Source organism: Saimiri boliviensis, chromosome 15, assembly GCF_048565385.1.
Source record: "Saimiri boliviensis isolate mSaiBol1 chromosome 15, mSaiBol1.pri, whole genome shotgun sequence".
Lineage (NCBI taxonomy): Eukaryota > Metazoa > Chordata > Mammalia > Primates > Cebidae > Saimiri > Saimiri boliviensis.
Genome location: NC_133463.1, coordinates 50,680,362 through 50,785,766, shown reverse-complemented (window position 1 = coordinate 50,785,766; position 105,405 = coordinate 50,680,362). Strand labels below are relative to the sequence as shown.

At 42.3% G+C, this 105,405-nt stretch overlaps 2 protein-coding genes and 1 pseudogene across 3 annotated transcripts; 1 reads left to right on the top strand and 2 right to left on the bottom strand.

Annotated features, from left to right (window-relative positions):
- Positions 1 to 41,758: 41,758 nt before the first annotated feature.
- Positions 41,759 to 79,346, bottom strand: ELOC (elongin C). Of its 2 annotated transcripts, XM_074386981.1 has the most exons (4): positions 73,659 to 73,686; positions 55,903 to 55,958; positions 51,300 to 51,443; positions 41,759 to 41,976 (listed from the first exon to the last, which is right to left on the bottom strand). In XM_074386981.1, exons 2-4 carry the CDS (start codon positions 55,904 to 55,906, stop codon positions 41,786 to 41,788), a joined length of 339 nt encoding a protein of 112 aa, XP_074243082.1. In that variant the 5' UTR covers positions 55,907 to 55,958; positions 73,659 to 73,686; the 3' UTR covers positions 41,759 to 41,785. The 2 variants fall into 2 exon arrangements, with proteins under 2 accessions (XP_074243082.1, XP_010349733.1); XM_010351431.3 differs by lacking the exons at positions 55,903 to 55,958; positions 73,659 to 73,686 and adding an exon at positions 79,196 to 79,346.
- On the bottom strand, positions 55,906 to 79,153 carry LOC141581466 (heterogeneous nuclear ribonucleoprotein A3 pseudogene; annotated as a pseudogene).
- A 4,169-nt stretch (positions 79,347 to 83,515) lies between the features above and the next one.
- Positions 83,516 to 96,199, top strand: TMEM70 (transmembrane protein 70). Its single transcript, XM_010351432.3, has 3 exons — positions 83,516 to 83,873; positions 86,230 to 86,335; positions 92,455 to 96,199. Exons 1-3 carry the CDS (start codon positions 83,664 to 83,666, stop codon positions 92,907 to 92,909), a joined length of 771 nt encoding a protein of 256 aa, XP_010349734.1. The 5' UTR covers positions 83,516 to 83,663; the 3' UTR covers positions 92,910 to 96,199.
- Positions 96,200 to 105,405: the final 9,206 nt, after the last annotated feature.

The following is a 105,405-nucleotide window of genomic DNA, read 5'->3' as shown; positions in this document are numbered from 1 at the left end:
GCTATGATCTCACCACTGTACTCTATCCTAGGCAATAGAGTGAGACTCTGTCTCTATTAAAAAAAATGCATACATACATATATATATTACATATTATATATATATTTATTATTTATATATAATTACCATATGATGTAGCTACTTGACTTCTGGGTATATACCCAAAAGAATTGAAAGTAGGGTCTCTGGCCAGATGCAGTTGCTCATGCCTGTAATCCCAGCACTTTTGGAGGCCAAAGCGGGTACATTGCTTGAGCTTAGGAGTGTGAGATCAGCCTGGGAACATGGTAAGACTCTGTCTCTATCAAAAAATACAAAAATTTAGCTGGGCATGGTGGCACATCCTTCAGTCCCAGTGTGAGGATTGCTTGAGCCCAGGCTGGTGGAGATTGCAGTGAGCAGAGATTGTGTCACTGCACTCCACTGTGGGTGACAGAGTGAGACTCCCGTCTCAAAAAAAAAAAAAGAATTGTTGAAAGTAGAGTCTCAAAGATGATTTGTATGCTCATGTTCACAGCACCATTATTCACAATAACACAAATGTAGAGGCAACCCAAGTGTTCATTAACAGATGAACGGGCAAGGAAAATATGATGTACACATACAATGGACTATCATTTAGCCCTAAAATGAAAGGAAATTCTGACATATGCTACCACATGGATAAACCTTGAGGACATTGTGCTAAGTGAAATAAGCCAATTACAAAAAGACAGTCATGTGCTGCTTAACAACGTTTTGGTTAGTGATGGACTGCACAATGATCATGTTCCCCTAAGATTATAATGAAGCTGAAAAATTCCTATCACCTGATGCTGTTGTAGCCATTGTAACCTTGTAGCTCAATGGATTACTTATGTTTGTGGTGATGCTAGTATAAATAAATGTACTGTGCTGTCAGTCCTATAACAGTATATAGCAGCCAGACTGGGTGCGGTGGCTCATGCCTGTAATCCCAGCACTTTTGGGTTTCTGAGGCAGGCGGATCACTTGAGGTCAGGAGTTTGAGACCAACCTGACCAACATGGTGAAAATAATTCAGTAAGCTAGAAAGATAGAAGATAAACACATAAACAACAACATATTTTATGTCTACCAAAACAAAAATTAGTTGGGCATGGTGACATGAGCCTGTAGTCACAGCTACTCGAGAGGCTGAGGCAAGAGAATCGCTTGAAGCTGAGAGGTGAAGCAGTGAGCTATCACACCACTACACTCCAGCCTGTGCAACAGAGTGAGACCCTGTGCCAATAAATAAATAAATAAATAAATAAATAAATAAAATAAAACGTATAGCAATGTCTTAGGCCTTTACATTCACTTGACACTTACTGACTCACACAGAGCAACTTTCAGTTCTGCAAGTTCCATTCACAGTGAGTGCTATCTACCTAAATAATAAAGAGAGAGAAGTTCTTTAAAAGAAAATGTTTATGGCTGGGTGCAGGTGGCTCATGCCTGCAATCCCAGCACTTTCGGAGGCCGAGCCGGGAAGATCACAAGGTGAGGAGATCGAGATCATCCTGGCAAATACAATGAAACCCCATCTCTACTAAAACTACGAAAAATTAGCCGGGTGTGGTGGCACATGCCTATAGTCCCAGCTACTTAAGAGGCTGAGGCAGGCGAATCACGTGAACCTGGGAGTGAGCCGAGATCACGCCACTGCACTCCAGCCTGGGCAACAAAGTGAGACTCCGTCTCAAAAAAAAAAAAAAGTTTATTTGGGAATACGACATTACAATGGGAATTCATGTGCCATAGTAAATTATGTGTCTATTCAGGTAGGTAAAGGAAGACAAAGGTTTTTTAGCCCTTTTTCCATTTGGCCCGAGAGTATTTGCCAGTAGTGCTTGTGGCTGCAGCATACCCCAAGATAACTTTGCCACAAAATATCTCGCTTTTATTAATATTATTATGTTTGCATCACTCCAGAGTATTGACTTTGGAAACAAAAGATATCATTCTATTTATAGCATTCTGTTTTTAACAGTGATAGTTCCATTTACAAAACAGTAATTATCGATCACTGAAAATGTCAAATCCCCAGAAAACGTTGCATTCCTATGTGTAATATTAATTATTCTCAAACAGTTGTTGGCCCAAGATTCATTTGATGAATCTGATTTTTCCTAAATAGATGACTCTGGTGATTCAGACAATTCTGATGTCAATTCTGTTTAGAAATAACTCTAAGAATACTTTTTGTATTTTATTTTCACATAGAAAATCAGTTAAATTTGCTTCAGCTGCAAAGAGCATGTTTATGTAAAATTAAATGACTGCTGGCAGCAAGCTGCACCTTTTTTTTCTAAATGGGAAAAGGGATAAAGGAAAAATGGAGAAGATGATTATATAATTGTTTTGAGATGATTATCCTTGGCTACAAGAATTGAGAACCATGGTGATACCAGTTGAATCAATAACCAGAGTGATGCCTGCAAATGGATAGGAAGTTGCAGGGCAGACAGCCTCACCAAAGTATATTTTTGTGCAAAGTTGTGATGGCCTTTGTGTAGGCTTGTGGGTTTGGTAGTCTTTTGTGGTAATTCTTGTAGTTAGGCATAGGTACATGAGAACCCTCCCTTCATGGCCTTCCCTGGCTCTATTTGTCAGGGCTCTGTTTTGTTTCAACTTAAGTGACTACTTTAATTCTCAGACCTTTCACATTCCCCACTTTGAGAAAGATCTTTCTCCAAAAGCAACACCCATCAATCATCCTGTAGGTAGGTTTTGATTGTCCCTTGGTGCCAGGATGGACCTGCCCCAGGTTGCTGGTCTGGTCCCATGTTGAAGAGGTGATTAGTGACTAGGAGTCAGTGTCAAAATCTTTGAAGGCACATTGAGCAACAAGGGAGGTTTGAAAAGAGTGGCTCTCAGGCTAACTGTACCTGGAGTTTATTGTTAAATCCAATTTTGTCTGTTCCGTAGTTTTTGCTATAATCTAAAAGTTCAAGGCCAGAATTACTGTTAGGAGTTGTACTTCTGCAAAAGTTTAACAGGTAACAGATACAAATTTTAAAAGGTAAAATACAGATGAGCAGTGGCTCATGCCTGTAATCCCAGCACTTTGGGAGGCCAAGGCAGGTGGATCACAAGGTCAGGAGCTTGAGACCACTCTGGCCAAGACGGTGAAATCCCTGTCTCTACTAAAAATACAAAAATTAGCCAGGCATAGTAGCAGGTGCCTGTAATCCCAGCTACTCAGGAAGCTGAGGCAGGAGAATCACCTGAACCTGGGAGGCGGAGGTTGCAATGAGCCAAGATCACACCACTGCACTCTAGCCTGGGCGACAGAGCAAGACTTTGTCTAAAAAAAAAAAGGTAAAATATAAAGTAAAACTAACAGTGTTATGACAATCCCAGTAGGCATATAGCATAATGGATTCAAGCTATGAACTAGGCTTCAAGGCAACCAATTAAATGAATCAAATGATTGTTATCAGGTGGAAAGGCAAGTATTAAGAGTCTCTTGGGCCTGGTGCACTGGCTCACACCTGTAATCCCAGTATTTTGTAAGGCCAAGGCGGGTGGATCACTCGAACCCAGGAGTTCAAGTCCCGCCTAGGCAACATGGAGAAACCCCGTCTCTGCTAAAAATAGGTAAATTAGCCTGCTGTGGTGGTGCACACCTGTAGTCACAGCTACTTGAGGCTGAGGTGGGAGGATCACCTGAGCCAACAACTGGAGGTTGTAGTGAGCCAAGATCACACCACACCACAGCACTACAGCCTGGGCCACAGAATGAGACCCTGTCTCTAATAATAATAATACTAATAATAACTGAAATTAAAAGGGAAAAAGAAAAGAGTCTTATGGCCAGGCGTGGTGGCTCATGCCTGTAATCCCAGAACTTTGGAAGGCCAAGGCACATCACCCGAGGTCGGGAGTTTGAAACCAGTGTAACCAACATGGAGAAACACCATCTCTATTAAAAATACAAAATTGGCTGGGCATGGTGGCACATGCCTGTAATCCTAGTGACTCAGGAGGCTGAGTCAGGAGAACTGCTTGAACCTGGGAGGCGAAGGGTTATGGGAGCTGAGATTGCGCCCGTTGCACTCCAGCCTGGGCAACAAGAGCAAAACTAAAAAAAAAAAAAAAAAAGAGTCTTATGATATGGAGTCTTATTCTGACCTCTTGAGAAAAGGAACAGTTGGGTGAACTTTTTCTGTAGTCCATATATCAGGCATAAGACCTATACTTATTTATTTATTTATTGAGACAGAGTCTCGCACTGTTACCCAGGCTGTAGTGCAGTGGAGCGATCTCAGCTCACTGCAATCTCCGCCTCCTGGGTTCAAGCAATTCTCCTGCCTCAGCCTCCCGAGTAGCTGGGACTACAGGTGTGCACCACCACGCCCAGCTAATTTTTTTGTATTTTTAGTAGAGAAGGGGTTTCACCATTTTGGCCAGGATGGTTTTGATCTCCTGACCTTGTGATCTGCCCATCTCAGCCTCCCAAAGTGCTGGGATTACAGGCGTGAACCACTGCTCCTGGCCAACTTACTCTTTAAAAGTCATCTAATTTTGAATTACAGGGCTTCAGAACAGAACAGTTCTCATTTTTAGTATTTTCATTCCTTTTTGAGACAGAGTCTCGCTTTGTCTCCCAGGCTGGAGGGCAGTGGCACGATCTTGGCTCACTGAAACCTCTGCCTTCTGGGCTCAGCTGATTCTCTGGCCTCAGCTTCCTGAGTAGCTATTGGAACTACAGGTGCACACCACTACACCCTGCTAGTTTTTTGTTTGTTTTTTAGTAGAGATGGGGTTTCGCCATGTTGGCCAGGCTGCTCTTGAACTCCTGACCTCAAGTGATCCACCAGCCTTGGCACCACAAAGTGCTGGAATTACAGGCATGAACCACCACACCCAGGTCTATTTTTTAGAATCTTTATGGAAGAAAGTTAAATTGGAGGAATCTAGAAGAATTTAGGATCTAATCTTGGCTATAGGTAGGTAACAAGAGCTCAAAAACAATGCACAGGGCTACAATCTAATACCAAGTGTATTATAGTTTTTCTTTTAGATAATTTTTTTTTTTTTTAGATGGAGTTTCGCTCTTGTTACCCAGGCTGGAGTGCAATGGCACGATCTCGGCTCACCGCAACCTTTGTCTCCTGGGTTCAGGCAATTCTCCTGCCTCAGCCTCCCGAGTAGTGGGGACCAGGCGCGTGCCACCATGCCCAGCTAATTTTTATATTTTTAGTAGAGATGGGGTTTCATCTTGTTGACCAGGATGGTCTCGCTCTCTTGACCTCGTGATCCACCGGCCTCGGCCTCCCAAAGTGCTGGGATTACAGGCTTGAGCCACCGCGCCCGGCCTAGAAATATTTTCTCTCTACATTGATCACATAGAAATGTCAGATTTAAAAACTTCTTGGGGCTAGGAAGCCAAAACCAAGGAAGACTTTAGATTCTCCTACAGTGTGAAGGTTCCTGGACCTATCAGGAAGTGACGGCATTTACTCACGTCACTGTAAGGCTGAGAAGTCTTGAAACCAGGGTTCTATTCACACTTTCGAATATGATATTTTAGTCAAGGCAGTGGTAATATAACCCATGTTTCCAATTGTATCCTGTTATAAAGTGAGAACAGATTTTTACTGAACTTATGCAAACAACCATATTGCCATAAGAAAACTCACAAATAACTTCTGAATTTTGGAGGGATCAAGTTGGGAGAAAAAGCACATGCATCTACCTTTGTTCACAAAAGTCTACTTTACCAAATCGCTGTAAACTATACATAGCTTACGAGAAAATTTCTTTAAATCTGGAAAACAAAACATTTAAGTAAAAAAACAAGTTTTAAAATAAAAGTCATAGAAACATTATCTTCATCAGTTTTTCAATTTCATGAAATTAATTTTTGTTTCCTTTGATCTTAATTAGCAGTTTTGTGAATTTATCAGAGTTCTGGAAATTTTTTATTTAGTCGATTGATCTTAAAGTTATTAGCTACTTGTTTTAGGAGTACTTGTTAAAATCTTTTCCGTGAGTCTGATTATAGATACCATTAGAGAAAAACCAAAACCCTGGATGATAGAGACAGAATAGCCATGTTTAATCTGATTAACATAGGGCTGGGCTCAGTGGCTCATGCCTGTAATCCCAGCACCTTGGGAGGCCGAGGCAGGTGGATCACAAGGTCAGGTGTTTGAGACCAGCCTGACCAACACGGTGAAACCCCGTCTCTACTAAAAATACAAAAATTAGCTGGGCATGGTGGTGTGCACCTGTAATCCCAGCTACTCGGGAGGCTGAGGCAGGAGAATCGCTTGAACCCAGGAGGCGGAGGTGGCAGTGAGCCGATATTGCCCCAGTGAACCCCAGCCTGGGAAACACAGTGAAACTCCGTCTCAAAAAAAACCAAACAAACTGATGAACATTCATTATAATCAACAGTTGACAAGTAAAATTACTGATAACCAAAATTATAACTGATGATATACTAGATTTTTTTTTTTTTTTTGAGACGGAGTTTCGCTCTTGTTACCCAGGCTGGAGTGCAATGGCGCGATCTCGGCTCACTGCAACCTCCGCCTCCTGGGTTCAGGCAATTCTCCTGCCTCAGCCTCCCGAGTAGCTGGGATTACAGGCATGTGCCACCATGCCCAGCTAATTTTTTGTATTTTTAGTAGAGACGGGGTTTCACCATGTTGACCAGGATGGTCTCGATCTCTTGACCTCGTGATCCACCCGCCTCAGCCTCCCAAAGTGCTGGGATTACAGGCTTGAGCCACCAAGATTTTTTTTTTTTTTAGATGGAGTTTCACTCTTGTTGCCCAGCCTGGAGTGCAATGGTGTGATCTAGGCTTACTGCAACCTCTGCCTCCCAGGTTCAAGCAATTCTCTTGCCTCAGCCTTCCCCAGTAGATGGGATTACAGGCATGTGCCTCCACTCCTGGCTAATTTTGTATTTTTTAGTAGAGATGGGGTTTCATCATGTTGGCCAGGCTGGTCTCAAACTCCTGACCTCAATTGATTGCCCAGCTTGGCCTCCCACAGTGCTGGGATTACAGGGTGAGCCACCGTGCCTGGCCAATATGCTAGATTTTTAAGAATTCTGGATAAATCTAGAAAATTTATGTCAATAATATATCCATGAATGTAACTGAAAAAAATCCAGTTTGGCTTACTATTTGACAGTAATAATGACTTCCTATAAATTTCATACATCAAATAAGCTTAATAATTTAGCATCTCTACAAGATGAGAGATATATCCTTTTATTTTTCTTTATGTTTCATACACGGTGTCATTGCAGGTAACCATCAGAGAACACACTGCTATTTTTATCTTTTTTTTTTTTTTTTCTGAGATGGGTCTCACTTTGTCACCTAGGCTGGAGTGCTGTGGCGGTATCTTGGCTAGATGCGAACTCCACCTCCCAGGTTCAAGTGATTCTCCTGCCTCAGCTTCCCGAGTAGCTGGGATTACAGGCATCTATCACCCCGCCCAGCTTATTTTTTTACCTTTAGTAGAGATGGGGTTTCCTCATGTTGGCCAGGCTGGTCTCTTGACTTTAGGTGATACACCTGCTTTGGCCTCCCAAAGTGCTGGGATTACAGGTGTGAGCCACCATGGCTGGTCCACATTGTTATTTTCAAATATACAGAACTGAACAAAAGCATTTTAGCATGCTGCCTTACTGTACATAGAAAACTGGTGAACATCTTCAGACACTAAGACCAGGAGATAAAATGAGTGAATGCTGTTTGTTGATACAATTATGAATTACTCAGCAGTGTTAATATAGCCTATCTTTACCTAAAATCAGAATTACAATTACTCACTCTGGCAGCACTGGGCAATTCTAAAATGCAGGTCTAGTGAAAAGTAGTAAGCAAGCGAGGGGCAGATGCCATGTCTGCTTCCAAAGGGAGTGACTGATTTGGAACCAGGCTCTGCAGATTTTAAGAACTTATATAGCCATTTTAACAGCTTAATATTGAGTTTCCCTTACCTTGTATGTTGGCAATCAACAAAAGCGAGAATTTCTGAAATGAGCTAAATAGGATTAAAAAGCAGAACACTGTCAATGTAACAGAATTGCTGCTTCACAACTTTTGTCCAGTTCTCACCTGTTGTCCTACAAAAACTTCTCATAGGGTAAGCTTTAGTGAAAACCTCTGCTAACTTGTAAGACTTTTCTCAGCCCAGCTCTAGATACTTAGTATCAGAAACAAGGCTTGTGAAGCAGTTCAGAGGAAAATGCAGTGTTTTTACTGGAGGTTAAGTGTCCAGTTTCCTTTTGATGTTGCCAAAGGAATCTGCTCCCATATAATCAGCCTGGTCCTGTTCCCACTGCTCCTTCTGTTCTTCCCTGGATACAAAAGGCTGTGCCATAGCTGGGATCCCCAAGGGACAGACATGATATGGCTCCTGAGACATCTTCCACATTTACATAGTAGCAGGTGTCTTTGACAAAGCCAAATTGTTGAAGCAGAGGTAAAACTTTTTTCCCTCTGCTTTGTCCATGTTGAGGTCTTAAACTCTTGACTTCGTGATCCACCCACCTCAGCCTCCCAAAGTGCAAATTACCATTTTAAATGAAAAAGACAGGACTTTAAACTTTGAATTAAGAAAATTAAATGTAAATGTAAAACAAAAAATGTGCAGAGAATTAAAAATCAAAACTTGCAAATTTTACTAACAGCAGATCAACATTGCAAGAAAAGCTTACGTTCTAATGTGGGAGACCACATTTTTCATTTTGTATCAGTGTATTTTTAATATTAAAGTTCAATCTTTAAATGATATAAATAATTCCCTTCTAATTATAGTCAACTTGACTACACACAGAATTTCTTTCATAAATTCAAATATTTGTGATCTTTTACAACCTGCATAGACCTTCAATGACATGCTTAGAATTTCTGCTTTTTTTTTTTTTTTTTTTTTTTTTGAGACGGAGTTTCGCTCTTGTTACCCAGGCTGGAGTGCAATGGCGCGATCTCGGCTCACCACAACCTCCGCCTCCTGGGTTCAGGCAATTCTCCTGCCTCAGCCTCCTGAGTAGCTGGGATTACAGGCACACGCCACCATGCCCAGCTAATTTTTTGTATTTTTAGTAGAGACGGGGTTTCACCACGTTGACCAGGATGGTCTCGATCTCTTGACCTCGTGATCCACCCGCCTCGGCCTCCCAAAGTGCTGGGATTACAGGCTTGAGCCACCGCGCCCGGCCGCTTCCTCTTTTCTAAGTAACTAGTCATTTTACGTTAGGACAAAAACTGACCACATCGATTCTTTCTACTACAAAATTATCCTCTTTTCCCTTTAACGTTCCTTGCCAAAAATACTTTTTCATACCTATAACTTTCTTTATGTTTCCCTCCTACTTAACTGGTATCTTTCTATCTCGTTTCTATTTATTTCATAAGCTCATATTTTAAAACAATGTTTAAATAAACTCTGATTTGAAAAGAGTATTCATTTTCTCAATAAAGAACACAGTTTTGGCTGGGTGAGGTGGCTCATGCCTATAATCCCTGCACTTTGGGAGGCCAAGGCAGGTGGATTATTTGAGATCAGGAGTTGGAGATCAGCCTAGCCAACATAGCAAAACACTGTCTGTACAAAAAAATACAAAAATTAGCTGGGCATGGTGGCAGGTGCCTGTAATCCCAGCTACTCGGGAGGCTGAGGCAGGAAAAGCGCCTACGATTGGGAGGCAGAAGTTGCAGTGAGCCGTGATCGCACCGCTGTACTCCAGCCTGGGTGACAGAGCAAGACTTTGTCTCAAGAAAAAAAAAAAAAAAAAAAAAAAAAAAAATCAGTTTTTAATGCCTTTCTTATAAGGTTTTTTAAAAAATTAATTATTATTATTTTTTGAGATGGAATCTCACTCTGCAGCCCAGGCTGGAATGCAGTGGTGCGATTTCAGCTCACTGCAACTTCTGCCTCCCTGGTCCCAGTTTGAGCAATTCTCCTACCTCAGCCTCCCAAGTAGCTGGGATTACAGGCACGAACCACCATGCCCAGCTAATTTTTGCATGTTTTAGTAGAGATGGCGTTTCACCATGTTGGCCAGTCTGGTCTTGAACTCCTGATCTCGTGATCTGCCCACCTTGGCCTCCCAAAGTGCTGGGATTACAGGGGTGAGCCACTGCACCTAGCCTCTTATAAGTTTTATAATCAAAAACACTTCTGGCTGGGTGCAGTGGCTCACACCTGTAATCCCAACACTTTATGAGGCTGAGGCAGGTGGATCGCTTGAGGTCAGGGGTTCAAGACCAGCCTGGCCAACATGATGAAACCCCGTCTACTAAAAATACAAAATTAGCCAGGTGTGGTGGCAGGTGACTGCAGTTCCAGTTATTCAGGAAGCTGAGGGAGGAGAATCGTTTGTACCCAAGAGATGGAGGTTGCAGTGAGCCTAGATCATGTCACCTCACTCCAGCCTTGGTGACAGAGTGAAATTCTGACTCAAAAAAACATCTAGGCCTGGCATGGTGGCTCACGCCTGTAATCCAAGCACTTTGGAGGCCAAGGTGGGCGGATCACCTGAGGTCGGGAGTTCAAGACCAGCCTGACCAACATGGTGAAACCCGGTCTTTAAAACAAACAAACAAACAAAAATCTAATTTTTTTGGTAGACACACACACACACACACACACATATATAAATTTGAACTTTTAACTCTTAGTAACTTCCGTTTCTAGCAAGAAATTTTGTTTTTTTGCCTTTTTTTTTTTTTTGAGACGGAGTCTCACTCTGTTGCCTTTGCCTCTTGGGTTCAAGCAATTCTCTTGCCTCAGCCTCCCAAGTAGCTGGGATTACAGGTGCCTGTCACCATGCTGGCTAATTTTTTTTTTTTCCTAGCAAGACATTTTGAACTTTCACCTATCAGTATTTCATAGATGAAAACCATTTCATTATTTTTATTTTTATTTTTTATTATTATTTTTTCAGAAGAGTCTCACTCTGTCACCAGGCTGGAGTGCAGTGGCGCAATCTTGGCTCACTGCAACCTCCTCTGCCTCCTGGGTTCAAGCAATTCTCCTGTCTCAGCCTCCTGAGTAGCTGGGACTATAGGTGCACACCACCATGCCCAGCTCATTTTTGTGTTTTTAGTAGGGACGAAGTTTCACTATGTTGGCCAGGATGGTCTGGATCTCTTGACCTAGTTAGTGATCCACCCACTTTGGCCTCCCAAAGTGCTGGGATTACAGGTGGGAGCTACAGCTCCCAGCTTCATAATTTTTATTTTTATTTATTTCTTTATTTTGAGACAGAATTTTGCTCTGGCCATGCAGGCTGGAGGGCAGTGGTGCGATCTCAGCTCACTGCAACCTCTGCCTCCCAGGTTCAAGCAGTTCTCCTGCCTTAGCCTCCCAAATAGCTGGGATTACAGGCATGTGCCACCACTTCTGGCTAATTTTTGTATTTTAGTAGAGATAGGGTTTCACCATGTTGGCCAGGCTGATTTCAAACTCCTGACCTCAGGTGATCCATCCGCCTTGGCCTCCCCAAGTGCAATTACAGGTGTAAGCCACCGTGTCCGGCCCCATTTCATAATTTTTAGAAACATGTTTCACAGCTGGGCATAATGGCTTGTGCTCTGTGGGAGGATAAGGCGGGAGGATTGCTTAAAGTCAGGAGTTTAAGATCCGCCTGGATAACAGAGTGAGAATCCATCTTTACAAAACGTTAAAAAATTAGCCAGGCAGCCAGGCATGGTGACTCATGCCTATAATCTTAGCGCTTTGGGAGACCAAGGCAGGTGGATTATCTGAGGTCAGGAGTTCAAGACTAGCCTGGCCAATATGATGAAACCCCATCTCTGCTAAAAATACAAAAATTAGCTGGGCTTGGTGATGTACGGCTGTAATTCCAGCTACTTGGGAGGCTGAGGCAGGAGAATCACTTGAACCCAGGAGGTGGAGGTTGCAGTAAGTCGAGATCATGCCACTGCACTCCAGCCTGGGTTACAGAGTGAGACTCCATCTCAAAAAAAAAAAAAAAAAAAAAAAAAAAATATATATATATATATATAAAAAATCCAGGCATGGTGGCATATGCCTTTGTCCCAGCTACTCAGGAGTCTAAGTAGGAGGGTTGCTTAAGCCCCAAAATTTGAGGATGCAGTGAGCTGTGATTGTGCCACTGCACTCCAGCCTGGGTGATAGAGTGAGACTTTGTCTCAAAAAACAAACAAGGGGCCGGGCGCGGTGGCTCAAGCCTGTAATCCCAGCACTTTGGGAGGCCGAGGCGGGTGGATCACAAGGTCGAGAGATCGAGACCAACCTGGTCAACATGGTGAAACCCCGTCTCTACTAAAAATATAAAAAATTAGCTGGGCATGGTGGCGCGTGCCTATAATCCCAGCTACTCAGGAGGCTGAGGCAGGAGAATTGCCTGAACCCAGGAGGCGGAGGTTGCGGTGAGCCGAGATCGTGCCATTGCACTCCAGCCTGGGTAACAAGAGCGAAACTCCGTCTCAAAAAAAAAAAAAAAAAAAAAACAAGAAAGAAACACGTTTCCTCTTAACACAATTTTTATGTATATTAATATACTCTAATATATTAAGTCTTTGTATAAAATATAAGAAGTCAAAGACAAACTTGTATTTACATTCGGCAATTTCAGGGTTTTTAAAAAATTTTTTTGAGGTGGAGTCTTGCTCTGTCCCCAGACTGGAGTGCAGTGGTGCGATCTCCACTCACTGCAACCTCTGCCTCCCAGGTTCAAGTGATTCTCCTGCCTCAGCCTCCTCAGTAGCTGGGATTACAGGCACGTGCCACCACACCCAGCTAGTTTTTGTATTTTTAGTAGAGACAGGGTTTCACCATATTAGTTAGGCTGGTCTTAAACTCCTGACCTTGTGATCCTCTCACCTTGGCCTCCCAAAGTTCTGGGATGACAGGTGTGAGCCACCATGCCTGGCCAGCAATTTCAGTTTTTAAAAATCTTATGTGGAAATGATCCAGATATTTCTGAGTATTTATCACTTAATTTAATATCACATTAAGATTTCAAATTACATGGAGATCTTATTAACATTTCTCATTTACATTTACATAATTCATCTATTTGTAATTGTTATAACAATTATACCCAGATTAGTTATGAAAAGTGATATATTAGATAAAACTAGTTATTTCAAGTTGTTTCCCTGTTAACCATTTTTATAGAGTATGACTATCAGGTGTTCACCTAAATAAGAACCTTAAGTTTAAATACATAGGTATTTTACCTATAACTCAGAAGACACCATTATTTTCATCATACCAACAATATTAAGACTATTCTGATTTTAGGTTGAATTTATAATTTGATAACCTTTGTGTCAAGCCCTTACACTTAAAACATCTAGTAGGCACAAATATAAAACTGTCTGACCAGTAAATCCAGACAAAAATGTATACCGACAATTCTGAAAACATTTTTATTTTACTACCAAATTTAAAATCAGCTTGTCAAAATTCACTTAAGTCACATGAACTAAAAAGTATTGAGTTAATTATTTCATATGTTTACATGTATGTTCATTTATCTAAGCCAATCTGAATAGAATTTCTTAAGGGAATTTTGTTTGATAATGCCACATTTTACCATGTAAACACAACATATAACAATACATATGCATGTACGCAAATATACCTAAACATACACACACAACGCTCTTATAGCTTTCATTTTAGAATTTTACTCATGTGACAGTAAAACAAACACATGAGTTTATAGAAGACAATTGGACCCAAATTACCTTTGGACAAAATGGAACCTGTTCACATGGCTAAATTTTTATTTGACCTGAAAAGTAATCTAATGAAGGCTGTGAACCAAAATTTTAGGCAAAACAGTTCCCACAGAAGTTTCAATTAAAAACAGTTTTTACGGCCGGGCGCGGTGGCTCAAGCCTGTAATCCCAGCACTTTGGGAGGCCGAGGCGGTTGGATCACGAGGTTAAGAGATCGAGACCATCCTGGTCAACATGGTGAAACCCCGTCTCTACTAAAAATACAAAAAATTAGCTGGGCATGGTGGCATGTGCCTGTAATCCCAGCTACTCAGGAGGCTGAGGCAGAAGAATCACCTGAACCCAGAAGGCGGAGGTTGTGGTGAGCCGAGATCGTGCCATTGCACTCCAGCCTGGGTAACAAGAGCGAAACTCCATCTCAAAAAAAAAAAAAAAAAAGAAAGAAAGAAAAAAAACAGTTTTTACCCTTTTTATAGCTTCAAATGAGTTTAGGGTTAAATATTTAAATGCTTACATTTTAAACTGGCTAGAATGTATAAGAAAAACAAAATCTCCAAGAGGCCTGGAATTAGTAACAAATTTGTCTTTTGTTTACTGGTCTGGCTTGCTTGACTAGTCAATTCAGGCAGGGAAGCGTTTTAGCAGTTTTTCCCCATTGGCTTTCGCTTGTTTTAGCCTGTGAGGCAGACAAAACAATGTTTATGCTGGACAGAGATTTATTATTACTGCTCTGAACTCAAGACTTCAGCCTGTTTAACCTAAGAGCCTAACTTTTATAAACATTTATCTAGTTCTTTTTCTTTTAGGATAGCAATCCTTCAATTAACTGTTTTATTACCGGAAGCAACTATCAGGCAAACCTACTTTTACATTTTCAAATGGTGTCCTGGTTGTTGGTTGTCATGGAGTTGCTGTAATTTATAAAGTCATTAATTTAAAAGCCCTTTAAGACTTTTAAGCCCGGCACGGTGGCTCATGTCTGTAATTCCAAAACTTTGGGAAGCCAAGGTGAGTGAATTGCTTGAGTTTTGGAGTTCAAGACCAGCCTGGGCAACATGGGGGAACTGTTGCTCCACCAAACCAAACCAAACCAACCCAGAACCAAAAAACAGAAATTAGCTGGATGTGGTAACACAAGTCTGTAGCCTTGGCTACTTGGGAGGCTGAGGTGAGAGGATTTTTAGCCTGGGATGTCAAGGCTGCAGTGAGCCGTGATCATGCCACTGTACTCCAGCCTGATTGACAAAGTGAGACTATGTCTCAAAATATATATATATATATATGACCAGGCACAATGGTTCACGCCTGTAATCGCAGCGCTTTGGAAGGCCAAAGCAGGAGGATCTCTTGAGGTCAGGAGTGTGATACCAGCCTGGGCAACATGGTGAAAGCCCATCTCTACTAAAAATACAAAAATTAGCCAGGCATGGTGACACCCCTATAATTCCAGCTATGCAGGAGGCTGATGCTGGACAATCACTTGAACCCGGGAGGCAGAGGTTGTAGTGAGTCAAGATTATACCACCGCACTACAGCCTGGGAGACTGAGCAAGAGTCTCTAAAAAAAAAAAAAAAAAAAAAAAAAAAAAAAAAAAAATCTTGGCTAGAATGCCATAAGCAGTGAGTTTCACCTAACACCTGAGGAACAGTCAACTGATTCAAAGTAGGTATAAAAAAAAATAAAATAAAAAGACAGATAACTTCAAAGGCCCTACATGTTAGCTATAGTTGCAGGGCTTTCTTTAGAGAGTTCAAATAATGATCATATGAGCTCTGAATTTTCACTGATGTAATTTACTCAACAGTTTTAAAATGTGCATGAGAATGAGCTATAATATAGCAAGCTGGAGTCTTAGAAAATCTAGCATACCTTAATGTTTGAAAATCCTATCCTATTTCTTATAAGTTCTCAAGAGCAAAGAAAATCCTATAAATCCTTTCAGAGAATGTCAGAAGTTTGGACCAATGTTTTAGATGGTGGCAATCATCCTAGTCATTTTTAGTTAGCCATACTGCACCCACCACTGAGAATGTTTGTTTTTGCTCTTGGGAGATTTTTAGAAACAAGGAAGGAAAAAGAGCCAAATAATTTAGAGGCACACATAGTCAAACCAAAATGAAACCAAAATCAGAGTGCTCACAAAAATTATAACCCAGGCATGCAGATTAAACTATTAAATCAGATGTGCAGGCAGAAACAAAAATTAATATACCAGAAAAAACAAGTCTCAGAGACAGACTGTAAATTCTATATACATTAGACTATTCAGATAAGAAAATCTTTTGTAGACTTTTTTTTTTTGAGACGGAGTCTCGCTCTGTCACCCAGGCTAGAGTGCAATGGCATGATCTCGGCTCACCAAAACCTCTGCCTCCCTGTTGAAGTGATTCTCCTGCCTCAGCCTCCCGAGTAGCTGGGAATACAGGCATGCGCCACCACACCCGGTTAATTTTGTATTTTTAGTAGAGACCGGGTTTCGCCATGTTGGTCAGGCTGGTCTCGAACTCCTAACCTCAGGTGATCCACCTGCCTCACAAAACACTTTGCCTCCCCAAGTGCTGGATTACAGGTATGCGCCACCATGGCTTTTCTGAGACAGAGTGTCACTCTGTCACCCAGGCTGAAATGCAGCAACGCCATCTCAGCTCATTGTAACCTCTGCCTCCTGGGCTTAAGTGATTCTCTTGCCTCAGCCTCCTGTATAGCTGGGATTACAGGCGTGCACTATTACACCTGGCTAATTTTTTTTTTTTTTTTTTTGAGATGGAGTTTCGCTCTTGTTGCCCAGGCTGGAGTGCAATGGCGCGATCTCGGCTCACCGCAACCTCCGCCTCCTGGGTTCAGGCAATTCTCCTGCCTCAGCCTCCTGAGTAGCTGGGATTACAGGCACACGCCACCATGCCCAGCTAATTTTTTGTATTTTTAGTAGAGACGGGGTTTCACCATGTTGACCAGGATGGTCTCGATCTCTTGACCTCGTGATCCACCCGTCTCGGCCTCCCAAAGTGCTGGGATTACAGGCTTGAGCCACCGCGCCCGGCCAATTTTTGTATTTTTAGTAGAGATGGGGTTTTACCTGTTGGCCAGGCTGGTCTTGAACTCCTGACCTCAAGCGATCCACCTGCCTTGGCGTCCCAAAGTGCTGGAATTATAGGCATACGCCACCGTGCCCAGCCAACTTTTATCTTTATACCAGAATGAATTTATCAGAAAACGCAAAAAATCTTTGATCATCCCAGGAAAAATGTATGGCTCTATATTAAGGCCGCCTTATACCCAAAACAAATACAGAATAAAGTCGGAGTGCCTCTACTAAAAAAGGAAGGTTTGGCCTTGGAGAAGATTCACCAGGGCAGAAAGGTGAGCTATGGAAGCAGAGAGCTCAAAGGGCTCAAGTGAGTACTGCACACTGATTGTAAGAATTGCTGCTTCCTTCTTTTTCTCTGAGTCAGAGTCTGGCTCTGTCGCCCAGGCTGCAGTGCGGTGGCAGCATCTTGGCTCTTGGCAACCTCCTCCTCCCTGGTTCAAGAGATTCTCGTGCCTCAGCCTCCCAAGTAGCTGGGACCACAGGCGTGCACCATCACACCTGGCTAATTTTTGTATTTTTATTAGAAACAGGGTTTCTCTATTTTGGCCACGCTGGTCTCAAACTCCTGACCTCAGGTGTTACACCCACCTCAGCCTCCCAAAGTGCTGGGATTATAGGCATGAGCCACTGTGCCAGACCATCTTTTTTTTTTTTTTTTAAGCTGCAGTCTTTTATTATTTTTTTCTTGTAAATTTTGTTTGTTTTGTAGAGACAAGATCTCGCTCTGTAGCCCAGGTTGGTCTCAAACTCCTGGGCTCAAACACTCCTCTCACCTTGACTGCTCAAAGTGCTGAGATGACAGGTGTGAGACACCACACCAAGCCCTGGTTTTTGTTTGTTTGCTTGTTTTAAGCACAAATGTCTCCATTTAAAATCTGACAACATTCACAGTGCCCTATGCAGGTACACTATTTTATTTTATTTTATTTTTTATCTAGTTTGTTTGTTTGTTTGTTTGTTTGTTTGTTTTTGAGACAGAGTTTCACTCTTGTTGCCGAGGCTGGAGTGCAGTGGCACAATCTCGACTCACTGCAACCTCCACTTCCCAGGTTCCAGTGATTCTCCTGCCTCAGCTTCCTGAGTAGCTGGGATTAGAGGTGCCTGCCACCACGCCCAGCTAATGTTTTGCATTTTTTAGTAGAGACAGGGTTTCATCATGCTGGCCTGGCTGGTCTCGAACTCCTGACTTCAGGTGATCCACCTGTTTCCACCTCCCAAAGTGCTGGGATTATAAGGCATGAGCCAGCCGGGCGCGGTGGCTCAAGCCTGTAATCCCAGCACTTTGGGAGGCTGAGGCAGGTGGATCACAAGGTCAAGAGATCGAGACCATCCTGGTCAAGATGGTGAAACCCCGTCTCTACTAAAAATACAAAAAATTAGCTGGGCATGGTGGCGCGTGCCTGTAATCCCAGCTACTCAGGAGGCTGAGGCAGGAGAATTGCCTGAACCCAGGAGGCGGAGGTTGCAGTGAGCCGAGATCGTGCCATTGCACTCCAGCCTGGGTAACAAGAGCGAAACTCCGTCTCAAACAAACAAACAAAACAAACACATGAGGCATGAGCCATCATGCCCAGCCAATTAAAAAAAAAAAAAAGCCGGGCGCGGTGGCTCAAGCCTGTAATCCCAACACTTTGGGAGGCTGAGGCGGGTGGATCACGAGGTCGAGAGATCGAGACCATCCTGGTCAACATGGTGAAACCCCGTCTCTACTAAAAATACAAAAAATTAGCTGGGCATGGTGGCACGTGCCTGTAATCCCAGCTACTCAGGAGGCTGAGGCAGGAGAATTGCCTGAACCCAGGAGGCGGAGGTTGCGGTGAGCCGAGATCGCGCCATTGCACTCCAGCCTGGGTAACAAGAGTGAAACTCCGTCTCAAAAAAAAAAAAAAAAAAAGTCCTTTATAGCGCATTTGTACTGCACCTTTTCTATGGTTAGATAGATTCAGATACACGGACACCTACTATTGTGTTATAATTGCATACAGTATTCAGTACAGTAACATGCTATATAGATTTGTAGCCTTGGAGCAGTAGGCTGTACAATACAACCTAGGTGTATAGTAGGATAGACTATCTAGGTTTGTGTAAGTACAGTCTGTGATATTCATATTCACACAACAAATTGCCTAACTATACATTTCTTAGAATGTATCTTGTCGTTAACTGATACATGACTTACTGTGACTACACTTATATAACCTAGAATGGTTAAATCATGAATTAAGACAAAAAGTAGAATGATGATTTTCAGGGGCTTGGGGGAGGAGGAAATAGAGAGTTTTTGTTTAATAGGAATATTGTTTCAGTTTTGCAAGATTTAAAGAGTTCTGGAGATAAAAGGTGGTGATGGTTGTATAATATTAATGTACTTAATACCACAGAACTATACAATTAAAACTGGTTAAGATGGGCCGGGCATGGTGGCTCATGCCTGTAATCCCAGCACTTTGGGAGGCCGAGGTGGGACGATCACCTGAGGTCAGGAGTTTGAGACCAGCCTGACCAACATGGAGAAACCCCTTCTCTACCAAAAATACAAAATTAGCCGGGCATGGTGGCCCATGCCTGTAATCCCAGCTACTCGGCAGGATCGCCTGAGGCAGGAGACTTCTTTCAACCCGGGAGGCAGAGGTTGTGGTGAGCTGAGATCCTGCCTTTGCACTCCAGCCTGGGCAACAAGAGCGAATCTTTGTTTAAAAAAAAAAATGGTTAAGATGGTAAATTTTGTGTTATGTGCATTAACTTCAGTATAAGGTATTGAAAAAAACTAGTCAAATGATATAATGAAAAAGATCCATGTATACAGCAACAAACAAGAAAAATATTTAAGTATATACTTTATGAGAAACATGAAAACCTATGAGGAAAATGTTAAAAAGACACAAAAATAGGATTGAACAAATAGCCACTCTTTGTTGTTGTTGCTGTTGAGACAGAGTCTTGCTCTGTCACCCAGGCTGGAGTGTAATGGCGCAATCTTGGCTCACTGCAACCTCCGCCTCCTGGGTTCAAGCAATTCTCCTGCCTCAGCCTCCTGAGTAGCTGGGATTACAGGTGCCAGCTAGTAAAGATGGGATTTCCCCATGTTGGCCAGGATGGTCTCGATTTCTTGACCTCATAATCTGCCTGCCTTGGCCTCCCAAAGTTCTGGAATTACAGGCATGAGCCACTGTGCCTAGCTAATTCTTTTTTTTTTTTTAAATACAGGGCCTACCCTTGGGAGAAACTACCTCATAGTTTCTGTGCCAGAAAGTAAGAAATTGCTCAGAAAATAACGAGGACATGTAAAAAACACCCATGATGCACCTTCAAGGGATTCCCATTGGCCATTTTTGAGATGCTTTGGATACCAAAGCAATAATAATAGTAATGGATAAAACACTGATTTATTTAAAAATTATAAATCATAATGTTACAGAATATCCAGGAGACCGGAGACCAATGGGTGAAACAGGTGGCCACTGGCTCAGAGGATCAGCATCCCAAGGCTGAGCACAGGAGAAAGAAAATGGGGTACTTTTTATACATCCAGGATGACATAGCAGCTAACAAGTTTACAGAAGCCAGAACAAATAACAGTTAACTAATTTGTAACATGTTTTGTGCTGTACGTTACATTTGAAAAACAGCATATTGATAAAAGCATTGTACATTCTTTGGGTGTTATTTTTCCCTGTGACCTTGGAGCAAGGACGACAAGAAAAACAGGAATTTTGAGATGCCTGGGAACTTTGCTTTAAATGTGAGGAGGAGAGATAAGGTAAGCAGGTTTTACAGGGAGGTAGCTAATTTTAAGCAGAGCTGGGGGTTAGGTTTTATATTAAACAGCTCACAACACAGCAAAATTCACCTTATTATATAGCAACTATAAATTATAAAGGTTTTGTTTTTACTATTATTGCTATTGTTTAATTCCCTTCTTCAATAGCAATAATCTAAAAGAAAGAGGAGAGGAGAAAGTTCTTTTTTTTTTTTTTTTTTTTTGAGACGGAGTTTCGCCCTTGTTACCCAGGCTGGAGTGCAATGGCGCGATCTCGGCTCACTGCAACCTCCGCCTCCTGGGCTCAGGCAATTCTCCTGCCTCAGCCTCCTGAGTAGTTGGGATTACAGGCACGTGCCACCATGCCCAGCTAATTTTTTGCACTTTTTAGTAGAGACGGGGTTTCACCATGTTGACCAGGATGGTCTCGATCTCTCGACCTCGTGATCCACCCGCCTCGGCCTCCCAAAGTGCTGGGATTACAGGCTTGAGCCACCGCGCCCGGCGAGAAAGTTCTTTTTATAGGAGAATGTCAGCTAATAAATGAAGAAGCAATTACAGAATTAGAAAATCACCATTTTGCAAACTCTGATGTAGTAACTGACTCAAGCAAAGATCATCAACAGACACTAGTACCGTTAGATGAAATGGTGTTGAGGAGCCAAATAGTCACAAACTGTCAACTATCTGATCACTTGTACATTTCAAAGCCAGAAACACATCTTTATTAATAGAGAAATCAGGCAAATAGAACATGACCCAGGTGATCAAACTTAGCATTACTAATGATAGGACTGATAGATACTATGTGCCTCTTGATGGGATAGTGTACAGCATTGCTTATTATTGCTATTCACTCGGGGTGGTTGGCAAAATATTAAGGATATATTGGGAAAAGTTATAGATTAGTCTCAAACCTTTTGGAAGGCCAAAAGATTTTTATTGGGGCAGGCTGAAGGCGGCTGGCAATTCATTAAGTTAGGGAGAAGATAGGGACAAGGCTTTCTCAGATAAGTCTGTTTACCCCAGATCCCTTTGTCTCCACTCTGTTCACTCACGTGAACTTTGTGCTGGATTGCCCCCACAGGGGGATATCAAAGGTGAATTAACTGTTAATAGAGTTTACTCTGGGCCCAGAACCTAAAGCTTTATCACTCGAAAAACCACCCTTTTAACCATGTTAATTATCCACGTGTTGACTTAGAACCTCTGTTGTGAATAAATGTGTGGATGGACAAAGAGTCTTGGTTGATTGGTTGCATTTTCCCCTCTGAAAGCAGCCAATTGTAATGGTGTGAGAGTACATTCATTCATCCGTCCTTAAGTCCGGGTTTGCAGGCGGTGAATGTCTCAGCTTATATAGTATTATTTGACTAAAGTTTTAACCTGGGCTGGGTGCAGTGGCTTACGCCTGTAATCCCAACACTTTGGGAGGCTGAGGTGAGTGGATCATGAGCTCAAGAGATCGAGACCATGGTGAAACCCCATCTCTACTAAAATATACAAAAATTAGCTGGGCGTGGTGGCACCCGCCTGTGGTCCCAGCTACTCCAGAGGCTGAGGCAGGAGAATTGCTTGAACCGGGGAGGTGGAGGTTGCAGTGAGTCGAGATTGCACCATTGCACTCCACCGTAGCGCCTGGCAACAGAGCCAGACTCTGTCTCAAAGAAAAAAAAAAGTTTTAACCTGAATCAATCATAAAGGAAAAAGTCAAAATCAAACCCAGATTGTGACAGATTCTATAACAAAGTTGGCCTGGGCTCTTCAAAAATGTCAGTATGAGGCCAGGCACTTTGGGAGGCCAAGGCAGGAGGATTGCCTAAGCTCAGCAGTTGGAGGCTTCGGTGAGCCATGATTGTGCCATTACACTCCAGCCTAGATGACAGAGAAAGATTCTGTCTCAAAAGAAAGGAAGAAAGGCCAGGTGTGGTGGCTCATGCCTGTAATCCTAGCACTTTGGGAGGCCAAGGTGGGCAGTTCACTTGAGGCCAGGAGTTTGAGGCCAGCCTGGCCAACATGGTGAAACCCTGTCTCTAGTAAAAATACAAAAATTAGCCAGGTCTGGTGGCACACACCTGTAGTCTCAACTACTCAGGAGGCGGAGGCAGGAGAATGGCTTCTACCTGGGAGGCAGAGGTTGCAGTGAGCCAAGACTGCAGCATTGCACTCCAGCCTGGATGACAGAGAGAGACTCCGTCTCAAAGAAAAAAAAAGAAAAGAAAAGAAAAAAAGAAAAAATTCAATACAATGAAAAAAAAAACGTGGAGGATTGCTCTATAATTAAAAGATTAAAGAGACAACAATTAAATTAAAGGCAATAACTAATCTTCAGTAAATTCTAGTTTTAAAAAGTTATTGGGATAATTGGGGAAATTGTAATGTTGTTGTATGAAAGTTAAATTACCTTGTTGTGCCAATAGTAAAGAAAATCCCAATCCCTAGTAGAAACATGCTGACATATTTGTAGATAAAGTGTAAGGATTCTGCAATTTACTTACAAATGGTCCATCAAAAATACAAATTTTGTGGCTGGGAGTGGTGGCTAACACCTGTAATCCCAGCACTTTGAGAGGCTGGGGTGAGGTCAGGAGTTCGAGACTAGCCTGGCCAGCATGGTGAAACCCCATCTCTACTAAAAATGCAAAAAGTAGCCACGTGTGGTGGTGGGCGCCTATAATCCCAGCTAATTGGGAGGCTGAGGCAGGAGAACTGCTTGAACCCTGGAAGCAGAGGTTGCAGTATGTCAAGATCATGCCACTGCACTACCGCCTTGGCAACAGAGCGAGACTCCATACCCCCCATCAAAAAAAAAAAAAAAAAAATTGGCCAGGCACAGTGGCTCAGGCCTGTAATCCTAGCACTTTGGGAGGCCAAGACGGCTGGATCACCTGAGGTCAGGAGTTCGAGACAGCCTGACCAACATGGAGAACCCCACCTCTACTAAAAATACACAATTAGCCAGGCATGGTTGCACATGCCTCTAATCCCAGCTACTCGGGAGGCTGAGGCAGGAGAATCACTCGAACTCAGAAGGTGGAGGCTGTGGTGAGCTGGGATTGTGCCATTGCACTCCAGCCTGGCCAACAAGAGTGAAACTCTGTCTCAAAAAAAAAAAAAAAAAAAAAAAAAAATTCATGGACACTTACAAACATATATTTATATTATACACAATGAGAGATGGAGAAATACATAGATAATTTTGATGGTTTATTTATTTATTTATTTATTTATTTTTGAGGCAAGGTCTAACTCTGTTGCCCAGATTAGAATGTGGTGTCTCGATCACTGCTCACTACAGCCTTGAGCTCCCAGGCTTGAGTGATCCTCCAACCTCAGCCTCCCAAGTAGCTGGGACTACAGGCATATGCCACCATGCTGAGCTAATTTTTGTATTTTTAGTAGAGATAGGTTTTCACCATGTTGCCGAGGCTGGTCTCAAAGTCCTGGGCTCAAGCAATCCACTTGCCTTGGCCTTCCAAAGTGCTGGGATTACCAATGTGAGCCACTGCACCTGGCCTGATGGTTAATTTCAAGTATCAATTCTTATAGGCTACAGGACCTAACTTATAATCAAATATTAATTTAGGTGATGCCGTGAAGAAGGTATTTTGTAAACCTAGTTAACATCTATAATCTGTTGAACATCGTAAAGTTTACCTTCAGTAATCTGTGTGAGGCCTCATTCAATCAGTTGAAGGCTTTAAGAGCAAAAACAGGTTTTTGCTGGAGAAGAAATCCTCCCTTAAGATTGCAGCATCAACTCGTTCCTGAGTTGCCAGCTTGCCACCCTACCCTCCAGATTTCAGACTTGCCAGCCCCCACATTGCATGAGCCAATTCCTTAAAATAAATACACATACAGATTGAGAGAGAATTATTTCTATATAGAGATACAGATAGATGATAGATATTGATATGCATACATTCTCTTGGCTCTGTTTTTTTTTTTTTTTTGACAATCTTGACTGATACAATAATATAGATACATATATATAACAGATACATGTATGTGTATATAAAGACAGACATACAGCAAATGTGGTGAGATGTTAACAACTGACACACGTAAGTAAAGAGTATTCATTGCACTGTTCTTTTAACTTCTTTCAAAGTATGAAAATTTTTATAACAAAAAATTGAGAGACAAGATTTTAAAAATGTAATGTAGGCCCTGTGCGGTGGCTCACACCTATGATCCCAGCACTTTGGGAGGCCAAGGTGGTGAATCACTTGAGGTCAGCAGTTCGAGACCAGCCTGGCCAACATGGTGAAACCCCGTCTCTACTGAAAATTCAAAACTAGCTGGGGGTGGTGGCTCACGCCTGTAATCCTAGCACTTTGGGAGATGAGGTGGATGGATCACCTGAGGTCAGGAGTTCAAAACCAGCCTGGCCATCATGGTGAAACCCCATCTTAAAAAGAAAAAGAAAAAGAAAATTCAAAACTAGCCAGGGGTGGTGGTGCACATCTATAATCCCCAGCTAGTCTGGAGGCTGAGGCAGGAGAATTGCTTGAACCCGGGAGGTGGAGGTTGCAGTGAGCAGAGATGGTGCCATTGCACTCCAGCCTGGGCAACAGAGGGAGACTCTGCCTCAAAAAAAAAAAAAAAAAAAAGAAAAAAAAGTCAGGCACAGTGACTCTTGCCTGTAATCCCAGCACTTTAAGAGGCTAAGGCAGGCAGATCATGAGGTCAGGAGATAGAGACCATGCTGGGCAACATGGTGAAATCCCATCTCTCCTAAAAATACAAAAATTAGCTGGGTGTGGTGGCATGTGCCTGTAAACCCAGCTACTCAGGAGGCTGAGGCAGGAGAATCACTTGAACCAGGGAGTCAGAGGTTTCAGTGAGCTGAGATCACGCCATTGCACTCCAGCCTGGCAACAGAATGAGACTCCATCTCAAAAAATGTAATTTAATAAATTTTTTTTTTATTGCATTTTAGGTTTTGGGGTACATGTGATGAACATGCAAGATTGTTGCATAGGTACACACATGGCAGTGTGGTTTGCTGCCTTCCGTCCCCTCACCTGTATCTGTCATTTCTCCCCATGCTATCTCTTCCCACCTCCCCACCCCCCGCCCCTCCCCCATTTCCCCCCAACGGACCCCAGTGTGTAGTGCTCCCCTCCCTGTGTCCATGTGTTCTCATTGTTCAACACCCGCCTATGAGCGAGAATATACGGTGTTAATTTAATAAAATTTTTTATCAGGGTAATACTGATCAATTAGCTCAGAGACCTATCCTAACGAAAATACTAAAATTTAAATGTAAATGAGAACTCCTATAGAGACCGACTTAAAATATCAAGAACAAATCAGTCTGGCATCAGAATTCTCCATGGTAGCCAGGTGTGGTGGCTCTCGCCTGTAATCCCAATACTTTGGGAGGCCAAGGCAGGCAGATCATGTGAGGTTAGGATTTCCAGACCAGCCTGGCTAACATGGTGAAACGCTATCTCTACTAAAAATACAAAAGTAGCCGGGTGAGGTGGAGCATGCCTGTAGTCCCAGATTCTGAGGAGGCTGAGGCACAAGAATTGCTTGAGCCCAGGAGGCAGAGGCTGCAGTGAGCCAAGATTGTGCCACTGCACTCCAGCGTAGGTGAAAAAGTGAGCCCAAAAGGACATCTCAAAAAGCCAATCTTCATTTTTACAACGGTGATGTTATTTACAGGTGTAATTGGGGAAGTTGCAAATTAATGATCTCCACAATAATGGTTGAATTCAGGCCACTCTCATTCACCTAACTTGGTGGCCTTTCAGTAGTTTCGTGAGAGTACTGTAGTTTAGTTTTGGGGAGGATAATCATCTTTGTTTTTTTTTTTTTTTTTCAGCTTTTAAGTTCAGGGGTACATGTGCAGGACATGCATATAGGTAAACATGTGCCATGGTGGTTTGCTGCACAGATCACCCCATCACCTTAGTGTGAAGCCCAACATTCATTAGCTATTCTTCCTGATGCTCTCCCTGCCTCATCCCATCCTGTTTATTTTATTATTATTATTATTATTATTTGAGATAGGGTCTTGCTCTGTCTCCCAGGCTGGAGGCTGGAGTGCAGTGGTACGATCTCCATTTACTGCAACCTCTGTCTCCTGGGCTCAAGCAATCCTCCCACCTCAGTCTCCAAGTAGCTAGGACTACAGGGGTGCACCACCATGCCGGGCTAATTTTTGTATTTTTTGTGGAGACTGGTTTCGCCATGTTGCCCAGGCTTGTCTCGAACTCCTGAGCTCAAGTGATCCGCCTGCCTCAGTCTCCCAGAGTGCTGGGATTACAGGCGTGAGCCACAGCGCTCAGCCCCCTTCCTGTTTTTTATAGGTGCATTGCAAGCATCCAGAGCTCTGTCCTCAGTGAGCAGTGTGTGTGTGTGTGTGTGTGTGTGTGTGTGTGTGTGTGTGTGTGTGTATGTGTGTGTTTGTTTGTTGTTGAGACAGATTCTCACTCTGTTGCCCAGGCTGGAGTATAGTGGTGCGATCTCAGCTCACTGCAACCTCCACCTCCCAGGTTCAAGTGATTCTACTACCTCAGCCTCCCGAGTAGTTGGGATTATAGACATGGGCCACCACACCTGGCTAACTTTTATATTTTTAGTAGAGACCAGGTTTCACCATGTTGGCCAGACTGGTCTGGAACTCCCAAACTCAGATGATCTGCCTGCTGTGGCCTCCCAAAGTGCTGGGATTACAGGCATCAACCACAGTGCCTGGCTCATCTTTGGTTTCTTAGAATAAACATTACTTAATCATGGTGTAGTGGTCCTTGACTATAGTCTGGGTTAAATTTGTATTTTATTCAGGATTATTGCTTCGATTTTCCTGTGGACCTCTTTTTTAGGGGGTGGCATCCTCAAGGTTTCTCAGAATTGTATCAGTTTTGTAACATTGACTTGGAAATTTGCTATTTTTGAATATATGCTGGAACAGTTTAGTGTGGGAATCATGTTACTTTAGAAGTATACTCAACTATAAAATAGTTGTATCCGCCGGGTGCAGTGGCTCACACTTATAATCCCAGCACTTGGGGGGCTGAGGCAGGTGGATCACGAAATCAGGAGTTTGAGACCAGCCTGACCAATATGGTGAAACCCCGTCTCTACTAAAAATGCAAAAATTAGCTGGGTGTGGTGGCACGTGCCTATAATCCTAGCTACTCAGGAGGCTGAGGCAGGAGAATCAGTTGAACCTGGGAGGTGCAGGTTGCAGTGAGCCAAGATTGTGCCACTGCACTCCAGTCTGGGCAACAGAGTGAGACTCCGTCTAAACAAAACAAAACAAACAAACAAACAAAAAACAGTCATATCATTCCCCTTTGGAAGAGATCTCTTAACAATGACTTCAATTTCTTCCATGGTTGTTGGTCTATTCACATTTTGTCTTAGGTTAAATTTCATAATTATTTTTCCAGAAATCATGCACTTATAATTTAAATTTTTTTGGTATGGTAGAAGTAATAATCTCTTGTAATCTAAAAAAACTTTTCTCTATTTCTGGTTATATAACCTTTCTCATAGCAACATATCTATGCATTTTTGCTTTCTTATTTTCCTCTTGGTATGTCCTACAAATTCATCTACTGTTTTGAACCAGCCCTCTTATATTCTTCTGATTTACTGAGTCCCATTTTCTAATTGTTTCTATTTTTGTTAATTCTTTTTATCTTACTTTCCTTAGCATTTTCTTCAGATTTTTTAAAATTTAATCCCCCTTTTTTTTCACTAGTTAATGTTTGAATGTTCAATAGGGTCTTTTGAGTATATAACTAGCAGAATTGCTGCTCATATGGTAATTCCATTTAACTTTTAAAAGAACTATCCAACTTTATCATGGCAACTGCACCATTTTACATACCCACCAGCAATGCATACATCCTGGACAATATTTGCTATTGTAGCTATAGTATCACTGTGGTTTTGATTAGAATTTCCCTGATGATTAATGACTTGAGCATCTTTCGTATACTGTTGAGGTTATTTGTGTATCTTCTTTGGAGAATGTCTATTCAGAAGCTACTATCATTTTTCATAGAACGCCAAGTATCTAGATTGGCAACTAACAATCTAGAACCCAGCTTTCCTCCTTCCAACTCAGTATCCTTTCTGGCAAGTGGGGGACTGGATGATGTATAGACATCCCCAGTTAGGCTACTTCAGACCAAATCTTTTACTTCAACACTTATACATAGACAGTTAAGCAGCAGCACTAAAGAAAAGAACCCAGAGGAATATAATTGAGACACTATCCTTTGCATACCAATAAGTTTAATTCAACCCCATAAACATTTCCTGAATGCTCACTGTGTGTAAAGCGTCTGTGCTTGGCGCTGGGGGAGATACTGAGATAAACACTATATCAAAAAAGAAAAATAAATAAAACATAAGGTCGGGCCTGGTGGCTCACGCCTGTCATCCCAACACTTTGGGAGGCCAAGGTGGGTGGATCACATGAGGTAAGGAGTTCACGACCAGTCTGGCCAACATGGCAAAATCTCATCTCTAATAAAAATACCAAAAAATAAAAATAAAAAAAAAAATAATTAGCTGGGTGTGGTGACAGGCGCATATAATCCCAGCTACTTGGGAGGCTGAGGCAGGGAGAATTGCTTGCACCTGGGAGGCAGAGGTTGCGGTGAGCTGAGATCGAACCACTGCACTTTAGCCTGGGCAACAGAGTGAGATTCCATCTCAAAAACAAACAAACAAACAAAAACTCCACCCCTGCTCTCATTCCTGCTATCTTACAATCTAGTTTTCAGAAGATATCCATAGGACAAAAGTTGCCACTAGGCAAATAATGAAAACATACTTACATTTGAAAACAAATAATGTAACTTCAAACTGTGGTTTCGTAAGCCTTTGGCTTTTTATGATTCAAAGTACAGCCATTCCACCAGTCCATGTCACCCCATGGACCCAAATCTTTAGGAGTAGGTTTTTGTAGATCCTAATCTTGTCCAGAACAGGAAAATCATATTTCAGTGTGATGTGGCAAAAACAGCAACACGTTGGAAGCACAATGCTTACACCCTGTCTACTGTGAGTGGAGTAACAGAGATGGTGTTTTGCATTGTAAGACAGCAGTTTTATCAAATCCATTTGAATTACAATTTTGATGCAGCTATTTTCTTTTTCTTTTTTTTTTTTTTTGAGATGGAGTTTCGCTCTTGTTACCCAGGCTGGAGTGCAATGGCGCGATCTCGGCTCACCGCAACCTCCGCCTCCTGGGTTCAAGCAATTCTCCTGCCTCAGCCTCCTGAGTAGCTGGGATTACAGGCACGTGCCACCATGCCCAGCGAATTTTTTGTATTTTTAGTAGAGACAGGGTTTCACCATGTTGACCAGGATGGTCTTGATCTCTTGACCTTGTGATCCACCCGCCTCGGCCTCCCAAAGTGCTGGGATTACAGGCTTGAGCCACTGCGCCCGGCAGCTATTTTCTTTAAAAAGCAAATGCTTGGTGATTGCTTTAACAAAGAAAATTGAATTGAGGCTACCCTGTGAAATTACTGTTTTCACAAATATACCAGAAAGAAATCTTTGAAGTCATGTTAAAGACAATTTGATTACTTACTTTTATGTCCAAGGTTAGGCTTACAGCTTTAAATTTGGTTCTGTGACATGCCGGTTTTAGTCATGCATCTTCTTCCAACCCAGCCTGGCCACTCATCTCTATTCAGTAGGCGTGGATAAAAAACATTTACTGACTATTCAAAACACTGAAAGGAAAGCATCTCCCACCACTGAGGCTATTCAAAAGAACATTTATTACATGCTCTAAAGGCAGTTCTGGAAATGTTTTGAGCAATAATAGCCCTATTAAATGAAGGATGATGTTAATTTATATAGAAATATTATATATATTTCTTAAAAGATTTATGTTACAGGCACATCTCATTCATTAATTTCCTACCTCATTTTGCCATTTTAATATTCCATATATTGCACATTTGAATACTTTAACCAAGATGACTTTCACTTCTTGGTGTGGGTCTCTAAAATCTAAGCACCATGTTTGTTCTAATTAACCTGAACTACAATATGGATCTAGAATCTCACTGCAAATCAGCTTGTGACCTTAAACTCTCATGGGTTTGTCTTGAACATTTGTTTTTTAAAAAAACCTCGCAGGGCACGGTGGCTCAAGCCTGTAATCCCAGCACTTTGGGAAGCCGAGGCGGGTGGATCACAAGGTCAAGAAATTGAGACCATCCTGGTCAACATGGTGAAATCCCGTCTATACTAAAAATACAAAAAATTAGCTGGCCATGGTGGCGCTTGCCTGTAATCCCAGCTACTCAGGAGGCTGAGGCAGAATTGCCTGAACCCAGGAGGCGGAGGTTGCGGTGAGCTGAGATCGCGCCATTGCACTCCAGCCTGGGTAACAAGAGCGAAACTCCGTCTCAAAACAAAAAAACAAAAAAACAAAAAAACAAAAAAAACCACCTCTAAACTGAAAATCAAAAGGGAATATGATGGGATTCAAATGGTGGCTTTAAGATACTAAAGAAACCTGAATTTTCAAAAATCGTTGAACTTATGGAAAGACAAAAATTGGTTTTGATGGTCTGAAGGAAATGCACTTTCCAATTCAAAATTATACTTCGTGGAAGCACATTCTTGCAGTTTTCTAGGGCAAAAATGACACTACACTGATTTAAAAGACATTTGGTAAGTCTACATCAAATTTTAACACGCCTATAGTTAAAATCCTACTAATGTATTAAAAAAACACTAACAGTGGATCTAGGACAGTTAGGATGTATAGGTTGGATTAAACCACAAGCATTACGTCATGTAAAAAGGAGAATCTGATGAGATCTTAGACAATTCTGATTACACCCAAGTTGAATTATTCTTCTTATTCTAACCTGTCATCTTATGCATGATTTTCTAAATAATAAAGCAACAAAGCCTTACCATATAAAGCAACGAGTCTTACCATATAAAGTACATGTAGGTCAAATGTAACAAGATATTTTTGTATTAAAATAACTGCAAGCATCTAATACTTTAAAGAGGGTGACACGGTTTGGCTGTGCCCCCATGCAAATCTCATCTTGAATTCCCACGTTGTGGGAGGGACCCAGTGGGAGGTAACTGAATCATAGGGGGCAGGTCTTTTCCTGTGTTGTTCTCATGATAGTGAATAAGTCTCATGAGGGCTGATGATTTTAGAAAAGGGGAGTTTCTCTGCACAAGCACTCTTCTCATCTGCTGCCATGTGAAATGTGCCTTTTACCTTCTGCCGTGATTGTGAGGCCTCCCCAGCTGCATGGAATTGTAAGTTAATTAAACTTCCTTTTCTTTTTTTTTTTTTTTGTAAATTACCCAATCTCGGATACGTCTTTATCAGCAGCATGAAAACTGACTAATACAGTAAATTGGTACCAGGAGGGTAGGGCACTGCTGAAAAGATATCCAAAAATGTGGAAGTGACTTTGGAACTGGGTAACAGGCAGAGGTTGGAAACAGTTTGGAGGGCTTAGAAGACGACAGAAAAATGTGGTAAAGTTTGGAACTTCCTAGAGACTTGTTGAATGGCTTTGCCCAAAATGTTGATAGCAATGTGGACAATAAAGTCCAGGCTGAGGTGGTCTCAGATGAAGAACTTGAGAACTGGAGTAAAGGAGATTTTTGCTATGTTTTAGCAAAGAAACTGGAGGCATTTTGCCCTGCACTAGACTTGTGGAACTTTGAAGTTAAGAGAGACGACTTAGGGTATTTAGCAGAGGAAATTTATAAGCAGCGAAGCATTCAAAAGGTGACTTGGGTGCTGTTAAAGGCATTCAGTTTTGTAAGGGAAGCAGAGCATAAAAGTTCAGAAAATTTGCAGCCTGAAAATGTAATAGAAAAGAAAATTCCATTTTCTGAGGAGAAATCTAAGCCTGCTGCATAAATTTGCATAAAAAGGAGTGGAATGTAAATTCCCAAGACAATGGAAAAAAATGTCTCTAGAGCAAGTCAGAGGTCTCCACAGCAGCCCCTCCCATCACAAGCCTGGAGACCTAGGAGGAAAAGTGGTTTTGGGGCCAGTGCAGTTGCTCATACCTGTAATCTTAGCACTTTGGGAGGCCAAGGCAGGTGGATTGCTTGAGGTCAGGAGTTCGAGAACAGCATGGCCAACAAAGCAAAACCCCATCTCTACAAGAAATACAAAAATTAGCTGGGCATGTCAGCATGGCATGTGCCTGTCATCCCCACTACTCAGGAGGCTGAGACAGGAGAATCACTTGAATCTGGGAGGTGTAGGTTGCAGTGAGCTGAGATTGTGCCACTGTACTCCAGCCTGGGTGACAGAGCAAGACTCGATCTCAAAAAAATGTGGTTGGGGACTGGGCCCAGGGTCCCTGTTCTGTGTTCAGCCTAGGCATTTGGTGCCCTCTGTCCCAGCCACCCCAGCCATGGCTGAAAGGGGCCAATGTAGAGCTTGGGCCGTGACTTCAGAGGGTGCAAGCCTCAACCCTTGGCAGCTTTCATGTCATGTTGAGCCTGCGAGTGCACAGATGTCAAGAACTGAGGTTTGGGAACCTGTCTGGATTTCAGAAGATGTATGGAAATGCCCGGGTGTCCAGGCAGAAGTTTGCTGCAGAGGCAGGACACTCATGGAGAACCTCTCATAGGGCAGGGTGGAAGAAAAATGTGGGGTCGGGGTGAGGTGTGGTGGCTCACTCCTGTAATCCCAGCACTTTTGGAGGCCGAGGTGGGTGGATCACCTGAGGTCAGGAGTTGGAGACCAACCTGGCCAATGTGGTGAAACCCTATCTCTACTAAAAATACAAAAAAAAATTAGCCAGGCGTGGTGGTGCATACCCAGCTATTTGGGAGGCTGAGGTAGGAGAATTACGTGAACCTGGTGGAGGCTGCAGTGAGCCAGTATTGCACTACTGCACTCCAGCCTGTAGAGTGAAACTGTGTCAAAAAAACAAAACCAAAAATGAAAAATGTGGGTTCAGAGCCCCCAGAGTCCTAGAGTAGCTGTGAGAAGGCCACTGTCCTCCAGACCCCAGAATGGTAGATCCATTGACAGCCTGCACTGTGTGCCTGGAAAGCTGCAGACACTCAGCACCAGCCCATGAAAGCAGCTGGGAGGGAGGCTGTACACTGCAAAGCCACAGGGGTGGAGCTTCCCACGCCCAGGGGAACCCACTTCTTGCATTAGCATAACATGGATGTCTTTGACATGGAGTCAAAGATCATTTTGGAGCTTTGACTGCCCCACTGGATTTCAGACTTGCATGTGGCCTGTAGCCCCTTTGTTTTAGCCAATTTCTCCCATTTGGAATGGCTGAATATACCCAAAGTCTATACCTCCATTGTATCTAGGAAGTAACTAATTAACTTGCTTTTATTTTACAGGCTCATAGGTGGAGGGGACTTGCCTTGTCTCAGATGAGACTTTGGACTGTGGACTTTCAAGTTAATGCCAAAATAAGACATGGGGGACTGCTGGGAAGGCCATGAGTGATTTTTTTTTTTTTTTTTTTTTTTGAGACAGGGTCTTGCCCTGTCACCCAGGCTGGAGTGCAGTGGTACAATCTCAGTTCACTACAACCTCTGCCTCCCAGGTTCAAGCAATTCTCCTAAGCCTCCCGAATATCTGGGATTACAGAAGTCCACCGCCACACCTGGCTCATTTTGGCATTTTTGGTAAAAACGGAGTTTCGCCATGTTGGCCAAACTAATCTCAAACTCCTGACCTCAAGTGATCCTCCCACCTTGGCCTCCCCAAAGTGCTGGGATTACAGGCATGAGCCACTGTGCCTGGCCCATGATTGAGTTTGAAATGTAAGGACATGAGATTTGGGAGGGGCCAAGAATGGAATATGGTTTGGCTGTGTCCCCACTGAAATCTCATCTTGAATTTCCACATATTCTGGGAAGGACTCAGTAGGAGGTAATTGAATCATGGGGGCAGGTCTTTCCCATGTTGTCCTTGTGATAGTAAGTCTCACGAGATCTGATAGTTTTAAAAATGGGGAGTTTCTCTGTACAAGCTCTCTTGTCTTGTCACCATGTGAAACGTGCCTTTCACCTTCCACCATGATTGTGAGGGATCCCCAGCCATGTGGAACTGTAAGTCGATTAAACCTTTCTTTTGTAAACTGCCCAGTCTCAAGCATGTCTTTATCAGCAGTGTGGAAATGGACTAAACAGAGGGGAAAAAGTCTAATTCTGACGTACCTGTGCCTGTCATATGAGAGTACCATCATACAAAAATACTTAATTTACAGAATAATTTGATGATTAAGACCATGAGACCTATCTCAAAGCAACTTTAAAATTTCCCGCCGGGCGCGGTGGCTCAAGCCTGTAATCCCAGCACTTTGGGAGGCCGAGGTGGGTGGATCACGAGGTCAAGAGATCGAGACCATCCTGGTCAACATAGTGAAACCCCGTCTCTACTAAAAATATAAAAAATTAGCTGGGCATGGTGGTGCGTGCCTGTAATCCCAGCTACTCAGGAGGCTGAGGCAGGAGAATTGCCTGAACCCAGGAGGCGGAGGTTGCGGTGAGCCGAGATCGTGCCATTGCACTCCAGCCTGGGTAACAAGAGTGAAACTCCGTCTCAAAAAAAAAAAAAAAAAAAAAAAAAATTTCCCTAGCTGGCTAAAGGGGTGTGTGCCTGCGGTCCTAGCTATAGGAGGTTGAGGCAAAATGATTGCTTGAGGCTATGAGTGGAAGGCTGCAGTGTGCTATGATTGTGCCTATGAATATAGCCACTACACTTCAGCCTGGGCAACATAGTGGAGACCATATTTGTTAACAACAACAACAGAAAATTACCAATTAAAAACTCTAGGGTGAAGGAACCAAACAAGAGAATAAGGATGATGTAAATGGAATATTCCAAAGGGCATTAAAAATTTTTCTGCCGGGCGCGGTGGCTCAAGCCTGTAATCCCAGCACTTTGGGAGGCCGAGGCGGGTGGATCACGAGGTCGAGAGTTCGAGACCATCCTGGTCGACATGGTGAAACCCCGTCTCTACTAAAAATACAAAAAATCAGCTGGGCATGGTGGCGCGTGCCTGTAATCCCAGCTACTCAGGAGGCTGAGGCAGGAGAATTGCCTGAACCCAGGAGGCAGAGGTTGCGGTGAGCTGAGATCGCGCCATTGCACTCCAGCCTGGGTAACAAGAGCGAAACTCCGTCTCAAAAAAAAAAAAAAAAAAAAAAATTTTTTCTTCTGTTTTCAGCTAGTGATCCACAAAGATAAAATATGTATGTGCCTAATTCAGGAGGTTAACGAAGTTAGTACATGAATGCAAAGTAAGTTGGAGGTTCACTTGGCATTAAATATATTGGTATGAAATAGCACATACATTTCTCTTTTTCTTTTTGAGATGGAGTCTCGCTCTGTTGCCCAGGCTGGAGTGCAGTGGCATGATATTGGCTCACTGCAACCTCTGCCTCCTGGGTTCAAGTGATTATCCTGCCTCAGCCTCCTAAGTAACTGGGACTACAGGTGCCTGCCACCACCCACAGCTAGTTTTTGTATTTTTAGTACACGGGGTTTCATCATATTGGCCAGGCTGGTCTTGAACTCCCGAGCTTGTGATCCCCCCACCTCGGCCTCCCAAAGTGCTGGAATTATAGCTGTGAGCCAGCATGTGTGGCCCATACATTTCCTTTTATATCAGCAATTACTGACAATTGCTAAAACAGAGTTTTCTCTATTTAGCAGACAATAAAAACTACAAGAATTCTAAATTCATTTAGCTAATACATTTAACAATGACTGTAATATTTTCTGCCTAATCCAGAGGCAGCAAAAAGCCCTGTTTTCTAATTTGTAACTCTCATCTAATCATCTGCAATGTCATACAATCTTAGATTTAAGCAACAGCCACAAACACAATCTTGTTCATCAATTTTTTAAAAGTTGGTATTATCGGCCGGCGCCATGGCTCAAGCCTGTAATCCCAGCACTTTGGGAGGCCAAGGCGGGTGGATCACGAGGTCAAGAGATGGAGACCATCCTGGTCCACATGGTGAAACCCTGTCTCTACTAAAAATACAAAAAATTAGCTGGGCATGGTGGCTTGTGCCTGTAATCCCAGCTACTCAGGAGGCTGCGACAGGAGAATTGCCTGAACTCAGGAGGCGGAGGTTGCGGTGAGCCGAGATCGCGCCATTGCACTCCAGCCTGGGTAACAAGAGTGAAACTCCGTCTCCAAAAAAAAAAAAAACAACAACAACCTTACAGGCCTGGAATTAAACCAGGTATTGCAAATAAAACACAATACACAAAAGATTAATGGCATCTCTGACTACCAGACATTAAGTGTTCTATGGAACTCAAGATTCAGGCAATCAGAGGTTCAACTTAGCACTACTAAATTTGGATACATTAAAACTTTAATTTGTATCAAACTTGTTCTATAGACAACAATTAGAAAAAGAATTTATTTATTTTTGAGATGGGAGTCTCGCTTTGTCACCCAGGCTGGAGTGCAATGGCATGATCTTGCCTCACTGCAACCTCCGCCTCCCAGGTGCAAGCCATTCATTTTCCTGCCTTAGCCTCCCAAGCAGCTAGGATTACAGGCATGCACCACCATACTTGCCTAATTTTTGTATTTTTACTAGAGGTGGGATTTCACCACGTTTCCAAGGTCTTGAACTCCTGACCTCAAGTGATCCACCCACCTCAGCCTCCCAAAGTGCTGGGATTACAGGTGTGAGCCAGTGCACCCAGCCAATAATTTTTCCTTTTACACACAGAATCTTACTGTGTTACCCGCTGGAGTGCTACAGTGTCATCTTGGCTCACTGCAACCTCCATCTCCATGGCTCAAGTGATCCTCCTGCCTCAACTTCCTGAATAGCTGAAACTACAGGCACACACCACTGCACCCAGTTAATTTTTGTATTTTTAGTAGAGATGAGGTTTCGCTCTGTTCCCCAGGCTGGTTTTGAACTCCTGGCCTCAAGTGATCCTCCCAAAGTGCTAGGAAAACAGGCATGAGCCACTGCACCAGGCCATTAATGGTAATTTTATGTTATTTCTCAGAATATGTGTGCTATTTTCAAAGAATAATATTGATAAACTTAGCAAAATTACACTGAGATGACAGCTCCATGTATAGTAAGATGTCTCTAAAGGTATTTCTCTGTTATCATGAGCTGAATTTACCACCTGAAATAAATCCTATCTTTCAGTATCAACAAGTATCTCCCTACTTTGAAGCAGAGAGATTGGCTGGGTATGGTGGCTTATACCTGTAATCCCAGCAATTTGGGAAGCTGAGACCAGAGGACTGCTTGAGCCCAGGAGTTCGTGATCAACCTGAGCAACAAAGTGAGACTCTGTCTCTACAAAAGATTAAAAAGAAAAAAAAAATCAGGCACAATAGTGCATGCCTGTAGTTCTAGTTTAGGAGGCTGGGAGGATCACCTGAGCCCAGGAGGCCAAGGCTACAGTGAGCAATGATCAAACCAATGCACTTCAATGTGGGCAACAGAGCACGACTCTCTAAAAATCAAAAAGAAAAAAATTGAAAAAGGCAGATTGGTAATAACTACGTGAAAGCAACTTAAAAAGCATAATCTAAGCCGGGCGTGTTGGCTCACGCCTGTAATGCCAGCACTTTGGGAGGCTGAGGTGGGTGGATCACTTGAGTTCAGGAATTCGAGACCAGCCTGGCCAACACGGTGAAACCTCATCTTTTTTTTTTTTTAAAAAAAGCACAGCCTAGTGTAAAAATCAATAACTGAATAAAGCAAAAGATTCTGTGGTAAATTTTTAAGTAGAAAAAATAGTATCTGCACATAATTTGAAAAGTAAACTACCAAGTGTCACAAAACTTAAGATTTCAGTGTTATGTCTTAAATTTAACCAAGTAAAAACTACCCATATTCAGTCATATGGCAGAATGTCCTGAGACAAAGTTTAATCAATTCTCAGAAGAAAATTAAGTCTAAAAGAAAAGAAATTAAGGCTAAAAGAAAAATAGAAAAAAAAAAATTGGACCAGGCATGGTGACTCACACCTGTAGTCCCAGCATTTTGGGAGGCCAAGGCAGTGGATCACGAGGTCAGGAGTTCAAGACCATCCTGGCCAAGATGGCGAAACCCCATCTCTACCAAAAATACAAAAAAAATTAGCCAGGTGTGGTGGTGGGCGCCTGTAATCCCATCTACTTGTGAGGTGAGGTAGAGAACTGCTTGAATCTGGAGGCGGAGGTTGCAGTGAGCCAATATTGTGCCACTACATTGCAGCCTGCGAAACAGAGTGAGATTCCATCTCAAAAAAAAATTAAGGCTAAAAAAAAAAAAAATCAAACACAAAGTGTTCATCACACCTTTCAGTCAACTCAGCCTTTATTAACATGCAAGTATCATGTGCTTCAAGATATACAGGTTGACCTAATCTTTTATTCAGTTTTAATGCCTTCAGCTTAAGGTTACTTCAATATCCAACACATAACGTATAAAAACTGGTCAAAGTTAAACTTTATTTCTAGCTATGACTTTGCTTTTTTTTTTTTGAGATTAAGTTTCATTCTTATGGCCCAAACTGGAATGCAGTGGCACAGTCTTGGCTCACCACAACCTCTGCCTCCCAGGATCAAGCAATTCTCCTGCCTCAGCCTCCCAAGTAGCTGGGATTACAGGCATGTGTCACCACGCCCAGCTAATTTTTTTTTTTTTTTTTTTTTTTTGAGACAGAGTTTTGCTCGTTACCCAGGCTGGAGTGCAATGGCACGATCTCGGCTCACCACAACCTCCGACTCCTGGGTTCAGGCAATTCTCCTGCCTCAGCCTCCTGAGTAGATGGGATTACAGGCACGCGCCACTATGCCCAGCTAATTTTTTTGTATTTTTAGTAGAGACGGGGTTTCACCATGTTGACCAGGATGGTCTCCATCTCTTGACCTCGTGACACACCCGCCTTGGCCTCCCAAAGTGCTGGGATTACAGGCGTGAGCCACCGTGCCCAGCCTAATTTTTGTATTTTTAGTAGAGATGGGGTTTCACCATGTTGACCAGGCTGCTCTGGAACTCTTGACCTCAAGTGATCCACCCACCTCGGCCTCCCAAAGTGCTAGGATTACAGGCGTGAGCCACCTTGCCCAGCCTGACCTTGCCTTTTGAAATCATCATTCAGGTTTATATTTGGCATTATTTATCACTGTGGGAGAATATAATTCTTGTACATAATCTTCTATACTAAGACATGTACCAGTATAGCTAAAGAAGTTACTAAGGCGGCTCTGGGCACACTGCCTACAAGTTAGCCCTGCTCTGCAAGGAGCAGCTTAAAAAAAAAGTTACTAAAAATAGGTAATTTATATTTAAATGCTTTCAATAAACTGGCATGTATAATGTTTAAGAGGAAAATTTACTTCTGTGTATGGTTTTTGCAGTTTCCAGAAAAGCTGGTCCATATTAAGCCAGTTTTTTTTTTTTTTTTTTTTTTTTTTGAGACGGAGTTTTGCTCTTGTTACCCAGGCTGGAGTGCAATGGCGCGATCTCGGCTCACTGCAACCTCCGCCTCCTGGGCTCAGGCAATTCTCCTGCCTCAGCCTCCTCAGTAGCTGGGATTACAGGCACACATCACCATGCCCAGCTAATTTTTAGTATTTTTAGTAGAGACGGGGTTTCACCATGTTGACCAGGATGGTCTCGATCTCCTGACCTCGTGATCCACCCGCCTCGGCCTCCCAAAGTGCTGGGATTACAGGCTTGAGCCACCGCGCCTGGCCTCAACCAGTTTTTTTTTTTAAAAAACAAAAACAAAACAAAAAAATGGAATCTCGCTCTGTCACCCAGGCTGGAGTACAGTGGCACAATCTCGGCTCACTGTAACCTCCACCTCCCAGGTTCAAGTGATTCTCATGCCCCAGCTTCATGAGTAGCTGGGCTAACAGGCGTGTGCCAACATGGCCTGCCTAATTTTTGCATTTTTAGTACAGACAGAGTTTTGCCATGTTGGCCAGGCTGGTTTCGAACTCCTGGCCTCAAGTGATCTGCCCACCTCGTCCTCCCAAACTGCTAGGATTACACACTTGAGCCACTGTGCTCAGCCATATTAAGCCAGTCTTAAATAAGCTACAGACTTAAGTTTATGGACCCTGTAATGACAACTTTGTTCCACCTCTGAGATAAAGACAATACTAAACCCATCTCCAGTGCTGCTTTTCCCACGCACAAAGATGCTGTCAATATTTTTTCAAAAAAATTTTTGGCTGCTAAATAGAAAAGCTGAATGAGCTTGACTTCAGTAGAAGACCCACTGATTATGGGTATATTTACTGGGACATATTTTAATAAAAATAATTCATGTAGGATATCTTAAGTGGATTATAAGATTTTCACTCTATCTCTTCACATGTTATTTCTTAATATCCAAATTCGAAGAAGACTGAAATCGTTCAGAAAGGTATAGTTTTAAGATCTGAATAAAGTTAATAGTCTTTTAAAACACAATTTAAACAACTGGAAGTATAATCACAAGGGATTATGAAGGAAGAATAAAAACTGCAAAGGAAGCTTTACAGTCAACGCAAATACAGTACTTTGAATTATCCAAAATGTATAATGCACAAGAACTCTAAGTTATGTAGTTTACTTGCTGACCATGGGCTATAGTTCAGTTACTTCTCCAAAAGCTGTACCTAGTAACCTTCCAAAATTGTTTTTAAATAAAGTTCTTAAACTGTAACAATAAACAAAATGACAAGGTACACGTGAAGAATATTGCAGTTTATCAAAAGACGTAAGAAATTTCAACTCATACTTGGAGAGTTATAAAAATCAATGTTTTGTCTAAGTTATAAACATGTTTATAATGCAATTATTTGCATAACTCTAGTAATGCTAATGACGGCTGTAAGATCAGAATAGATTTCTTAAAAAAAACACCAAAAACACAAAAGTATTTAGCCCCATTATTTCCCTGTAGAACGTGTTCATTTATGACTAAATTTCAGTATTTATTATATCATCACTGCTGATTTTAAGTCACATTCAAAGGATAAGGCAAAACCACCTACGAATTGGCATATTTGTTTATTTCTGTTTGTGAAAATGTCCTTAATTTGTTGATGTAGCAAACGAATTTCAACTTTGATTGCTATGCAAAAAACAGAAGATAATCTGCTTTGCACTGAACTTTATACAGTTCAACTGCATACAGGCAACATGCTATATAAGAAAAAATTACTAACTGAACTACAGGTATTAAATACTGAAAAGAGTTAACAGTTTATTATAATTTATTTTATTTAACAATCTAGGAAGTTCGCAGCCATCAGCAGTTCTAGTGCAATTTCAGGTGCAATTGGGAATTCAGGAATCTCAGTGGAGCTGTTAGTGTAGCGAACCTTGTACGTAAAATACATGCATACTTTTGATAGCACATGTGAAGGTATCTCTCTAAAATTGACCTCATTGGTTTCGTTCTCAGCAAATTGACCTGTAAAACAAAAGAATTATGTATGTTACTGACTGAACTGGGTCCCCCAAAGTCATGTGTTGAAGTCTCAATCCCTAGTACCACAGAATGTGACTGTATTTAGAGATAAGATCTTTAAAGAGGTAATTAAGTTAAAAAGAGTTCATTAGGTAACAATCCGTTATGATTGGTGTTCTTATAAGAAGAGTTTAGGACAGAGATGGGCAGAGGGAAAATCGTGTGAAGACAGGGAGAAGATAGTCATGTACAAGACAAGAAGACAGCCTCAGAAGAGACCAATTGTGCCAACACCTTAATTTTCAACATCTACACTCCAGAATTGTGACAAAATAAAGTTCTGTTGTTTAAGCCATCCAGTTGTGGTTTTGGCAGCCCTAGCAAACTAATCATCATTAAAATAACCTCAATCAGCACCAAACGAATTACAGAATTCTGATTTTTTTAGTATTAACAACATAAAAAAAGTTTTTTGTTTCTTAATTTTGAGACATGTCTCACTCTGTTGCTCAGGCTAGAGTGCAGGGGCATGGTGTGCAACCTCTGCCTCCTGGGTTCGAGTGATCCTCCCATCTCAGCCTCCTCGAGTAGCTAGGACAACAGGTGTGTGCCACCACACCAGGCTTCTGTATTTTTTTGTTGAGACAGGGTTTTGCTGGTCTTGAACTCCTGGACTCAAGTGAGTCCTAAACTTTAGGAGCCTGCCTCAGCCTTCCAAAGTGCTAAGGTTACAGGCTTCGGCCACTGTACCTGGCCAAAAACATTTAAAAAAACTTTTATTAAGATAGTACTTGAGGGCCAGGTGCAGTGGCTCATGCCTGTAATCCCAGCACTTTGGGAGGCCAAAGTGGGCAGATCATTTGAGGTCAGAAGTTTGAGACCAGCCTGACCAACATGGTGAAATGCCATCTCTACTAAAAACAGAAAATTAGCTGGGTGTGGTGCCAAGTGCTAGTAATCCCAGCTACTTGGGAAGCTAAGGCAGGAGAATCGCTTGAATCTGGGATGTGGAGGTTGCAGCGAGTTGAGAATGCACCACTGTACTCCAGCCTGGGCAACAAGAATTAAACTCCATTTCAAAAAAAAAAAAAAAAGTACTTGAAATTCTTCAAGACTGAATTTTAAAATTCTAATTCTCTCTTTGTGGGTTGAAAACTTAAGTAGCTTTTCCCAAGAATCTTGGTGGCATGATTACTGAAGGGTAAGCAGGATAAAAAAGTGAAATCATTTTTGAAAAAGGTCAGTCCAGGGAATCAAGTCTTTACGGATTATCAGGATCCCCGTGTTGTACTGAATTGTCATGTAAAAATCAAGTCAGGGTCCGGGCATGGTGGCTCATACCTGTAATTCCAGCACTAGAAGCCAAGGCGGGTGAATCACAAGGTCAGGATTTCAAGACACCAGCCTGGCCAACAAGGTAAAACCCAGTCTCTACTAAAAATATAAAAATTTAGATGGGTGCAGTGGTGGGTGCCAGTAATCCTAGCTACACGAAAAGCTGAGGCAGGAGAATCACTTGAATCCGGGAAGTGGAAGTTGCAGTGAGCCGAGATTGTGCCACTGCACTCTAGCCTGGGCAACAGAGCAAGACTCCGTCTCAAAATAACAATAATAATAAATAATATGGCCGGGCGCGGTGACTCAAGCCTGTAATCCCAGCACTTTGGGAGGCCGAGGCGGGTGGATCACGAGGTTGAGAGTTCGAGACCATCCTGGTCGACATGGTGAAACCCCATCTCTACTAAAAATACAAAAAATCAGCTGGGCATGGTGGCATGTGCCTGTAATCCCAGCTACTCAGGAGGCTGAGGCAGGAGAATTGCCTGAACCCAGGAGGCGGAGGTTGCGGTGAGCCGAGATCGCGCCATTGCACTCCAGCCTGGGTAACAAGAGCGAAACTCCGTCTCAAAAAAAAAAAAAAATAATAATAATAAATAATAATAAAGTCAAGGCAAGTAACAGGTTTTCTGATTTGGCTATTCTGAGAATGCGTGAATATATAAAATCACTTGGAATCCAGGAGGTGGAAGTTGCAACAAGCTGAGATCATGCCACTGCACTCCAGCCTGGGTGATAAAGCGAGACTCCATCTCAAAAACGAAACAAACAAAAATCTACTTCAACTATTTAACTAAAATAATAAGAAAAATACTAAAAATAAATGATCTGAGCATGGTGGCTCACAATTGTAATCACAGCACTCTGGGAGACCCACTTGTAGTCTTAGCTACTGAGGAGCCTCAGGTGGGAGGATGCTTGACCCAGGAGTTTGAGGCTGCAGTGAGCCATAATGGCACCACTGTACTCCAGCCTGGGCAACAGAGGGAGACCCCTGTCTCAAACAAATAAGCAAAAGAAACATTTCAAGAAAGGAATTGCATTGTTTCCCCCTTTAGTGTTTTTTTTTTTTTTTTGAGATGGAGTTTTGCTCTTGTTGCCCAGGCTGGAGTGCAATGGCGTGATCTTGGCTTCCTGCAATCTCTGCCTCCTGGGTTCAAGCGATTCTCCTGTCTCAGCCTCCCCAGTAGCTGGGATTTCAGGCATGTGCCACCACACCCGGCTAATTTTGTATTTTTAGTAGTGACTGGGTTTCTCCATGTTGGTCAGGCTGGTCTCAAACTCTCAACCTAAGGTGATCTGCTTGCCTCGGCCTCCCAAAGTGCTCGGATTACAGGTGTGGGCCACCGTGCCTGGCCTCCTCCTTCAGTTTTTTTTTTTTTTTTTTTAAATATGATCATGTTAATGAGATTGCATAACACATTTTTTTCTTCTTGTGGCCCAGGCTGAAGTGCAATGGCACAATCTCGGCTCACTCAAACCTCCCGGGTTCAAGCAATTCTCCTACCTCAGCATCCTGAGTAGTCGGGATTACAGGTATACGCCACTATGCCTGGCTAATTTTTTTGGTATTTTTAACAGAGACAGAGTTTCTCGATGTTGGCCAGGTGATCTCAAACTCCCGACCTCAAATGATCCACCTGCCTCGGCCTCCCAAAGTGCTGGGATTACAGGCATGAGCCAATGTGCCTGGCCAACATCTTCCTTTGTTTAACAGCATTTCATTAACAGTTTTTCAGTCATTCCTCAAAATTTCTGCAGCTACATAAAGGCTGTATCATTTAGCAGTCTAGTACTAGCACTGTGTACTGAAAATAAAATGCATTTAACATCTACAAATATTCTTTGAGAATATAGTATTTTAAAACTTTTATATAGTATTTTATAAAATGCATTTAACATCTACAAATATACTTTTGAGAATACAGTATTTTAAAATGTTTATATAGTATTTTTAAAAGTTTTAAGTATTTTATTTTAAAATACTATATAAATGTTTTAAAATACTGTATTCTCAAAGTATATTTGTAGATGTTAAATACATTTTATAAAGTTTTATTTTAAAAAGTTATATTTTGATGAAGCTTTATCAAGTTATATTTTAAAGTTTTAAAATACTACATAAAAGTTTTAAAATACTATACTCTCAAAGTATATCTGTAGAGTTTTAAAATACTATACTCTCAAAGTATATGTAGATGTGAAATGCTTTTTATGTATCTGTTGTTTGGGGGTATAGTGGAGGAGAGAGAAAGGAGTACAGAAGAACTCAGCAAATAATTCACAACAATGAGGTAAATGTTTGGTTTGCCAATAACCAGAACTCCCTTTTTCTTGAATACATGTCTGAAATATTGCCAATAGGCACTTATGAAAGCCTTTGATACTGGCTTTAATATTAGTGATTTTAAAAGGTGAGATTCATATAACACAAAATTAACCTTTTTTTTTTTTGAGACGGAGTCTTGCTCTGTCATCAGGCTGGAGTGCAGTGGCACAATCTCGGTTCACTGCAACCTCCACCTCCTGGGTTCAAACGATTCTTCCGCCTCAGCCCCCCAGAGTGCTAGGGCCACAGGCGCATGCCACTATGCCTAAGTTTTTTCTATTTTTAGTAGAGACGGGGTTTTATCGTGTTGTCCAGGCTGGTCTCGATCTCTTGACCTTGTGATCCACCCACCTTGGCCTCCCAAAGTGCTGGGATTACAGGCGTGAGCCACCGCGTTCGGCCAAAATTAACCACTTTAAAGTGTACAATTGAGTGGCGTTTAGCATATTTACAATGTTGTTCAACTATCCCTTCCATATAGTTCCCAAACATTTTCATCATTCCAAATTAAAACCCAGTAATCCATTAAACAGTTATTCCTTGTCTTCCTCACTCCCTAGCCTCTGGCAAACACCAATCTGCTTTCTGTCTCTATTGATTTACCTATTCTGGATATTTCACACAAATGGAATCATACAAATATGTCACATTTTGCGTCTGGGTTCTTTTACTTAGTATGCTGTGGAGATGCGTATGTGCTGTAGCATGTTATCAGTACTTCATTGCTTTCATGCAAACAGTAGTTTGGAGCTGAATGTTTTCCTGATCCTTCCAAGATAAAAATCTTGTGTTTAAATTAAAGAAGATCAAATTTATAAAAAGCAAAAGCTCTTTGTTTCTAGCCCGTTGTTATAAAATGAAATTAATTTTCAATTAGAATTCTGTTGGTATTTGTGATTTTTCTCCCCCTAAAGTACTTCTTGCATTGTCCCGTGGAAAAGCTCAAAAGCAATTCATCAGATTATCACAGCCATGGGGTGGGTGAGTGTGTGTGTGTTGGGGGGTGCAATTCAACCAAAGAGCATTAAGTATCTTTAGCACCCAGATTGGGGCCCCTAATTACCATTTTCTACTAAAACACAACAGGGATTTTTTGAGAAACAGCTGTTTTCAGGATTGGGGAACAATGTACATGGCATGCCTGAAGTATATTATTACAGAAAGTAGAACAGCTCTTCAAGACTAACGAAGTCATGTCAAAAGGACACAGGAGCTAACACAATGTGGCTCTTTCTGACATAAAAATGAAGCAAGTGGCTGAGTATCAGTAAGAGTGACTGCAACAGACAGAAAAACACTAAGTATAAAGTCATGAGTTCATGATGACATGCAAACACTCAAAACAAAAACAAAACACTCTTTACTACTGGATGATGCTGAAGAACCAATCCATTACTCTGAAAAATATTTAAAAGGAAAAAAAAAATCAAGTCTTTATTGTCTTTCCCATACAGAATATATTTCAATGTAACCAAATAGTATCTTATAGGAAAATTCTAGCTAATAAATGCAAAAAAAATTTACAGAATTGGAAAATCACTGTTTTGTAATCTCAAAGTAAATCTGAACAACAATCACAATGAGTGCTAAATCAGAGTAGGGAATTTTTCATGAATGAATCAGCCTTACAACCCTGGAACCAACTGATCAAGCTTGACACTGCTCAAAGACGTGATACAATAGGAATACAAGAGTGTTACCTACAAAGGATCCTTTGCCTAGAAAAATGAACCAGGGTCTAATCAAGTCTCTGGAATTTTAACTATGAGTTTACAGAATAAAACTCAAATATAATTCAATCTGAAATATGGATAGCACACAAATGACCTTGCTTCTCTGTAAAGTTAATGGCTTTAAAAAAAAAAAAAAGAAAAAGTACAGGGGAACTACTGCAGATTTTGCAATTGAAATGACACAACATCAGGCATGTGCTTGAAATACTCCAAAAAAGTAAGGATAATGAAATGACTTAAGATTGGCAAAATTGGCTGGGCGCAGTGGCTCACGCCTGTAATCCCAGCACTTTGGGAGGCCGAGGCAGGTGGACTGCTTGAGGTTAGGAGTTCAAGAGCAGCCTAGCCAACATGGTGAAACCCCGTCTCTACTAAAAATACTAAAATTAGCTGGGTGTCGTGGCGGCATGCCTGTAATACTAGGTACTCAAGAGGCTGAGGGAAGAGAGTTGCTTGAACCTGGGAGGCGGAGGCTGCAATGAGCCAAGACTGTGCCATGACACTCCAGCATGGGAGACAGAGCAAAAGACTGGCAAAATGTTAATAACTATTGAAGCTGGATGATGGATACATGGAGGTGTATGACACAGTTCTCTTTACTTCTGAGTAGGTTTTTAAATCTCCATAGTAAAAACATAGAAAAAGAATTAGGCCAGGCTCACACCTGTAATCCCAGCACTTCAGGAGGCCAAGTCAGGAGGACTGCTCGAGCCAGGAGTTCAAGGCCAATCTGGGAAATGTCACTACAAAAAAAAAAAAAAAAAAGTGCATGCCCATGGTTCCAGCTATTCAGGAAGTTGAGGTGGGAGGATTACTTGAGCCTAGGAGGGCTTGTGCCACTTCATTCCCGCCCGGGCAACAGAGCAAGACCCTGTCTCAAAAACAAACAAAAAAACCCAACAACAACAACAACACAACAACCACCACCAAAACCAGAAAGAGCCGGGCACGGTGGCTCACGCCTGTAATCCCAGCACTTTGGGAGGCTGAGGCGGGTGGATCACGAGGTCAAGAGATCGAGACCATCCTGGTCAATATGGTGAAACCCTGTCTCTACTAAAAATACAAAAAAATTTAGCTGGGCATGGTGGCGTGTGCCTGTAATCCCAGCTACTCAGGAGGCTGAGACAGGAGAACTGCCTGAGCCCAGGAGGTGGAAGTTGCAGTGAGCCGAGATCACACCATTGCATTCCAGCCTGGGTAACAAGAGTGAAACTCCGTGTCAAAAAAAAAAAAAAAAAAACCCAGAAAGAAAAGAATTGCACAGGATCCCAAATAGCCAAAACAATCTTGAAACAGAAAAACAAAACTGGAGGCTTCATTCTTTCTGATTTTGAAATTTACTACAAAGCTACAGTAATCAAAACAGTGTGGTACTGACATAAGGACAGACATACAGATAAATGGAATGGAAATGAAAGCCCATAAACACACGCATCTACAGTCAACTGATTATCAACAAGGGTGCCATGGAGAAATGGTTTCTTCAACAAATGGTAGTGGGATAGCCACATGCAAAAGAATGAAGCTGATCTCTTACCTCACAGCATAAACAAAAATTAACTTAAGACCAAATACCTAAATTTCAGAGCCAAACCCATAAAACTCCTGTAAGAAAACACAGGGTTACATTTGACAACAGATTCTTATATAAGACACAAAAACCAAAGGAAAAATAAGTCACACTTCAAAATTAAAAATGTGCTTCAACTTTGGGAGGCTGAGGTGGGTGGATCACTTGAGGCTAGGAGTTTGACACCAGCCTGGTCAATATGGCAAAATCCTGTCTCTACTGAAAATACAAAAATAAGCCAGGTGTGGTGGCAAGTGCCTGTAATCCCAGCTACTCAGGAGGCTGAGACAGGAGAACTGCTTGAACCTGGGAGAGGGTGCAGTAAGCCAAAATCATGCCACTGCATTCTAGCCTGGGCGACAGAGCGAGATTCCGTCTCAAAAACAAAACAAAACAAAACAAAACAAAAAAAACCATCAGATAGGCTGGGTGTGTGGGGGCTCAAGTCTATAATCCCAGTACTTTTTGAGGCCCAGGGGAGCTGATCGCTTGAGGCCAGGAATTCAAGACCAGCCTGGCCAACACAGCGACAACTGTCTCTACCAAAAGTACAAAAAAAATTAGCTGGGCATGGTGGTATGCACCTACAATTCCAGCTACGAAGCAATCTAAGGCACGACAATTATTTAAACCTGGGAGGTGGAGGCTGCGGTAAGTGGAGATTGTACCACTATACTCCAGGCTGGGCAACAGAGTGAAACTATCTCAAAACACAACCACCAACAACCAACCAACCGAAAACCCACTAGATAACCACTTCACACCCATTAAGATAGCAGTAATAAAAAAAGACACTAACAAATATTGGTCAAGACATATACAAATTGGAATAGGACACTGTTGGCAGAAACGTAAAACAATTCAGCCACTGTGAAAACAATTTTGTGGCTCCTCCAAAAGTTAAACAGAATTGTCATATGATCAAGCAACTGTACTTCTAAGAAGACACCCAAAAGAACTGAAAGCTGGTATTCAAACAATATTTGTACACAGATGTTCACAGAAGTACTCATGGCAGCCAAAATGTGTCAACAACTGAAATATTTGTCAACTGATGAATAAACTGTAAAATATTCACACCTGGATGAATGGAATATTATTCAGTCATAAAAAAGAATGAAGTACTGTACATACACCACATGAATGAAACTTGAAAACATGACAAATAACAAAAGCCAGATACCAAAAGGTCATATACTGCATGATTCAATTTATATAAAATGTCCAGAACAGGCAAATTAGAAAGCCAACTGGTGGCAGTCAGACACTGAGGGTAGAGAATGGGAAGGGACAGTGATAGCTGATGAGTGTGGGGTTTACTTTTGGAGTAATAATGTTTTGGACCTAGACAGAGGCGATGGTTGCAAAATATTGTGAATATAGCAAATGCCACTAAACTGTACACTTTAAAACAGCTGCTTTTAGATTATGTGAATTTTATTTCAAGGAAAAATGTTAAGAATAGATTTGGAAGGTGGCAACTTTTATTGATAAACTTTTTATCTAGCTAGGAGCACAAATCACCAGTCTGGTTAAAAGGCTGACTATGGAAACTAATATAGGGAAACACTTTCCTACTACAAAATAATCAATTCGGTCTTGTTGAAACTTATAGGATACATGACGGAAAACAGAAAATGGCAGAAAACAATTTTTTCCCAATGCAATATAATCATGCCAAAGGCCGGGTGTGGTGCCTGCCTGTAAGCCCTGCACTTTGGGAGACCAAGGCGGGCAGATCAACTAAGGTCAGGAGTTCAAGACCAGCCAGGCTATGGATCACTTGAGGTCAGGAGTCCAAGACCAGCCAGACCAACATGGAGAAACCCTGTCTCTACTAAAACTACAAAAAATTAGCTGGGTGTGGTGATGCAGGCCTGTAATCCCAGCTACTCAAGAGGCTGAAGCAAGAGAATCGCTTGAACCCTGGAGGTGGAGGCTGCAGTAAGCTGAGATCGCGCCATTGTACTCCAGCCTGAGCAACAAGAGTGAAACTACTTTTCAAAAAAAAAAGACCAGCCTGGCCAACATAGTGAAACCCCATCTCTACTAAAAACACAAAAGTTAGCCAGGAGTGGTAGCACGTGCCTGTAATCCCAGCTACTTGAGAGTCTGAGGCAGGAGAATCACCTGAACCCACTGGAAGTGGAGGCTGCAGTGAGCTGAGATTGCACAATTGCACTCCACTCTGGGCAACAGAGTAAGACTCTGTCTCAAACACAAAAACAGAAACAAAATCATACAATGTTAGAAGAGTTATTCTCTTTCTTTAAATGCTGAATCATTTAATTCAACTTTAAAATATCCACCAAACATTAAAAGTGAATATATGAAGAAAAAGAACTGTACTTACCTGGGCCACTCAACATGGCTTTTATTGTGCCTGATGTTAATGCATGTTCTCTTTTTACAATAAATTCATGGCCATCAGATGATATCAATTTGACATACATGGCATCAGGGCCTTCACAGCCACCATAGGTTTTCTCCTCTCCATCTAAAGTAAAGCAAGTAGTGAAACAATTTTTGAATAACACAATGTATTAAAAATAAATAGGTTTGGGCAGGTGTGGTGGCTCCTGCCTGCAATCTCAGCACTTCGGGAGTCCGAGGCAGCGATAGTCTGAGGTGAGTTCAAGAGCAGCCTAGTCAACATGGTGAAACCCCGTCTCTACTAAAAATGCAAAAATTGGCCAGGCACGGTGGCTCAAGCCTGTAATCCCAGCACTTTGGGAGGCCGAGACAGGTGGATCACGAGGTCAAGAGATCAAGACCATCCTGGTCCACATGGTGAAACCCTGCCTCTACTAAAAAACACACACAAAAAAATTAGCTGGGCATGGTGGTGCGTGCCTGTAATCCCAGCTACTCAGGAGGCTGAGGCAGGAGATTTGCCTGAATCCAGGAGGCAGAGGTTGTGGTGAGCCAAGATCGCGCCATTGCACTCCAGCCTGGGTAACAAGAGTGAAACTCCGTCTCAAAAAAAAAAAAAGCAACAATTAGCTGGGCGTGGTGGTGCACGCCTTTACTCCCAGCTACTTGGGAGGTTGAGTGAGGCAGGACAATCCCTTGAACCTGGGAGACAGAGGTTGCCAATGAGCTGAGATGACACCACTGCACTCTAGCCTGGGCGACAGAGCAAGACCCTATATCAAAAAACAAAATAAAATAAAATGAACTCAGACCAGAAACATATCTGGAAGGTCGTAGTCACCAAGACTTTGACAGTTTTTTAACTCCTTGTTTTATGATTCTCTAAACATCTTCCAATGTCAGAATAAACTGTAGATTTAAGAATGCTACTTCAGGTGAAAATTTACTAGTATTTTTCAAGGAGGTATTAACAGTTTTTTGTAACCAAAGCAGTCCATTCAAATTTGAAGACTAAGACAAAACATTTAAATAGTATAACTTTAATTATATCACCTGAAATAGATTTTTAGAAATAAAAATGCATAGCACATTTATGAATCAGTGTTTACATACCATGTGAGCTCAGCTTCCTTTGACAAGCCCTAAATTCTAAAAGTTACAACTTCTTTTACTCAGCATTTTACTCTTGACAGTTAAAAATAATGACCAAAATATGTATTTAAACAATACTCAATTTAAACGGATGCATAATTAAAAATAATTAATATGCACAAAATTTTGCTCTTTAAAAAACCTCAAAGCTGACGTGGAGACAGAGTGCACAGATGTTACTCTGCTACTACCATCGCTGCTGGACTGACTTCAGTCACACTAGCCAAATACAGAGTAAAAGTTACATATGCAAGTTAAAGATCTCCTTAATTTTTACAATTTTGTATTATAACATAATTTTAATTTTTATAATGATCAACATATGAAATAAAATATCTTAAGGTTTATCCTAAAAACTTAGGAAGCCCTAAAAAGAAGGAGAAGGATGAAGCTGAAGTACTGTTCAGCCACAAATCTCCATTTATTAATTAATTCAGAAATCTCTAAAATTAAGTATCAAAATCACTCATGTGCTACCACTGCCAAAAATTGTTTGAGTCAAACCACAAAAAAACAACCAGACAAATTTGAATTGAGGAATAGTCTTTAAGAGACTAAAGAGACAAGTTAATGCAGTACAATCATTTTAAAAACTTTGTCAGTCCATCCGTCCATCCATCCACCCGCCCATTTATTTATTTATTCATTCATTCATTCATTTATTCATATTTTTTGAGACAGAGTCTCACTCTTGTTGTGGAGTACAGTGATACAATCTTGGCTCACTGCAACTTCTACCTTCTGGGTTCAAGAGATTCTCCTGCCTCAGCCTCCTGAGTAGCTGGTATTACAGGTGCCCACCACCATGCCCAAATGATTTTTGTATTTAGCAGGGACAGGGTTTCACCATGTTGGTCAAACTGGTCTTGAACTCCTGAAATCAAGTGAAATCAAGTGATCCGCCTGCCTTGGCTCCCAAAGTGCTAGAATTATAGGTATGAATCGCTGCACCCGGCCTACTTACTTACTTGCAGTTTATTTTTTTTAGGAGATAGGGCCTTGCTCTGTCACCCAGGTTGGAGTACAGTAGCACAATCACGGCTCACAGTAACCTGGAACCCCTGGGTTCACGGGACCCTTAGGTCTCAGCCTTCAAAGTAGCTGTAGCTGGGACCACAGGCGTGCACCACCATGCCTGGCTTTGGTCACTGTTATTTTAAAAGGGGCTCTCATTCCATGTAAAACTTGTAATAAATATGTATGCCTACTTAATTCTGAGACCCAGTCAGGACTCCAAGAGGACTGAAATAAGAGTTTTGCCAATCTACACTATGAAAACATACACACACACACACACACGTGTGTGTGAAAGCAAATGTGGCAAAATGTTAACAATCTGGTGAAAGCTATGTTAGTATCTTTTTTTGTCTAATTTTTCATAAATAGCTGGGGGACCCATAAAGACGTAAGTAGCTTCTAACTTATAGACTACTCAAGTATACAGATTTTTAGCAGTTTCTGCCAACCTCTAAGAAGAAAAATAAAAATAGTTACTTCAATTTATACTTCTAATATTTTTAACAACAGAAATCATTTTGTTGGAAGAGTTTCAAATTTCTTAAGGTAAAACTACTGACTAGAAATCACAAATTGGAGTTAGCACGATATTATTACTGATCTGCCTGTCAGGAATATACAGTTAGCCGGGCGCGGTGGCTCAAGCCTGTAATCCCAGCACTTTGGGAGGCCGAGGCGGGTGGATCACGAGGTCAAGAGATCAAGACCATCCTGGCCAACATGGTGAAACCCCGTCTCTACTAAAAATACAAAAAATTAGCTGGGCATGGTGGTGCGTGCCTGTAATCCCAGCTACTCAGGAGGCTGAGGCAAGAGAATTGCCTGAACCCAGGAGGCGGAGGTTGCGGTGAGCCGAGACCGTGCCATTGCACTCCAGCCTGGGTAACAAGAGTGAAACTCCGTCTCAAAAAAAAAAAAAAAAAAAAAAAAGGAATATACAGTTATACATTTCTTAACAATGGGGATACCGTCCAAGAAATGCATCATTAGGCAATTTTGTCATGACGCAAAAATCTTAAGAGTATACTTACACTGAGGCTATATGATATAGCCTACTGCTCCTACACTACAAACCTGTACAACATGTTACTGTCTGAATATGGTAAGCAACTGTAACATGATGGTATTTGTGTATTTAAACATAGAAAAGGTATAGTAAAAATATAGCATAAAAGATTTTAAAAGGTATACCTGTATAAGGCACTCACTAATTTCCAGGACTAGTTTGCAGGACTGGAAATTGCTCTTTGTGAATAGGTGAGTGAGTGGTAAGTGAATGTGAAGGTCTAGGACATATTACTATACTACTATAAACTTCGTAAATACTGTATACTTAGGCTACAGCACACTGATTTTTTCTTCAACAATAAATTAACTTTACTGTAATTTTTGGTTTATAAACACTAATTTTTAAAACTTTTTGACTCTTGAAATAACACTTAGCTTAAAATAAATATACCATACAGTGTATTTATATATATATAAATGTATTTTTAAAAATTGACTTCCCCAAAGAACCTTAAGCATTTTACTTATATATTTATTTTATATTTTAGAGACAGGGTCTTAATCTGTTGCCCAGCTGGAGCGCAGTGCCACAATCATGGCTTATTTCTGCCTCAAACTCCTGGGCTCACTCCAACTCTCTCGTCTCAGCCTCCCAGGCAGTTGGGCTCACAGGCGTGAGCCATGTACCCAGTGCTATTTTTCTTTATATATATATATATATATATATATATATATATATATATTTTGAGATGGAGTTTCCCTCTTGTTGCTCAGGCTGGAGTGAAATGGCGCGATCTTGGTTCACCACAACCTCCACCTCCTGGGTTCAAGTGTTTCTCCAGCCTCAGCCTCCCAAGTAGCTGGGATTACAGGCATGCGCGACCATGCCTGGCTAATTGTGTATTTTCAGTAGAGACAAGGTTTTTCCATGCTGGTAAGGCTGGTCTCAAACTCCCAACCTCAGATGATCCACTGGCCTCAGCCTCCCAAAGTGCTGGGATTACAGGTATTAGCCACTGCACCCGGCCTGTATTTTTAATCTATATGCTTTTTTCTATTTTAAAAACTTTTAAATTTTGTTCTACTTTTAAAAGTTTTTTGTTAAAAACTAAGATACAAACACATGTTAGCTGAGGTCTACACAAGGACCAGATCATCAAGATGTCACAGTAAGCAACAGGAATTTTTCAGCTCTATAATTATCTTTCTGAGACCATGTCACACATTGGTCCAACACTGACTAAAACATCATTATACAGGGCATGACTGTGTAGTAGACATTAGCTGTTGATGGGACAACTAGTTTCAATCTACTGAAATCTACTTTGTTTACTGAAATTTTACTTGCATTCACTGATTTTGAAGATCTACCTTTGAAAACACAAAGTTAATTATCTTTAACTTACCCATTTTGTTCTTATGAAAAATTCTACTTTGCTTCCCCAGGAACTTTAGCAGTTTCCTGAAAATATAATAATATCATATTAAGATTAATGCTGCAAGAGACAAGTTTTCCATTCACTGTTATTTAATATGTCCTCGGTGTTAGAAGTTTTAAACTCTCCCTTCTGGTTACATTAAGAGCTCACCGTTCCAACACAGCAAAAACACTGCACTTTTATGGATCAATTGAAGAGTACCAAAATGCTTTGTGAGCTTGATCAGTTGGCACTTTTGAATTGGAAAAAGAATACTTAAAATAGAAACATAATATATAATCATTATAAACTGCCTGGGGGTGGGGTTGTTGAAGAGGTTGTAAAGTATGACATGTTAAAAGCAAGAGACATGTAAAAATGTTCATTCCATTAAAATATATATACAGAACGTAATTATCAAGAAAAAACTGCTATAGTGACATGTTCTAAGGCAGAGGTCCTTTATTCTTTTCCTGGGTAAAGACCTCTGTTGAGAGTCCGAAGAAAACTATAGGTCCTATTGTATAACAAAGAATTTGGCTGGTTTTTTACCTTCATTTTGAAAGGTGGTCTCTAAATCCTTGTAATTCCCCTAGTGATACTAGTCTTTGCTATTCATCATAGGTCCTGGTAGTTTGTTAACCAAGTAACTAATAGTGGGCTTCTGGATAAACTAACAAGAGGACTCAGAAAAAAGGGCTTTGAAGTGCCTTTTTTGATATCACCCTCCAGTTGGAGGGGTGCTGAAGATTGAGCTCAACCTTGTTGCTTAAGACTCACCAATTATGTCTACAGAATAAAACCCCAGAAAAAACCCTGGACATCAAAGCTCAAGTGAGCTTTTGAGGTTAGCAAAGCTCTGAATACCTTGCTATGCTACACATCAATGTGCTGGAAGGATGATGTATCCTCACTTAACACAGTTAGGACATAGCAAGTTCTGGATCCTGTATTTAGTACACAGTGGTAGACAATAAGCACATATTTGCTTGGATGAATGACATAATAAATCAAGGACATAAAATAACTTCCATGAAAATAAAAAAAGACAGGGCTGTGTGCAATGGCTCATGCTTGTAATCTCAACACTTTGGGAGGCCGAGGTGGGAGGACTGCCTGAGCCCAGGAGACTGAGACCAGCCTGGACAACTTAGTGAGGCCCTGTCTCTAAAATAAATAAATAAATAAGAAAAAAAAGATAAGTCTTAAATATTTTTATGCTTCCATCTTTTCCATATTCAGGCTACCTAAGTTTTTGAAATTTAATCATAAAGTGGTTAAAAATTCACAATTTTTAATATTTTGACAAAATAACAAGATGACTGCTAAAGGAAATGGTTTCACTTTCCCAGTAATTTGTATTTTGGCAACGCACTACAGCATTTATTCAAAGGAGGATCTTATTTATACTGATACTTCTTTTTACGTCATTAACAGGAAAAAAGCATTTCCTAACTCTCCTGCTCTAGGAAATTCCTGACCAATTTTAGTTCTAGCTTTAAGATAAGGGTCAAGGAAATGAACCATAAATACTTCAGAGCAGAAAAGAAACTTGCAAGTAACCTCTTGAATACATCAGGTTTGAATAATGCCATCCATGTAGAGAGGCTAAACAATTTGTTTCACATAGTGACAGCCGGAACAGAAATCAAATCTTAGTCTAGCACACGGGCTAAGCAAGAAGACAGATATTCAAAGTACTGTCTCTCTCTTTTTTTTTTTTTTTTTTGAGATGGAGTCTTGTACTGTCGCCAGGCTGGAGTGCACTAGTGCAATCTTGGCTCACTGCAACCTCTGCCTCCCAAGTTAAAACAATTCTCCTGCCTCAGCCTCCTGAATAGCTGGAACGACAGGTGCACAACCACACCCAGCTAAATTTTGTGCTTTTAGTAGAGATGGGGTTTTGCCATGTTGGCCAGGATGATCTCAATCTCATGACCTCATGATCTGTCTGCCTTGGCCTCCTAAAGTGCTGGGATTACACGCATGAGACGTTTGAGAGGGAGTCTCGTTCTATTGCCCAGGCTGGAACTGCAGTAGCGTGATTTCAGCTCACTGCAACCTCTGCCTGCCAGGTTCAAACCATTCTCCTGCCTCAGCCTTCCCAGTAGCTGGGATTACAGACATCTGCCACTGTGTCCAGCTAATTTTTTTATTTTAGTAGAGACTGGGTTTTGCTAGAGATTAAGAGGAAGAAGAGACCCACCCTTTCTCCTGACATTGAAAGGGAAAATCAACATTAAGAGTTAAAATTCTGAGGCCGGGCGTGGTGGCTCAAGCCTGTAATCCCAGCACTTTGGGAGGCCGAGGCGGGTGGATCATGAGGTCAAGAGATCGAGACCATCCTGGTCAACATGGTGAAACCCCGTCTCTACTAAAAAAAAAAAAAAATACAAAAAAATTAGCTGGGCATGGTGGCACGTGCCTGCAATCCCAGCTACTCAGGAGGCTGAGGCAGGAGAATTGCCTGAACCCAGGAGGCGGAGGTTGTGGTGAGCCGAGATCGCGCCATTGCACTCCAGCCTGGGTAAGAAGAGTGAAACTCCGTCTCAAAAAAAAAATCCCAGCACTTTGGGAGGACAAGGCAGGCAGATCACGAGGTCAAGATTTCAAGACCATCCTGGCCAACATGGTGAAACCCTGTTTCTACTAAAAATACAAAAATTAGCTGGGCGCGGTGGCACGTGCCTATAGTTCCAGCTACTCGAGAGGCTGAGGCAGGAGAATCCCTTGAATCTGGGAGGTGGAGGTTGCAGTTAGCCAAGATTGCACCACTGCACTCCAGCCTGAGTGACAGAGCAAGACCCTCTCATTTAAATAAATAAATAAATAAATAAATAAATAAATAAATAGAAATTCCTAATTCTCAAGAAGTTAGAAATATTTGAAATATGATTAAGATTACACCTAACCTTTAAGTTATCTAAAGAAATCTAAGTTTGAGGAGACAGAAATCTCAGCTTGAGTATCTATTCCATGACAGAGTTGAATTCTGGAAATATAAATTGGGCAGGTAAAAGCCGGCAGTCATAGGGGAACTGTTGGATTGAGAACAGTTTAATTTTCTTGGCAGAAGAAAAAGCATGAACAAAATGGCCTAAGACATCATTATGCTTTCAGGGTGTTACATATAAAATTACTCCCTGAAAGATTTTTTGTGTATGTGTGTGTTTAATAACAAATATTTAGAAAATCTGGATGAGCCTAGGGCCTACACTGAAATTGTGTTGAATCTAGTAACAGTGAGTATAAGATATTTGAAGCCTATCTTTTTCTCTGATTTGAAATGTCACCTTTATCATATTCTATGTTGCTACATGGATTTCTAACTATCTTCTGTACATGAATAGAGTAAGTCCCCCATTTTGTTCTCACATGTTTCTTGGTAGGTCTACTTGAAGGTACTTTTAAGTTTCCATCATGAATGGGGTCTGTTTTACCATGGTATTTTTTGAAAGTTTATTGCTGGTGTTGTGAAAAGCTTTAAAATTTTCTAAGTTGATTTTGTATCCCACCATTTTTTTGCAGAACTTGTATTAGTTTTAATAGTTTTTCAGTTGATTTGCCTGAATTATCTAAGTAGGTAAGAGACACTCTGCAAATCTGTTCTTTGCATCTTTTTGTCTTTTTACCTTGACTATTTACTTGGATAAAATAAGGTTAGAACAGATCACTCACAAAAATGCACTACAGATTTAAGAACCAAATGTAAAAAAATCCATGAACTCTGGAAAAATAGCAGAAAAAAATAAAACTACCTTAGACAGGTATTAAAAACACTTGATGGGCTGGGCGAGGTGGCTCACACTTGTAATCCCAGCACTTTGGAAGGCTGAGAGGGCGGATCACCAGACTTCAAGACCAGCTGGCCGACATGGTGAAATCCTGTCTCTACAAAAATACAAAAATTAGCCAGGTATGATGGTGGGTGCCTGTAATCCCAGCTACTAGGGAGTCTGAGGCAGGAGAATTGCTTGAACCCAGGAGGTGGAGGTTGCAGTGAGCCGAGGTCATGCCATTACACTCCAGCCTGGGCAACAGAGTAAGACTCTCAAAAATTTAAAAAATGCTTGATGGCTGGGTGTTATAGCTCACCTCTGTAAACCTAGCACTTTGGGAGGTCAAGGTGGGAGGATCCCTTGAGCCCAGGAGGTTAAAGTTACAGTGAGCTGTGATCCTGTTACTGCACATCAGCCAGGGCAACAGAACAAGAGCTTGTCTCCAAACAAAATAGCCTGATTCCAAAGATAATCAGGAAAATGCAAATTAAAACTTCAAAACTTGCTCAAAAAAAAAAAAAAAAAAAAAAAAAGTAGGGGGAACTGGGCAATACAAATAAATGGTACCAAGTTTAGAAGGGTAGCAATAGAGTAAATTTTTAAACATACATAGAAGGAAATTCTATTTCTTGGTATTACTTTAGGGAAACACTAACACTGCATACAAAGGCAAGCAGAAGAACATTTTTTTTTTTTTTTTTTTTTTTTTTTTGAGACGGAGTTTCGCTCTTGTTACCCAGGCTGGAGTGCAATGGCGCGATCTCGGCTCACCGCAACCTCCGCCTCCTGGGCTCAGGCAATTCTCCTGCCTCAGCCTCCTAAGTAGCTGGGATTACAGGCACGTGCCACCATGCCCAGCTAATTTTTTGCACCTTTAGTAGAGACGGGGTTTCACCATGTTGACCAGGATAGTCTCGATCTCTCGACCTCGTGATCCACCCGCCTCGGCCTCCCAAAGTGCTGGGATTACAGGCTTGAGCCACCGCGCCCGGCCAGCAGAAGAACATTTACCACAATGTGTATACATGAAAAACTTAAAATGCCTTAAAAGGTTCAGCAATTAGGGAATGAGCTAAATACAATTATATGCATCTTTATGAAATATTATGGGGCAGCAAAAAAAAAAAAAAAAAAAAAGGCAAATTAGTATATAGAAAGACCACATAACAAATTTTTAAAAAAAGAGGTTACACAGGCCAGGTGTGGTGGCTCATGTCTATAGTCGATCACAAGGTCAAGAGTTCGAGACCAGCCTGGCCAATATGGTGAAACCCCGCCTCTACTAAAAATACAAAATTAGCTGGGTGTGGTGGCATATGCCTGTAATCCAGCTACTCAGAAGGCTGAGGCATGAGAACTGCTTGAACCTGAGAGGCAGAGGTTGCAGTGAGCTGAGATCACACTAGCGACTAGGGAGGCTGAGGTGGGAGGACTGCTTGAGCCCATAAGGTCGACACTGCAGTGAGCTGTGATTGCGCCATTGCATTCCAGCTTGAGCAAGAGTGAGACCCTGTCTCAAAAAAAATAAAATAAAAACAACTAGAGAACAGTCTTGAAAGACACTCTCCAAACTAATAATAATCCTTACCACTAAGGTAGAGATAGGAAAAAAGAGGTGGTCAACAGAGAATAAAGGCTTCTCTGAAATATTTTTATTTTTCTATCAGGAGAATATATTCATATATGTTATCTATTATTTAAAATTGACTTTTAAAAATAAACAAATATGTAGAACCAAGGGGGTCATACATAATTGGAATAATGCTCAGCCTGTCTGTTAGAACGTGACTGATTCGGAAAACAAAGAAAATTACATTAACAAAAAATAATATAACATTTAGGGCTATTTGAAGGGGCAAGGAGAGACTTCATAATACAAACTGACAGATTTAGAATGCAATTCTATTGCATAACAAGACACCAAAATATCCTGCCTCCAAAATGTGTTTATACTATGGTTGAATTTACCTCTTTCAGGAAGAGCTGAAACTCTCATTCTGATCTATTTAACTTATAACCTGCTCATAATTAACTCTTGCCCAGGTAGTTTTTGTTTGTTTTTTTTTAGACAGAGTCTTGCTCTGTCACCCAAGCTGGAGCGCAGTGGTGCAATCTCCACAACCTCCACCTGCCAGGTTCAAACGACTCTCCTGGCTCAGCCTCTTGAGTAGCTGGGATTATAGGCATGTGCCACCAAGCCTGGCTAATTTTCATTTTTAGCAGAGACAGGGTTTCACCACATTGGTCAGGCTGGCCTCCAACTCCTGACCTTATGATCTGCCCACCTCAGCCTCCAAAATTGCTAGGATTACAGGCATGAGCCACTGTGCCTGGCCTTGTTTTTTTAAGAGGCAGGGTCTTGCTGTCGCCTGGGCTGGAGTGCAGTGGTGTAATCACAGATCACTGTAGCCTCAAACTTTTGCCTGGGTAGTCTTAATGCCTTTAGCCAATAGCCAATAGTCCCCCCTTCCTCCTTTTTACCTCCATTGCAGAATTTATAGTTTCTTTTCTATAGGTACAAATGCTTCAGAGCTGCCTTGCTTTTTTAGATGCATTTTGTCCCCCACAACTAGCTGTAATTTTGCAAAAGGCAGGAAGGTTCTCCCCTTTATGACCCATGCATCCAGCACAATGGTAGTTACACAGTAATGTTAATAAGGAAAAGCTTCATACAATGATGTATCTACTGCTGATATATTGATAGTATTATCTTGAGCTTTCTAACAGAATAAAGTTGCTAAACAGCACATGCTTTTGACCAAGACTGACTTATGTTTTACCTTGACATTGGCATTTAATAAACTTAGAACTTTTACACAAATATAATTAAAATGGCTTCTAGAAAACATCTGTTTAGGCCGGGCGCAATGGCTCACAGCTGTACTCCCAGCACTTTGGGAGACCCAGGTGGGTGGATCATGAGGCCAGGAGTTCGACACCAGCCTGACTAACATGATGAAACCTTGTCTCTACTAGAAATATACTAAAAATTAGATAGGTGTGGTGGTGTGAGCCTGTAATCTCAGCTACTTCCCTCAGGAGCCTGAGGGAAGAGAATCACTTGAACCTGGGAGGCGGAGCTTGCAGTGAGCTATTATGACCCTGCACTCCAGCCTGGGTGACACAGTGAGACAAGAAAAAGGAAACAGAAAAAAAGGAAAAAGGAAAGGAAAGGAGACATCTATTTAAATTTATTGGAATATTTTGGAATTTTTTCTTTCTTTTTTTTTTTTTTTGAGACGGAGTTTCGCTCTTGTTACCCAGGCTGGAGTGCAATGGCACGATCTCGGCTCACTGCAACCTCCGCCTCCCGGGTTCAGGCAATTCTGCCTCAGCCTCCTGAGTAGCTGGGATTACAGGCATGCGCCACCATGCCCAGCTAATTTTTTATATTTTTAGTAGAGACGGGGTTTCACCATGTTGACCAGGATAGTCTCGATCTCTTGACCTCGTGATCCACCCGCCTCGGCCTCCCAAAGTGCTGGGATTACAGGCTTGAGCCACCGCGCCCGGCCCAAATTTTTTCTTTTTTGAGACGAAGCTTCACTCTTTCACCCAGGCTGGAATGCAGTGGTGCGATCATGGCCATAAATTGTTAATACATGCCGAGTGCCGAGTGTATGAAACGTGTATTCCTGTATAAGATTTCTGGAGTTTCATGTTTCCTAGAACAAATTCAGTTATTTGAAGATGTTAATTATTTGATATGTCCTCAAATTTCCTAGTATTAAAGCTTGCTCTCGGCTGGGTGCAGTGGCTCACACATGTAATCCCGGCACTTTGTGGGGCTGAGGAGGGCAGATCATGAAGTCAGGAGTTCGAGACCATCCTGACCAACACGGTGAAACCCCGTCTCCACTAAAAATACAAAAAACAAAACAAAACAAAACAAAAACTAGCTGGGTGTGGTGGTGCACACGGGTAGTCCCAGCTACTTAGGAAGCTGAGGTAAGAGAATCGCTTGAACCCAGAAGGTGGAGGTTGCAGTGGACTGAGATCATGCCATTGCATTTCAGCCTGGGTGACAGAGGGAGACTCGATTTCTAAAAAAAAAAAAAAAAAAAAAGCTGGCTGGGCGCGGGTGGCTCATGCCTGTAATCCCAGCACTTTGGGAGGCCGAGGCAGGTGGATCACAAGGTCAAGAGATCGAGACCATCCTGGCCAACATGGTGAAACCCCATCTCTACTAAAAATACAAAAATTAGCTGGGCATGGTGGTGTGCGCCTGTAGTCCCAGCTACTCGGGAGGCTGAGGCAGAACTGCTTCAACCTAGAAGGTGGAGTTTGCAGTGAGCCGAGATCGTGCCGCTGCACTCCGGCCTGGTGACAGTGCCGCTGCACTCCGGCCTGGTGACAGAGCGAGACTCTGTCTAAAAAAAAAAAAAAAAAAAAAGAACTTGCTCTCTTAGCATAAAATCTCTGAGTTTCTGTTCTGAGCTTGTTCTAGTTTTGTCTTCAGTGGCAGTGGGTCAAAAAGGGAAGTTGTCTGTTTTTATGAAGAATTCTATCAGGTCATTTAAAGTAAAAGTACTTCTCTCTTGAGGGGAGTTCTAAAAAAAATTAAAATTAAAAAACAAAGTAAGAGCGCTGATCTCAATTTCCAATTTGTTTCTGATAGCTAATACCTAGTAACAGCTGAACTGTTCTCCCAAATGATCAAACTTTTAGTAATGAAATAACGACTCACCTAATAATAACCAGTTATCAATGTTATTATAATATCTCATTAGCAGGGTCTCTATTTCTAGTAACACACCCTCACATATGCCAGTCCTATGATCTGTCACATATTGTAAGGCTTAAGAAATTTTGATTAGAAGAAATCTCTGATACTTAAGAACTGTATTTTAGACCGGCCACAAATGATTAATCAGAAATAGTACATATGGGCCGGGGCGGTGGCCGATACCTGAAATCCCAGCACTTTGGGAGGCTGAGGCGGGCAGATCACCTGAGGTCAGGAGTTCGAGACCAGCATGGCCAACATAGTGAAACCCTGTCTCTACTAAAAACACAAAAATTAGCTGGGTGTGGTGGTTGTACCTGTAATCTCAGCTACTTGGGAGGCTGAGGCAGGAGAATGGCTTGAACCTGGGAGGTGGCAGTTGCAGTGAGACAAGACAGTGCCACTCCACCCCAGCCCGGGTGACAAGAGCAAAACTTCATCTCAAAAAAAAAAAAAATATATATATATATATATATATATATATTTGTGGCAGTGTGGATTGCAACAGACAACCACAGTAATGTTAGGTGGTCCCTGGAGAGTGAATGATGGTTCTCATTTATTTTTTGGTGGGCTACAGTAGTCTCATACCAAATTATAAATAGCAAAAATAATAAGCATAGATTTCCTGAATCCTTATACTGGAAAAGTGAGTCAAAGTGTATGGCAAGAAAGGACAGTCTCTTCAAAAAAGGAAACTGGAACAATATCCATATAGATAAGAAGAAGCTCACTGTTACACCACACACGAAAATCCATTTCAGATGGTTCACAAAATTCAACTTAAAATGCAAATAAGGCTACTAGAAGAAAACAAATTATTTTCATACCCTCAATGTAGGCAAAGATTTCTCAGAGGCTAGGTACAGTGGCTCGCACTTGTAATCAATCACAGCACTTTGGGAAGGTAGATCACTTGAGGTCAGGAGTTTGAGACCGGCCTGGCACTTCAGCCTGGGTAGCAGAGCGAGGGAGACTATGTCTCAAAAAAAAAAAAAAAAAAAAAAAAAAAAAAAAAAAAAAAAAAAATCACAAATCGATAAATTGGATTTCTCCAAAATAAGAAAAACTTCTTTTCAAACACCATAGCTGGAAGCAGCGGTTCACACCTATAGTCTCAGCACTTTGGAAGGACAAAGCAAGCCGAGTGCTTGAACCCAGGGGATGGAGACAAGCCTGGGCAACAGGGTGGTGAAACCTCATCTCTACAAAAAAAAGAAAAATGAGCTGGGCATGGTGATGCATGCCTGTAGTCCCAGTTATCTGGGAGGCTGAGATGAAAGAATCAGCTGAGCCCAGGAAGTTTGAGGCTGCAGTGTGCCCTGATGGTTCTACTGCATTCCAGCCCAAACAACAGAGTGAGCCTGTCTCAAAACAAACAAAAATAAAACCCCTCATAAACCAAAAATAAAAATGAAAAGTCATGCCATGAACTGGAAAAAAAAATTCACAACACATATCTGACAATGGATTTCTATCCAGAGTAAATAAAAAAATTCTTGTATATCAATAAAAAGAAAATCCAATTAAAATTGGGCCAAAGAATTGAACACATTAAAAAGTGCTCAACAGCCAGGTGCAGTAGCTCACACCTATAATCCCAACGCTTTGGGAGACCGAGGTGGGGAGATCACCTGAGGTCAGGAGTTTGAGACCAGCCTGACCAACATGGAGAAACCACATCTCTACTAAAAATACAAAAAATTAGCCAAGCATGGTGGCACATGCCTGTAATCCCAGCTACTCGGGAGGTGGAGGCAGAAGAATTGCTTGAACTCGGGAAGCAGAGGTTGTGGTAAGCCGAGATCACACCACTGCACTCCAGCCTGGGTGAGAGAGAAACTCCCTCCCCCACATCAAAGAAAAAAAAAGTGTTCAACATTATTACTTATCAGTGAAATGAAACTCAAAACTGCAGTGAAATACTACTATACAGCCAAGAGTATAGCTAAAATTAAAAAGATTATCAACATTAAATGCTGGAGAGGATGTGGAGCAAATGAACTCTAATACAATGCTGATGGGGAGTCCATCATAATAAGAGAATGGATAAATAAGCTGTGACACATTGATTTCATACAGAGCAATACTGTTCACAATATATATATTTTTCTTATTTTACTTCTTAATGGAGTATGATCACAGAATACTATTTACAATAAAAATGGATGATCTACTGACACAACATGGAAGAATATAAAAATGTTACACTAAGTGGAAAAGCCAAACAAAAAAGTATACACTGTGTTATCCAATTTATATAAAATTACAGAACAGGCAAAACAAACCAATGGTGAAAACTCAGCAGGTGAACAGAGAGGAACATTCTAGAGTGGTAAAAATGTTGTATAATTAAGGTAAAAATGTTGCTATACATTTGTATAGTCAAAACTAAATGGTACAATTGGGATTTCACTGCATGTAAGTTTTACATCAATTTTAAAAAATAAAGCTAGAGCTAAAAAAAATTATTGAGAGCTTGGCTGGGTACAGTGGCTCACACCTGTAATCCCAGCACTTTGGGAGGCCAAGGTGGGCAGATCATGAGATCAGGAGTTAGAGACCAGCTTGGCCAACACAGTGAAACCCTACTAAAAGTGCAAAAATCAGCCAGGCGTGGTGGTGTGCACCTGTAGTACCAGCTACCTGGGAGGCTGAGGCAGGAAAATTGATTGAACCTGGGAGGCAGAGGTTGTGGTTGTGGTGAGGTGAGATCAAGCCACTGCACTCCAGCCTGAGTAACAGAGTGAGACTTTTATCTCAAAAAAAAAAAAGAAAAGAAAAAAGAAAAGAAAAGGAAAGAAAAAAAGATTATTGATAGCATTTCTGAAGTTTGTTTTACCTTAACTCCAAATACATCATCACTCTAGGATGGTTTTCTGCCTAATTAAGCTTTTGAAAGTGACACTGGACCGGGCGCGGTGGCTCAAGCCTGTAATCCCAGCACTTTGGGAGGCCGAGGCGGGTGGATCACGAGGTCGAGAGATCGAGACCATCCTGGTCAACATGGTGAAACCCCGTCTCTACTAAAAAAATACAAAAAATTAGCTGGGCATGGTGGCGTGTGCCTGTAATCCCAGCTACTCAGGAGGCTGAGGCAGGAGAATTGCCTGAACCCAGGAGGCGGAGGTTGCGGTGAGCCGAGATCGCGCCATTGCACTCCAGCCTGGGTAACAAGAGCGAAACTCCGTCTCAAAAAAAAAAAAAAGAAAGTGACACTGGTAACAAAATAAAATGAACCAAAATTCTCTGGATATGCACATGCCAACAGAGGAGGAAGTCTGTTGTCCCAAAGAAAGTAAATATGAGACTACAAATCTGCAACAGGAACACTGTTAAGTGAACAGCTATAAAGGAAAGCAGCTTTTCATCTGAGTCTCTATGGGTGTATTTTCACCAGGCAAAACTGGAAGGAGGAGATCCAGCTAAAGCGAACAGTATGAGCCGAGTCAGACAGCTTGGGGCACACAATGAAACTCAGTGTTGTTGGAAATCAGTTTACAAATTCATTCATTCAATAAATATTTACTGAGTATGCTAGATGCTTGCCTAGGCACTGGGGACAGAGATGAACATAAAGATCCTAACCTCATGGGAAGAATGGTGGGGACAGAAAACCAAAACCAAATAGTATAAACAGGATAGTGAAGAACTAACATTAACAGAGACCTGAAGAAAACAAGGAAGTGAGTCACGGATATCTGAAGGAAGAGCTTTATGGAGGGAGAACAGCCAGGAGACCAGTCTGGCCAGAGGACTGAGTCAAGGAGAGAGGGTAGGAAAACTGGAAAAGAGGTGAGAGATTGAAGTTGGACATTATCAAACGAGAAAAGTGACACATAAGGAGCACAGGCTGAAATACTGACCAAGCCATGGGTCTTTTTTTTTTTTTTTTTGAGACAGGTTCTTGCTCTGTCACCCAGGTTGAGGTAGTGGTACAATCCTGGCTCAGTGCAGCCTCAATCTCCCGAGCTCAAAGGATTCTCCCACTTCAGTCTCCTGAGTAGCCTGCTAGGAAGCTTAATTTTTTTTTTTTTTTTTTTTTTTAAGTAGAAGTCTCCCTTTGTTGTCCAGGCTAGTGTTGCTGAACTCAAGTAATCCTCCTGCATCCTAAGGTACTGCGATTACAGGTGTGAGTCACCACACCCAGCCCAAGACAAGGGTCTTGAATGCCTGACAGTAAACAACACTACAGCATGTATTCATTCTTTGCTACATTACCGTTTCATCGCTCCTATCATTTTGCTGCTTTCTATCATTTCTCAAGACTTGATTTCAGCCCTCCATATAATGTAGTGCTTAAAATCAATCAATTTCGGCCAGACACGGTGGCTCACGCCTGTAATCCCAGCACTCCGGGAGGCTGAGGCAGGCAGATCACCTTAGGTCAGAAGTTCAAGACCATACTGACCAACATGGAGAAACCCTGTCACTACTAAAAATACAAAATTAGCAGGTCTTGGTGGCAGGTGCCTATAATCCCAGCTACTTGAGAGGCTGAGGCAGGAGAACTACTTGAACCCGGGAGGTAGATGTTGCAGTGAGTGGAGATCATGCCCTTGCACACCCCCTTGGGCAAGAAGAGTGAAACTCGTCTCAAAAGAAATTAGTCAAGTCTTAGCTATGTCACTGTGGGAGAAGTTATGTAATCTTTCTGTGCCTAGTTTCCTCAACGGTAAAATGAGGATAATATAGCATCTCCCTCATAGAGCTGTTCTGAAGAATAAATAGCTTTATATATAAAGCACTCAGAATACTGCCTAAACATATATTAAAAGACTGGTCATTATTCTATTTTTGAACCAGTATGTATTGAGGGCCTACTATGCGCTAGGCGCTTCTCTACATGCTTGGGAGGAATCTGTGGACAAAATAAACCCAACAACCTCTCCTCCACCTGTACCTTGGAATTTACATTTTATTGTTGGAGTTGACACACTTTTTATAAAAGACCAGAAGGTAAATATTTTTTTTCTTAGCAGGCCATAAGGTCTCCGTTACAACTACTCCAACTCTGACACTGAGGTAGAAAAGCAGCCACAGAAAAGATGTAAATGATAGCGTATGGCTATGATCCAACAAAACTTTATTTATGGGCCAGAAAGGTAAATTTCATATATATGTATTTTTTTTTCTCAAGACAGAGTTTCACTCTTGTTGTCCATGCTGGAGTGCAGTGGGGCAATCTTGGCTCACTGCAACCTCCGCCTCCCGAGTTCAAGAAATTCACCTGCCTCAGCCTCCCAAGTTGCTGAGATTACAGGCACACACCACCATGCCTAGCTAATTTTTTGTATTTTTAATGGAGATGGGGTTTCACCATGTTGGTCAGGCTGGTCTTGAACTCCTGACTTCAAATGATGCACCCACCTTGGCCTCCCAAAGTGCTGGGATTACAGGCCACTGCACCCAGCCTATATTTTCATGTTATAAAATATATACTTACTTTTTTTTTTTTTGAGACGGAGTTTCGCTCTTGTTACCCAGGCTGGAGTGCAATGGCACGATCTCGGCTCACCGCAACCTCCGCCTCCTGGGTTCAGGCAATTCTCCTGCCTCAGCCTCCTGAGTAGCTGGGATTACAGGCACGCGCCACCACGCCCAGCTAATTTTTTGTATTTTTAGTAGAGACGGGGTTTCACCATGTTGACCAGGATGGTCTCGATCTCTCGACCTCGTGATCCACCCGCCTCGGCCTCCCAAAGTGCTGGGATTACAGGCTTGAGCCACCGCGCCCGGCCTATACTTACTTTTAATTTTGTCCAACTATTAAAAATTTTAAAGACCATTCTTAGCTTGCAGGTAGTGGGCCAGATATGGCCAGTGGTTGTAACTTGCTGACCTTGTTCTAGCAAGTTCTTAATCTGCAGTCCCCCACTCCCAAGGTTGATAGATAAGCCGTAGAATCCCAAATCCTTGCATCTGTACTTACAATTTTGTGCATATCTGCAGTTCGGGTAAGAGGAATGAGAAGGTACACAGCTTTTACCAGATTTCCCAGGGGGTCTCTTATCATAAAAGTCCATTCAGGCTCTTACGATTTCATGACTAAATCCATCTGAAACTCATCCTTCCCCTACAACCACCTATAACTCATCTTCCCATGTTCATTACACAGAGTCACCCTCACACAACACAGAACTTAAGGGCTCCAGAGTACTGCACATTCTCACTAGTCTGTCTGCCTCACCCCTGCAAATGACCTAATCATTCTCTCAGAAAGTATCTCCAAACTCCTTTGTTTCAGTTTTAAAAGAGCAGATACTCTCAACATATATAACCTTAGACTCTTCATAATTAACAGAACCTTTAGAAAAATGGGCTAAAAAATAAGCTGAAACCAATCACTTCAGTTGCCTTGTCTCTCCATCTTCAGCGTACCTGTATTTATGTAACATGTATTTTGTCCACCTTGCTGTTTCAAATATTGAATAAAAACCGTCCTTCCTACCAAAGGTCAGTATTTCCACTTGAGCACTGACTGCTATCCCCTCACCTTACTAAATACTCTGCTATGGCCATTATTCCTATCCACACACCAAACTACCATCTACTTCTTAACCTATTCTGATCAGCCTTTTGGCCCACGGAGTCTCTTTAAGAGGTTTCTTATCAAATTTCAACTACATCACTTGATCACATGGTCAATTTTTAATCCTCATCTTATTCTTAGCAGTATTTTATACAGTTGACTACTTCCTCCATCTTGAAACTTTCTTCCTTAGTACTCCAGATGTCACACCCTCCTGGCTCTTCTGCTCCCATTACTCTATGCTTCTCTTCTGACTGGAGTGCTACTAGTCATCTGCCTTCTTCTCCATTTAATATTCTCTATTTGATGTCCGCCAGACCACAGGTTAACAAATACAAAATATGGCTCCCAGATCATCTCCCTAGTTTTTCTCCCAAGTGCCAGTCATCAATACCCAACTTTTCTACTGCATATATTCTCAGTTATCTACTAGTTTTCAAACTCAGTAAGTCCCATACAGAACTCCTGATTTATCAATCTCAGAAACTGATGGTCCTGTCCCAGACTTCCCTATTTCAGTATATGCACTGCTGCTTATCCAGATGCTTAGGCAAAACAATTGATTATTCAAAAAACTGTTTGTTTTGTACCTAGGAAAAAAGCAAGATCCATTTGGCTCCAGCTTCAAATTACATTTCATATCAGACTACTACTCACTTGCAACTCCACACTTTTAGTTCAAGCTAACATCTCTCAACTGGACTATTACACAAGCCTCCTTAAGCTGTTTTCCTTACTTTCTTCCTATCTGGTCTGTTCTCCACCTCACCATCATATAAAGCACTAGTCAGATGTCACTCCCCTGCACAAAATCCTCTAATGGGCTTTTCATTACAGATAAAAAAGGACTGTAAGGCTCCATTTTATTTACTTTCCTGCTTACCACTCTGATCTTGTCTCCCGCACTCTTCCACTCCAGCCACACTGGCCTTTTTAAAGGTATTCCTTGAAATCGGTCAAGTTCACTATTATCTCAAGGTCTTTGCATTTGTAGTTGCTGTTGTCTGAAAAGTTTTTTTTTTTTGAAATTTTGAGATTTTTTTCATTTGAAGGTAATCTTAATGCTATTAAATTCACAAATGCTAATTTAAATACCCAGTCCTATTTATCTAAAACACACATTGCAAACACAAGAGTATCTATTCTCTCCACATGTCAGTGCTCATTCACATCATGGTTTGGAAATGGGGAGAAGAGATTCCCCTTAAACTGGAAGTCAGCAGATGTTCCGTTTTTTTTTTTTTTGAGATGGAGTTTTGCTCTTGTTGCCCAGGCTGGAGTGCAATGGCGCGATCTCGGCTCACCGCAACCTCCGCCTCCTGGGTTCAGCCAATTCTCCTGTCTCAGCCTCCTGAGTAGCTGGGATTACAGGCATGCGCCACCATGCCCAGCTAATTTTTTGTATTTTTAGTAGGGACAGGGTTTCACCATGTTGACCAGGATGGTCTTGATCTCTTTTTTTTTTTTTTTTTTTTTTTTGAGACGGAGTTTCGCTCTTGTTACCCAGGCTGGAGTGCAATGGCGCGATCTCGGCTCACCGCAACCTCCGCCTCCTGGGTTCAGGCAATTCTCCTGCCTCAGCCTCCTGAGTAGCTGGGATTACAGGCACACGCCACCATGCCCAGCTAATTTTTTGTATTTTTAGTAGAGACGGGGTTTCACCATGTTGACCAGGATGGTCTCGATCTCTCGACCTCGTGATCCACCCGCCTCGGCCTCCCAAAGTGCTGGGATTACAGGCTTGAGCCACCGCGCCAGGCCTAGCAGGTGTTTCTTTACAGTTAACTTTAGCAGAATTCATACAAAATAGTAATTAACAATGATCTTCTTTACTTGTTAACTCACAAGGGAACACCTTCAAAACTGCATTTTGTTAAAGCTTCTGTTCTAAAATGTAGAAAAACTGAACTACACAAATATTGAAAAGTCAAAAATTCCTTAATTTTTTATTCCTGGTGCCACTACTACAATCTACAGGGCAATATATCTGATGTAATAAAAAGAAAAAGCCACAACATACAAAAGACCTCAGGAACGTACATCTAATTGACACTACATTGCATTAATCAATAGCTACACTTTTTGCAAACTGTCTATGACAGTCCCGAAGAAGAAGGGTTTGCTGTTTAGGCTGCAGTAACTTTTCTGACTATGGAACATCCCTCCTTCTGTGGCAGTTTTTGACAGTTCCTCTCATGCATTTGGGATGACTGTCTCAAGGTAACCAGCAGCTTTCCTGACAACTCCCTGCTCTTTCTCCTGCTAAGAACTGTAGCCCTTTTCTGCTACCATATCCACAACTTCTACTACCAGATCCATAACCACCACCATAGGGACTGTCCGAGCTTCTTCCACCAAAACCACCCCCTTTCATGGGTCCATAATTTAACTGCTGTTGTCCAGTATAATTTCAAAAATCATTATAGTTCCCACCACCACCAGTTACCACCGCCAGAATTTCCTCCTTCATTATAATCATCATATCCTCCACCACTGCCACCATATCCACCACCCTGGTTTCCCTATCCTGGCCCGCCACCACTAAAGCCCCCTCTACTACTATAACCAGGACCATCACTATAGTTGCCACCACCACCTCCAAATCCATTATATCCACCATCACCTCCTCCATAACTACGTCTGCTGCCACCACCTCCACCACCATAGCTTCCTCTTCCATCAAAGTTTACAGCATGGCCAAAATTACCTCCACCACCTCCAAAGTTTCCTCCGCGACCAATGAAATCGCCAGGTCCACCTCCACAACCTCTCTGTGATCCAGCAGACTGAATCTCTTGTTTAGAAAGGGCCTTTTTCGGCATCCACAGCCATGAAGGAAGGAAGTGACCTAAGTGACAACATGTCAGAGGGTAGTGATGATTCTGGATTACATGGAGCTTGGCCAGTTACACAAGAAACCTAGCAGGAAAAATGCAAAGGGAGCCTTGGCAGTCAAAGTGGCTAAGGGAGATTTTGTTTGTATTTTCTGCAATCATTCCTTCAGAAAGGGAAAAGATTACAGCAAACATCTCAATCGCCATTTGGTTAATATGTACCATCTTGAAGAAGTACATATTAACTCAAAGGCAGGAGTAATGAAACTTTGAACAAGGTTTCAGTTTTTAGTTTGTAAGGTGTATATTTTATATTCATTTGTAGTAGTAGACAACATTTTAAGATTGCTTTAATTAGTATCTGATGCTGACTTTTAAGTGGCATTCTTTTCCTTAGGACTTTTTATGTATACCTGTTGACTGTTGTGTACATTTTAGCAAATCTAAAAGAGTTAGTGTACTAAATCAGCAGATACCTAAATTTCTCAGCTTATGTGTCTAATTAAAATGAGGCTAAGATGGTATAACAATGTTTTATTGCTTTGTCCAGCTACAACTTCTCATTTTTTTCTCCATGTCTATCTTCCTGTTTCACTTTAGTTTATTCTTATTTTTTTATTGAGATCTATTAAAAATTGGCTTACATAATAGCAAATTTCTTGAAGAATTTGCCTGCTTTATACAAAGTTAGCACTTTTAAGATTTTTTTTAAGAGAAGACATTTAAATTGAAGAAAAATTCTCCCAACAATAGATATTCTATCAGTCCAAGTATTTACTTCCTCAGTTTTGATCGATATTTTTTGTGTATGTTAATCATCACAGAAACAGTGATTTTGGTGTTTTGTATTTTGTCGCTTTAATGGCTTAAGAAGTTGTACATTTTATTTTATTTTATTTTTTAACCCATGCAGTTAAATTTTTCCAAGCTAGAGCATTTGTGTTGAACAGTAACACTTTATACATGTGTATATATATATGTGCATGTTTATTTTGGCCTTTCTTGAGGGATGCTTTTAGACTTGTTTGCAAAAAGGCTGTTTTCTTTTTCTTTGCTGCAGCTGTTTATTTTGCAGAATAATAGTGTGTGCAAGTTTGTGAGCAAATGAAATATGGAGATTCAATCCACTGGATTTTTATATCATATCTATGCCAGAATCTGTATTTCATATAACTTATTTATTTTGAATGGAGGTAGTAAATTCACAGCTGTTTTGATTTTGCAATAAATAAACCACTAGGTTCCATATTGAACAAATTTTTATCTCAAATATCAACTATGTGTGTGTGTGTGTGTGTGTGTGTGTGTGTGTATTGGTACAACTAATTCCTAATTTTAGTGTTAAACATTTGAAGAAAACCCTTTCTTATAGATGGTTGGTGTCCATATGGCTACTTTACAATAAAGAACTGTAAGTGATATTTGGAAATTGCAAACCTGGAATTAGGAGACATAATTATTCCTTCAAGTTGTTTTTTTTTTTTTTTTTTTTGAGATGGAGTTTTGCTCTTGTTACCCAGGCTGGAGTGCAATGGCGCGATCTGGGCTCACCACAACCTCCGCCTCCTGGATTCAGGCAATTCTCCTGCCTCAGCCTCCTGAGTAGCTGGGATTACAGGCACGCACCACCATGCCCAGCTAATTTTTGGTATTTTTAGTAGAGATGGGGTTTCACCATGTTGACCAGGATGGTCTCGATCTCTTGACCTTGTGATCCACCTGCCTCAGCCTCCCAAAGTGCTGGGATTACAGGCGTGAGCCACCACGCCTGGCCTCCTTCAAGTTTTATAGACTATCGCTAGGGAGATTCCAAAGCCATAGCTATTGCACGGCAAACCTAGGATAGAGAGGTAGTGTGAGTGCTGGCAGACCAGCTGCAACTTTCCTATACAGTGAAAAAGGCTAGTGAAACGAATACAGCCCAGACTTTTAAAAATCATACGTTCTCAGCAATCTCCACAAACTAGTAGGTGTCCTGGCTGTCTCTGTTATAGTCTCTCTTTCTACAGGTGTGGCCTCAAATGAACTGCAGCTATCCTGGTGTTCCCGTGGTGGCACTTTGTATGAAAAAGGGCATGTACTCCAAAATATTTTTGTAGGGTCTTTGGCCCATCACCAAAGAGTATGAAAGAATCCAATATAGAATTTTTCTTACTGATAGCAGTTACTCATTGCAGTAAAATAAAATATGATCCCAGGGGCGAATCTTGGAGGAAAACAAAAAAGGGCTTTTCCACTTCACAGTTATGCCCATTCATAGTGTGTTTCTGAACAACAATTTTATCAACTGTATCATGATCATCAAAACTCACAAGAGGAAATCCTCTTTTTTTCCACTCTGCCTATCTTCCATAACTTCTATCGTTTCAATCTTGCCATACTTTTCCAAGTAGTCTCTCAAATTATACTCTTCTGTATCTTCAATACCACCAATAAAAATTGTCTTCACTGTTAGATGGGCACCAGGCTTTACAGAATCCTCTCTAGAAACAGCTCTCTTTGGTTCCACCACACGCCCACCAACCTTGTGTGGTCGAGCACACGCTGCTGCATCCACCTCTTCAACACAAGAATAAGTCACAAACCCAAAGCCCCTGGAACATTTCGTGTGTGTGTGCGGGGGGGGGGGGGTCTCTCATTACCACACAATCTTTGAGTGTGCCCCACTTCTCAAAATGTTCTCTTAAACTATCATCCGTAGTTTCAAAGCTCAGACCACCAATAACACTATTCTCAAATGCTCTGGTTCCTTTAAATCGTGGTCCTCCTCCCCCCAGCGGCAACGGCTTAAAGTGACTAGGCGGGGCTTTACCTCCATTTTGAGATCGAACTTTCCTCTTCCAATTTGAGCTCAATATCCGAAAAAGCTTTTAAATCTTCATTATTTAGGTCTCTAGGTAATACGTCAACTCCTCTGGGAGGTCTTCCTTCCCTAATGATCCCACCAAAATTAGACACCCGTATCCCTAAGTCACCCAACCTTGCTATATTTTTTTCATATTTATCACTTCCTGAAACTATACTTACACATATCCTTTCTTTCCTCAAGTTCTTGAGAGTGGGCCTAGAATAGTGCCTAGCACTTAGCAGATGCTCAATAATTATTTCTTTTTTTTTTTTTTTTGAGATGGAGTTTCGCTCTTTCCAGGCTGGAGTGCAATGGCGCGATCTCGGCTCACCGCAACCTCCGCCTCCTGGGTTCAGGCAATTCTCCTGCCTCAGCCTCCTGAGTAGCTGGGATTACAGGCATGTGCCACCATGCCCAGCTAGTTTTTTGTATTTTTAGTAGAGACGGGGTTTCACCATGTTGACCAGGATGGTCTCGATCTCTCGACCTTGTGATCCGCCCGCCTCGGCCTCCCAAAGTGCTGGGATTACAGGCTTGAGCCACCGCGCCCGGCAATAATTATTTCTTGAGTATTCACTCAAGAAATACTATTATTTTCCTGATTGCTGAGGCTTGAAATTTCAGGCATTACTGGATGAGCTTTTTCTGATCTTATTTAATAACAGAACAATAAAGAATTTAGGATAGCAGTTTAACTGAAACACATTAACACTTAAATATGAGCATAGCTGGCCAGACTTGGAGGCTCATGCCTGTAATTTCAGCACTGTGGGAAGCAAGGCAGGAAAACCACTTGAGCCCCCCCAAAACAAAAAATTAGCTGGGTGTGGTGGTGGGCACTGTAGTCCCAACTACTGGGGAGGCTGAGGTGGGAGGATGGCTTGAGCCCAGGAGGTCGAGACTGCAGTGAGCTGTGATCACCCTACTGCACTCCAGCCTGGGAATGCAGAACAAGTGAGACACTGACTCAAAAATAAATATGAGCATAATAGCAAATATTTCCCTGATTATTTTCCAGTACTAAAAAATCTACCAAAAAAAGGCCGGGCGCGGTGGCTCAAGCCTGTAATCCCAGTACTTTGGGAGGCCGAGGCGGGTGGATCACGAGCTCAAGAGATCAGGACCATTCTGGTCAACATGGTGAAACCCCGTCTCTACTAAAAAATACAAAAAATCAGCTGGGCGTGGTGGCACGTGCCTGTAATCCCAGCTACTCAGGAGGCTGAGGCAGGAGAATTGCCTGAACCCAGGAGGCGGAGGTTGCGGTGAGCCCAGATCGCGCCATTGCACTCCAGCCTGAGTAACAAGAGCGAAACTCCGTCTGGGGGGGGGGGGGGGGGGAAATCTACCAAAAAAACAAGATATGCTGGGTTGGGTGGCTCACGCCTCTAATCCCAGCACTTCGGGAGGCCGAGGCGGCTATCCTGGCCAACACGGTGAAACCCATCTCTACTAAAATATAAAATTAGCCAGGGTTGGTGGCGCATGCGTGTAGTCCCAGCTACTCAGCCTCGGGACACAGCGAGAGTGTCTCAAAAAAAAAAAAAAAAAAAAGGCAAATAACGCAGCTTTAAAGTGAGCTTCTAAGACTCTATATATAAAGAATTTTGAGGCCGGGCGCAGTGGCTCACACCTGTAATCCCAGCACTTTCGGAGGCAGAGGAGGGTGGATCACTTGAGGTCAGGAGTTCGAGACCAGCCTGGCCAACATGTCGAAACCCCATCTTTACTAATAATAGAAAAATTAGCCAGGCGTGGTGGCACGTGCCTGTAGTCCCGGCTATTTGGGAGGCTTAGGCAGGGGAATGAACCTGGGAGGCGGAGGTTGCAGAGAGTGGAAATCGCACCACTGCACTCCAGTCTGGACAACAAGAGCAAGAGTCTGTCTCTCTCCGCCCCCAAAAAAAGAATTTCGGTTGTTTTCTACACTAAAAGCACTGTGGAGTAGAAATGTTCACTCTGCAAATGACACAAACTTCACAGTTATGTTACTGAACAATCTCAGCTCCTTAAGAGAAACTCAATGGGAACAGTATTTTACCCTGATTACCTCCTTTCAGACAACACTGGGTGGGTGGTAGACGCACGAAACCCCCAACTCATGAAGTCGAGCGCGCCCAACAAGTTAACCCAGAAGGTAAACTTGTTGGGATACCGCAGCTAGAAGAAGCCAGAGAACTCTCCTTGGGCTAGGGACTGACTTCAAGAAAATAACGAATCTGAGCGGACACGAGGGAAGCAAAAAGGAATAGCGACAGGGCTGCCATGCTCCTAACTCCACCCTCCCGCGCTCAGCCTGGAGAAGGCCCAGTCTCGCTGGCTACTGCCCCTCCTTCCACCTCTTCCCAAACCCACCGAGCGGCGCCAGGAAAGGCCCCGCCGCCCTCTTCTCCCCTCCCCCAAACCAGGAGCTGGGGAGGCCCAAGGAGGTTAAGAGCTTCCGTTCCTTCCCCGCCCAGAAGTGAAGAGGTGGGAAGTGGAATTGCGAGTTCGTCCTGTCTCGGCCTCCCTCTCCCTCCACGCTTACCCGGAGCTCCGTTTCCGCCCCAGCCCGAGACTTACTCGTCAGCCCGGCAGCCACCGCAGCTGGGTCCCAGCGTACCGCCACAGCCCCTATTCCAGGGCCGCCCCCCCCACCCCCAGCTGCCAGCTCCCGTGGGTTCCGGGGCAGGAGGAAGAATTACTTCCGCTGGGTCAGACCGCTTTCTACGACGCGCGGGAGATATGTACCTGGTGAAGCGAGGACGCAGAGCGTGTTACTACTTCCGTCTGGAGGAAGTGCGTACGCCCCACTCTCTTCTCCTATAGTAGGCCAGCCTATGAACGACATCGGCAAATTTCGACCAATCCGAACCTAGCTCTTCTGGATTCCCAGAATGCAGCGCCGACCCTGATCCAATATCTATAGAGACGCATCCTTAAAGAGGCTCTGTGGAGTCCGAGTCAGCACTGCATTCTGGGATTCGTAGTTTCTTCGGTGGATACCGTCGGCGTTGCGACCAAGGCAGCCTTGCATCCTGGGACTTGTAGTTTCTCCTACTGCGTGTTAAGATTTTGATGGTTTTAGAGATTGTCCTTTCCTCTCATGTAGGGGTACGCTTGGAGGTGGGAGACTGCAGAGCAAAGATTGAAAAGTGGGAGGGCGGTTTATTTGCTAACGGGATCGTGCTCTTTATGAAGCAGTATCTGTCCGTTGTGAAAAATAGCTGTGCGTTCTGAAAAGCCAGCACAGCAATAACTAGCTCAATCGGCTGGCCTCATTTCCTCTCTTCCCGGTAGAATTCAATGTTAACTGAAAACTAACCACGCCCCCACTCCACCCCCGAGGGTCCTGCCTCTGCCTCTGGATTTGCTCAGATCTTGGATTCTGAGCTCATGAACAGAAAATCCAAGAAGTTCCTGTGGTAAGATACACAGGCCCCTTTCCTGGAAGGCTGAAACAGCTAAATAAAGTTCTCCATCTACTGTTTTCCAGGAGTGTCGCCCGAAGAGAATGTATGTAGGGCCAAGACAACATTGCAAGTTGCTGAACGAGGCACTCTGTGTGCTCAAAAAATAGATAATACGCTATCAATAGTATTGAACTAATTGAGAACTTGCCTAAAAGGCTTTTTTCTTTTTTAAATTTAGTTGATTTGGTAGGTAAAATGCATTGGTTTTTTTTTTTTTTTTTTTTTTTAGAATTAATTGCAATAATCAAGGAGATTGTCCTGTATGCACTTTTCAAAGACTTTGTAGAAATCAGAACAAATATTTTTTGGCCGTAATGGTAGCTCGAAGTAGAGTTTGGTGGGGAGGCCAGGCATGGGGATGCAGATGAAGAGGCTGTAGGCCCATTTTCTTTTTTTATTTCATTTTCTTCTTTTACTGAGAGGGAGTCTTGCTCTGTCATCCAGGCTGGAGTGCAGTGCTGAAATCTTGGCGCCTGTAGCCTCCACCTCCCAGGCTCAAGCAATTCTCGTACCTCAGCCTTCTGAGTAGCTGGGATTACAGGTGCACACCATCACGCCTGGCTACTTTTTAGCGTGTTTTTCGTAGAGGCAGGGTTTCACCATGTTGTCCAGGTTGGTCTCAAACTCATGACCGCAAGTGATCTGCCCACCTTCACCTTCTTTTTTTTTTTTTGAGACGGAGTTTCGCTCCTGTTACCCAGGCTGGAGTGCAATGGCGCGATCTTGGCTCACCGCAACCTCCGCCCCCTGGGTTCAGGCAATTCTCCTGCCTCAGCCTCCTAAGTAGCTGGGATTACAGGCACGTGCCACCATGCCCAGCTAATTTTTTGTATTTTTAGTAGAGACGGGGTTTCACTATGTTGACCAGGATGGTCTCGATCTCTTGACCTCGTGATCCACCCGCCTCGGCCTCCCAAAGTACTGGGATTACAGGCTTGAGCCACCGCGCCCGGCCCCACCTTCACCTTCTAAAGTGCTGGGATTACAGGCATGAGCCACTCTGCCCGGCCTAAAAACATCCTTAGAATCATACTAAAATCCCATTAAAGTAATTTATATTTAACAAATGTCTCTAAATTACTGGAACTGGAAAATCCTGCTAACATAAATAACAATTCTATGTAAATCTATAGTACAGCGTTTTCAGAATATAATCTCATTTTATCTATCTAGAAATTTCGAGGAATGGATCAAATGTTTTTATTTTCATCTAGTTATAATATCTGTAGGGGAAACAGCTTTACAGAAGATAAAGAAATTCTAGTTCTCTCAATATACTTAAGAAAAACATTTTTATGTGAAAAATTTAAATATATCAGCAAAATAACAGAGTGAATATTGATGGTGAATGAATTACCATAAACAGAAGAGTTTTAAAAATATAAGTAGGCCAGGTGTGGTGGCTCAGTTTTATCCCAACACTTTGGGAGGCCCAGATGGGAGGATCCCTTGATTCCAGGAGATCAAAACCAGCCTGATCAACAAAAGGAGACACTGTCTCCACTAAAAATACAAAAATTAGCCGGGCATGGTGGCACAGCCTATAGTCCCAGGTACTTGGGAGGCCTAAGTGGGAGGATTACTTGAGCCTGCGAGGTCGAGGCTGCAGTGAGCTCTGATTATACCACTGTACTTCAGCCTGGGTGACAGAGCAAGACCCTGTCTCAAAAACAAAATAAAAGGTGGGCACTGTGGCTCACCCTTGTAATTCCAGCACTTTGGGAGGCTGAGGTAGGCAGATAGCTTGAGCCTCAGGTGTTTGAGACCAACCTGGGATATATGGTGAAATTCCATCTCTACTATTTAATATATATATATATAAATATATATATATAAATTACTTAAACTATTTAAAATATATATATTAAAAGAAACAAATATAAGTAGAAGCTAACTTTTTATAAAATAAAGTTATTAATATAGAAGTGTTATCATTATCTCCTCCTTCTGGATACTCCCTCCAATAGTAGACAGTATTTGGAGTTGCCAACATTATCGTATTGTTCTATTTATTTATTTTTATTTGTTTTGAGACAGGGTCTAACTCTGTCACCCAGTGCAGTGGTGCAATCAGGGCTCACTGCAGCCTCAACCTCTTGGGCTCAAGTGATCCTTCTGCCTCAGCTTCCCAAGTAGCTGGGACTACAGGCAGGCACCACCATGCCCAGATAATTTTTAATTTTTTTTTTGTAAAGATAGGGTCTCACTTAGTTGCCAGGCTGGCCTTAAACTCCTGGAATCAAGGGATCCTCCCACCTGGGCCTCCACATATTACTGGAATTGCAGGCGTGAGCTCCCGCCCCTGGCCACACATTATTTTAAACTATGAATTTGTTCCTCTCCGATGCAAATAATATGACAAATCTAAAACAGTTATAGTTCTGTAATGGTAAACAAAAGTGTGTCGCTATTACTAAGATGCTCATCCTTTAAGACTAAGCCGAATGTGAAGCCAGCCTGGAGACATTCTGAGGCAAAATTAATCATATTCTTTGTACTTTTGTGGCATGTTTGTTCTTTTTTTGAGATGCCGGGTCACTTTGCGGTCTAGGCTGGACTGCAGTGCTTTGGTCTTGGCTCACCGAAGCTTCGACTTTGAGCTCAAGCAATCCTACCGTTGTCTCAGCCTCCTGGGTATCTGGGACTACAGGCACTCACTACCATGTGCCGCTTAGTTTTGTTTTAGGTTTTTTGGTGTCTTTTTTTTTTTTTTTTTTTTTTTTTTTTTTTTGTAGAGACGGGGTCTCCCTGTATTGCTCAGGCTGGTCTCAAACTCCTGAGATCAGTGATCCTCCTGCCTAAGCCTCCCAAAGCTGTGGGATTACAGGTGCAAGCCACCAAGCCCGGCTACATTTTGTATATTGCGGTGTCTTAATTATATTACATTATATTGTAGCCCATTTTCAGGTGTTTCCTCCTCTATTTAAGCACCGTGCATTCCCAGTTTTATCTAGTATCTTTGTATTCTCTGCTCCTAGCTCAGTCCTGGCAATAGGCACTCAGCGCCAAGTAATGAATCAATGTGTATATGGATGTGAATGATTTCCGAAGACAAATCTGATAAGACGTATCAATATTACATGAACAAATTCCATTTATTTTCCTTCAACCCGATGATTGAATTAAGTTATCATTCATTTTTGTTCAAATAGTATATTCTTCCTTCTGTGCCAACAGGCTAGAATCATTTTCCGCAAAGAAAACCGTTTTTAGGGCTTAAAAAGTGTCGTCCAGGAGAAAAAACGATTTAACTCTGGATTCTAGGCTTTGTCATTCTCACACAGCCCTCTAGCCTTCCCCTCTGCCCTTCCACACTGTTATAAATATGATAGAACTATAGAAGGAGGGAGCCGCTCAGCCAACGACAGAGCGGCGAGCTCACAGCTCACCAGGCAGGTTACCCGGACCGCCGGGAAGGCAACAGGCGGGAGGCAGATTCTGCGCACGCGCCGACGGCGGCCCGCCGGGCGGCCCGGGGCTGGGCGTGCGCCGCTTTTGCAGCAGTCGGGTGGGAAGCCGGGTCTCTTCCGCTTGGTCTGCTGAAGCTGCGGCGTTCGCAGCCGCTCGTCGCTCGCGGGATGCTCTTTCTGGCGTTAGGCCGCCCGTGTGCGGTCGAACTGCGGCTCGGCGGGAGGAGGACGGCATTGTGGGCGGCCGCAGCGTTCCCAGGCCCCAAGGCCTTTGTCTCTCGGGCGGCCTTCTGCAGCAGGCTCTCAGGGCCGGTCGCCGGCGGGAGCACGGGACCCTGGGGAGCCGCGCGCCTTCTCCAGCGTCCGGGCCGAACGCAGGTCGGACGTCAGAGGGCTGGTGTCCCGAGTGAGGCGGGGAGGGCGGGCGTCGCGTCAGGCCTGGGGAGCCCCGGCGGCTCTCCGCGACCTTTCCTGGTTGTCCTTGACTGGAGCGCGTGGGAGCCCCCTCGGCGGGGCTTGCAGAAGCAGCAGTCCGAGGGCCCCCGGGATGCTCAGCATCCGCGATCTAGGAGAACGGCTGGAAAGTGCTTACTTTTATGGTGGTTCCAAATCCAGCGGGTTTTGTGGTGACAGCTATATGTAGTTCCTTTTCTATCCTCGAGCAGAAGCTTAGAAGTGTAACTTTGCAAAGAAATTGGATGCAGCACCTTGGACTAGAACGGAGAGCCAGGTTAAACCTGACTTTGAGCTGTACTTTTAAGACTTACTTTGGTCTCTGGGAAAAGGGGTCAGGCAGATGTTAATTCTTTAATTTTGATCTGAATAAATTGTCTCCCAATTCTACCCTGTAAAATATCAGGATTGGCGAACCTGCTTAAAACCTGGAAGAAATGCTTATTATGGAACTTGTAATCTAACTAAATTTCAGCATTGAGGAATTAGGCATGGCTTTTACATTTTGAAGTGTATACACTGTGAAACTCATTTTCAGATGTTTGGGGAACGCTTCTGTTCCCTTGAAATTTGATACAGAATTTCAAGTAAATTTTATTTCTTTTCTTTTATTTATTTATTTATTTTTTTGAGGTTAAGTCTCGCTCTGTCGCCCAGGCTGGAGTGCATTGGCGCGGTCTTGGCTCACTGCAACCTCTGCCTTCCCAGTTCAAGCGATTCTCCTGCCTCAACCTTTCCAGTAGTTGTGATTACAGGCGCGCTCTATCACACCTGGCTAATTTTTTTGTATTTTTAGTAGAGACCGGTTTCACCGTGTTGGCCAGGCTGGTCTCAAATTCCTGACCTCAAATTATCCACCTTACTCAGCTGGGATTATCCACCTTCCAAAGTGCTGGGATTACAGGTGTGGGCCGCTGCCCTGGGTCAAATTTTATTTATTGTCAAGAAATAAAAGAGGACCAGGGAATACACGGTATTTACAAGGTATTTAGAGAAATAGTTGATCTCTTTTTTTAATACTAACATGTAAATATTTTAGAAGTCTTTAAAAAAAAGGCCTGGACTTTAAATATAATCTGAGTTTGCAGAGTGTTTTATTTATTTTAGTAAAAAAAATTTTTTTTTTTTTTGAGGTGGGGTCTTGTGTTGCCCAGGCTGGCCTTTAACTCCTGGACTCAAGTGATCCACTTCAGCCTCCCCAGTAGCTGGGGCTACAGACATGTTCCATTACGCCAGCTAAATGTATGTATGTATGTATTTATTTTAAAGACGGGGTTTCACCATGATGGCCAGGCTGGTTTTGAACTCCTGACCTCAGGTGATCCACCCATCTCGGCCTCCCAAAGTACTGGGATTACAGGTGTGAGCCACCAATGTATTTATTTTTTGAAAAGGTGTTGCATTTAATAGAGTGGAATGATGTCCTCATTAACAGTGGAGTAGAAGAAACTTTCACTATTTTTACTTGTTCAATGTCACTCTAGACCTAGAAACCTGAGAGCTGGGATGCAAACCTAACAGACTCCAGCTCTGCAGTTTTCTACTTGTGACTAGAATAAAGGCAAGCCATTCTGTCAGCCAATTGATTTCTTTAGCTCTAGATTATTTGGGAGAATTCCTTATGTCACCTCACATGACAAGTTCTCTTCATTACAGTTTTATTTTTTTGAGACAGCGTCTCGCTCTGTTGCCCAGGTTGGAGTGCAGTGGTGTGATCGCAGCCCACTGCAACCTCTGCTTCCTGGGTTCAAGGGATTCTCCTGCCTTGGCCTCTTGAGCAGCTGGGATTACAGGCACCCTGTTGGCTGGACTGTTCTTGAACTCCTGACCTCAAGTGATCCACCCTCCTCGGCCTCCCAAGGTGCTAGGATAACAGGCATGAGCCACCCTACCTACTCTGTTCATTACAATTTAAAAAATAAACTTTAAGCCGGGCATGGTGGCTCATGCCTGTAATCCCAGCACTTTAGGAGGCCAAGGTGGCAGATTACTTGAGGTCAGGGGTTCAAGACTAGCCTGGCCAACATGGTGAAACCCCATCACTACTGAAAATACAGAAATTAGTGGGGTATGGTGGCCAGCGCCTATAATCCCAACTACTTGGGGTGGGGTGCTGAGGCAGGAGAATCGCTTGAACTCTGGAGGCGGATGGAGGTTTCAGTGAGCCGAGATCATGCCATTGCACTCCAGCCAGGGCAACAGAGTGAGACACTCTCAAAAAAAAAAAAACTTCAAAAAATTTAAGAAGGTTGATTGACCATAGTGGTCTCTGTTTCAATAGATCCCTGTTTGTTGGGGAGGATATGTTCGATGCTCACATACGCCATCTGACAAATCAGAAGATGGAAGGCTTATTTATACTGGCATTATGGCCCGAGCAGTGTTTGGTGAGTAATTGGAAGTGAGAGTATTTACTCTTTTTTTTTTTCTTTGAATTGTAAAAATATTCTTACCATATGTTACTTGTCATGGCATCCCTTAATTACAAGACATAAGGAAAATTAGATTTTCTTTTTTTGTTGTTGTTGAGGTATGTTGATAAGATGTAGAGACATTTGTATTTTTAGATTTTTTATTTTTGAGACAGAGTCTCACTCTGTTGTCCAAACTGGAGTGCAGTGGCACGATCTTGGTTCACTACAACCTCTGACTCCCACCTTCAAGCGATTCTCCTGCCTGAGCCTCCTGAGTAGCTGGGATTACAGGCATGCGCCGCCACACTTGACCAATTTTTGTATTTTTAGTAGAGACAGGGTTTCACCATGTTGGCCAGGCTGGTCTTGAACTCCTGACCTCAAGTAATTTGCCACCTTGGCTTCCTAAAGTGCTGGAATTACTGGCATGAGCTACCATGCTTGGCTATTTTTAGGTTTTAAAAAGATGTTAGAAGGCTGTATTGTTAGTGATATTATGACTAGGCACTCAGACTTTCTTTGGTCATCTCTCGCAGGATATTTAACAAAATAAAAACAAAAAGTGTCTGTATAATGTTTGAATATGCAGCCTTAGCCCCCAGGTAGCTGGGACTATAGGTGCGTGCCACTACGCACAGCTAAGTTTTGTATTTTTTGTAGAGATAGGTTTTTACCTTGTTGATCAGGCTGGTCTCAAACTCCAGACCTCAAGTGATCCACCCACCTTGGCTGCCCAAAGTACTGGGAGTGCAGGTGTGAGCCACCGTGACCAACCCATTGCCAGTGACTGTTAATTGAGCAACAAATAATTACCGATGTCATCATAGTATTCACTGTGAATTTTGTCAGGAACTTTGTGTCAGGGATGTTCCTCAAAGATAATGCAGAATCCTAGGGTCTGGTAGAAAAGATGAATACATCATCATAATCATAATAAGTAATTTATAATATTAGAATAGATTTGAGTTCAGAAGGCAGGTAACGTTATTTTCAGGTTAGGGAGAGGATAAGATAGGACAGATAGGATCAGGATAGAATTTTAGCTGAGTGTTTTAAGATAAGTAGGATATGAATATGAAGATGTACAAGAAGGGCACCCCAAGCTTGGAAGTGGTGTGAGCAAAGGCACGAAGATGGGAAGTCCCAGAATACATTTAGAAATAGCAATTATTCACATCAGGCAAAATACAGTGTATATGTATATTAGTTTCCTCTGGTTTGTGTAAAAAATTGCTACAAGTTTGGTGAATTAAAACCAACTGAGCCGGGTGCGGTGGCTCAAGCCTATAATCCCAGCACTTTGGGAGGCTGAGGCGGGTGGATCACGAGGTCAAGAGATCAAGACCATCCTGGTCAACATGGTGAAACCCCGTCTCTACTAAAAATACAAAAAAACATTAGCTGGGCATGGTGGCACGTACCTGTAATCCCAGCTACTCAGGAGGCTGAGGCAGGAGAATTGCCTGAACCCAGGAGGTGGAGGTTGCGGTGAGCCGAGATCGCGCCATTGCACTCCAGCCTGGGTAACGAGCGAAACTCAGTCTCAAAATAAATAAATAAATAAATAAAACCAACTGATACCTTAATTTTATACTTCCAGTCTCCGGAATTGGGAGAAAATAGAAATTTTCTCCCAATTCTGAAAGGATGAAAATAAGATATCAATAAGGCCTCCTGATACCCTAGAGCCTCCAGATCTTTTGAAGCCTCCAGGGAAATATTCTTCCTTATGTCTTCCAGCTTCTGGTGGCGCCTGGCAACCCTTGTCATTCCTTGGCTTGTAGCATGTAACTCCAGTCTCTTCGTCAGTCTTCACGTGGCCTTCCCTGTGTCTGCTTGTCCTTTTCTGCGTACACACCCTCACTGAATTTAGGGCCTTTCCTAATCCAACATGATCTCATCTCAGTCCTTAGTTAAATCTACAGAGACCCTGTTTCCAAATAGAGTCACATTCTGAGGTTGTGGGTGGACTTGAAGTTTGGGGAGACACTAATAACCCACTGCAGTGTGACAAAAGTAAGGAGGGAAAAGGTATTTTGGATGGGCCGAGGATACTTTTTTTTTTTTTTTTTTTGAGACGGAGTCTTGCTCTGTCACCCAGGCTGGAGTGCTCTGGTGTTATCTCAGTTCACTGCAACCTCTGCCTCCCAGGTTCAAGCGATTTTCCTGCCACAGCCTCCCTGGTAGCTGGACTGCAGGTGTGTGTCACCACCCCTGTGTTTTTGTGTATTTAGTGGAGATGGGATTTCACTGCGTTAGCTATGATGGTCTTGATCTCCTGAACTTGAGATCTGCCCACCTTGGCCCTTTTATAATTTTTTTATTTTATTGAGACGGAGTTTCGCTCTTGTTGCTCAGGCTGGAGTGCAGTGGTGTGATCTCGGCTCACAGCAACCTCTGCCTCCTGGGTTCAAGCGATTCTCCTGCCTTAGCCTCCCAAGTAGCTGGGATTACAAGCAAGTGCCACCATGCACGGCTAATTTCATATTTTTAGTAGAGATGGGGTTTCTCCATGTTGGTCAGGCTGGTCTCGATCTCCCAACCTCAGGTAATCTGCCTGTCTCAGCTTCCCAAAGTGCTGCGACTACAGACGTGACCCACCATGCTTGGCCTGGCTGAGCATAGGTGGCAACTTGATCTCTGTTGTTTCTCATGCAATTAGCAATGTCATCGTAACTACCTGTGGGAAGAGGGAAATTTAAAATATTGTTAAGTTTCTGACACAAGATGATTAGGCCTTCAGCCAACAGCAATGTATAAGAGTGTTTACTTTGTTATAGCTTCACCAATAGTTTGGTGTCAGACTTTTGTACTTTTGCCAATTTGGGGGGAAACCAGTATCTTACTGTGGTTTTAATAGCATGTTTTTTATCAATAAGGTTTAGCATCATTTTTTATCCATTTAAGGGCCATGTACGTTTGTCTCTTTAAAATACGGTTGTTCTAATATTCCAGAAGCCTTTTATGTATTAGTGATATTAACCCTTTGTGATATAAGTTGAAAATATTGTTAGCTGGGCACGGTGGCTCACTCCTGTAATCCTGCACTTTGGGGGGGCCAAGGTGGGTGGATCACGACGTCAGAAGTTTAAGAGCAGCTGGCCAACATGGTGAAACCCTGTCTCTACTAAAAATACAAAAAAGTTAGCCAGGTGTGATGGCATGCACCTGTAATCCTAGCTACTCAGGAGGCTGAGGCAGGAGAATCGCTTGAACCCAGGAAGCGGAGGTTGCAGTAAGCCAAGATTGCACCATTGCAGTCCAGCCTGGGTGACACAGTGAGACACTGTCTCAAAAAAGAAAAAAAAAAATGTATTGTTTCCATTTTTGCACTTGTCTATTTGTTTATGGGTTTATATCCATGTACTTTTAAAATGTAGTCAAACTATCAATCTTTCCCGTTGATTGCTTCTGTATTTTTTAGTCATAATTAGAAAAGTTTTCCCATTCTCAGATTATAAGGGACTTCATGGATGTTTTCTTCTTATGTCTGTATGATTGTATTTTTTACAATTAAATCTCAACTATTTGGAATTTTCCTGGTGTATTTTATTAGGGATGGATTGAAATTTGTCTTCCCTGTAGCTATCCAGTTGTCCCAACACATATTATTAAAAAGCCCATTTGTTACTCACTGATTTTCGGTTATATCTTTACCCTATACTAAATTTCTGTATGCAGTTGTGTTTATTTCTGGATTTTCCATTTTGTTCTGTTGATCTACTTATGCCCCAGTAATACACGTGTTTTAATTATAGGGTCTTCTGAGTTGTTTTTTTTTTTGAGACAGAGTTTCCCCTGTTGCCCAGGCTGAGGTGCAATGGCATGATTTCAGCTTACTGCAGCCTCCACCTCCCTGGTTCAATTGATTCTCATGCCTTGGCCTCCCAAGTAACTGGATTACAGGTGTATACCACCACGCCCAGCTGATTTTTGTATATTTTAGTAAAGACGGGGTTTGACCATCTCAGCCAGGCTGATCTCGAACTCCGGACCTCAGATGATCTACTCACTTCGGCCTTCCAAAGTACTGGGACTACAGGCATGAGTCACCACACCCTGCCTCTATTATGTTTTAATGTTTGGAACATTGTTTTATTTATTCATTTATTTTTTGCTGCTTTTGTTTTTCCAAATGATCTTTATAATCAATTTGTTTAGGGTCTCAACTTTTTTGTTTTCCAACAGATGGTAATTTTTATTATGATCATGTTAAAATTATAAATTAAAGCTAAGATAAATTTATATTTTAAGTCTTTTTTTAATTGTGGTAAGATAAACATAACAAAAATTTTCATTTTAATCATTTGAAGTATATCAAAGGCATTAAAATTTTTTTTTTAATTTTTATTTTTTAGAGACAGGGTCATACTCTCATCTACACTGGAATGCAGTGGTGTGATCATAGCTCACTGTAGCGTTAAACTCCTGGGCTCAAGTGATCCTCTCACCTCAGCCTCCCAAATAGCTAGGACTACAGACATGTGCCACCACACTTGGCTTTTTTTTTTTTTTTTTTTTAAGCCAGTCAAATTGAGCAGTGTGGGGGTTGTATACCAACTTTAGTGACACCAATGTTCTGATAACTCATTACCATCAGACAAGCCTTGGCTAATTTTTTAAAAAAATTTTTGGGCCGGGCGCGGTGGCTCAAGCCTGTAATCCCAGCACTTTGGGAGGCCGAGGCGGGTGGATCACGAGGTCAAGAGATCGAGACCATCCTGGTCAACATGGTGAAACCCCGTCTCTACTAAAAATACAAAAAAAAATTAGCTGGGCATGGTGGCACGTGCCTGTAGTTCCAGCTACTAGGGAGGCTGAGGCAGAAGAATTGCTTGAACCCAGGAGGCGGAGGTTGTGGTGAGCCGAGATCGTGCCATTGCACTCCAGCCTGGGTAACAAGAGCGAAACCCCGTCTCAAAAAAAAAAAAAAAAATTTGTAGAGACAGGTCCTCCTATGGTGCTTAGGCTGGTCTCAAACTGGTCTCAAGCAGTCCTCCTGCCTAGGCCTTCCAGAGTGCTGAGATTACAGGTCTGAGTGACTGTACTCTGCTAGAAGTCATTCATTTTTTATCTTTCTAAGGTAACAGGTGAAAATGGTATCTCAGTGTTTTATTTTTATTTATTTATTTATTTGTTTATGTATTTATTGAGACAGAGTTTCACTTTTGTTGCCCAGGCTGGAGTGCAGTGGCGTGATCTCAGCTCACTGCAACCTCCACCTTCCAAGTTCAAGCAGTTCTCCTGCCTTAGCACCCCCAGTAGCTGGGATTATAGGCGCACACCACCGAGCCGGGCTAATTTTTGTGTTTTTAGTAGAGACGTAGTTTTGCTATGTTGTTCAGGTTGCTTATCTAATTGTTTTAACTTGAATGTCTTTCCTTACTAAAGAAGTTGAATACCTTTCCCATATGTTTCTCTTTATTTATTTATTTTTTAAGATGGAGTCTCGCTTTGTTACCTAGGTTGGAGTGCAGTGCGCAACCTTGGCTCACTGAAACCTCCACCTCCTGGGTTCAAGGATTGTCCTTCTTCAGCTTCCTGAATAGCTGGGATTACAGGCATGGGCCACCATGCCTCAGTGGTGTTATTTCTTTGGTGATTTGCTGTTTTAATCCTGGGCACTTAGCTTGATAGAATTTCCCATGTTTTAATATTTATGATAGGTATACTGGAGTGCTTATTAATAGAGAGTTTTGTTTGATAATCTGCTATCTGAATCAACTTTTATAGTAGAGTGTTAGTAAGGATCTTTAAGTAATATTAACTACTTTATTGTGGAACTGAGGTAGAGGCCACTTAAATGCTAAAGCAGATTTCCTGCCTGGAGAGGCAGTGCGTTCTAATGGTCAATAGCATGGACGTTGAAGTCAAAATATGTAAAGTCCTTAAAACAGAGCTTGGAATGTAATAAGCACTGTATTTATGGTTTGATTTTGTCATCTTGATCTGATGCAGTAAGAAGAAAGATGGAAGAATTAGTGGGATAGATTGATTTTTTTTTTTTCCTTCATTTGACATGCAGGTCAAAGATTGATTCTTTCACAAATTTAAAAGTATCGATCCTCTCTGTTTTTTTTCCCCCCATTTAGGTGTGAGATGCTTCTCTTATTCTACGAGTCTGCTTAGCCTTATATGTCTGCCATACTTCGTTATACACAATAATGAATTATTTGAAAGTCTGCCTTTGTCTGTTCGAATTGTATTTTGTGGCATCCTAGGAGTCTTTACGGTGATCTCCCCAGTGGTGCTTCACTTTGTTACAAAAAGCTATGTCATTCGATTGTACCATGACGCCACAACAGACACTTATAAAGCCATTACCTACAATGCTATGCTTGCAGAAACGACCACAGTGTTTCACCAGAATGACGTGACGATTCCGGACACTCTGCATATATTTACCTCATTTCATGCTAAATCAAAAGCACTGTTAATTAATCCAATGCACTTTCCAGAGCCTGACGACTTTGTCCATCTAATGGGTTATGACCAAGAATTCCCTGAAGAAGCCAGTGAAGAGAAACAGCATAAAGATGAGAAGTGAGCTTATTTTTTAATGTTGGTGCTTAAATGTGATTTATGTTTCAATGTATAGTAATAAAATTGCCTTTTGCATTCTGTTAGTGGCTGATTGTTAAAAATAATATGAAACTATCAAAGCTTTTAAATTTCAGAGAATGATATTTGTTTATAATAAAACAAGCTCTGTTTGAAAACCAAAACATAGTATCTACCATTTTTGTTTTAGAAAAAGGTGTGAGAGGCTGGGCACGGTGGCTCACTCCTGTTATCCCAGCACTTTTGGAGCTTGCGGTGGGCAGATCACAAGGTCAAGAGATTGAGACCATCCTGGTCAGCATGGTGAAACCCCATCTCTACTAAAAATACAAAAATTAACTGGGTGTGGTGGCGTAGGTCTGTAGTCCCAGCTACTCTGGAGGCTGAGGCAGGAGAATCGCTTGAACCCAGGAGGCAAAGGTTACAGTGAGCCGAGATCGCGCCACTGCACTCCAGCCTGGCGACAGAGTCAGACTGTCTCAAAAAAAAAAAAAAGAGATGTGTGAATAAATATGTTCATGCTGGTGTAAGAGTTCTGTATAACTGGTTGACTCTAAACTGGGCATCTGATGTCAGTAGCAAATGGGAGAGTTACTTTATTCTCTGTATGGATTTTTCTAAGTGTATGAATATTTTCCTACATTAAAAAACTTGTTCTCTCTTTTGAGAAAGACAGTCACAGGTAGTGTGAAGCTGTGGTCCACCTGCTCCTGCTCTTGACTCACTGCTGTTTGCTCCTGCCTATGAACCAAATCACTCAGAAAGCTGGTCTGGAAGCCTTGCAGTACCCATGGCTTTTTTTTTTTCGGGATGGAGTTTCGCTGTTGTTGCCCAGGCTTGAGTGCAATGGTGTGATCTCAGCTCACCACAACTTCTGCCTCCCTGGTTCAAGAGATTCTCATGCCTCAATCTCCTGAGTAGCTGGGATTACAGGCACGCGCCACCACGCTTGGCAAATTTTGTATTTTGGGTAGAAACTGTGTCTTCATATTGCTCAGAGTGGTCTCGAACTCCCGACCTCAGGTGATCCGCCTGCCTCCGCCTCCCAAAGTGCTGGGATTACAGGTGTGAGCCATTGCCGGGAGTACAGCCATGGCTTTTAAAGATACCGGGAAAACACCCGTGGAGCCAGAGGTGGCAATTCACTGAATTCAGACTACTCTAAAATGAGTCGCAACGTAAAATCCCTGGAGAAGGTGTGTGCTGACTTTATCAGAGGAGCAAAAGTAAAGAATCTGAAAGAACCAGTTTGAATGCCTACCAAGACTTTGAGAATCATTGCAAGAAAAACTTGTGAAGTTTCTAAGACATGGGATTGTTTCCAGATGAGAATCCACAGTTGACTCATTGACTTGCACAGCCCTGAGATTGTTAAGCAGATTACTTCCATCAGTATTGAGCCAAGAGTTCAGATCAAACTCACCATTGCAGATGCTTAAGTCAACTATTTTCATAAATTGATTACTGGTTGTTAAATTTTTTAAAACCCAAGATTTCTGGCTAGGCGCAGTGGCTCAAGCCTGTAATCCCAGCGCTTTGGGAGGCCGAGGCGGGTGGATCATGAGGTCAAGAGATCGAGACCATCCTGGTTAACATGGTGAAACCCTGTCTCTACTTAAAATACAAAACAAATTAGCTGAGCATGGTGGCATGTGCATGTAATCCCAGCTACTCGGGAGGCTGAGGCAGGAGAATTGCCTGAACCCAGGAGGCGGAGGTTGCGGTGAGCCGAGATCGCGCCATTGCACTCCAGCCTGGGTAACAAGAGCGGAACTCCATCTCAAAAAAATAAATAAATAAAATTAAAACCCCAGATTTCAAGAAATTCACAAATTACAGTAGCAGTTTTAAGTCTCCTTTGGTTCATAACACAGGTTTTTGCTAACCCCTGGCATGATTGCCCATAAGAATATTCATGTACAGTTGAATTGGTGGTTAGCTCTAAGGGAAATAAGTAGTGTTGTCTTTAGTGGTCTTAATTTGTTTCTCCAGCTGTGCACTCCTCCCTTGGTGGCACCCTATGGGTGTAGGAAAACCACTGATACTAAATAGGTAAAAATACCTTGTGTAAAATTGCTATCTCTATGCTAGCCTTACCAAGAATATCCATTGTAAGATTTTTAACTCTATTGTAAAGTCTTGCCAAGGATTTTCAGCCAGGAACAAGAAGCCTCAAACCACACTGTTTAGATCAGTAGCTATTTACTAAATGCCCAGTACTGTGCTAGTTACTAAGATCACAGTTAAGAGCAAAACACCCAGCCTGTCTTTATGGAGCTACCTAACATCGTCTATGGCCATCATGATAGTAAATTTAAACTTTATGGCATACATGGGTATGAGGGATGTTGATGGGGAAGCAACAGAGGCATCTGTCCAAAGAGAAAGATCACTCAAGTCCCAGGCTGCTAAAACTTATTCACAGGAGGTAAGACAGAAAAGCCGTCTTTCTGAAACCTAGAGCCTGCCCTCTGCTCAGATTGTCCAGCTCACCAGATTCAGAATTCCCATCCCCATTCCTCTGTACCATCTTCTGCTCAGGTTGGGCCGCTGCCTGCTTGCTCCTCTGTCCTTTGTCCCCTAGATGTACCCTAGCAATGAATGAGAGATGTCTTTCTGTTTTTTTTTTCATAGCAACCTACTAGACAAGGCAAGCTTGTCCAACCTGCAGCCCAAGACAGCTTTGAATGTGGACCAACACAAATTTATAACATTTTATTTTTGAGATTTTTTTTAAAGCTTAACAGCTATCATTAGTGTATTTTTTTTTTTCTTGAGATGGAGTTTCTCTCTTGTTGCCCAGGCTGGAGTATAATGGTGTGATATTGGCTCACTGCAACCTCTGCCTCCTGGGTTCAAGAGATTCTCCTGCCTCAGCCTCCTGAAGAGCTGGGATTACAGGCAAGTACCACCATACCCGGCTAATTTTTTGTATTTGTAGTAGAGACAGGGTTTCTCCATGTTGGTCAGACTGGTCTCAAACTTCCAACCTCGGGTGATCTGCCCGCCTCTGCCTCCCAAAGTGCTGGGATTACAGGCATAAGCCACTGCACCCAGCCATCATTAGTGTCTTTTATGTGTGGCCCAAGACAATTCTTCCAATGTGGCCCAGGGAAGCCAAAAGATTGGACACCTCTGAGATAAGAGATACCTTTCTATAAAAAGTTATTCCATGATCAAATGTTCACTATGGCTATATTAGAAAGTAGAAGGAAAATATGAAAATAGACTAATACAGAAGCTAAAGTTAAAAAAAAAAAAAGTAGAAGGAAGAAAGAGGCTGGTTGTGGTGGCTGTCCTGTAATCCCAGCTACTTGAGAGGCTGAGGTGGGATAATTGCTTGAACCTGGGAGATCAAGGCTGCAGGGAGCTGGGATTGCACCACTGCACTCCATCCAGGGTGACAGAGCAAGACCCCTATCTCAAAAACAAGGAAAAATCACTCCTAGTTTTCCCCAGAAAAAATAGCATTTTTTACATTTTAAAGTTCTCTTCCAAGATGTTGGAAACGGGTTTATAATGCCAGGAAGAATTCACACTGAGAAATGGACCGCTCAGCAAGGCCAGTTTACTTTCTGCAGAAAAGGTGCAACTCACTGGCAGTCTTGCTATGAGAGCACACCTGAACAAAGGAGACAGGGACATTTATAACTTCCATAACCTGAAGCAATTGCTCTATTCCTGTATCCAGTTTTCATTGGCTGGAATGGGACCTCACATTCTATGCTAAAAACTTGATTGGCTAAAAACTTAAAAATTTCCTAAATAGATAAGGGGGAAAGAAGACAAGGAAGAAGATGAGGAAAAAGAGAAAGCTAGTCAGGAGAAGGTCGGGACGGTTTCCAAATAAGGAATGGCATGCACTAGGGTTTGGAGCTTGCCCAATTCTGTTCAGACATGCTGGAGCGAGTCAAGGTAGCTGATTTAAGACATAGTTGATTTAGAGAATATACATGGGTATATGTTTATGCTAATAGCAGATAATGGCCGTTGAGCAAGAGATTGTAACTTCTTATAATGTAGTCTAAGACATAAACTTTGAAGAACTTTCTCATCTCTCACACAGGATTACCTCTTATTCTAACTTGTTTTGAGCACAATGTATTTCTTTCTTTACATGTTCTATATCCATGTGATCATTTTCTCACTGTGTAGCTGAGTGAAAAACTTGTTTTTATTGGTTGATATCAGAATAATTCTTCAGAAGACAACTTGGTAGTCTAGGGGAAAAATACACTTACACTAAGTGGGAAAGGTGACATCTCAAGGGCATGATCTGGAATGAGAGACTAGGAAGGAGAAAAGATCAGCATGCATAGGATAATAGGGTGATTCATCCCTGAAATAATCAGCAGAACCAACTCAGGCCAAAGTTAAAAGGAGAAACATACACACCTCCCTCATGCCACTTTACTACCCTACCTCAGGCAGAGTAATCTCAGGAAGACAGGGAAGGTAATGAATCTCTCAGGGTCTCGGGAAGGTGAATCACTTTTTTGCATCTCAAAAATCACCTATTTGCATCTGAAAAGGCAGGGTGATCCTAGCTGACATCTGGGTTATATCAGGTAATAACCCCATTAACAATAAAATATTGCAATCCTTTTCCCTAATGTAGATCTCACTGTACTGAAAGGCTTTTGGAAGCAAAAGTAACAAGATGGCCATTAGAAATGAATGACAGTCGGCCGGGCGCGGTGGCTCAAGCCTGTAATCCCAGCACTTTGGGAGGCCGAGGCGGGTGGATCACGAGGTCGAGAGATCGAGACCATCCTGGTCAACATGGTGAAACCCCGTCTCTACTAAAAATACAAAAAAATTAGCTGGGCATGGTGGCGCTTGCCTGTAATCCCAGCTACTCAGGAGGCTGAGGCAGGAGAATTGCTTGAACCCAGGAGGCGGAGGTTGCGGTGAGCCGAGATCGCGCCATTGCACTCCAGCCTGGGTAACAAGAGCGAAACTCCGTCTCAAAAAAAAAAAAAAAAAAAAAAAAAAAAAAAAAAAAAAAAAGAAATGAATGACAGTCTCAGTGTGGATGTATTTGTAAAATTTTATTCTGATTCTTTTAGAACACCTTGTACTTTTGTTGTTGCTTTTATTTTATTGAGAATTTCAAACACACAAGTAGAAGATTACAGTGAACCTGCATGACTCTATCATCTAGATTCAACAATGACCAATTTGTAGTCAATATTGTTTCATCTAGACCCTAATCATTTGCCGTCTACTTTTTTGGGAAAGCAAATTCCAGTCATAACAATGTTTCTTTCTTAAATATTTATTTTGATAACTCTACAAAATGAGGACTTCTTTAAAAATGTAGCCACAATACCATTATCGGATCTACAAAAACAAAACAACCCCACAACCCTAATGTGATCAAATATCAGTCTGTTTAAATTTCCAATTGCTTCATAATTCTTCCCACATTTGGTTTGATTTAAGATTCAAATAATCAGACCAGAATAAGGAGTTGATTAAAAAAATTGCATATATATCTCCAAATAAGTTTCATATCTTACATACACCAATAGTTTAAATATCTTTTAAGACTTCTAAAAGACATTTAGAAGACATTCAGACATGTCTTTTAAAAGATGGCCAGGCATGATGGCTCACGCCTGTAATCCCAGCACTTTGGGAGGCTGAAGCAGGTGGATCACCTGAGGTCAGGAGTTTGAGACCAGCCTGGCAAACATAATGAAATCCCATCTCTACTAAAAATACAAAAAACTAGCCAGGCGTAGTGACACATGCCTGTAATCCCCGCTACTCAGGATGCTGAGTCAGGAGAATCACTCGAACCTGGAAGGCAGAGGTTGCAGTGAGCAGAGATTGCACCACTGCACTCCAGCTTGAGCAAGAGGAGCAAATCCCTAAACTGCATTTTTTTTTTTTTTTTTGGGACACGGAGTTTCGCTCTTGTTACCCAGGCTGGAGTGCAATGGCGCGATCTCGGCTCACCGCAACCTCTGCCTCCTGGGTTCAGGCAATTCTCCTGCCTCAGCCTCCCGAGTAGCTGGGATTACAGGCACGTGCCACCATTCCCAGCTAATTTTTTTGTATTTTTAGTAGAGACAGGGTTTCACCATGTTGACCAGGATGGTCTCGATCTCCTGACCTCATGATCCACCCACCTCGGCCTCCCAAAGTGCTGGGATTACAGGCTTGAGCCACTGCGCCCGGCCCCCTAAACTGTATTTTAACTCTTGTCTTGGGAAAAAAAAAAAAAAAGACATTTAGACGTTGAGTACACACTTCCCAGACTCAAACAATATTCCCACCTCAGCCTCCAGGGTAGCCAGAGACTACAAGTATATTTCACCATGCTGGGCTAATTTTTTTTATATATATAAATTGAGACAGAGTCTTGCACTGTCACCCCAGCTGGAGTGCAGCTTGGCTTACTGCAGCCTCCACCTCCCGGGTTCAAGCGATTCTGCCTCAGCCTCCAGAGTAGCTGGGATTACAGGCGTCTGCCACCACACCCAGCTAGTTTTTTGTATTTTTAGTAGAGATGGGATTTCACTATGTTGGCCAGGCTGGTCTCAAATTTCCTGATCTCGTGATCCACCCGCCTTGGCCTCCCAAAGTGCTGGGATTACAGGTGTGAGCCACTGCACCCAGCAATTTTTGTAGTTTTTGTAGAGACAGGATTTTACCATGTTGCTCAGGCTGGTCTTGAACTTCTGGGCTCAAGCGATTCACCTGCCTCAGCCTCCTAAAGTGTTGGGATTACAGGTGTGAGCCATTGCATCTGGCCAGGCCTCTCCATTTTCATTTTGTTTCCCTTGCAAATTTTCTGTTGGGGAAATAATTGTTTGTCATTTAGATCTCATGCCTAGATTTTCTTTTCTTTTTTTTTTTTTTTTGAAATGGAGTCTCACTCTGTCACCAGGCTAGACTGCAGTGGTGAGATCTCAGCTAACTACAACCTCTGCCTCTGGGGTTAAAGCAATTCTTGTGCCTCAGCCTCCTGAGTAGCTGGGACTACAGGCACGTGCCACGATGCCCAGATAATTTTTGTATTTTTAGTAGAGACATGGTTTCACCATGTTGGCCAGGATGGTCTTGATCTCTTGACCCTGTGATCTGCCCACCTCGGCCTCCCAAAGTGCTGGGACTATAAGCATAAGCCACTGCGCTCAGCCTAGATTTTCTACTTCTTCTATCCCTGAACTGTATTTTAACCTGTTTCTCTGTCTTCTATATTTCCTATAAATTGGTAAGTAGATCTTAAAGCTTCATCGGAGTGAGGTTTGATTATTTTGGACAAGACTACTTTTATAGATGATCATATTCGTTATTGTTAAATGCACACTCTGAATGAAGAGACCCCCAAACATGCTTTGTGTGAGCAACCTGGCTGTTTATTCACTTGGGTGCGTGTGGGCTGAGTCCAAGAGAGTCAGGGTGGGGCAGTGGGATAGGAGTTGGTTTTATAGGTTTGGGTAGGCAGTGGAAAGTTACAGAAATTACAGTTTAGGGTGGTTTTTGCAAGATGGGAGGGGGTCCTAGGGTCTGGAGTCATGAGATTGACCAAGGTCAGTTACAAAGTCCAATTGCCTTGTCAACTGAGGAGGGAAATAAGGAACAACAGAAGAATGTTTCAAGTCAATTAGGTACCACAGGGGTTCATCATTCTTCCCCTTTTCATGATCTTCCAATTACTTCAGATTTTCTAATTCTGGGAGGCCATCCAGAGGTATACATGCAGGTCATGGGGGTCGCTATGGCTCGACTTAGGGTATGGCTTATGGTGCAGCCAGTTCAAAGAACCTTGCAGTTATCTTGCTGCATAACAAATTACCCCTAAAACTTACAGGATTAAAGTCACAATAAACTTTTCTAACACTGCACAGTGTGTGTAGGTCTGGAAATAAGATGTGGCCTAGCTGAGACGCTCTCTAAGGAGGTAGCAGTTAAGTCAGTTGGTGTTATTGTCATCTGAGGGCTGGACTTGGGATATGAGGGACCCCTGCTTCCAATATGGCTCAGTTACATGACTGACAGTGTGGTGCTAGCTCTTCAGCAGGAGGCCTCTGTTTCTCATCACATGGATCTCTCTTTAGCACTGCTTGCTTCTCCCAGAGTAAATGATCCAAGAGAGTAAGCTCATATAATGTGTTGTGTGACCTACATGAAATTTGAACATAGTCACTGCACAGTCAGCCTTATTCAATGTTAGAGGGGTTTCACGAGGACATGCATACCAGGAAGTAAGGTTCATTGGGAGCCATTTTGAGGCTGGTCACCATAATTAAGAGGTATATAACATCGTTTTGTCTCTTTATGATGTTAGCAATCGCTGATGCTCAATGCCACCACTTCATTAGATGTTGTAAAATGATTACATTCTATTATTCCATTTTCAATTATTAGCTTAAATACTTCTTCTTCTTTTTTTTTTTTTAGATCGAGTCTTGCTCTGTCACCGGGCTGGAGTGCAGTGGCACAATCTCGGCTCACTGCCACCTCCACCTCCTGGGTTCAAGCAATTCTTCTGCCTCAGGCTCCCGAGTAGTTGGGACCACAGGCGCGTGCCACCCCGCCCGGCTAATTTTTTTGTATTTTTAGTAGAGATGGGGTTTCACCGTGTTGGTCAGGATGGTCTCGATCTCTTGACCTCATGATCCGCCTGCCTCGGCCTCCCAAAGTGCTGGGATTACAGGCATGAGCCACCGCGCCCGGCCTAGCTAAAACACTTCTAAAAATAGAGCTAAAAGTACAAGAAGGCAAGAGGAATTTGCCCCTCTCTACTATTTGGTAACCCAGTAGTTCAGTTTGTATAGAAAAGTCAGGATAAATGCTTGATTCTGTCCTTTTATTTGCGAGTTTTAAAAACAGATTTGGTTTCCTAGCATCATTTGTTGATAAGTAGACTTAAAAAATATGTTATGAGGCTGGGCACAGTGTCTCACTCCTGTAATCCCAGCACTTTGAGAAGCTGAGGGGAGGATTAAGGCCAGAAGTTCACGGCCAGCCCTGGCAACATAGGGAATCCGTAAAGTAAAAAAAAGTAGCATATGCCTGTAGTCCCAGCTACTTGGGAGGCTAAGGAGGGAGGATCTCTTGAGCCCAGGAGTTTAAGGTTGCAGTGAGCTGTGAGCATGTCACTGCATTCTAGCCTGGCTGAAAGAGAAAGATGCTGTCTCACAAAATTATAAATAAATAAAATGTTATGAGCTTATGGATTTAAATATACTTAAACTATTTCAACTTGTTGCAGTTACTATCTTATTAATGTTCACAAAGTCACATAGGCTAGATAATGGCACAAAATGTTCACCTCCTAATCACTGAAAGCCATGAATGTTACCTTACATGGGAAAAGGGATTTTGCAGATGTGATGAAATTGAGGATTTTAATTTGGATTGTGCTGGATTATCAGCTGGGTCCATTGCCATCACTGGGGTCTTTGATAAGAAGGAGGCATGAGATCAGAGCAGAAGGTGATGAGACGATAGAAACAGAGATTGAAGTGATGCATTTTGAAGATGGAGAAAGACAAGGATTGTAGCTCTAAAAGCTGAAAAAGGCAAGGGAACAGTTTCTCTCCTAGAGTCTCCGGAAGGAACCAGCTCTGTTGACACCTTGACTTCAGTACGTGAAACTGATTTCAGACTTTAGACTTCCAGAAGTGTGAGAGAATAAATTTATGTTGCTTTAAGCCACTAAATCTTTTGGCAATTTGTTATAGCCATTATAGAAAACTAGAAACACCTGTCTTTGGAACCGTCTTCAAATTGGTTCTCTCATATAACAAAGTGTTTTAGGCTCATTTTGTATGGTTTCTACCCCAGACTGCAAGGAGTTCTGGTTGCTTATAGTGGGAAATGATATTTTGAGACCCCTGGTGGTATTCATGGGTTTCTACCTATTTTTCCACCTTTTTTTTTTCTTTTTTTTTTTTTTTTTTGAGGTGGAGTTTCGCTCTTGTTGCCCAGGTTAGAATGCAATGGTGTGATCTTGGCTCACCACAACCTCTGCCTCCTGGGTTCAACTGATTCTCCTGCCTCAGCCTCCCAAGCAGCTGGGATTTCAGGCATGCACCATCATGCCTGGCTAATTTTTGTATTTTTTGGTGGAGATGGGGTTTCTCCATGTTGGTCAGACTGGTCTTGAACTCCTGACCTCAGGTGATCTGCCCACCTTGGCCTCCAAAAGTGCTGGGATTACAGGCATGAGCCACTGTGCCCAGCCATCCATTAAAAAAAAAAAATATATATATATATATATATATATATATATATATATATTTTAAATTTCCATCTTGGCTGGGTGTGGTAGTTCACGCCTGTAATCCAAGCACTTTGGAGGCCAAGGTCGGCAGATCACCTGAGGTCGGGAGTTCAAGACTAGCCTGACCAACATGATGAAACCCTCTCTTTATTTAAAAAAAAAAAAAAATTACCATCTTAGCAAGTTTTAAGTGTAGAGTTCAGTGGTGTTAATTATATTTACACTGTTGTGCAACAGGTTTCTAGAACTCTTTCATCTTGCCAACCTGAGACTCTACGCCCATTGTATCCCCCTCCTCCCTTGGAATTTTGCCTTTTTGAAAACGGCCGGGCCAAAAGCCACGGCTGAAACCTGTGGTCCCAGCTGAGCCCAGGAATTTGAGGCTGCAGTGTGTTATGATTACACCTGTGAATAGCCATTGCACTCCAGCCTGGGCAGCAAAGTGAGACCTTGTCTCTAAAAAAACACAGTTCTGTTGTAAAAAATTTTTTCCCAACATATGACTATTTTCTTTCTTTCTTTTCTTTTTTTTTTTTTTTTGAGACTGAGTTTCACTCTTGTAGCCCAGGCTGGAGTGCAATGGTGCGATCTAGGCTCACTACAACCTCTGCCTCCCAGGTTCAAGCGATTCTCCTGTCTCCGCCTCCCAAGTAGCTGGGATTACAGGCATGTGCCACCACACCCAGCTAATTTTGTATTTTTAGTAGAGATGGGGTTTCTCCATGTTTGTCAGGCTGGTCTTGAACTCCCAACCTCAGGTGATCCTCCCACCTCGGCCTCCCAAAGTATTGGAATTACAGGTGTGAGCTACTGTGCCTGGCCGATTATTTTCTTCTTAAGTGTGCAGATTTTTAGGCCAAAACTCTATGCCATTTTTGGCTACTAACCCTAAACTATATCCTATAAAGGATTGCAAGTAGCAAAGCGTCTAAAGTAATAGCTTTCTTTCTAAAATGGAGTGAGAGTTTTGAAATGAAATACATGCCATAACAAAATGACAACATTTGATTATTAGGACTCAAAATATTCTCTTGAGCTCTAGCTTGTTGTAGGTGAATATGTTATTAAGACTGGTGGAATCCCTGCCCACAGCACAGAATTACAGCTGGTGTCCCCTGTTTGGGGTATTATCTGGCCCTATTTTGTCCTATAACTAAACCTGCTGCTGAACAGAAATAGTTTCCATGAGACTGTTCACTTCAGATCTATAGGTACAGCTCTCTGGCCATGATAATTTGATTTGTTGTTGGTGATGTTTTTTGAGATGGAGTTTCACTCTGTTGCCCAGGCTGGAGTGCAGTGGCATGATCTTGGTGCACTGCAATCACCGCCTCTGGGTTCAAGGAATTCTCTTGCCTCAGCCTCCCAAGTAGCTGGGACTACAGGCACTTGACACTACACCTGACTAATTTTTGTATTTTTAGTAGAGACAGGGTTTCACTATGTTGGCCAGGCTGGTTTCCAACTCCTGACCTCAGGTGATCCGCCCACCTCGGCTTTCCAAAGTGCTGGGATTAAAGATGTGCGCTATTGCACCCGGCCTGTTTGTTTTTGAGATCGAGTGTCACTCCGTCACCCAGGCTGGAGTGCAGTGGCCCAATCTTTCCTCATTGCAACCTCTGCCTCCTGGGTTCAAGCGATTCTCCTGCCTCAGCCTCCTGAGTAGCTGGGACTATAGGCATGTGCCACCATGCCTGGCTAATTTTTGTATTTTTAGTAGAGATAGAGTTTCACCACATTGGCCAGGCTGGTCTTGAACTCCTGACTTCAAGTGATCCACTTGCCTTGGTCTTCCAAAATGCTGGAATTACAGGTATAAGCCACTGTGCCTGGCTGAGAATTTGTTTTATAAAGCAGGAGTCCCCATTCCCTGGGGCCCATGGACCAGTACCTGTTAGGAATCTGACTGTGGTGTGTTAGGAACCAAGCTGCACAGCAGATGGTGAGCAGCAGGTGAGCAAGCATTACCACCTGAGCTCTGGCTCCTGTCACATCGGCGGTGGCATTAGATTCCCATGGGAGCAGGAACCTTATTGTGAAGTCTGCATGTGAAGGATCTAGGTTGCATGCTCCTTATGAGAATCTAATGCCTGATGATCTAAGGTGGAACAGTTTCACCCTGAAACTATTCCTCCCCATGTCCTCAGTCTGTGGAAAAATTGTCTTCCATGAAACTGGTCCCTGAGACCAAAAATGTTGGACACTGTTGGTATACAGAGCTGTGGGAGAGAAGAGCAAT

Coding starts and splice junctions, on each gene's coding strand:
- ELOC (XM_074386981.1), bottom strand. Junction 41,977..51,299: donor AGCCATGTTGAGTGGCCCAG/GTAAGTACAGTT, acceptor TTTGTTTTACAG/GTCAATTTGCTGAGAACGAA.
- TMEM70 (XM_010351432.3), top strand. CDS start 83,664: ATGCTCTTTCTGGCGTTAGGCCGCCCGTGTGCGGTCGAACTGCGGCTC. Junction 83,874..86,229: donor AGCGTCCGGGCCGAACGCAG/GTCGGACGTCAG, acceptor CTGTTTCAATAG/ATCCCTGTTTGTTGGGGAGG. Junction 86,336..92,454: donor TATGGCCCGAGCAGTGTTTG/GTGAGTAATTGG, acceptor CCCCCCATTTAG/GTGTGAGATGCTTCTCTTAT.